General features: G+C 58.6%; 1 protein-coding gene across 10 annotated transcripts; it reads left to right on the top strand.

The window, feature by feature from the left end:
* The first annotated feature begins 20,214 nt into the window (after positions 1–20,214).
* On the top strand, positions 20,215–102,010 carry MEF2D (myocyte enhancer factor 2D). 10 transcript variants are annotated; one of them, XM_065653536.1, is made up of 12 exons: positions 20,215–20,297; positions 46,703–46,772; positions 68,544–68,840; positions 74,925–75,128; positions 81,568–81,702; positions 84,831–85,041; positions 88,596–88,652; positions 93,184–93,374; positions 93,743–93,763; positions 97,129–97,255; positions 99,879–100,113; positions 101,632–102,010. In XM_065653536.1, the coding sequence occupies exons 3-12, from the start codon at positions 68,787–68,789 to the stop codon at positions 101,960–101,962; spliced, it is 1,566 nt and encodes a 521-aa protein (XP_065509608.1). In that variant the 5' UTR covers positions 20,215–20,297; positions 46,703–46,772; positions 68,544–68,786; the 3' UTR covers positions 101,963–102,010. The 10 variants fall into 10 exon arrangements, with proteins under 10 accessions (XP_065509608.1, XP_065509606.1, XP_065509607.1 ...); XM_065653534.1 differs by having other exon boundaries at positions 97,126–97,255; XM_065653535.1 differs by lacking the exon at positions 81,568–81,702 and adding an exon at positions 81,290–81,427.
* The last annotated feature ends 7,468 nt before the right edge of the window (positions 102,011–109,478 follow it).

Raw genomic sequence — 109,478 nt, 5'->3', positions numbered from 1 at the left:
CTAATCCCATTTGGAAAGCCCGCGCCCCACGCTGTGCCCACTAATCCCCCTCGCCAACACGGCTGCGGAGCTCGGGCTGCGGCGCTGCCTCGGCCAGCCCGGGGGTGTCCCTGCAGCCGGGGTGTCCCTGCACCCAGGGCGCACGGCCGCATCCTCCGCCTGCTCCTGCTTCAGCCTTGAGGATGCTCATGTGCTCCCTGCTCTGTGCCAAAGGGTGCTGAGCCCCGGACCCTCCCCAAACACACCCTTGGACAGAGGCTGATGTAAAAGTCAGCAGGGTTGGGCTGTACCGGGTACATCCCAGCTCTGAGGCCAGGACACCCCAACAGCCCAAGGAAGCACCGCAGTGTCCAGAAGGAGGGATTCACTTGGCCAACCTGGTATCGGCACAGCCCCGGTCACTCGGTTCGCAAAGACCTTGCCTGCGGCACCCAGGAGGTAGGTGAGCGGCTCAAGCCTGCCCGTATGGGACTCGGGGTTCAGCACAGATTTGCTGGGTTCCTCCCCAGAAGGAGCCGCTTTCCTGGCAGCACGGGCTTTGCAATGTGGCTCCTGCTGGGATGGCGCAGGCTTCGTGCGCTTAAAGAATAATATTGTTGTTCCCTTCCGATGGTAGCAGCTTCCTCGTGGGAGAGGGGGAAAAGCACAAACCGAACGAAAATAAGAGGGGAATGTTTGCCGACTGTCTGCTGTGTGTTGTTGCTGTTTGTTGTGTTTCTGCGGTTGCTTTGGCAACCCTGGGAAGACATGCCAGCCTGTAGCATCGTTGGTACCAGTGCTCCACGGCGAGGAGCTGGGGCTCAGCTCTGCAGGGCGAAGATGCCAGCCCCTGGTGGGCTTGCGGGGGCTTTGGGGCTGGGGAATCTATGGGGTCGCATTTGTGTCCAGCTCAGCTGGGTGAGCTTGGGACGGGCACTTGCTTTGCACCCCTGGGCCACGGCGTCCTCTGAGAGGGACCCAGAGCTGAGATTAGCAAAGAAAACACGGCTTACCGGTCTGATGGGCTCCCCTCGCCCATGGGGAAAGCAGCCAGCCCGGCTGTTCCTCGGGGTGCCTGGGGACTATCTGTGCTCAGCTCCTTCATTTATGCCCAGAAGAAAGGCAGCGAACCAGCTGTATCATAGCAGGGTGGCTGGTGCCATGCAGCACCGGGCACAGCTCACCAGAGGGGCTGCAGGGGCTTCGGGTGACGCTGTGTGTGGATTCGCCTCTACCCAGCCAGAACCGTGGGTTAAATTGCTTTTTATCTCCTGTAGCTTCATCTCGTTCTGCTTTGCAGGCTGGGCAGCGCGGGGCGGAGGTGGCGGCTGCCTGCGCAGGCAGCAAGGGATGCTGGCAGGCTCTGCGGGGCAGGGTGGGCGCTGCGGTGACCGGGGCAGAGGAACATGGCCAGAGAGGGGAAAAGGGCCGAGAGCCGGCTCGGGGAGGATGAGGATGCTCCCAAAGCCCCTGGGTCCCTCCTGCAGCCCCGGAGCTGTGCAGGGCTGACATCCATCAGAGCAGGAGCCCAGGGCAGAGCAATCAGGAGGTGGGTGAAGACTTTGCCCCTGAGGACCTGGAACCCTCTGTGCAGCCAGGGCAGCACCAGAGATGTGTGTTAACCCTTCGGGGGCTGCAGCAGGAGAACTGAAGGGGCCGGAGCACAAGTGTGATGGAGCGGCTGAGGGAGCCGGGGGTTCAGCTGGAGAACAGGAGCTGAGGGGAGACCTTCTGATCTCTGACCTGCCTGAAAGGAGCTTGGAGCCAGGGGGGGTCGGGCTCTGCTCCCCAGGAACAAGCGCCAGGAGCAGAGGAAACGGCCTCAAGTTGCGCCAGGGGAGGTTGAGGGTGGATCTGGGGAACAATTTCTTCCCCAAAGGGCTGTGGGGCATTGGAACAGGCTGCCCAGGGCAGTGCTGGAGTCACCATCCCTGGAGGGGCTGGACAGACGGACATGAGGTTCTCAGGACATGGGGCGGTGCCGGGGTGGGTAATGGTTGGACTCGATGATCTTGAGGGGCTTTTCCAACCAAAACCACTGACTCTACAATTCTATGATTCTAAGAACTGAGCTCCTCAGGACGTGGGCACCGTCCTCCCGGAGCCACCAGACCACGGTGCTTTGGTGGTTATTCCTGCAAGGAGAACTGAAGGGGCTGGAGCACAAGTGTGGTGGGAGCGGCTGAGGGACCTGGGGGTTCAGCTGGAGAACAGGAGCTGAGGGGAGACCTCCAACATTTTGAGGGCTCTGTTGCTTTCCATTCTGCTTTGCACAAGAAGTTTTGGCACGGAAAGGTTGCAGCCTGTGCCTGGTCAGAGGTGCCCATTTAATTAAATGATTTAATTGCCGCATCTCCAAATGGCGCTTGTTTTAACTGAAAGGAGAGGCCTGATGAGGAATCCTGCCCTGAACTGGAAGCTGACTCATTCTCCTCCCGGCCTCAGGGTCAGCACTGGACTGCAAATAAACACACCAGATTCCCACTGCCGGGGTCTGGGAACGTGCTCCCAGCCCTGCGTGGAGGGCAGGGACCCGGGATCCGCCTGCCTCCCGCTTCATCCTCCCCCCAGGAGCGTGGGGGGCTTTGGTGGCACCTGGAGCCATCACGAGGGGAATAAAAACCCCCGGGGGCTGTGGAGGGCGTGTGGAAAAAGAGCACTTTACTCTGATGAGGGTCTGAAAATTCCTAAAGCCCAGAGATTCACCGTCCTGTTCCCTCTTCCACACAGAGGAGCCAGGATCGGGCCAGGGCTCTCTTCCATCCCAGCTGCGGGTACCAGCCGAGCCCCAATTCCCGGCTGCCTTTGCCTCCAGCCCCGTGTAGCCCCATCCCCTCCTCAGCACACGGTTTCCTTCTGCATCCCTGGGTGCAGCCCCAGCCCAAGCCCAGGTCTCCGGGACATTGAAACCAAAGCAATCAGAGCACAGAGCTGGGACTTGCAGCCGCATCCAGCTCCCAGGATGTTGGGGAGCAGCACTTCCCACCCCCAGAAACTCTCTGTGTGGGGCTGAGAAGCGGAGAAGGGAGCAGCTGCGGGTCACCCTGCGCAGCTCCCGCTGGGGCAGGAGTGACCTTGCGCTGCTGAGCCGGCGTGGGCCGGGGGCCGCAGCCCCCCCAGCCGCAGGAAGGGGAAGCTTTGCTCAGCTCCGGTGCTCCAAGGGAAAGAATGAGTTCCAGGGCCGAAACCGCCAGCATGAGGTCGGGCAAGGCCTGGGGTCTGCCCCGTGTCCGAGGGGCGAGCGCGAGGGCAGGATTTGGGCTGCGCGCTCCGGCGGCGCGGTGAGCCGTCCTGGGGCAGGACTCGCTGTCCTTCTGAGAAACTCCAGGGAAAAAAAAAAAAAAAAAAGAAAAATAATCTCCCCTCTGCTCCTGCCACCCTGTCCTCAGCCTTGGGATCCTGCCAGGCTGGCGCTCGTGAATATTTTCCCCGTTGACTTCTCTTGCCTGAATCAGCGGACGTGACTCACCAGGAGGAAAGAGAGGGCTTTGGTGAGCCCAGCTGCAGCCCGCGGAGGCAACGCCGGGTCCCATTCGGTACAAAGGCTGATGTGGCCAAACGCCACTCCGCGGCATTGCAAACGCCGTTGCCTGCGAGGAGGCAAAGCCTGGGCTGCCATCCACCTCCATCCCATCGTCCCACCGCTGTCCCATTGCTGTCCCCTCCCCGTGCCCAGCCCAGTGGGTGCAGCAGGGTGGGAACTGGTTGAACTGGAGCACCCCGTCCCGGCAGAGAGGGGAGATTCCTCTGGTGGGGGTGAAACTTGGGGGGCTGCAAGACACACCTGTGTCATCATCACCTGGGTGGCCATCGCACCCCGAGGGAAGCGGGCGCTGGGGACGTGTGTCACCTTCCCCGGGGACTGGTGGCGAGGAGGAGGAGGAGGCACAAACGCAACCGCGGCAAGTTTGCGCTTTGCTGCGGCGGGGGAAAGATGGAAAAAAAAAAAATCACTCTGTGGTGGGGTTGCTCCTTCCAGCACTGGGTTCGGGGAGCAGCCGAGCGAGGGTGCCAAATCTTGGCTGGATTAGTTAAAGAGATCAAGCGGTTGATGGATTAGGGAGTCAAGAGAGCGGAGCCACCTGCGGGGGGAAAAAACCTACGGAGGAAGATACGCTGGAGCTGCAGAGAGAGGTGTGCAAGGCCTGGGCTTTGGAGCGATTAGATAAGTGAATCAGGGCCTTGGAGCGATTAGAGAAAGAAATCAGGTTTTACACCAATTAGGTAAAGTCCCCGAGTGATTAGATATAGTGGTGGCTGCACAGAAAGGTCTCCCAGCGGTCCTGGTACAGATAGGGCTGGGAATTGATTAAAGGAGCATCAGAGGCTGAGAGCAATTTGATAAGAAAACAAAACAGTGGATCAATTAGGCTGGGAAGAGGACGAGGCTGGGTGATAATGAGAACAGAGGAGCGGAGCCGGTAAAACCAAGCCCTCCGGCTCCTGCCGTGGGGCTGGTGGGGCTGCAGGGAGGACAATGACCCCAGCTGGGTCCTCCAAGGCCCGGGGGAACCTGGGGCACTGGGCTGAGCTTAACGGACTATTTCAGCTTGTTGTTAGAACAAGTAAATTCACAGCCTGGCCTAAAGATGAGTTTCTTGTCGGCTGGGGCTGGCGTGAGTCCTGTGCAACCCCTCATGGGATGCAGCGAAGCATCTCCAGGCTGCTGCTCCTCTGCCCAAGAGAAGCAGCGAGTCTTTCATTTCAGGTCATGTATTTTTGTTTAAAGCAGGTTTTGCTCTGGGCTCACAAGGTCGCACACTTGGAGGAGGTTTATTCGCTGGAAATGCAGTTATACCAGGGTAACTCAGACCCGAGTCCTGTCCCAGATGCTCTGGGAGCTTTCAGATACGGGTGCCAGACGAGCAAGCAATTAAGTAACTCAACAGAGCCTTGAAATAATTAGACCAAGGAACACAGCTCCAGCAGATGAGTTTAGTGAAGAAATGGGAGTGTTGGAGAGATGGAGATGAGAAGAGTGATCAGGTCTTGGCACAATTATCTAGAGAAAGTCTGCTCCAGACTGATTAGGGAAAGGGAAAAGAGCTTTCCGGGCAATTAGGTGAGAGAAATCAACTCTGGGCAGGAAGAAAATAGACTATGGAAGAGATTGGGGTGGGAGATGGAGAGTTATCACTGCTCCCGAGTCAGACAAGGGAGCTCGATAAGGGCTTTGCGATGTGGAGGCAGAAATGAGGATTAGGGGGGATTAGGGAGCGGAGGTGGGTGTGCGGCCGGTGCCCGGCGCTGGGAAAGGGGAGCGGGAGGAGGTGGCAGGTTGTGCCCGGGACCGCACAGGAGAAACAGAGCCCTGCAATGGCAATGGGAGGACTGAAATCCCGGGATTAGGGCTAACGTGATAAAATGGGGGTTCTGGCCCCGGCGGGGTGTGGTGGGGATGGCCGTGGGTTAGAGCGGGGAAGGGAGTCGGGTGCTATTTCCAACCCATCACGTGGCAAGATGCTTCCTTAATCTGTAAAACAGGATTAGTCCCTCGCGCCCGGAGACGTGAAGAGGCGGCAGGTACCTTCTGCATGGGTGACTTTGACTTTAGGGCAGGGAACCGGCAGAAGGAGAGCGTGGCCAGGGGAGAGCAGCGGGTGAGCACCCCCGGGATGCAGCCCGTGGCACCCAGCGATCCCCAGAGCGCCGTGCAAAACGGGGTGCCCGCAGCACCCGGCTTTACCCCGGGTTTTGGGGTGCTGAGCCACCGTGAGAGAGGTAACAACAGTCGGCTGCAGCCCAAGGTCACGTCGCAGGTCAGCAGCAGCTGCAGCTCAAAAGTGCCGAATCCTTTGGGAACAGAGGCATTTGCTGTTTAATTAGCCTTGACGGCTGCTGGAGCAGATTTTGCTGGTCTTTTCCTCCCCGAAGCTGGCCCTGGCTTGAATTTGCAGGGCTTCGTGAGGCCAGGCCCCTTGCCCTTTTTCTTCTCCTTCCTTGCCTTGTTTTGTTTTGTTTTGTTTTTCCTTTTTCAAATTCTTGCACATGAAAAAGGAAAGCCGAGGGAGGGAGAACAGCATCACCCGAGGCACATGATGCTGACTCTGGTGCTGCTGGAAGGGGAAGTTGCGGTTTGGCTATCGGGTCGTATTTTGGCCTCTGGAAATGACCCCCTTGGCAAGATAAGCGTTTTCTTGCCAAGCTCAGGCAGGGGACTCGCGCAGCCCCCCTGGGAAACGTGGGATGGCTGGGGTGGGAGCGAGGGACCTCCCGAGCAGCAACCCGGGGCGATGCTGCAGAGCATCTCGCAGCGATGGGGCTCAGCCCCAGCCGCTCAATTCCCACCGGGCTGTGGGGAAACAGCTGCCGCCCCTTTCCCCGCCACAAACCCTCCAGCCTCCAAGGCGACGTGCTGGAAAACAAGTCTCAAGTGAAGCCAAACACCCTTGTAGGTCATGGAGATTTAAAAAAATTTTTAAACTTAATTTTAGTTATTTATTTTTAATTTATACTTCTTTTTTTTTTCCTCCCGATGTGCACTGGTGAGGTTTTGCTGCAGCTCCCGGCGGCCGATGGTGAGTGATGCTGAGCAGAGCTGGGCCAGCCGGGGAAGGTCTCCTGGACACTCGTCCCTCCTGGGCGTCACTGTCCTGCTTTTCACAGCGGACAGGAGGCTCTGACATCTCATCTCCTTCACCCCTCGGCCTCTGGTTTCTGTGGGGTGACAGCGTTATCTGGGACACACACGGAGCCAGGCTCCGCTCTGGTCCCTGTTTCTTGGCTGATGGTGGATATCCACAGGAGATAGCAGGGCAAATTGTCCCCCTGGGACTCCACGTGCTTCACCCCCCATTGACAGGATGGAAATAGGGTTTTATGGTACAAAAAACCCCAGCAAAACCCCGAGAGAGGTGCGTGGATCTGTGCCTCGGGGGCCTGAGGGTGCATCCTCCTCTCAATTATGAGATGCTGCTTTTGTTCAAACTCTAACGTGGATTTCAATGTTTTCATGATTTTAAAAAACCATTTTTTTCCCCTCTTTCCAATTCTGCTGAAAAATGTATTTGGGGAAAATAGAAATATTTAGCTATTTCCCTGACAGGCGGTAGGGCTGGAAGGGTTCTGAAAGATCTGCAGTACAGCATCGTGCACGTGCGCGCTTATGAAACTTCGGCGCGACGAGTCCGGCTCGGGGACGCGCGTGTCCTCGGCAGCCGCGCTCCAGCGGCGTCGCCAGCCCCAAAGGGTGGGATGTCGCTACCCACCCACGACGGGTCGTTCCTCCCTCCAGCAGCCCAGCACAAAGTTGCTTTCAAAAGATAGACAAGAAAATGGATTTGAGCTGGTTTTGGGGAGGCTTTTGGAATATATATAAACCCCTACAAATCTCACATATAAAAATATATACAATATATAAAAGTATATTTCTCATAGATATAAAAAAGATATTTTATGTTACATTGCGCATCTGTCAGGGCTGGAAAGGGAGCTGTGTTTGTGGTTCATACCCACCACCCGTTTTCCCATCGGTGGGTGTCCGGGCACAAGCAGAGGTTGGACCAGATGTACCTTGAAAGGGCCCATCTGCAGGGACCTCGGAGTGTCACCGAGGGCTGCTGGGGACAGAGCCACCCTCCTCTGTCCCCGCAGCCCTGGGACGAGCCCAGACCTCCCTTCCCAGGAGGGAGAGAAATCCCCAGCCCCGAAACTTGCCTTCCCCACCCCATTTTTCTCCCGCTCACACCCTCTGGTTTTGGTCTTGGGGACATGTCAGCCACGGAGAAGGGTTGGTCGTGTTGCCCCGAGCTGCCACCGCACCCTGCGCTGGGGAGGGGACAGCAGGGGACGAGTCCCATCCTGCACCCCACTCCCCTCATCCCAGCCCCTCAGGGTTCATCCTGTCCCTTTGCCGAATTCCCGGGGGGCAGAGAGCCTCCCCTGCACCCCACTGGGCTCCCCCTTCCCATGTCCGGCCGGGCCCTGACCCACTGCTGGGTCCCCGACGTGTGAGCCCCCCGGACGTGGCTGCCACGTGTGCGGTGGCATCTGTGCGGTGCCGTGGGGCTGCGGAGTCGCACCCCAGGGAGCGACAGGGGCTGGGGTCCTTCTGCTGGGATGTGGGAGGAGGAGCTCAGAGCCCTGGGGACCTCACAAAGGCATTTTCCTGCTCTGAACTGCAGTGAGGGGTTTTTTTGCAGAGGTGTTCGGTTGCCCCCTCCTTCCCCACCCTTTTCCAGCGGGGCAAATAAATGCATCTAAAGAGTTTTGTGGCTGCAAAATCTCCGCTGCTCTGCATGATGTGCAGCCTCTGAATTCACAGCATGGGGAGATGCCGGGTCGGGGGACGAGGTGTCTGATCCCTGGTCCCAGCCCCTGCCCGATGGGAAGAGCAAGGCAGGGTGAGCTGTTCCCAAACCACCCCCGTGTGCTTGTATCCCTTCCAGAGGGGACCCTCAGGTGTGATTTTGCCCCAGAGCCATGTCTGTTCTGCCTTGGCTACCCTTGGTCTGGTGGACCCTCACTGCGAGGTGGGGGCTGGAGACCCAGACAGACCTGGGCGGGATGGGAGAGAGGGCAGTGTGACCATGGGACAGTGTGACCATGGGACAGTGTGACTGTGGGACAGCGTGACCAGGGGATGGGATCTACGAGTCTGTCATCGTCCCCATTAGCAGGGTGAAGCTCAAAGGGAGCACATGCATCACAGAATCACAGGATGGTTTGGGTTGAAGGACCTTCCCAGCTCCCCCAGTGCCCCCCTGCCGTGAGCAGGGACATCTGCACCAGCTCAGGTTGCTCAGAGCCCCGTCCAGCCTGGCCTGGGATGTCTCCAGGGATGGTTCAGCCACCACCTCCCTGGCCGACCTGGGCCAGGCTCTCACCACCCTCAGGGCCAACAATTTCATTATATCCAGCCTGAATCTCCCTCCTTTAGTGTAAAACCATCACCCCTTGTCCTGTCACAACAGGCCCTGCTCAAAAGTCTGTCCCCATCTTTCTTTTAAGTCCGGAAAGGCCGCACTAAGGTCTCCCCGGAGCTTCTCTTCTCCAGCTGAACCCCCCAACCCTCTCAGCCGTTCCTCCCAGCAGAGCTGGTCCAGCCTCAGGTCGTTTCTGGGGCTCCTCTGGCCCCTCTCCAGCAGCTCCATGTGTGTCCTGTGCTGGGGACCCAGAGCTGGACCAGCACTGCAGGGGGTCTCACCAGAGTGGGGCAAGGGGACAATCCCCTCCCTTGACCTGCCGGCCGTGCATCCTTTGGGCTGGGCAGACACCAGGGATGTCATTGAGGCAGCTCTGCTCCCTGGGGCGAGCGCGGCCATGGCAGGGAATTGCTGCAATGGTGGGTTTCCCATCTCTCGGTGCTGGTTTTGGGGGCTGGAGAGCAGCAGAGGGGCAGCGGGTGGGTGGGAGCGCCAGGGCTCGCTTCCCCTTCCCGCAGCCCCCACACGCATCTCGGCTCCATCGTTAGCCTGACCCCTGATTACACTCCACAGGCTCTGCATCGCTGCTGTTGCCCCGGCAACGTGTCGTCGCCACAGCAACCGTGACAACCTTATGTTCATTAATTTAAAAAGGTTCACAGTGTAACAAATGAAATAGTTATAAGCTTGTCAGGGTGTTAAGGAGCAGGGGATGACAACTCGCCCCCCCCAACCTGCGCTCACCAGAGCAGCCCAGTCTGGCTCTGGCCTCAGATCGGCTCTGCCGTGCTAGGCCCAGCCCAGCCCAGCTTCATCACACCATCCCTGGTCGCAGCAAGCACTTCGGGCCAGTTTTTGGCATGTCCCGGCTGTGTGGGATCACTCGCTTGACCCCTTCGGGGAGCGGCAGAGCCGGTGCCTGACCAGGGGTTGGATGAGGCGGGGGTCTCTATGGCAGGGGGGTTTTGTGGGTCCTGGACCAAAGGTGCTCCCAGTGTTGAGGCATCCACCCTGCACTGTGGCTGGTGTCTGGTATGGAGTCTTTCCCTCCTGCTGTCCTTCCCTGGCACAGGTGACCAAAAAAGGCCACCAGCACCCTGGCTGGTACCAGCACTGGTGTGGCCAGCAGGCCCAGGGCAGTGACCGTCCCTGTGCTGGGAATGGGGAGGCCAAACCGCAAATCTCGGGGTCAGTTTTGGGCCCCTCAGCACAGGGCTCAAATTGGGGGCACCGGAATCACCTCAGGGCTCGAAATGGCGGCACCAGAATCATCCCAGGGCTCGAAATGGCGGGCAGAGAGGTGGCGGGATCACCTCATGCCAAGAAAGGCCTTGAGGTGCTGGAGCGAGTTGAGAGCAGGGAACGGAGCTGGGGAAGGGGCTGGAGCACAAGGGTGATGGGAGCGGCTGAGGGAGCTGGGGGTTCAGCTGGAGAACAGGAGCTGAGGGGAGACCTTCTGATCTCTGACCTGCCTGAAAGGAGCTTGGAGCCAGGGGGGGTCAGGCTCTGCTCCCCAGGAACAAGCGCCAGGACCAGAGGAAACGGCCTCAAGTTGCGCCAGGGGAGGTTGAGGTTGGATGTGGGGAACAATTTCTTCCCCAAAGGGCTGTGGGGCATTGGAACGGGCTGCCCAGGGCAGTGCTGGAGTCACCATCCCTGGAGGGGTTGGACAGACGGACATGAGGTTCTCAGGACAGGGGGCAGTGCCAGGGGTGGGGAACGGTTGGACTCGATGATCCCGAGGGGCTTTTCCAACCAAAATGAGTCTGTGATTCTAAGTATGGGGTCTCTCATAGAGGATACTTATTTTCATGCAGCCTTTAGCACCTTAATATCTACACTATTAAAATTAATATCTTTACCTTCGTACCCAATAGGGTTGAGAGGGAGGGGGATGAAGAGTCCAAATCCATGATTATACACATCTTGTTTCCTTAGGGAACACACACAGCATCACAGACACCCTGAACAGCCCGTGTCCTCAGCTGGTGGAAGTTAATCCCGGCTGGCTGAGCCCAGCAGCTGCGGTAAATCAGTGTTTTCCTTGAAGTCTCTGGGCCAGGTTGCAGGCAGGTACAAACAGGTGTTACAAAACTGCAGAGAATAAAGCCATGGCAGCTGATGCCAGTTGAGTATCTGGCTCTTACCTCATTATGTATTATTTTGCTGAAATCTCAGCAGACTTCAAGTTGACCACAGTCCTTTAATCTCAAATAAAGGCCATCCTCTGTTTGGCTTTTTGTAAGTGGAAACATGAAAGGGATTTGTTTAAAAGAAAAAAATCTCCTGCCATTGTGATTCCACTCGGCGAGCTGAGAATAAGGTCATTATTCAGTGAGAAAAGTGGCCATTTTAGTTAAAAATGAAAATGGTGAATTCTGGGCCGCATGGGTTCCCGGTGGAAGCCGGTGCTGGGATTACACTGTTTTTTGCTGGCTGGGACCCAGCGTTTCCCAGCTCTGACAGCTCGTGCACGTGGTCCCTTGTGCTGGCAAAGTGTAATTCTGGGGACCAGGTATTCTCTTGTGCACAGGAGGTCGTTATTGCTGCAGTGATGGCAGAGGGGTCCCTCACCCACCCGTTCCAAAACCCAGCCCTGCTCACCCCATCCCTGTGGCCATCCCCGAAGCACGGGCAGGAGCTGGTGTCGCCGGATTTGTGTGGCAAAGTGGGACGTTGGCCACCACGGCCCCATCTCTGCCCGGTGCTTCAGGGCCAAGCGGCCTCCGCGACGAAGGAGAAACCTGGTGAGCACCCGCGGGTGCTCATCTCCTCGCCTTCAAGAGATCCTTCAAAATCATTCTCAATAATTAAACAAGCCAGGCCTAAAAATAGCACTGAGGTCTACTATACATGGCAGGATAATTTAAGGGGAGAGCAGGGAACAAAGTGTCCTCTGTGTCCCAACCTTCCCCCCGATAACTCGGTGGGTGCCGGCCAGGCATGGGGAGGCTGCTGGGTTTCGGAAGCATGTCTGGTGGTGAGGGCCAGGATGGCCTCCAAAGCAGCGGTCTTGGGCACATTTTGTTCCCTGGAAGGGACTCTTTGGCAGCTTTTAATGTCATGGTGGGTTTTGGAAGGGCCCAGCAGCCTTGGCTGGAGGTCCCAGGCCGCAGCGAGGAAGGGGCGCGTTTGGACACCCTGTTGTAGTTTGGAAGCTTCTCTTCCTCTCTGGGCACCGGCAGCAGGCACCCCAGATCCGCTCCAAAATAAGCTGGTAGCACGGTCGACCACCCAGCCCATGGTTCAGACCCCACCGTGGATGGCAGCCCCGGAATAGCGTCCCCAGCCGTGGCAGCCTGAGCCTTAAATCCCCGCTCTCCCCAGTCCTCGCTTATCTTCAAAGCTCTCCCGCATGAAAGCAGGTCTGCGGTGGAGCGGATAAACCCATTGCCGAGAAAGTGATGGCGCTGCCTGGGGTTCTGTGCACGGGAGAGGGGAAAAGGGGCTGCACGGGGCTGGGGGGGGCTCAGCCCCTTGGGGTGCAGGGACCGGGGACCATGCCCATGCCACGCTGTCCTGTCCAGGGGGCTTGTGCTTCTCTGTCCCTTGGGGAGAAACAAAATGGGACTTGGTGTCTGCAGTCCCGGGGCACAGTGGTGTGAAACAGGGCTGCAACCGCCACTCAGAGTGTCATTAATGGCTCCGGCGGGGAGAGCGCAGGGTGAGCCGGGATGCTGTGCCGGGCGCACCAGGAGGATGCAGCGAGCTCTTCTCGCAGTCTGGAGGAGCGCGCGGGGAAAGGGAGCAGGGCTGGACCCCGCGGGAGCACCGGGGTGCCTGGGGAGAGGAGAAGAGAAAGCGATTAGGAACGGACAGCAGCCCCAGGGGCAGGGTGAGGGTGGCAGCCAGCGTTGCTGCCTCTCGGTCCCCATTTGGGGCACCCCAGGACCTGCCCGCTCCCCGGATGGGGTTCCCAGCCCAGCCTCCCAAAACTCCCTCGCAGTGAAAGGCAAAGAGCTCAGCCGTGTGTTGCATAACCGGGAAAAAAGGCGTCCTCCCAAGCCAAGTGGCTGCCGGCCAACGATTGGCATTAAAGTGGAGCAGAGGATAACCGGGAGGGGATCAGGCGGGGAAGGGACGGGATCAAGTGAGCAGCACCAGGGCAGCCTGGCAGGGGGTCACGATCCCCAGGGCCATGGCTGGGAGGGCTCCAGCCCTTTTTTCGGGGTGCAAAGCGTGGCAGCACGCGGCCGAATCCGCATTGCAGAGCCCCGGCACCTCCCATCGCATCGGCGCTCGGCGGCGCTGAGATGGGTCGGGCCCACGGCTGGGAGGCTGCCTTGACTCACAGGTGATAAGGACCTCACCCAGGAGAGGGTTTTTTTGTGTGTGCTGGGCTCAGTTTGTGCAGGTTTAACTGGCTGGGCAACGGGGAAGGTGCTGGGCCCTTTTATTAGAGCCAGGCGTGCATGCAGGAATTGCAGACAGCGTCTCGAGGAGGATTGCAGGAGGGGGATGGAGATTGCCATGTACAGCAAAGAGGTCCTGGCTTCAGAAACTCAGATCTTTGCTTTCTCCAGGCTACAGAGCCTGGAGCCGCTCTGGATCTTGCACTCTGATTCAGCAAGACGTTAAGGCTTGGAACTTTTGGGAGTTGCTTGAAATTGGGCTGCTCCAAATCAGCAGCTACTCCTACACAGGCAGGATTTGCACCCGCTCGGGGAGCCGACTGAAGCTTTGCCTGCACCAGAAACGGGAGAGCGGAGCTGCAGGTTTCTGCTTTGGAAGAAAAAGGAGAGATCTAGTTAATCTGATCGCAAGATGCTCCGCTGGTATTTTTTCTTCCAAGATAGATGTTTTCACAGCCTCAGCTGATAAACTGCATGCTGGGCTTAACCCTCCCTCGCTGATAAAAGCCCCAGCTGCAGGAGCAGGGGGATGCTGTCATTGTGCCCGCTCTGCCTCAGGTGCTGCCGCTGTCCTCATTGGAAACCTCCAATATGGACTAGCAAAGTTGTTGCCAGCTTGGGCTAAGCTAAGCTCAGGCTGGGCTGAGCTAGGCCTGGGCTGGGTTTGCTGCCTGCAGAAGCTTTGGGATGTTTCCCAGCAGGGTTTGGCCCCAGTGGTTACCCCAGGGAGCACGAGCCGCGGTGTGCAGAGCCCGCACCATGTGTCCTGCAGGGGGGAAGGCAGCAGCGTGCTGGGGGCACCAGCAAATGGTCCCACCATGGGCTGGGCTCAAGGCTCAGCTTTGGGACAGCAGTGGGGTCCTTATCCCCCTTGGTTTCAGAGCGGAGTCACCATCCCTGGAGGGCTTGAACAGATGCACAGATGAAGTTCTCAGGGATAAGGGTTAGTGCCAGGGGTGGGGTAATGGTTGGACTCGATAATCTTGAGAGTCTTTTCCAACCAAAAGGATTCTATGGTTCTATAAGTCTACCAATTATGTGGCTGGTGGCCCAGCAACCTCCAGGCTGGTCCAAGCCAGCCCTGGTAGCCCCGCTCAGGAGTGGGGGTCACCCTCCCTTTGCTCAGGGCCCCAAGGCGGGTGTTGGAGAGGATGAGGACAAGCCACCCCCATGGTGGGTCTGGTGCTGGCCCTGGGGACACTCAGGCAGAGCTGCCACAGCCTGGCCCCTGCTCAGGGGTGGCCCCGACTCAGCTCCTCGCTCGGCCGCAGACGGTCTGTGGGACTTTGGGCAGGATGCTGAGGGTGGCTGCCTTCTGCAACTTGCTTTTTTTTAACAGTGTTTTCCCCTCTCTCTCGTGGCGGCTCCTGTTTGAGGGCTCGCCGCTATGGTTCCCACTCACCCATCTGTCTGCCTCCAAAAGCAGAGCATTTCCCAGGCCTGGCTGTGACCGTGGCCGCGCAGGCGCTGCCGGCGGCACCGAGCAGGGGCTGGGGATGTTTGGAGGGAGGAAGTTTGGGGCCGCAAGTTTGCGCCCTGCGAAAGCACCAAGAGCGACGTCGTGTTTGTGCCCAGCTTTGCATCCAAATGAGGGGCAGAGCCAGGAATCTCTGTCCCCCGGGAGGCTGTGGTGGCGGTGCCGGCGGCACGCTGCCCGGCCGTGCCGGTGCTGCCAGGAGCCGCAGCTGGGCCGGCAGCGCCCGGCGGCTCCTCAGCCTTGGGTCAAAGACCAGGGCGAATCCCATTTCAAGGCAAAAGGTTATGGGTGGGAAGGAAACAATCATAAAGCAAACACCAGCAGCGTTCTCCAACCACACGCGTCTCTGGCACAATAAATAGAAGGGAAGGGACAAAAATAGCCCCTAGGGTTGCAGTGTGGACACGGCGAGGAAGCCGAGCTGTTTTGGGGGTGAGGGTTGTCCTGCCAACCCACCCTGAAGCCCTGAGCAGGTTGACGTCCTGCAGCTGTAAAACAAGATCCAGGAGCAGAAATGATGAGTGGGCTGCAGGGAAGGCACCTGAGCCCTCGCAAAACTCGCTGCACCCCGCAGCCTTGCAGAGAACTGGTGCTTTTCCTGGCAGCCAGGAGAAAACACCAGGAATCTGGCTTTTGGAGCCAGGTCGGTGAGCTTGCGTGTCTAACGCGAGCCGCCTTCCCCGGCCGCCAGCGCTTCTGCTCCATGTTTGGGTGGGTTTGGAGCGCGGCGGGGAGGAAGGGAGGGGGCAGGCACGGACCTGGAAGCAAAATGTTTTCACGCTCCCATGCAAGCCTTGCTACGGGAGAGAAAAAGCCTCATCTCACCCCAGCCTGCCCTGTTTCCCCCCGCTTCGCCCTGGGCTGCCGCCGGGCTGCACCAGGACCTCGGTGCAATTTGGGGGGCTACAGCGGGGCCTGGGGGGGCAGAACCACCCTGTAGGGCTCCCGTGCCCCCCTCCCCGCGTGGCTGGAGGCCTCGCAGGGCTCTGCCGCTTTAAACCTGCCTCTCCCACGTGCTGTCTGGTTGTGCTGGAGACAGTGACGCAGGCAGGACGTCAATGGACGCTGTGGGAGAATTTAGACTCGGAGAGGAAGGGGGGGCAGGGAGGAGGGACCCGTTTGCAGGGAGCGGGGGCCACGGGGGGTGCACGGCCAGGGCGGGAGGGACCGGGCACCCAGCTGTGCAGGGTCCCCCGGGAGCACCGCAGTGGCTTCGCTCCATGCGATGTCCCCCCCCTCCAGCAAACGCTGGGGCCTCCGCCAGCTGCGAGGGCAAATAATCCGCCTCCAGCACATCCGCGCCGGGGTGGGTGGCGTGGGGGGGCCAGGCTGGGCCACGTGAAGGCGACGCTTCCTCCCTGCCCGCGTGGCCCCCCCGGCTTGTCACCGCACGTGTGCCACCCTCGTCCCGCCGCGGGTCGGTGTGCAGCAGGTGTGCGGCCTCGGCGCGGCACTGGGCCCTGGGGGTGTCCCCCCGCGGGTGCCACCGGGAGCGGGGCTGGAAGGGGCCCCGGGGGGTCACCGGGGTTGTCCCTCAGCTCGGGGCTGCAGCACCTGGACCGACCCCACGAGCGCAGCTCGCTGTGCAGCTCCGGCTCTGCTCCCCGGTTGGTGTTCGCTCCCCAAAAACGGGCTGTGCCCCTGCCAGGGCATCGCCACCCTCTGGGGCAGGGTCCAGCCCTCCCTCCTTCGCTTTAGGGTCTGCAGCACCCCAAGGACACTGGTGTCACCAGGGGACAAGCCGGCGGTGCCACTTCCACGCCAGCAGGCGATGAGATGAGCCGCAAACTTTGATTCCCCACCCCGTCTGACTCTGCTCTGCTTAAGAGTCAAACTGGTCTCCCCAAACCCACCGTGGGGGTTCGGCTCCCGCTCAGCTCGGTGGGAGAAATGATGGCAGAGAGACCAAAAGTCACGGCAAGGAGGGTGGAGATGCTGCTCCATGGCACAGGACGCTGCCCTCGGCCTCTTGGCTTTGAAACCAGCCCTCAGCCAGCTGCTCTCCCATCCTCAGGGCAGGAAAGGAGCAAACGTTTTCCCCGCTTTAGGTTTTTAGGTGTCTTTTTTTTTTTTTTCTTAATAGCCTGAGGGTGTAGGTGGTTGCATATCTTGGAAGACCCATGGAGTCCTGCCTCCTACCCACTGGCACAGGGCAAGGGAAAGCAATTTCCACTGTCAAGAGGCTGCGTACCAGCTGTATGGAGCCATCAGCCTGGTGTGGGAAGGGAGTTACTCAGCATTTGGTTCCCAAGAGAAAAAAAAAATACGGCTCAAACTGACTTTCCGAAATACTTTGAGGTTCGTAGTAATGTTCTCGTCTTCGTCTCATAAATATCCTGGGTTGGATCCTTCCCTCATTTCCAGCCTGTAGCTCATGGAGAGGCACTGGAGCTCGGCTGCTGCACATTATTATGACTATTTTTATTTTTTATTTCTTTGGATACATCTCAGTTGATTGGAAAACAAACCCCAGAGAATCCTTGAGGAGAGACTGAAAACAGCTCTTGGTGAGATGACTAATGCCATCTCTATCTAAACCAACGGGGTGCTAAAAATAGCTCTATTTCTAACAATAAATATAATAAAATAACTAACTGACAACAAACAGCCCCAAAAAGCCAAACACACAGAAAAGTCCACTAGAAATCCGTATTGTGATGGGGGAAGGAGCCAGCAGGAAACTGTGTCACTGAGTCAGAGGGGTGAAGACACCGGAGGTGCCGGTGCCACCGGCAATGCCCCGGCTGGTCTGGCCTCTCGGTTGAGCACCGCTTACCTCGTGCCCAAACTGAGATACTGGCGTCTTTGCTTAGTTTATCCCAGATGAACGCAGGGGAAGGCGCACGGGCCACACTCCGGCGTGGGGTGCACGCACCAGACCCCAAGAAAGCCCATCCTGGAGAGACCGGCTCAGGGCTGTGGCTCCGCTCACCCCCCGGCTTTCTCTGCAGCGTTCGGCCCTTGGCCACGAGCCTTCCTGAGCCGCGGACTCACCGCACACCTCGGATAATTTGCCACGCGCCCAGTGTGTTGCAAAATGTCCCCTTTGGCTGAGTCACCAGCATTGGGGAACCGGCACCCGGCCCTCCTGGCTGGGGCTCGAGGAAGAGCCGGCTGTGCTGAACAGCCCCAACAGGAGCACAGCCCAGCCTCCCAAATCACCCTGGCCTTTGGGGCAGTAATTGTTTTTTTGGGGTTCATGCAGCACTTTGTGTGCATGGGACTCAGAGGGACCGTGTGCTGTTGCAAGATGGGTGACGGTTGATGGTTACAGGCGTCGTTTTGGTAAAAATGCAAAGGCCGGCTCCGCTCCCCCATCCCCGGCAACCCCCGCGTGGCTGTTTTTGTGCTCCAGGGATGCTGAGAGTGCCTGTCTCACAGTGCTCCAGCTGGATGCAACCCGACAGGGCCCAGACGTCCTTGTCACCGGTCTCCAGACCCCTTGTGCTGGGACAGTGGCCTCGTGCATGACACGGGCACCGCTCAGCATCTCTGTCCTCCGGAGCACCGGCCTCCTGCCGTACTCGTGCTGGCTCTGTGGGAAGGCCAGTTGCACATCTCTCGCTCAGGGGGACCCATGAAACGCCTCCCATGGAGGCTCTGACCCCTGACACGAGCTTGTTTCTACCAGATGCAGTCCCACGCCAGCTTGATTTTTATTTTTACTGCTTTCTGTGGCACATGGGAGCCCGCCCAAGCCTGCCATGCCATGTGCATCCCTGGGAAAGGCAAGCCTGTGCCCCACGTGAGCCTGTGCCGAGCCCCGGCTGTGCCATACGGCACCGCTCGGCAGCGGGAGAGCTCACGGGGTGGGAGAACCAGCCCCTGCCGTGACCCTTGGTGCAGACCCGGGGGTGCAGACAAGTCCGCATCCCTCCAGCCACCGGCCCCATCCGCGTCCCCAGCCCCGAGGCTGCCGGCACCGGCCGCCAGCGCCGCCTCGGTGCTGTGGATACACGGCACTGGACAAGGTGGTGAGACAGGGATGGCACCTGGTCTCAGACTCCCTAAAAATCAGAGTCCTGCCCCAACCCACAGCCCCGGCACAGAGCGAGCGCTGCAGCGGGAGTCGCCGTTCAACAGGTTGGATTTCTTGAGGGTAACCACAGAGCAGTTTAGCCGGGTTGAAGGCACAGGAGGAGCTGGAAGAGGGGGAATGTAATGCCCTGTCTTGGAGCTGGGCCCAGGCATTGCGGCCCCGCAGCCAGTGAAGCCCTTCGCCGTGGCCGGTCGGTGGTGGTGCCACGTGCTTGGCCGTGTGTTCCTGGCCCCGAGGACTTGGTGCTGCGGGGACGGGCTGTGGCAGGGCCGGCTTCACCCCCACGTCCCCGCGTGTCGGGGACGCAGGAGGCCGGCGCAGACCCGCGGCGCAGGACACGCCGTATCAGCGCACGCTGGGCTGCGTCGTGCCCCTGAGGGGTCCGTGCTGGCACCGGACACTGAACCGGGACCCTTTGCCAGCTCCGAGCACCAGATCCAACATCTGTGTTGCAGAACTGGCCCTTTCACTGGGGTAGGGGGGTGATTAATGTGCCCCAGCGTGGCTTTTAGGGACATGCACCAAGACCAGTCATGGGGTTCAGGGCTGGGACTGTGACACTCGAACCCCACCAACCCCACTCCCCTGTGCCTCGTTCCCCCGTCTCCATCACCCTGGGTGGCTGCTCTGACCACGGCGGGGGCTGCACACGGGGGTCAGGAGAGCCCCCACCTCCCTGTGCTGCTGCCTTGGGGAGGCACCGACGCGACTGGGCCCTTGTGGACAGGGGTGCAGGGGATTGCGGTTCTTCCCCCCTCCCCGAGCCAGGTCCCCCTCCCTGGCTCTGCCCCCCAGACCCAGCGCCTCCTTCCTCCGATTCTGCCCCCCGCCCGGCTCTTCCTTCCCCCGGCTCTGCCTGCGGCCTCGCAGCTCTGCGTCCTCCCGGCCCTGGCTCTGCCCCCCCGGCTCCCGCTCTGCCCCCAGCCCCGGCTCTGCCCCCCCCGTCCCCGCTGTGCCCCCCTTGCCTCTGCCCCCCAGCCCCGGCTCTGCCCGCCCTGGTCCCCACTGCGCCACCCCGGTCCCCGCTGTGCCCCCCCCGTCTCTGCCCCCCCAGCCCCACTCTGCCCCCCCCAGCCCCGTCTCTGCCCTCTCGTCTCTGCCCCCCCGGCCCCGTCTCTGCCCCCACCCAGCCCCACTCTGCCTCTCCAGCCCCCGCTCTGCCCCCCCGGCCCCGTCTCTGCCCCCCCCAGCCCCGGCTCTGCCCCCTCGGCTCTGCCCCCCCGGTCCCCGCTGCGCCCCCCTCGGCTCTGCCCCCCCAGCCCCACTCTGCCCTCCCGACTCTGCCCCCCCCAGCCCCACTCTGCCCCCCCGGCTCTGCCCCCCCCAGCCCCGGCTCTGCCCCCCCCAGCCCCGGCTCTGCCCCCGGCCCCGCTCCGCTGGCTCTGTCGCTGCCCCCCCGGCCCCGCTCCGCTGGCTCTGTCGCTGCCCCCCCGGCCCCGCTCCGCTTCCTCCGCGCCGCCGCGGCCATTGGCCCGTTCCCCGCCCTGCGCCGCCTGACGCTGCGCTGGGCCGGCCCCGGCGATGGTCGCTCCGCGCCGGCTCCGCCGCAGCCCCGGGAGGCGGCTGCGCTCCGCACCCCGCTAGAGGTGGGTCCCCGTCCTTCTCTCGCGTTTTTCTTTTCATAACATTGGACTGTCTTTTTTTTTTTTTTTTTTTTCTTTTAAAAATAATTTTAATTATTTTTTTAAACGTCTTTGCGATTCTGGCGTTACTTCCGAGAACGACGCTCCCCCCCGCATCCGCCCCGGGCCGTGCCGTCTGTCTTTGGGAGGGCGAGGAGCTCCGTCTGTGTGTGTTTCTGGGGGGGGGGGGGTGTCTCTGGTGCCCCCCCCGCTGCGCGGTGCCGCCCCGAGGCGGCGGGGATGGGCGGCCGGAGCCGGCGGGGGCGGAGAAGCAACATCCTTCCCCCCCCCCCACCCCCAGCTCCGCCGCTTCAAAACAAACCGTCACCAAAATGGTGCAGAGGTGAAGGAGGGAGAGGGAGGAAAGGGAAGAAGAGTCGCCTCGGCCCGGGCGCTGCGGGGGACAGGTGAGGGGGCGGGATGGGGACGCGGGTGCAGGCTGCGAGGGGACGGGTCTCTCCGCCCGCCGGGTGCTGCCGAGAGTGGGGGGCGGGCACTGGAGGGTGCTCACCCTGCTCTGGACGGGGCTGCATCCCCGTGGGACCCCCGCGGTGACAGTCCCCGAGCCCCCGCCACGACATCCGGAGCAGGACCCAGAGCAGCCTTGAGGGAGAAGCTGGGCCAGCAGATTTTGGGGGGCTGGAGGGGCGACCTCCCTAGTGGAGCTTGGCGTGCTGCGAGGGTGCTGGGGGGCAACCGCCGGCGGAGGGGCCGCTGGCAGGCTGGGGGTGTCGGTGGGGGGCTGTGGTTTGATTGGCAAGAGCAGCTTTTCGGAGAGCCGGCAGTAAATCGAGTCCTGGAGCTTCAATGACTTGGCCGGGTGCCGGCTCCGGAGCTGACAGCTGTGATTGTTTGTTCCTCCGGGCCGGTGACAGTGGCAGTGGGGACACAGCACCACGGCTGCCATTTGACAGCGGCCGGAACGAGGTGCCCAGGTGGGGGGCAAAACCCCGGTGGTGCCACCACCGCAGCCTCCCCGGGATGTTGACCGTTTCCTTGGCTTGGCGGCACGAGACGGCGAGGGGCCACGGGACGCCGGGGGAGGGATGTGGCGGCCAGGGCGTCCTGGCATCTGGGTGCTGTTTAACATCTGTAACGCCTGTTTGCCAGCAGCTTATCTCCTTCGCAACAGCTCGCCCCCTTGGCTTTGTTGTTGGCTTTTATTTTTTCTTTATTTTATTTTTTTTGGTCACCTTCGCGCACGAGAGCAGCACACACCCAGCGACACACACGCGCGCTTGCACGCACACGCAGCTCTTCCCTCTGCACCCCGGGAGCCCCGTGCACCCCCAGCCACGAGCTGGGGTGTCCCGTCCCTTCCCATTCTCCTCGACTGTTGGGAGCTGCCCCGCGTTTCTGGCCGCCAAAGCTGCAGCCACCGGTGAGTGGTGCGAATTCCTCCCAGGGCAGCTCTTTGGCAAACCCCCTCTGCCTGCCCAGCCCCACCAGGGAAGGCCTGATCCTGCCCCCCCCAAACCTCTTCCCCTGCAGCGTGTGGCCCCATGTGTGGATTTTTGGGCACTGGGGTGCGTGCTCTTAAATTGCCATCCTGAGACAGCCATCCCGAAACCCTGTGGCCGATGGGGCCGAGGCTGTGCTGGACTCAGCACAACGGGGACGCCGGGGCAGCCACGTCCCCTCATCCAGGTCAGGGGTTGTGGGTTTAGAGTGTACGTAAGCTTTATTCTGGGTATTTTCTTTCCTTCCCTGGGATGATTTAGTGCCAGTGGCCCTGGCCCGGGGAGCACCAGTGCTGTCCATGTCCCTTGGGAGCTTAGTGAAGTGTGATGCTAGGGGGGGTGCTGCCCACCCCGCCCCCCCGAATTGCTGCCCGCGGGCTCCTGAAGGTCACAGACCTCTGGATGGGCCTTGTGGCTTCTCCTTTTCTCCCCCCCCCATCTTGCCCTTCAGTCTCTGCAGTTGTCATGGCTTTGCCAGGCTGAGGCATCCGCACTGGCGGTCGCTCGGAGCAGGTGGCCGATGTCCCCAGAGCAGCGGGGGCCGCTGCTTGGGTTTCGCCGGCGCTTGCCAGCGTGGTGGGAAAGCTCTGTCGCCCCCGGCGCGGCAGCAGGGATTTAACGTGCCTGTGTCGAAGGGGCGTTCGCTCCCGTCTCTGGTGCCTCGGTGTTTCCACTCCCGCCCCGGCCCCGCTTTGGCACGGGGCTCCTCGTGCTGGGGGGTCGCGTCCCCGCCACGTGCTTGGTCGTGCCGGGGACGCGGGGGACCTTGGGAGGTGCCGGCTTTGTCACTGGATGACCTTGGGCAAGTCCCTTTGCTTCCCTATGCTTCGGTATTGCTCTCGGGACAGGGGGGAGTGTTTAATCCCCCCCTCCTTGCTGGTGTGGGGCCCTCAGCTCCACTTGGGAAGTGCAGCCACCGAGCTGGGAAGGGCTGTTGCTATTTTATCCTGTCCCCGAGCGGGCAGGGTGGAGGCGCGGACGGTGCCGGAGTCGCCCGGGGTGGATTTTTCCCAGGCTGCCAAGTGAAACAAGTGGGGTCTGATTCTCATTCAATGCCGTGGCCCTTTACTGCGACTCTGGCAACGTAAAGGAGCCTAAATATGGTCATAAACCACATCCACGTCGAGGTCCCTCCGTGCTGCCAGGGCAGCGCAACAGCAGCTTTGTGCGAAGGAGAACAAAGCCCAAAGTGTCGGACGAAAAGTACGGGAGCGGGACCCAGCTGCCGCGGTGCTGGCGTGTGCCGGGGCCGCCGGCGGCAGCTGCCGGGCAGGGTGGCATCGGTGCCCGTGCAGGCCCTGGCTCGGTTCACAGGTGATGGCGAGGGTGGTGCCACCTGGTCATCTCGAAGGACCAGGAGGAGAGGGCTCAGGCAGAGGCTTTGCCACTGTGACCCTGGCGGATTCATTTAAACCTAAAAAAGCATCAGTGGCGGGGGGCTGAAATGGCTTTTCCCTCTTTTTTTTCCAAGCTGGAGCATTTCGCGGGGTCGGGCTGGCATTGCCGGGGCTGTGCCGGGAGGGACCCGCTGCGGGATGCTGCTTGGCGTCCCCTCGCCGTGGTGGATCGTACGGATGCAGACGTTTTGCGGTGGCCTGTTTGGGAATGGAAGGGAAAATAGGAGAGGGATGTGTGTCGCTGGCGTCGCTCTCGGGTGCCACGGGCAGCCCAGTGCCAGCCGAGATGCCGAGCAGAGCTGCCGCTGTGCACGCCGGCAGCATCCCGTTAATAGCCGGGGGTGTGCACCGAGCTGGCTGTGCCGAGCTAGCACAGGGGGGCTGCCGTGTAAATGCCGCCCCCAACTTCCCCATCTGCACCCAGAGCTCAGAATATCCCCCCTCCTCACCCCGTAGTGTCCTGTGTGTTTGGAGGGCGAGCTCCGCGGGCCAGGGACTCGCTTATTTTTATAGCTCTTTTGGCAGTTCCTAAAGGCTGAGCCGTCCGGAGTTCAGAGGTGACTCTATTGCAGATGACAGTCCTGCCCCCGGGAAGGTACGGACGGCTCTGCCGCTCAGCCAGACACGGCAGCAAAAAGCAAGTGAGTCAGAGCAGGGGCAGGGAGGACGAGGAGGAGGAGGAGGATGCGGGGAGACCTGCAGCCCTGCCGGGTGCTGGGCGCCCCTGGCCACGCTCGCCCTCCCCGTGCCAGCAGAACTCCGGGACACACCAGCCCTTTGCCTCCCCGAGACGGTATTTATTACTTTACCATCCGATGTACCTCCCCTGGTTTTTATTTTTCTTATTTTTCTTTTTTTTCCCCTTTTCTTCCAATTAGAGAAGTTTTCACTAAAAAGCTGAAATTTGTTAATCATTTTGTTTGATCAGAGCTCAGCAGTGCCGGCAGACCTCGAGGTTTTTCCCTCTCCTTGTTTGAGCAGCAGTTTGCTTTTGCTTTCAAGATGGATCTGGCGTCTGCCTGCCAGCAGCTCTACCTCCACAGATCTGTCGCTTTTCATCTCGCACTCCAGTTTGGTTTGCTTGTGGTTTTTCTTTAATTTCTTTTCCCTCGCGCCTGGTGTCCCCCTGCTGTAGCTCCCCACCGTTTGAAAAACGGACAAGAGCTTGCGGAGCTTAAAAAATAATTTTTAAAAAAGTGGCCGTGTGAAGCGAGGACTTGTTAAATAAGTGGGAAATCAGTTCGGAGCGATTTATTGGGGGAGTGGGTGGGCTGTATGTTTGTATTGGTGGCAAAAAAAAATGGGGGGACTGGGGCCTCTGAGCTGCACGGGGAGAGTTTTTGGGGAGCTGGGCCTGGTTTTGCAGTTTGTGCCAAGGCTGCGGGGGATGCAGCAGCTGCTCCCCAGTTCCCCATCCGCTCCGTCCCGAGCGATAGCTGAGCCTCTCCCCTATAGAAAGGCCGGGTGGTAGGTATGGATGAGACGAGGTGCACGCGATGGTGTTGGGGTCCGTATCCCCGCGGTGAGGTGCCCGGGCTGCGACTGAGCGCTGGAGCAGCTGCCAGGGCCTGTCCCCGATGCCGGCTGCTGCCACGGTGCCCAGCGTGGCTTTTCGTGGCTTTTAACGCTGCTCGAAAGCCGAGCCTGAGCTGGCAGGAGCGGTGCCGGGGCGGGTGCCGCGGTGCGTGCGGCGAGGACGAGCTGGTAGGGCAGGACGGTGCCCGCGCCGGGATGTGTCAGGCCCCGGCCACCACCCAGGAGCCACCGCGGTGTCCCGTCCCAAAGCAGCCAGACCGGACCGTGCCGGGGCCACACGTTTCCCTCTGTGCCGAGCAGGACACGTATGCAGGACACGTATGATTTCACAACGTGCAATTAGCGGTTGGTTTTCCCGGAGCCGGCGCGTGGTGGGGCGCGGTGGAGGGGCTCAGCAGCACCCGCCTTCCCGACCCTTCTCGCTTTAATTGGACGGCACTGATTGAAATCCAGAAGCGGGGAGCTGAGACCTTGCCGTCCGTGCTGACGTTGCCCCGATGCTCAGGTCCAGCCGGCGCGAACGTCTCAAGGTCAAAGCCGCGCCGCGGTGACTTGGGGCTGCCGGGCATGAACCGGCGCGAGGCTGAAGCGCCCCCACCCCTGCCTTGAGTCAGGGTTGTTTCGGGGTTGGAAAGGTGGTAATTAAATGACCTATTTCTGGGCAAGGAGGAAGAGGAGGAGGAGGAATCGTTTCTCTTTCCAGAACTTCAAAAAGCTTCCAGCAAGCGTCCGGCACGAACCCAAAACCGCTTCCAGGAGGAGGTGCCTCCGATCACCCCCCAACCGGAGGCTCAGGGACCGGGTGCCACGGGGACGGGCGACGGCACCGCTGCCACATCGGCCTTTTTTTGGAAGCAGGCAGGGCAAAGCCGCGCCTCCCTTTTGAAATATTTTTTTGTTTATTTTTTTCCTTTTTATTTTTCCCAGCCCTGGGAAATAGCAGGGAGATTTGGGAGGCAGCACCCACCTGTGGGGATGGGTCCCCGAGCTCAGCCTGGGGATACAAAGGGGTGTGAGCTCTTGTGGGCTCATGGGGAAGGTGGCAAAGGGATCCCCGCTCGGACGGGGCGGGTCCCGCGCCCGCGGTGCTGGGGGCTCTCGCCGTTTGACCCGTCCGGAGGATGCGGTGGAGCTCACAGGGTGGAAGATGCTATTGACGGATACACGCAGCGGTTATAAATAGCCCTGCTTGAAAGTTTTTGCCTTCCTTTTTAAATGAAAGTGCCTTTCGGAACAATGTGACTCTTCTCCATCCTTTCGGAAAGCGTCTTTTCTTTTTAGTTATTTCTAAGATGAAACCTCTTTTTTTGTTTTAAAGATAATTTTTCCTTTCCAATTATTGGAAGGCTTCAGGGGAAAATTGCTAAGAAACAAATACCCAGGAACGCATCCCATATTGTGCAGGTGGGGAAAATATGTGGGGTCAGATTTGTTTGGTTTGGTTTTCCTCAAGAAAGAAACTGAGAATGGAAAATGTTCCTGGGGTCAGTGAGAATTATCTTTTAAAGCAGTCAAAATTTTGGGAGTTGAAAAGCGGCATTTGCTGAAAACCCATGGCATCAACCTTAAAACAAAAGAATGCATTAAATAATTTGGATGAAGGACTTCTGTTTAGTAAAAAACCTGGCAAGGTTTCTGGGTTTCTGTCTGGAATTTTTTGGTTGTAAAACCTGAAATCCTCCCCAACCCCAAGCAGTAACCTTGAGACATGGGGCCACAGCAGGAGTTTCCACTGATAGGGAAGAAAAAAAAAAACCACAACAAAAACCTGACGCAAACCCCCCAACAAAACCTAAACCAAACCAAACCACCAAAAACATGGACAATTTATTTTGACCAGCTAGGTTATTTTTTTTTTGCAAGTGCGGTCGCCCAGACCCTGGCGTCCTGCGGGGTCTGCCCAGGAGCATCTTCACCCGGGAGCAGCAGATGTTATACAATAAATTCTATAATAAACCAGCACAACTGGGGGCTGCGGTGGGGAACGGCCAGGACTGGGCTCCAGCCGTGGGTGCTCCTGGTCTGTGGTGGCATCTCTGGGAGAGGACAAAGCTCAGGGCTGCAAGGAAACGGGTGTTTTGTTTTTTCCCCAGTCCTGCAGCAGTACGGAGGCAGAGAGGGGCTGTTTGCGTAACCATAGGTGTGGTCTGAGCTGTCGTGCGTTGTCTAAATGTCGTGATATATGTCCCTGTGGAGCCGGTACCTGCAGGCTTCGTATGCAGGACATACGCTCAGTGGTGTGCGAGCGAGTTTCCGGCCTCGGGAGGAACAATCTGGCTTGTCCCAATGCAGGTTTGGGGACCGCGGCCGTCCCGTGTCACCCACGGCACCTCCAGGCTCTGCGTCACCCCTGGACGAGGGGGTGGCAGGTTGGAGCGGCTGAAAAACCGGCGGCTCGTCGGGCAGCGCAGGGAGGAATTTTGCCCTTTAAAAATGCACTGAAGGGAACTTCGCCTTTGGCAGCAGCTGTGCCGTCCAGTGCAGAGCCCGGCACGTGGTGCTCGGACCGGCTGAGAACTTGCTGGAAAAAACCTGGCGGAAAGCAAAGCATTTGCCTGGGGCACTGGGCATCCCTTCGGTTCCCAGGGCGCTGGGGAGGAGGTGGCTCCGGACTCAGTTATCCCAGGGGATAAACCCTTAGAGATGTCTCTGCCCCTCGGAAAACCTCGTGACAGCAACAAATTTCTCTCGATAGCCGGGAATCGGGGTGGAAGAGTTGGCTGAAGCAGGGCTTGCTTGCACGGGGACTCGGGGCATTTCTCAGTCTGGTTTTCTGGTGCGGAGCAACGTGTGGGATCGCGTGGGCAGCGTGTGCGTGCCGGGCTCTCTGGGGGAGCTGGGGGGCTCCTGAGATGGCTGGATGGGGTTGGGGTGCAGCGGGAGCCAGGCCGCTCTCCAACCTCTTCTTTTGGCTGATGCTTTCCTGGAGGGCTCGATGCACCACTGGACATCTCACCCTGTGAGGACTCAACGCTCCGTCTCCTGGGTTTCAGGCACAGGGATCAATCACGGATCCATCCCCAACCTTCCCTGACTCGGCACGGCCGTCCTTCCCACGCGCCGGCACCGAGCCGCCGGGAAAACTAGCACCTCTCAACTCGCTCGTTCAAAAATATCCCCGGCCCCGCGCGGATGCCGCTGCCAAGATGGGGAGCGGAGCCGGCGCTACCTCTTTGCAGAAATCTGTCGCCTCGGCTCGGCGGTGGGGAGGCTGGGAGCCGCGGAGCGCCGAGCCCCATCGCTTTCTAAAATAGAAGCAGAACAAATGGTTGGAGCAGGATGCTGGTGGCGAAGGCAGCCAAGGCTCTTCCCGCGGCAGCTGGTGGCTGCTCTGCTGCTTCGTGCTCCCTCCATCAATCCTTAGCCCAGAGCTGGCGTTTTATTGCGGGAGGAGAGGCGAGCATCTGTCTTTTGGGGCAGTGCTGGATGCACTGGTGCCTTTTGGGGTTTAGTGCGATACCCCTCATTTTTTGGTATGGTTGAGCTTTAATCGAGCCGGTGGGGCGGTGGGGTGAAAGGGGTTTCGGTAGCAGCGCAGTGCCGTGGCGGCGTGCACCGGTGCAAGATAAGGAGATGGGAGTTGGGTAGTGCTGGCTTGTGAAGGGACTTTGTCCCAAAACAGTGACGGAGCTGCCGGGCTGAGCCTCGGGCACAGCGTGGCAGCGGGTGCCGACCCGGCGTGTCGGACCTGCCGAATCTTCCACCTCCTCCTCCGGCGGCTCCGTTGCCCCATGGCGGGTGGGGGTCCTGGTGGGGCGAGGTCCAGGCTGCTCCCAGGGTCCCCAGAGGGGCCTGCGGGCCGAGCTCTCTCTCCTCTGAAGGAGCATGGCTGGAAAGGCTCAGGCTGGGAAGGGCTCAGGCTGGGAAGGCTCAAGCGGGGAAGGCTCAAGGCTAGGGAGGCCCAAGGCTGGGAAGGCCCAAGGCTGGGAAGGGCTTAGGCTGGAAAGGCTCAGGCTTGGAGGGCTCAAGGCTGGGAAGGGCTCAAGGCTGGGAGGGTTCAAGGCTGGGAAAGGCTCAAGGCTGGGAAGGCCCAAGGCTGGGAAGGGTTCAAGGCTGGGAAGGGTTCAAGGCTGGGAAGGCCCAAGGCTGGGAAGGGTTCAAGGCTGGGAAGGCTCAAGGCCGGGAAGGCTCAAGGCTGGGAAGGGTTCAAGGCTGGGAAGGGTTCAAGCCTGGGAAGGGTTCAAGGCTGGGAAGGCTCAAAGCTGGGAAGGCCCAAGGCTGGGAAGGCCCAAGGCTGGGAAGGGCTCAAGGCTGGGAAGGCTCAAGGCTGGGAAGGGTTCAAGGCTGGGAAGGCTCAGGCTGGGAGGGCTCAAGGCTGGGAAGGGCTCAAGGCTGGGAGGGCTCAAGGCTGGGAAGGCTCAAGGCTAGGAAGGCTCAAGGCTGGGAAGGGCTCAAGGCTGGGAAGGGCTCAGGTTGGGAAGACTCAAGGCTGGGAAAGCTCAAGGCTGAGAAAGGTTCAAGGCTGGGAAAGGTTCAAGGCTGGGAAGAGTTCAAGGCTGGGAAGGGTTCAAGGCTGGGAAAGCTCAAGGCTGGGAAGGGTTCAAGGCTGGGAAGGGTTCAAGGCTGGGAAGGGCTCAAGGCTGGGAAGGCTCAAGGCTGGGAAGGGTTCAAGGCTGGGAAGGCTCAAGGCTGGGAAGGCTCAAGGCTGGGAAGGGCTCAAGGCTGGGAAGGCTCAAGGCTGGGAAGGCTCAAGGCTGGGAAGGGTTCAAGGCTGGGAAGGCTCAAGGCTGGGAAGGCTCAAGGCTGGGAAGGGCTCAAGGCTGGGAAGGCTCAAGGCTGGGAAGGCTCAAGGCTGGGAAGGGTTCAAGGCTGGGAAGGGTTCAAGGCTGGGAAGGGTTCAAGGCTGGGAAGGGCTCAGGGCTGGGAAGGGTTCAAGGCTGGGAAGGGCTCCCTGTGCCCGGCTGAGCCACCTGCCCAGGGCCACCCCGCTCCCCGCAGCCGGTGCTCCCCAGGAGGGACGGAGCCGCGTGTCCTCGCTCCAACCAGCTGCTGGCACCCGGCAGAGGAAACGGTGAGACCGGTTCTGGTTGCAAATCAAGCGAGTTTGGAAAAAACCTGTTAATTGCCCTCTGCTCTTTGAGGTTTAAGGCCAGACGCAAGCGTGCGCTTTAGCAAGCAGAATTTCACGCCTTTTCTTTGCGCTGAGAGGGCTGCTCCAACTGGCTGCGATCTAAGCGGGGAGGTTGGAAGAGGTTTCCCGTAAGGGAAGATGTTCTTGCGTTGTCCTTTCCAGCGGAGAGGACCGGCCACCGCGGCTCGGCATCGCTCGGGTGACCTTCAGCGCCTTTGCTCGGCGAGGCAGGCGCTGCTTTGCATGATGCTACACATGTACCGAGCAAACGGGGCCTTTTTGTTATGCAAATGCAGCTTTGTTTTTAGCTTCTCAAAGATAAATACCTTTGAGGCTAAATATGGAGCTCAGGGCACTGCTAAAAGCAACCCTGATGGCACAGTGGCTGACAGGTCAGGCTAAGGCTGCTGGTTTGGGGGTTTGGCTCCCCTTTGGGGACTGAAATAAAATGCTCTGAATTTTTTTTTTTTTTTTTTTTTTTGTCCCTGAGGTTATTCGAGCTTTTCTGAAGGTCTGGTTCCCGCCTGGCAGAGATGGGATATTGCACCGAGGGGCATTACAAGCCACGGGGTCTCATGGTTGGTGTGCAGCACCTGCTGCCCCGCACCTGGATTCTCCATTTTTGCAGTGCCGCAATGGGACTTTTTCAAGCCTTTACGCGCTCAGGAGACCCTTTTGTCTCGGCATCGCACCTCCCGCAGAGAATCCCCGCTTTAAGCTGCCTTTCTGAGCTGTGCCTGGGCACTGTGGCTCCGTGGGCGCCTTCCACGCGTCCCCTGGCTCTGCCCGCCCCGGTTTGGCCAGGGGATCTTTCTTGTGCCTCTGCCCGGCAGAGCAGCATCCAGCGCTGGATGCGGCGCCAGGTGCGTGTGCTGGACCGGAGCGCCCTGGTCTCGCCTCCCCGGTGCGTGGGCGAGCGTGGCGTGGGGCGCGGTGTCCCCTGGGGCTTTCTGGCTTCCTTTGGGACCCCGGGAGCCCGCCTGGCTCCCTCGTGCTGGGGGTCACGGGTCGTTGGGCAGAGGTGTTTGTGTACCATCTTATTTTTATTTGGACGTCTTTCGGAAATTTTTCGTCACGGCGGGTGCTGGTTCAGTGCCCGGCGATGGGGCGGGAAGGGGCGTGGGGGGATGGAAACGCGGCTAAAACTGGTTTAGCATCTGCTCGTGCGATTTTTCCTATTCCTGTGCGCAAGAGAACTTGAGGTTCCTGTGATCTGGGGGGACTGAAGCCCTCGGGGCTCCGGTTCAGGTCCTGGTTTGTCCCTTCCGCAGGGTCACAAGTCGCCTTCCAGCTTGAAAACTTGCTGACACCAGCCCAGGGCTTTTTGGGGCCGGACCGTGATAGCACGGAGCTGAGAGCACCCAGAGGTATCTCCTGGCCTTGCAAAACCACGGAGCAGTGGGAGGTTTTTCTCCCATTGGGAGCTGAATGGGACCTCGGAGGACCAGGACGAGAGAGACCTGACCCGAGCAGAGCACGGCAGAAAATCAAACGTAAAAAAGGGGCTGGGCAGCTCTTCCGTTGCTGCTTGTTTGCCAAGTCGGTTGGTTTTGCCGCTGGCTGCGGTGGGCAGAGCCGAGGCTGCCCCCAAATAGGGTGTTGGTGCTCGGGGCCGCCTGGGCGCTGCGAGGGGAGCTCAGGACGTGTCCGTTTGTCCCGCGTCCCCAAAGCCCTGCGGGGTCTGGAGCGTCCGTGCCCAGGGCAGGTGACCCCGGTCCCCTCCGTCTCTTCAGCGCCTGCTGATGAAGCCGAGGTGCCGCGTTGGGTGTTTCTTTATTTTTTTAAATTTATTTTTCCCAAAATACATTACCCTTGCGGCTCGTCCATATTTCAACGTTCTTCTCCCTCCCGTTCTCGCGCTGAAGTCTATAATGCTGAAATTATAGCATCACCCTCATCACCATGGCAACGCGCAGGGATGTATTTTTAAAAAAAAAAAAAGGCACCAGAAGCCCTCCAAGGATTATGACTTCAGTGAGGGATCAGGCTGGAGGGGAATCTGGGTCACGGCTGGAACAGGCTTTTCTTCCAGCCTGTCTTCAGTAATTCCGTGTTCCGGGACCAGAGGCCGCGGTGGCGCAGGGCAGGGCCGCTGTTAGCACCCATGGGTGCTCCCCCCGGGAGGCGCCGCGCTCTCTGTGCAGATCGCTCGTGTGCGCCCCAGGAAAGAGCATCTTCGGTGTTTCCTCCCCAAATCCAGACTTTTTAACCAAAAGTCTTCAATCCTACAAAAAGTGCGCGGTGCTTGCAGGGATGCCAGAGCCACACTCTTCCCCCCCCGCCCAGTTTGTGCATTGCAAGTTTTCTCTCTCATCCCCCAAAATAAACAGGATTTTTTTTAAATTTTTTTTTTCTCCTCTTCTTCTCTTTTTTTTTTTTTTCCTCCCTTTTTCCACACCCCCAGAGCCGCTGTTGCTGGTGGCAGGGAGCCCAGACTCCGTAGGAACTCAGCAATGCTGCAGATCCAAGCCCCGGCTGCCCTCTCGCTTTCGCAATCCTTTTGGAGGGGGGAGAGAGAAGGAATAAAATGGGAGGGGATTTTTTTTTTTTTTTTTCCCCTTTTTTAGAGATTTATAGACTTTCCCACCAGTAGGGACAAGGAGCTGGAGCTGAGCGGCCAATTTTCTACAGTAAGTTTCCAACACTGCTCCTCTCCGGCCTCTTCGAAGCCCTCAGCAGCCTCGCCTACGGTGGGTTGGTTTAATTTTTGGAAACTGTCAGCGTTGCCGGGAGGGGGGCGGTGGGGCCGGCGGTGCCAGCGCCTCCCACGGCGGTGGCGGTGGGGTAAACGGTGCTAATGGCCGGGAAAAATCAGCTCGGGTGGGGTTTTTTTTGAACTGTTAAATCCTTTTTTCTACGTGTTTTTCCGGCGCGCGTCAACTCTTCGGCTTGGACTCCCCGGCGACGCCGCGGCCGTCGCTCGTGGCCGCGGTCGGTCCGCCCGGTGCTGCCAGGTCGCCTTCGGCGCCGTCTTCATCTCCCGCTGCCGTTCAGCATCTCGGCGCTTGTGGTCCATTTATTTTTAGGTAATTGCAGCGTCTGGGCTCTGAGGCCGCTGGTCGGTAATGCGCAGCTGGACAAGGCAGGTTTTTGTTTGCGGATGTATTTTAAGCGGCTGGGTGTTTTACTGGCGAGCTCCTGGTGCGGAGGGATCGGCCGATGCCGCAGACGCCGCGTTACCAGCACCCGGGTTCGGCTCCCTGATCCCCACCAGCACTCAGGGGAAAATAATCTTCCTCTTCGAGCTGTGCCTGGCCGAGATCTGAGTCCTGGCAGCTCTGGTCCGAACGTTCAGTGATTAATGGGATTAAATTGGTGTTTCTAGTGAGTTTTTTTATCTTGCATCTGGTTTTCTCAAGACTTTTTAAGCTTGGCAGGGGGAGGGCCTGGGCCACGTTGCGTTGAGATCTGATTAGATAAGGGAGAGCTGCCTGTGAACAAAATTCCTACCGGATAATTATTTATACCTCCATGTGCGTCACTAGTAAACATCTGGATCCGCTCCAAACATCTTCATTTGATTTGTTTTGTAGGCTCTCAACAGGGATGTTTGTCGGCTCTCCTCCCCACCTCCCTTTCGTCGCGTGGCTTTTGACGATGCGGCGGAAATTTGGGGGGGGGTTTGGAGCGGTCACCCCTCTGCCCCCGCGATTCCTGCCCAGTCACCCCCGGGTGTTTTTGGTGCTGGGGCTGGTTTAGCAAATTCCCCGCTCCTGGATTCCCGTGATGGGGTGAGAGTCACGTTGCCCTTTCTCAAGAGGAGAAAGTTTCTGGTGTTTGTGGTTGCAGGAAAAACACGAGCAGCCAAAACAACCCAAAGAGCAACCCCAGATGTGTTGCTTTCTATTTTAAACCATCGTCGTTTGATTTGGGGGCAAACCAGGCTCCTGACCTTTTGGAGCGCGTGGGGCTGGCAGTCACGCCGAGCTCTTCGAGGCCAGGCCTGACTTCTTGTTCTGTTTGTGTAGAGCCAAGAAATTAATATTAAGAACTTTTCCTGAATGAGAGTGGAGTACCTGCTTCCCTGGGGCTCCTTGGCAGGCTCGGGCTCGGGCGGATAACATCACCGGTCATGAACGGGACCCGGAGCATCACTCGGGCGCAGCTGGGATGCAGATGGGAAGGGCCTGGTGTGGGAGGGGAGGGATGGAGGAAGCCTCTGGTTCACTTTTAAAGCGCCTTGGGCAGGGCTTTCAGGCGCCATGAGCGGGGTATTTTTTATTGTGCTCATCCATCCTTTTTCAGCCCCTCTTCGCGTGGCTGTGGTGGAAAAACCGTCCGAGTCGCTGGAGCCGGGGGTGGATCCCGGCTCCCTCTGCGCTGGCAGGGGCCGAAATCCGGGTCTCACCTCTGCTGGGCTCTGAAAAAAAAATCAAAAATGAAAAAGTTTCAGCGCTGCACCCAGCCTTAATCTCTTTAAACTGTATTTCGCTAATCCTTCATTAGGATCTCATTGTGAGCTTGTTATCCCGTTAGGGCTTAGAGCCGCGCGCGGTGGCATCGCCCGCAGAGCTGGGGCGGGAAGGGGCCGTGTCGGCCCCGCCGGTGCCACGTGCTGCGCCGGGACGTGCCGGCGGCGCCGGGTGCCCGAGCAGGGTGGGCTCTGCTCTGTCGGGGGGTGTGGGCTGCTCCGTCCTGCTCCCGGCAGTTTTGGCTGCTGGAAGAGGAACGGGTGACAGCGGGAGTGGGTGACAGTGGGACCATGTGCTGGGCGCCCGCGGTCCCGGCGTCTTTGGTATGGACCGCGGGGACTTGGTTGCTGTTTATCTTCCCCTCCATCACTGGATGTGTCCATCTGGGGTGTTGGTGCCAGAGGGGGGATGTTGCAATGTGAAATAGCGCTGGGTTTTGCTTGCACTGGGGCTGGTTCTTCCTTAGGAGCGTTTCTGAGTGTCCCTGCTCCCGCGGACCCGGTGCTGAGGGTTCAGCCGGGGTTGGGCGGGAGCTTGTGAAGGTGACGGGAGGAGGGTGAGCTCGGGCGTGCGGAACCCCCTTCCCGCTGCCGCAGGAGCCTGAAAAATAGAATCACAGCTGGTTTGTGTTGAAGGGCCCTTCCCAGCCCCCCCAGTGCCCCCCAGCCATGGGCAGGGACATCTGCACCAGCTCAGGTTGCTCAGAGCCCCGTCCAGCCTGGCCTGGGATGTCTCCAGGGATGGTTCAGCCACCACCTCTCTGGCCGACCTGGGCCAGGCTCTCACCACCCTCAGGGCCAACAATTTCCTTATATCCAGCCTGAATCTCCCTCCTTTAGTGTAAAACCATCACCCTTGTCCTGTCGCAACAGGCCCTGCTCAAAAGTCTGTCCCCATCTTCCTTATCGGCCCCTTTTAAGTGCAGAAAGGCCGCAATGACGTGACAGGATGTCACCCTGTGCATCCCAGGGTCTCACCACCCTCAGCATAAAAAATTCCTTCCTCATGTCTGTCCTGAATCTCCCCTCTTTTAGTTTAAAACCATCACCCCTTGTCCTATCGCAACAGGCCCTGCTCAAAAGTCTGTCCCCATCTTTTAAGTCCGGAAAGGCCGCACTAAGGCCTCCCCGGAGCTTCTCTTCTCCAGCTGAACCCCCCAACCCTCTCAGCCGTTCCAAAGGGCATCGCTTGGCCCTGAGATGCCACGGGCGGATTCCTTCCCCTGGCGAGCGGCTGCTTCCCCGCCGGCAGGCCAAAACCAGGGCCCTGCTGCTCCGTGTGCCCGGCCCGGCCCTGCCGCGCTCCCCGCGCCGCACCCGGCCCCGCGGCCATCGCCACGTGCAGGAACCTTCTTGGGGTGCCGGGGTGGGTGCGAGAGCTCAGCAGCACCCGCGGGGTTGCGGTACCCGCAAGCTCAGGGTTTGGAAGCCGCTTCGAAGGGGACGAGCGGCCTCGCACGAGTCCGAAGCCGGAGAGGTGGAAAGCGTCTGTTGGGATGATGGAGCAGGGCTGAGCGCGCTCGCCGCGCAGGCTGCGATCTGCAAGCCATCAGGAGACGGGTCTGCAGAGCGGTTGCAAAAAGCAAAACAAAAACCGCACACCCACACATTCCCACATGCGCAGGCAAACAAGGAAGCGAGCGTGCGGGGGGATAAGCGAGCAGCCGGAGTTGAGACTCAATTTTATTTGGTTGAAAATGAAAACCATTGCGGCAAGCGAGAGGGTTCCTGGCTTTTTTTTTTTTTTTTTTCTCCCTCAACAAAAAATTAGGTGGGATTTTTTTCCTTCCCTGGTTCTTGTTTTGGTGTAGAAATGTGGCTCCGAAGAGGACTCGGGGGCTAAAATATTGCCTCTTCTGTGTTACCACTTTCCTGTCCAACCTCCCCTTTGCTGGGAGGTCTCGTATGTTAACGTGTCCTCGTCTGATTTTAAGTGCAGCTCCAGCGGGGTCAGGAGAAGGGAGGTGACTCCTCTGACATTGCCCAGCAAATGAAAATGAAACAGGCCCTTGCACACGCCTTGTTCAAGAGCATTTGCTGGTGTTTAAAGTTTAGCGCACGTTCATTTGCTTTCAAGTTGCGGAGCGTCTCTGCGGGTCGCGCTTTTCGGCACGAGGGCACGGCGAGGGGCTCGTGGCATCGCGTGGCGACAGGGGACGGGGCCCTGATCCCCAGCACGGGACCCAGCAGCTTTAGGTCTTGCTGCACTTATTTCTACAGCCGGTGCAGCGCTCGTGCCGATGCTCAGCGGGGTCCCGCGCCCTTCCCCGGAGCACACGGGAATCGGGGAGCAGCCTGAGCTGTGGTTTGTGCTGCTTTCATCCTTCCATGGAAAGGGAACGGTGATGCTCACCTGCCGTGGGTTTCGCTGCCCTTTGGGGCCGTGCCGCCCCTTCCCCGCGCTGGGAAGGTGAAGCTTTTCCAAAAGCCTCGCTCCCCTTTTTCCTGCGCCTATAATTAGCCCTGGCTCCCCGCCACCATATACTGTACGATCCTGGAAAGAGGTCACGGCTTCGCTGAAATTCTTGGGAACAGAGCTGCCTTTGCAGCTGGGAAAGCGGCGCGAATTCCGAGGAGATAAGAAATAGGGCAAATGCAACTCTTTTTTTTTTTCCTTGCTGTAATTTATGGGCTCTGGGCATGGCATCCGATGGTCTCCTCCCCGCTCCGGCTCTCCCCTTGCTCGGGGGAATGGATGAGTCTGGATCGGCAAAGAGGTTCAAACCGGCTCCTGCCTCTGGTGCGATGCCCGATGCCGCCCCGGCAGCGGGGGGCGAGGAGTCCGAGGGCTGCAGGAGGAAGCAAACCCCGTTCCTACGTGTTTTTGGTCTTTCACGCATGTAAAACTTCCCAGTTTGATGAATTTCCCAGGAGCGGGGCTCCCTTTGCAGCAGGGAAAGCGTCGCTTCCAGCCAGGTGCGAAATAGGACCCGCAAAGCAAAGGGGACAGAGGGGCTGGATCTGGGGAGGGTCCCCACGCAAACCAGTGAAAAACTCAAAGTGAAAAGAGTATTTTTAAAATAGAAAACTCCCCTTTTTTAAAAGAGAGACAGAAATACAGCAAAAATCCCCCATTCAAAAGTTTCCCAAAGCTCTGCTATTGTTTCTCAAGCCCCGTACAGTAATTCTGCGAAGAAGTCGGGATAAATACAACCAAAAAGGATGGGGATGGAGAGCAAGGGCTCAGGTCTCCGGATCTCTCTGTATCCCCCCACAGCATCTCATCGCTGAGCCAATCTTCCCTTTCCAATGGTGAGATTAGCTAAAAAAATAATGAGATTTAAAAGTCAAACACTTTCCATTTGTTTTAATGGGCTTCTAGGCCAGAGAGCTTCTTTTCTTCCCTCCCTTTTAAATCTGACCGCTGTGATTTTTGCTTTAAATTACAGGATTGCAGGGCTGGGGTTTTAAGGGTAAAAAATAAAAAACACTGGGGATGCTCAGGTGCTGCTGCCAGGTCCCCTCTAACAACACCAAGAGTTTTTCTGGCGCTTGCAAGACTCAATCAATCAATTTTTTCATGTGTTTGCTGGGGCCGGTGGGGTCATACCGGGGGTTGCGTTTGAGGTTTCCAAGAGTCAAAATCCCAAATCTCAAACGCACCCCCCGGTATGACCAGTTGGCTGGTTAACCAAACTACACAGCGATTTTCTTTTTATCTCTATAGGTGCCTATGAAATCCCCCTCCTGCTTTCCCCTCGCAGCGGCGTACGTGGGGGGTGGTGTAGGAGTCGCTGATGACGGCACCGAGTGTGCGAGTGTTCCTCTGCACCTCAGCGGAGAGAAATATTTTCATCTTTTTTTTTTTTTAAAAAAAAAAAAAGGCGGATCTGAAGTTTGGGGAGCAGGGGGTTTGCACGAGGGGTAGGGGTTTGCACGAGGGGTTTGCACGAGAGGTTGGGGTTTGCATGAGGGGCTGGGGTTTGCATGAGGGGTTTGCACGAGGGGTTGGGGTTTGCACGAGGGGCTGGGGTTTGCACAAAGGCTTGGAGTTTGCACGAGGGGCTGGGGCTTTCATGAGGGGTTGAGATTTGCACGAGGGGTTGGGGTTTACATGAGAGGCTGGGGTTTGCACGAGGGGTTTACACGAGGGGTTGGGGTTTACATGAGAGGTTGGGGTTTGCACAAGTGGTTTACACAAGGGGTTGGGGTTTGCATGAGAGGTTGGGGTTTGCATGAGGGGTTTACACGAGGGGTTGGAGTTTGCATGAGAGGTTGGGGTTTACACGCGGGGTTGGGGTTTGCACAAGGGGTTTGCACGAGGGGTTGGGGTTTACAGAAGCGCTTGGGGTTTGCATGAGGGGCTGGGGTTTGCACGAGGGCTTGGGATTTGCACGAGGGGGTTGCACGAGGGGTTTGCACGAGGGGTTGGGGTTTGCAGGAGGGGCTGGGGTTTGCACGAGGAGCTGGGGTTTGCACGCCCACTCGGAGGCGAACCCCCTTTTTGGCGCTCGGGGACGAGCAGCCCTGGCTCCCGCTCGGGTCGTGGCTGCGCCGGTTGGTTTCCCAGCCCCAGCAGGGGTTTCATCCTGCAGCTGACGGGTGCTGGTGTCACCACCACTGGTGCTGGAGGAGCCAGGCGAGCGGGGTTGTTGAAGGTGCTGGGTGCCTGGGAGGCGGCAGCAGCCCCGTCCGCAGCCGACTTAGCTCAGGACGCACAGGAGGGTCTGTAGCACAACCCAGAATTAAATGCAAATCTCCCAGGCGTCCCACGTTTGACCACAAAGCCAATCTGCACAAGAAGGGCCTTTTTCTTCCTTGTTTGCCCATCGCCCTTATAAGCAGGTTTTAAAAAATCTCTCTGTTTCCAGAGAGCTGGGCTGGGATTTTCCAGCACGGTGACGGTCGCCGTTCCCCGCGGTGAGGACAGCAGTGAGGGGCACACGCAGGTTTGCCTGGTCCCGATCATAGCGAGTGCATTTGCAATTGTGTTTGCATGGGATTTGGGGGCGCCCAGGTCCCCTGGGAAAGCCCTCTGCGTGTCACCTCATCCCTGCGTGTCACCTCATCCCCACGTGTCACCTCCTCCCAGCCAAGAGGTGACTTAGGACCTGCCACTGTTTGTCAGAGCGGGGAGATGGACGGGCTGGAGGGTTTGGACTTGGATGAACGTGTTAGTTTGGTTTCCATGGGCAGGAGATGGTCTGAGCTGCCCGGGGAGGCTGCGGTGCCGCAAAACGTCCCCGGAGTCGGCGGCTGCTGCCTCAAGTTACAGCCGAGCACGGTGGGGAGAGGCACGGGCTTTGCTTTTTATTATGATTATTGTTATTATTTTCTCCCATCCTCCCTCTTGCCCAGCGCCGGCACGTGCTGGCACGCGGCCCCGGCTCACCACACCTTGCCCGGTGACCCTGGAGTTTGACCGGGGCTGGGGCTGTGCCGGGCCGGCGGCCTCGGTGCCGGCGGCTGCCGGGGATCGGGGAGGGGGCAAGTGGTGCCTGAGCTCTGGCAAAATCCCTTGGGGACCTGCCCAAGGCGGGATTGTTCCCAAATAGGTGGGTGAACAGAGCTGGCGTCTGCTTGGCAGGACCCCCCTGTGCCGGGCACGCACGTGGCAGCTCCTGGTACCGTCCGGGAGCCCTTTGCGTGTGTCACAGAATCGCAGAGTGTCAGGGCTTGGAAGGGACCTCGAAAGCTCATCCAGTGCAACCCCCCCGCCGGAGCAGGAACACCCTGCGACATTCTGCGATTCTGTGACTCTGTGACCTCCCGCTCCGCTCTTGTCACCCCGGGGACAGTTGTGTCAGTCAGTGGCCGTGGAGCGTTGGTGATAAACCACCGGCGTGTGCCGGTGTGATTCGCAGCCCCCCGTGCCCAGAGGGGGTTTTACGTGGATGTGAAGCGTCCACAAAGCAGCGGCAGAGGGTCTGTCCTCCCCATGCTACAGAGAGGAGAAGCGCAGCTTGAAAGACGAGCGAGAATCAGATCTGCGCGGGAGTCAGGAGGACTTAGGGGGAGTGTGGGGGGTGAACCGGCTGATGGTGCCTCCTTGGCTTTGCCTCTGCCTTGGCAATGCCGGCAGGAACTGGAATTGCAGATCTGTAGAGCCTCCTGCATCCCTGGAGCAGCACCGGGGCCTCGCGATGCCCTCAGCGGTACCAGGGGATCCGAGCGGGGTGGGGGCACCCACAGCCCCTCGTGGCACGTCTGGGGTGGGTTTGCATGTGTGCCGTCCCGGGCTGCCATGGAGTCGGTTAGAAATTAATTAAGAAAAGCAAGTGGCGGCTGCTCACCCGCCTGGTGCCCGCGCAGCACCCGCAGAGCTGCTGCTGTCTCTGCAGGGGACATTGGGGACGCTGTGGCTGGGTCAGTTGTCACCGTCGGGCCCCGGGGCCGGTCCCAGCAGGTGGCAATGTGGCCCGAAGCTTCGCCTCCGTGGCCGCGGCAAAGGCGAGAGCTGCGTGCTCGGGGTACGGGGCACCCACATTGTGGTGTCCCTGGGCTCTCACGGGAGTCCCTGCGATGGCTTTGGGTGTTTCGGGGCTGTTTTAGGCCCCGAGTCCTCCTGGTGCTGGTGAGTAGGATGGGACAAGGAGGGAGGTGAGGGGCTTGCTCAGGCGGGGGATTCGGGACCGGGGTGGGGATGTTGTGTTCCCAGCTCTGCTGTTTGCTTCCCCTTCTGTGCCTCAGTTTCCCTGCTCTGACAGTGCTGCGAGGCAGCAGGACCAGCCTGTGCGGGCGGTCGTGGGGACGTCCTGGGGCAGCGTCAGCCCCGATGGGCTCTCAGAGAGGGGGACGTGCAAAGCAGAGCCTGCCCAGCTGTTGGCACCCACATGCCCAGGGCTGTTTCTGCTCCCGCCAGATGTGCTGAGCGCAAGGAGACGGGTGGCCCAGCTGTGCAGAGAGGGCAGGAGCAGGGTGGTGGGTGCCGCGAGAGACCCGTGTCCATCCCTCAGCCCACGCTGCCCCGGGACCTCCCACCGTCCCTTGGTCACCGGCATGGTGGGGTACGTGGCTTTGCCCCGAAACCCGTGCTGGCCCCAGCCCTCCCGTGCCCCCCGCCCGCGTCCAGCCAGCTGGAGGTTTCGGTTCTGCATCTGTGCCGCCCAAGGGGGAACTCAGCCGGCGAGAGCGAAACTCGGTGGCTCCAACGGTCGCACAGGCGCACCGCCCCCCCCCGGCACCCGCTCTGTGTCCCCCAAGCCCTGGCAGGGCCGGTGGCCGCTGTCGCAACAGCTACAGCGGTGCCTGTGCCACACGTTTGGTCCTTGTGACCTTCCCTGGAGCACAGCGGGGACGGAGAGCGGCCGCTGGGGCTGGATTTGGGCAGGGAGCCCGTGCGGGGTGACCGGGAGGAGCAGGGGAGTGACCCCCCGTGCCTGCCACCCTCCTCGAGCTGGGGACACTGTCAACCCCCACCGCAGGCTTTGGAGGAGCGCCCGTGGTGGTCGCACCTTCTGCGTGTTCCCAGCACGGCTGGTGTGTGCCATTGTTCTCGTGCCACCACTTTCTTGCCGTCGCTCTCGTGCCGTCGCTCCCGTGCCGTCGCTTTCGTGCCATTGCTCTCGTGCCATCGCTCTTGTGCCGTTGCTCCCGTGCCGTCACCCATCCCCGCGCTGTCGTGCCGGGCAGCCGAGCATCTGGTGCCCCCGGGGTGGGTTCCTCTGTCCTGGTTCCCTCTCGCCTTCCTGCCGTCTCGCTGTCTGTGCCGCAGTCGCTGTGCCGGCGGGTGCCGGGGGTGCAGGATCTGGCACGATGGGCGGTCGGGAGCCGCCGTTGAACCGCTGGCCTGTTCTGCCCAGTGCTCCCGTCTGCAGTGGGATCTTCCCCAGTTTGTCCCTTCCCACCTCTTGGTGGCAAGCCAGAGGAAACCCAAACAGAAAATACTCATCAGGCCTAATTAAGCCCTGGGGATGTTCCCGGTGGCTGGTGCAAGCTGGAGGCTGGGCCATGGCTGAGATGTTTTAGTTTCGTGGGCTAGAGAAATGGAGAAATTTTTTTTTATTATTTTCTTTTGGCTAATGCTGAGGCTGATCCTGCTGTTGCTGGGGCCTCCCAAGACCAGTGTGGCACAGCCGCGGGAACTGGGGTCTGGGGTCGCCCCAGTTTGGAGTGGGGGGTCCACGAGCTGGGTTGGGAGCCTGGGCGGGGGGGGAAGTTCAGGTTTGGCATCCGAATGTTTGCGGCCCTGAGCCCGTTGCTGGAGGAAACGTGACAAAAGGGGAAGGAGAGATTGCGGTCGGCTGCTCTTCCCCTCCGCAATCTGTGCCTCCGTCTTGGCCCCTTTGGCTGCGCTTCGGCCTGGGGGAGCCCCCAAATGGATGATTCCCCCCAACTTCACCCCCCCGTGTGCTCGGATCCCTGCGGGACCCCCCGGGGACACGGGCTCCCCGAGCCGCCCCGGCTTTGCTGCACGAGGGAGCCAGGCGAGCTCATGCCGGCAGCTTAATTGGCTGGTGATTGATCTAATAACGGGGCTGGGACCTCGTCTGAGTGATTTAACGTCCTCCAGCCTTCTGCTCACGGCAAGGATGGGTTTTGCCTGAGACCCTCCCGCTGCCAGCTCAAGGAAATTATTTATTTGGGGTATTACACGTGTATATGGTGTAGTTGAGGGTGCATATATATATATGGGTGTGTATATATTTGGGAGGAGATATATATATATTTGAGAGGATATATATGGGGATGCATATCTATATATGGGTATATATAAGTATATATATATGTGGGGCTATTAGCAAAGACCGGCTGTGGCACAGGGGCTGCCGAGCATCAGGTGAGCAGATGGCCAGGGTAGTCACGGAGATCCTTCCCTGCTCATCCTCGGGATCCTTCCGTGCTCATCCTCAGGATCCTTCCGTGCTCGTCCTCGGGATCCTTCCGTGCTCATCCTCGGGATCCTTCCCTGCTCGTCCTCGGGATCCTTCCCTGCTCATCCTCGGGATCCTTCCCTGCTCGTCCTCGGGATCCTTCCCTGCTCGTCCTCGGGATCCTTCCGTGCTCATCCTCGGGATCCTTCCCTGCTCATCCTCGGGATCCTTCCGTGCTCATCCTCGGGATCCCTCCGTGCACATCTCCGGATCCTGGGCAGCTCCACCAGCCTTTGCATGGCAGGTTGCACCAGCCGACTCCATCAGTTTAAAAATGGGGGGTCCCAGCAGGTCCCCCCCACTTCAGGGAGGTTTCCCCGCTGCTCTCAGGGCAGATCCCACCCCGAGGCGTTCCGGTTTGGCGCTGGGTGAAACCAAAGCTTTGGTTTTCAAACAGGAACAATTTTATCATCTGGTCAGCATTTCTGTCCGAAAGCTGGACAAAAAGATTGTCTTCTCTTTCTCCCTTTTCCTCCCCTCCTTTTTTTCAATTAGAAAGGGGAATTCACTGGCCTTTGGTGCCTCCATCCCTCCCCTATGTGATTTTTTTTTTTCCTGCAGCTTATAAAATAACAGAGCATTTTGAAAACATGCTACTTTTCCTCTTTCCTGGGCAGCATTGCTCTCTTGAAAACAGCAAGGCTTTGAATACAGGCGATGCCACGAGGGCGAGCCTGGCGGCTTCGTGGGGTCCCTTGGGGCTGCCGGTGGCACAACCCAGCCCCAGCCTTTCCCCCGGTCCTGGTCCCACCGCGTTGGACCTTTCGAAACATCCCAGAATCCAGAAAGATTGATTTACCGCAGCTGCTGGGCTCAGCCAGCCGGGATTAACTTCCACCGGCTGAGGACACGGGCTGTTCAGGGTGTCTGATGCTGTGTGTGTTCCCTAAGGAAACAAGATGTGTATAATCATGGATTTGGACTCTTCATCCTCCCCCCTCTCAACCCTATTGGGTACAAAGGTAAAGATATTAATTTTAATAGTGTAGATATTAAGGTGCTAAAGGCTGCATGAAAATAAGTATCCTCTATGAGAGACCCCATGCTTAGAATCACAGACTCATTTTGGTTGGAAAAGCCCCTCGGGATCATCGAGTCCAACCGTTCCCCAGCCCTGGCACTGCCCCGTGTCCTGAGAACCTCATGTCCGTCTGTCCGACCCCTCCAGGGATGGTGACTCCAGCCTGTTCCAATGGGCATTACCATGAGTTGTCGTGACCTGGGGACTGTGACCCGGCCGAGGGCCGCACGGAGTGGGGCGTTGTCCGAGGGCAGGACGTACGGACGGACATCACCGAGCAGCCCAGCTGGTTCTAGGGGCTGGGGCCATTGAGTCCCGTGAAAAACCAGCCCCGGCTGTTGTTGCGGTTGGTGCCGAGGTCTGTGCCAGCGGTGCCTGGCACAGCAGGACCGGCCATCGCGCTGCGGCAGGGGGACAACTCCGCGTACAGGCGCGTGAGGTCTCGCTTGGCCACCTGTCCCACTTGCATCCCATTGGGATGGTGGAGCTGGCCCTGAGCCCGCCGGGGCAGGTGGGGGTTTGGCTGCGTGGAGCGGACCCGAGCGATGCGTTTGCCATTCGCCGCCGGCCCAGCCTGGCCCGCGGTCCCCGTCCCCGCGCCGGGGCGGTGGCGGGAGCGTGGCTGCTGTGCCACCAGCCCTGCAAGGGGCCGCGACGCCCAGACCAGCGGGAGCTGCTCGTACCCCAGGACGGGGGTTTCAGGAGCCGGTTGAGAGACACTTCTCCGAAGCCCCAGGGATGGATCCGTGGTGTGGGTGCCCATCTTGCGCAGGCCCTTGGTGCGAGGGCGGCCCCGCTCCCACCAGCCTCTCCGTCCCGCTGCCTGCGTGTGACACGTGGGTTTGCGCTAATTACAGCCCGGTGTGTGTGGGGGGCTCGTTTGCAGAGCAGCACCCCCTGAGCCCCAGATCAGGCAGAAGTGGAAGCGCAGGCAGCACCGTCCCTCGTCCCGGCCTCGCAGCACTCGCAAAGTGATGATTCTGCTGTGGGTGTCCTTGTCCCCACGTGGTTGGTCATTTTGCAGGACACTCTTTTATTAAAATAAGAGGCTCAAGGCTGAGGGAGCTGGGGCTCTTGAGCTTGGAGGAGACTGAGGGCTGAGCTCATTCATGGGGATCAATATGGAAAGGGGGAGTGTCAGGAGGATGGAGCCAGGCTCTTCTGGGTGACAGCCAGTGACAGGACAAGGGGCAATGGGTGCAAACTGGAACACAGGAGGTTCTGCTTGAATAGGAGAAGAAACTTGTTCGCGGTGAGGGTGCCAGAGCCTGGCCCAGGCTGCCCAGGGAGGTTGTGGAGTCTCCTTCTCTGCAGACATTCCAACCCGCCTGGACACCTTCCTGTGTAACCTCAGCTGGGTGTTCCTGCTCCGGCGGGGGGGTTGCGCTGGATGAGCTTCCGAGGTCCCTTCCAACCCCTGACATTCTGTGGTTCTATGATTAAGGGGAATAAAGCGGTGGTCCTAGAGCAGGGGGAACAGGTTGCTCTGGAGCATTAACTGGGGCAGTAGCTGGAGCCCCCATCCTTGACCCCGCTGCTCTCCCATCGTGGATGTGCCAGAGACTCATCCGTCTGTCCCGATGCTGGGAAACCTGCGGCCGGTCTGTCCAGCCCACGTGGCACGAGGTTTGGTGCTCGTGGGAGGCTGGAAAGCCGCTTGGACCGGGGCTATTTTGGGGTGTCGTGATGCGGCTCCCCGGGTCCGAGGGGCGGGTGCAGCCCCGGCCGGAGCCACGCGCTCCTTGCTCCGGCTTTGTTCGGGCTGAATTTTGTAATGTCAGGAAATGAGCTGGCCGGGGGCGGGGGGGCTGGGGGGAGGAAGGCTGGTTTTGTGGTTGAAGCGGAGGATGAGGAGGCCGGAAAGCCGAGCACAATTCCTCGCTGTGTTGCAGGCGCCGGGGGTGAGGCTGCAGCTCGGCTTTGGGAGCGGGAGCTTACGGTGCATTCGGAGACCTGGGTGCTGGCCTCTGTGCCTCAGTTTCCCTTTTGTTCAGTGGGAGAAAGAGCCGTTCCTCTCTCTCGCGGGCTCTGCGCAGGGGACAGTGATTGCCGCCGGTAGATGAGTAGCCAGCACAGGGCTGGCTGGACCCGCGCGCTTCGCCCCGGGGATCACCTCCCGGCTTTGAGTGGCACATGAGATGAGTTTAGCGGCTGCGTTTCCTTCTGGGCCGCGGCGTTTTGTTCTTGGCAAGGGCCCCTTTGGGCCAAGTGCAGGGGATAAAGCACCCGAGTGCTCAGGTGGGTGTCTTTCCCCTTGGGGGTCTTCAGGGATCCCCAAATTCACTTGAAACCTTGCACGGCTCACTGCTGGGCCCGTTCTCATTCCTGGGACCTCAGCTCGAAATGGAAGCGCGGGCGCAACTCTCTCGCCCCCTTTTCCCCGCTTTCTTTTGCGGTCCCCCAGGTTCCCGTATCCCATCCCCGCCTCCAGGATGCTCCCCACGTTTCCCAGCGTCGGGGCTCCTGGTCCCACCTGCCCGACGCTGCCCTTGCGGCGCTGCCGAGGGCGGGAGGGGACCCTGCGGCTCCTGTCCCCTCAGCCAGGGCCGCTGTGGGCTCGGGGAGCCCCTCGCTGTCCCCTCTGGCCGGCCGGGGTGTGCGGGAGCCCCGTCCATGTCCCCGTCCCCTCAGACTGACGCCTGCTCGTTTTTCCTTTGCAGTTTGACAGAGGAGCGGTGGCCACAGCTCGTCCTCTGGCAGGAGCAGAAGATGCAGGAGTCTGCATAGCAGGTAGGGGGAATCCCAACCTTCGGCCTCTCGCTGTCTTCCTCCTTGAGCTCGCTGTGCGTCTCCATCGCTCCGGGCTGGGGGCAAGGAGGGGGCACCCATGGGTGCAGGTCACCCCGGCCGGGTGCAGCTCAGGGGTTTGGACCCCCAGACTTGTCGGGCACTGATTTGGGGCTCTGGGGCTTTTTTGCAAAACGGGGTGTTGGTGCAAAGGAGGGTTTTCCTGCCTTAGTGTCTCCCTGGATAAACGAGACTCGTGGCCAAACCCAAGGTTGTTTTGTCCCTTGCGTTCCCCAGCAGTAAGGTGCTGTTGGGAGAAGGTGCCTTGTCCAGATTTTGTCCTTTGCCTGTTTATTGCTGTTACAGTAAATATTTGCATCTCCCTTGTCGGCAGTGAGGTTGAGGCGATGCTGTGGGCCCATTTTACGAGGGCTCTATGGTTTTGTGTGATGCGTTCTCTGTACCTGATATTAAAATCAATAAAAGGAAAGATTTAAAAAATAATCTGCCCCCAGCTCCTGAAAGGAGAGGGCTCTCTCGTTGCTGCTGACTGAGCAGTTTTGCTGGGCTGAGATGGCTTTTTAGTGCAGGTAATTTATTTGGAGGCTTGATGCTGCAAGATGGAGACAGCGTTCGCCGTTTCCTCCGCAAGGTCAGGACCGAGGGCTTCATTTTGCCGTTGGTTATGCTGACGGAAACCAAGAGCAGCTTCATGGGTGAAAGGCGAAAGGTGGAAGGGCCTCGGTGATGCTGGTTTTGGACCATGTGGTGCCGGAGGAGCGTGGAGCCAGGATGGCTCAGCTGGGTCCATCGCGCTGTGATTCGGCCGAGCACGGTGCTGGGCTGGGATGGGACCGGCTCCGGTCTGCGCGCTTGGGGCATCAATAAATACCAGCCAAGGGGCTTTTCGTGTGGTGCATAATTCAATGGAGCGTAAGAATGACAGGGCTGTCTGCTGCGGGCTGTGCTGGAGCTCAGGGCTGGGAATGGGGAGCAGGACCCGGCGCGGATCCCGAGTGGCTCAGTCCCGATGCACCATGTGTCCGGCCCGGCAGTGGCAGGATCTCTCATTAACAGTGTGGCAGGATCTCTCATTAACCATGTGGCAGGATCTCTCATTAACAGTGTGGCAGGATCTCTCATTAAACGTGTTCTCCCCCAAATCGCTGCTTGCTGCTGGGGACAGGATGCTCAGCTCCACCAACCTCATGCTGACCAGATACAACGGCTCATCTTTTAGGCTCACACAAATTCTAGTTTTTTGGGTCGGCGATATCCTTCTGCAAAGCCCCTCGCTGCTGCCGGTGCCGGCACAGAGCTTTGAGCAGGGGAGGAGCAGTTCAATGATTTCTGCAGCCGCGGAATTGCTTGCTCCAAGGAGCAGTGCATCAAGTTGTGCGGCTTGGGGAGGAAGATTTTGAAAAGCATCTCCGGGGACAGCTTTGAAACTCTGCAAGCGACAGGAGCTGAACAATTAGAAGAGCAATATCGACCCTGCCTCGGAAGCGCACGACGACCAGCACCGGGTGATTTAATCCTGACGAAGCCACGTCCTCGCGTCCTGCGACGTGCAGCATCGCTGCCCGCGATCAATGGGCATTTTGTGTTCCTGAGCCAGTCCCATTTGAGGCACACCAGGAAAACCTCTCTCTGCCCAACCGCATCTGCTGCAGAAAACTCTTCTAGGGACTGTGACCTTAATTGAATCGACTCTTTCATGTCCTGAAGACGGTCGTATCGTCTCAGTACAGCCATGCTCGGTAAATCACGTGTCTGTTACCGCATGCCCGAGCTGCAGGGTCTGTGCCAACCCGCTTCTCTCTCCATGAGATTGCGCAGCCCAAGGTTGATTTCCAGCTGCCTGGGAAGAGCCCGTGGGTCACCGGGTCTGCTCCTCTGCTGCCTAAGGCCTTGCATCAGCTTCTTTTTATAATCTTGGAAGTTTAATGCTGGTGCAGACCTGGGTTTGCAGCTCCTGGGCTCTCGGCGTGAACGTGGCACCTCGCCCGGCACCGAGCTGTTTGCAGCCGGCGGGATCCTCCCTGTCTCCAGGGAGGGCTCGTAGAACCCGCCCGATGGGCTCACCAAAAATCCCCCTTTGTGCCCCTTTCTGGCTTCGGGAGAGGTGGGGTCCTGGCTTTGGGGAGGGGATGGTTTCCTCAAGGCGACGGTGCTGCTGGAGGTCACCTTGGGCAGAGCCGGCTGGCCGCTCGTGGTCACGGCTCTGCCCTGCCCTGGGTTTGCTGAGCTCATCCGCTATTTGGCCACCGAGGGGAAAAAAAAACCCGTCTTCAAAGCCCTTTTCCCTTGAGGAAAAGCCAACTTGGTCAGAAATGTCCGTGCGGAGATGTCGTCTGACCACGCTGACCCAGCTCCCGCGCGCCCGTCCCCGTCCCGCCGTGTCCCCGCGTTGGGACGGGGAGGACACGAGCCCGGGCGCCGCTTTCGGCAGCTGTTGGCAGGCGAGCGGCTCTGCCCGCTCCCTTCCCCCCGAGCACGATTCAACCTCCTCCTCCTGCCTTTGCATCTGCCTCTGCCCTTTACCGCCCCGCCGGGGTTTGGGGGGAGCGGGGCCGGTGGCCTCGCGGTGACAGCGGCGTGGGGACAGCGGCTCCGGCCGCGGAGAAGGACACAACCACCCTGTCCACCCTGTCTCCTGTAAGTACCTCTCACTCTTTCCACTGGAGAGTTAAAATTAGCTACTTCTTTTTTTAAAACAGGCGTCGCTTTAAACCTCGCCAGCCCAACTGGGTTTCCTTTTATTCCACCCCCCCACCCCGGCTCCTTTTCTCTGGATTTTTTTTTGTTGTTCTTGTTGTTGAATGTATGTGTGCACTTTTCTCTTTTTTTAAAAAAAAGAAAAGTAATGTTTTCCCCCTTCTCATTCCTTCCTATTTTAAACACGGGTGACGCTGCAGTGTTGGTGCGGAGTTTGGAGCCAAATAAACAGCCCGGCACACCCCCACCCGATCGCCTTACAGAGCCCAGCGCCGAATTTAGAGCCCTTATCTATTGTCAGCCTCCGCGGCCGCCGCTGCTCTGCCGGGGGGGTTGTTCGCCCAGACCCCCTTTTTGCTCCTCATCTTCAATGTGAGTGCGCTTCTAATTATTTTTTTCTCCTCTCCTTTGTGTTCACGGTAAAGCACGAAAGTGCCCAGAAATCAGGACCCGTTGCTTTTTCTCCGTGCGGGCAGGGAGGGAGAGGGGGGTCCGGGCGGCGGGGGGGTTCCCGTGTTGGAAGGATCAGCTGCATGGAGAGAGGGGGAAACTGAGGCACGGAGGAGGACATGGCGCAGCGATGGGTGAGCCGGGCTCTCCTCCTCTTAAAATAAAAATATAGAGGAGGAAGGAAAAGGCAGCAGGCGTGGGCTCGGATGCAGGATTGGTCCCTGTCCCCAGCGGATCAAATCCGGCCCTTTGGGGCACCCGCGGTCCCTGCGGTGGGGACGGTGCCGGGACAAGGTGGGTGGAGGGTCGGCAGCCGGCGCGGTGCCGCGGCCGGGGCTCTGCCACGCCAGGACGGAGCCGGCGGCGCGAGGCGGCCGTCCCAGCCCGGATCTGCGCAAGCAAACAGGAAGGCGAGCGGGGAGCAGCCCCTGTTTGCTGTTTATTGTGGTTCCTCTGAGGTCGGTACCGGGGTTTTTTAACACCGTCCTGCTCGGTGCCGGTTCCCTGAGCCGGGTACCGCGCATCTCCCCACCCGAGCAGCGTGCTGGGACTCTCCCTCCTGTTCGTTCTCCTCCTCGCAGGGTGAATTTCTCTTAAATATTTCATAAGCAGGCGTTTGGTTTGCTCTAGAGACCCGGATGGTCCCATACGTGGGATGGATGTGGTGGAGCTGCGACCAGCACTGGGCTTGACCCATCCTAGAAAAAGCCTTTTCCATCTTTATTAAGATTGTTTTTTTCCAGTGTTTTTGGCGCTTTTACTGCTTTGGGGTTGGGACTGCCTGCACGGGGTTAGAGTTAATAATGCCGATAATCTTAATACCCACGTCTGTGAAAATGAAGGTGCAAAACCCGTAGGAAGGAGGATGGCATCCTCCCCCTAAGACACCGCTCGCGTTTGCTGCCTCATCTCCACTGCTCCTGGACAAAGCACAACTGGGGCTGGAGAACAAACCTGGTTCTGTGGGTTAAACCCTTCGCTTCCACCGTTGCTGGGGGGGAAAGCGGCTTCTCCGCTCTGCTCGTCGGGGACCCCGTCGTAGTGGGCTCGGCCCGTTTGGGGATGAGATTTGGGGACGCAGGTTTGGTCCCCACTGTAGGTGCCGAGTTTCTGCTTTTGGAAGCAAATGGTGCGGGTGGGATGTGCTGAACCCGCACTGCCGGGGCTGTGATGCCTTCCTCCTCCTCCTCCTCCTCTTCCTCCTCCTCCTCCTCCAGCCCTTTTGGGCAAACATTTGCTATGGGCAGCTTTTTATTTATTTTCTTATTTATTTTTGTGTCCCCACCTGCAAGCCGAAAATTTTGACTGAAATATTTTCATCTCTACCCATGAACTTGTGCCTTCTAAAAACCACCCTTTCCCTCTCGCCCCTTTTGCAAGCCTGCAGAGCAAAATGCCTCATTCGTGGGGGTTTTTTTCCCCGATATTTTCCCATTTCCAAGGGGGATCGTGACTGGCGTTTATCTGTAATGCTCCTGCAGCTGTGCCCAAGCTCTCGCCTGCCCTTGGTGTCCATCTCTGTGCCGCAGGAACATCCCGGCTGGACCCACAGCCAGGCCTTTGGCTTCAGCCGCGTGCCAGCGATGCTGCGGTGCGGGGGCTCGGGCGGTGCCAGGCCCGGGAAGCAGCGGCTTCTCTGGAAAGGAAAGTGCCAAATTTCAGCATTTCCCACAGTGGCCGGGCATCCCCGTCGCTCTCCGGAGCATCCGCCCCACGGTTTGCCCGGGATGCCCAAGGTGGGCACGTGGGCAGCATCCACACCCCCAAAACCCGGGGCTGGCCATAATCACCATCGCCCTGGCACGTGGCTTTTGGTGCAGCCCCATGGCTGGGGACCCCTCACAAATCTCACAAATCCTCCCTACTAAAACACAAGCTTTGAGTGGGTTACAAAGCCAGCCAACCAAACCAAACCAAACCAAACCAAACCAAACCAAACCCCCAGCTTTTAAACCAGAATGTTTTTCCTTGCTGTTCTTGGAGTTTGGGTCCCAGGATGGGGACGGGGTCAACGCGGCTCCTGCCGGGAGCAGATTCGGATGAGTCCCCCTCGCCCTGCAAAGGGGAACCGTCCCCAGCAGGAGCGGCCGGAGCTGCCGGCGGTGCCATCGGTGCGTGGCCAGCTTGGCTTTGGTTTCAGTGGCCCAGCTGGTGCCGAGGAGCGGGGGGGACAGGATTTGTGCGCCTGTGTCTAGAATGTGTGTCTGTGAGTGAGCAGCAACAGCTGAGAACCAGCTGTCTGGCTGCGTTTGGGCCGCCTGACGAGCCGGGGCCGGATCCTCAGCCGCAGCCCGGCTGGCTGGTGAGCCGGCACCGCGCTGCTGGCCTGGGGAGGGGGGTGAGGATCCGGCCCCGGCCCCCTCGGCCTTTTCTCTGCAGACACACGTGGGTGCCAGCTGCTGCTGAGCCCCAGAGCGCGGCCGGATCTCGTCTGAGCAGGCGGCAAAGCCTTTGTGGCACCGCGGGCGTCCCCCGGTCCCCGTGAGTCACACTGGGGACAAGGGACTGCGAGCTGGTTTGTCCACCCCCTGCCCTGGCTTTAGCTGCAGCAGCTCTGCGTGTCCTGTGGTCCCTGGGGTGTCCTGTGGTCCCTGGGGTGTCCTGTGGTCCCTGGGATGCCCCATTGCTCCCTGGGGTGCTCCCGTGGTCCATGGGGTACCCTGTGGACCCAGGGATGCCTCATTGATCCCTGGGGTGCCCCATGGTCCCTAGGGTGCTCTGGTGGTCTCAGAGATGCCCCATTGGTCCCTGGGGTGCCCCACGGTCCCTGGGGTGCCCCATGGTCCTTGTGGTGCTCCGGTGGTCCCAGGGATGCCCCACTGGTCCCTGGGGTGCTCGCAGGGTCCCTGGGGTACCTCATGGTCCCTGGGGTGTCCTGTGGTCCTGGGATGCTGCTGTGGTCCCTGGGGTGCTCCTGTGGTCCCTGGGGTGCCCCATGGTCCCTGTGGTGCTCCGGGGGTCCCAGAGATGCCCCGTTGGTCCCTGGGGTGCCCCATGGTCCCTGGGGTGCTCCGGTGGTGCCTGGGGTGCTCTGGTGGTGCCTGGGGTGCTCTGGTGGTCCCTGGGGTGCCCCATGGTCCCTGTGGTGCTCCGGGGATCCCAGAGATGCCCCATTGGTCCCTGGGGTTCCCCATGGTCCCTGGGGTGCTCTGGTGGTCCCTGGGGTGCCCCATGGTCCCTGGGGTGCTCCGGTGGTGCGGTGCTGGGCCTCCGGATCGAGGGTCCCTGGAGCGCCGGTGCGGGCAGCAGAGGTGGCGGCTGATGCCATGGTACATGGCGCCGGATTGGACCCGTTGCCTTTTCAAGGCCATGCAGAGGAGAAGAGGAAGTTGGACCCATTTTTGTTGTGTGGCATCTCATCCCGGCCCAGTTCCTCCATGTCCGTGTTGGGGGGCGGTGGTGGCCGGAGCCAGGTCTGTGCTTCTTGGTGGCTTCGGTGGCTCCTTCTCCTCCCACAGCACTTGGGTCGTAGCTCTTGGGGCCAAGGGACGGCTCCTTCTGTTCTGTTCCTCCTGCCCGGGGCCTTGGTTTCTGCTTGCAAATCGCAGTGCTGTTATAGTCCCAACTAATGAAAGCTGCATGTGCACCTCTGTTGCTTTATTAAAAATAATTGTGGCGTGTGGTGGTAAGCTTCCAGCTGTAAGATGTCAGCGTGCTCTGAGCATGAGCCTGTGGCTGCGGAGTAAAATAGGGCTTTGGGGTGGAAATGGTGGGGATGTGTACAGAGGGTTGGGCAGGCACACCTCTGAGAAAAGCAGATGGCAAGGGCACCGGTTTTTGTGGTTTTGTTTCCAGGTTGAAAGTGCCAGGGGCTGGTCGGAGCCACGATGGTTGAGTCTGAGCACGGGGACTTGGGTGGTCCCAAATCTTTCCCATCTGTCCCTCAAGGGACTCTCCGGTGTGCTCTGCTCCAGCGTCACCCTCCCGATGTTCACCATTGCCGTGGCAGTGGCAAATTAAGCTCGTTTGCTTCGTATCCTTCTCGTGGTCAAGAGGCGCTGGTGACCACCATCCCCTTCCCAACCATCTCCTCTGCACCCCGGAGACGCGCTGGGCCCTGCAGCCCCTGGGGAGCTCAGGACGTGGAATCATAGAATAGTTTTGACATGTAAACCCTGACCTCGGTGTGGGATGGGACAATGCAGGAGCAACATCTGCTTCTGCGTTGCCTTTGCATCTGTAGACCCGATGGATGCGATGGCTGCGTTGGGCACGGATGCAGTCAGCAGTTGGCAGATGCAAATAAAATCAGCAGCCCCGTGACTTTTAGCATCGCTGCTATTACTCACCAGCACTTGGGGGAGGGAAAAAATAAGAAGTGGTTTTGGGAGGCCACTTTGAAAGATCTTGGTGGCCCTCGGGGAAGGGCTGAGCCTTTGGGAAGGTGCGCTGGGGGGAGGATGGTGCTGGAGGGCTGAGCTCCGGGACGTGCTGGGGATCTCCGGCCTCCCGGCAGCTTTGGGTGCTGGAGGGTCTGCAAAGCCTCACTCGGGTGTCCCTTCCCAGATGGGGACGGGGTGTGGGGTCCCCAGCCCCACTGCTGGGATGGGGATGGAGTTCCGTGTTGCGCTGCCCTTGGGCGAAGGGAAGGTGGGGGCAGGATTCCCTGGGCTGGGGACAGGGTGTCCCCAGTCCCCGTCCTCTTGATGTGGGAGGGAAGAGGACTGTTCTCCCGGGACAGTTTCGCCCTCCGCCCCGTCCCGTGGGGCTGCCTTGGCTTTCCATCGCTCTTGTGGGTGGCCCGGAGCAGCAATCGGCTCTCATGGAGTTTCCCCTGCGTAAAACCCACCATGGGGAGAGACTTATCCCCTCTGCTAGCGGGGGAAATCCCATCCCCTTGCATGGAGAGCCCCGAAAATCCCTGCGGGGAGGGTTTCACCCCCTCACGGTGCTGAGCCGCCCCAGGGGACCCCATTTCCGTGTCCTGGGGGTGGGTTCCTGCAGCAGGTTGTCCCCCTTTGGCATGTTGCATTTTGGGACTTGCAGGTCGTCGACCATCGTGAGGGTGCTGGGGACCGTGCTGGGTGCCCCCCGGGGTGCACCCTTGGGATGAGGGGTGTCTGAGCAGATGGGGGATGATGTTGGGGTCCGGGTGCTGACAATACCGGGAGCCTTGGGTGCCCCCACCCCAGGTTTGCGTCTTGCTGTAAAAACCCCCTCAAAGCGGAACACGGCTGATGTTGGATGCTGAGGATTCTCCTGGGGTCGACCGCCCTGTCCTGGGGAGGGGAGGCAGCTCGGTGGGGAGCTGGACTGGGTGCTCCCCAAAACTGCAGCTGCTTCCTTCCCCTCCATCCCCCTCCTTTCCCCCTCGCGGCCTCAGCACCAGCACAAGTCCCCACCGTGGGTCTGGTTTGGGGTCAAGAGCTGCTTCTGCTCCCCGCTGGTGTGGGGGTGACTTTGACAGCCTTCCTCATTTACATCTGGGCTGTGAGCGCAGGATCCAACCCCCAGTTCAGCTCTCTTTCCTTCTCTCTCTTTTTTTTTTTTTTTTTAATGAGTCAACCTCTCATCTGTCATATTAAACCTCCTCATTACCAGGTATCTAAATTTTGCTCTGACAATAGTGACAGGGGAAGCTGCGATATCATGGCTGCGGCGCGGGGCTCCGGGGAGCTGGCAGGTGGTTATTTCATGCCCTGCAGGGAGCCGTGGGGGTGGGCGACAGAGCTGGATAATGGGCTCTCGTTTCCCTTCATTTAGAAAACCCTACTTAGTGCAGAGGGGAAAATTACCCCCGGTCTCCAGCTCTGGAGCTGGTGATGGATGGAGGAGTGGAGGGAAGGGGAACAGCTTCGCCTGCTCCGGCTGCTGCTCCCTGGGGATGGAGGTTGGATTCAAGAAGGACAGGGAGCTGCTGGAGAGAGTCCAGCGCAGCCACCAAGATGCTGGAGGGAGTGGAGCATCTCCCTGCCGAGGAAAGGCTGAGGAGCTGGGGCTCTGGAGCTGGAGAAGAGGAGACTGAGGGCTGAGCTCATTCATGGGGATCAATATGGAAAGGGGGAGTGTCAGGAGGATGGAGCCAGGCTCTTCTGGGTGACAGCCAGTGACAGGACAAGGGGCAATGGGTGCAAACTGGAACACAGGAGGTTCCGCTTGAATAGGAGAAGAAACTTGTTCGCGGTGAGGGTGCCAGAGCCTGGCCCAGGCTGCCCAGGGAGGTTGTGGAGTCTCCTTCTCTGCAGACATTCCAACCTGCCTGGACACCTTCCTGTGTAACCTCAGCTGGGTGTTCCTGCTCCGGCGGGGGGGTTGCACTGGATGAGCTTTCGAGGTCCCTTCCAACCCCTGACGTTCTGCAATTCTGTGATTTCTGTGATTGGGTGAGGATGGAGTTTGGATGGGGTTGGAGGTGGCACAGGGCTGGGAAAGGGGGGGCTATGCCCGTAATGGGGTGCCAGGGCTTGCGGGGTGTCCAGCCTGGGTATGCACACCCGCCGACACCGCAGCCAGGCTCGGTGACGAGTGGCCCTCGCATGTGGCCACCGCCAAGGTCCCTGCTCAAGGTCGTGGGGCTTTTCCCGTGGCTGCCTCCGCCTCGGCCCGGCGCTGTTCCCGGGGCGCTGTGGAGGTCGCTCCAGCAAGGGCCCATCCACCCCCCCGGTTTAACACTCGTCCACACCAGTCCCTCCCTGCAGCATCTCCCTTTGTGGGAGAGAACCAGCTGCCCCCCCCGGGAACCCGCACAGCGCGAGGGGCTGCGGGTCCGCGCTTGCCCCCATCCCACGGGCTTTTCCTCCCTGAGGCCACATCCTGGCCTTGACCTGGGGTGACGACCGTTCCCTGGTTGGCTTTTGGCCGGCGCTGAGTGGGGCCACGGGCCGGTGACCTTGCCCAGGGCTCTGCCAGCTGCCCCGTGTCCCCTGCGGCCCCCGCTGGCTCTGGCCACGCTGGCGGCACAGGGAAGGTCACCGGCTGTCCCTGCTGTCACTCTGCAGCACTGTCCCCAGCCCGGCTGTGCTCCTGCCGCGCTGGATGTGACGGCATCCCTGGCCGGGGATGAAACGGTGGGATTTTGCGTGCCGGGGACCAGAGCGCCTGCTCTGGGTGCTGCCGTGGTGCCGATGTTGGGGCCGTCACGCTGGTTCGGTGGGTGTTGTCTGAGTCCACACTGATGCAAATGGATGCACAAGCTGCAGGGAAAGGGAAAATCAACCCCAGTTTAATAATCTCCCCCAAATCCTTTCTTTCACCGTCACCTTGCCAGGCGAATGCCAGTCTTCCAGCATCATTTAAGGGCTGTGCTTTCTTTTTCCCCCAGACTCTGCTGGTCTTGGCACGGCGCGTGGTTTTGTTACAGCTCAGCAGAGCTGGCTGCACGGTTGGCATCTGCTTTTCTCCAGAGAGCTCCCGAATCTGGGTCAGGAATATATGTGTCTTTTGGAAATTCCTCGGGGGCCTCATTGAATCCAGCCTCGCTTCAACCCTCCAGAGCCTCCCGAGGTTTGTACCTGCAGCCGGTGGGACGGATCCTGCACAGGCAGGAGGGGCTGAGCCGCTGGTTTTGCTGCAATTCCAGAGAAATCGGGGCCCTCCTGCAGGCATCAGATGCACGGGAGGGATTGCAGCTTGGGGTTGGGTTTACACCTGCCGGCTGAGCAGGATTCGGCCCCGGGGAGGGTTTGCCCGAGCAGGGCCCTGCAGCTGCATTTCCGAGCAGGAGCTTTGCTCCGGAGCCGCATTTCAGCCGCCTTCCTCTCCCCTCCCCCTGCCTGCATCTGGAGGCTCGACACAGGAACCCAGATAGCATCATCCTGAAACCAGAATAGAAGCTTTGGAGGAGACTTTAGCATGTTTGTGTGGTTTTGATCTTGGTTTGGAGATAAAGAGGTGCTAAACAATGCTAAGCCGGCGAGCTGGAGTCCTTCGCGGGTGCTGGGGGTGCGCGGGCACCTGCCCGTGCTCCTGCCACGCTCTGGGACGTCCCTGTGTCCCTGCACGGCCGCGTCGCCCCTTCGCTGCATCCCCCGGGGTGCCGGGGCCGCCCCCGTCCCGCAGCCGCGCCGGCTGGTCCAGCAGCGGCCGCTCACCGGTGGGATGACGGCAAACACCGCGCCGGTGGCTTCGCGGGGTAGGATGAGCAATATTAACCTGAATACAGGCGCTGGATTTTCGGGGTGTTTCTCCCCGCTCCGCAGAGGAGAAGGGAGCTGCTCCTGCAGATCCACAAACCACCGAGAAGGAAACGAAAAGTCCTTGGTGTCAGCATGGAGGATATGGTAAAAAAAAGCAACAATTAAGTCACAAAAGGCAGGCTGGGCCATCAGCGAGAAAGGAAACAGGAAAGCAAGAACTGCAGTTAAACATTCGGGTTCAAGAGGTGACTTGAGCTCACTCCCTGTCCTTGAGGGATGGAGTCCAGCCCTGGCCGCGGTGGGGAAGCGGCTCTGTCGGTTTGTGCCGGTGTGAGACCCGAGAGCCTCGGGCTGAGGCTTGGAGACCTTGGCTGCGCTTTGCTGCTTTATCTGCAATTGCCTTGAAGGGTCTTTTGCAGTGGTGGAGAGTCCGAGCTCTGCGCGGGTGCTGCCAGGCTGCTCCTCCCGGCAGCGCGGCCATGTCGCGCTGTCGCTTTTCTTGGTCAAAGTGGCAAGTTTGGGTGTGGAGCTGCTCTTGCCACCTCCGGAACATCACCGCTCCCTCCCTGCGCCCGGCCTGTCCTCCCCGTGCCCGAGCCCCGCGGCGCAGGGCTCGGCAGCAGCTCGGTGCACCCTGGGCGCAGCGCGGCGGTGTAAACCACTTCCCATGGCGGGCTGAGCTCGCGGGCTGATTTGCAGCGAAGCAGCGTTTCCCCGGCCCGGGCTCCCTCCTGCCACAGAGACGGGACAAACCCTGCGCCTCACAACCCCCGTCCCCACCCGTTGTGCGCTGAAGCTCTCGTGCCACAGCCGGTCTTGTCTGGAGATGTTCCGAGCAGGGGAATTTGTCCACGCGGCGAGTTATTACAGTTGTTTCCATGTGTGGATTAACCCTGAGCCCCCCAAAATGTTGGTCCCGCTGAGCTGGGTTCAGTGAATCACAGATGGTTTGGGTTGAGGGGACTTTCAAAGCTCCCCCAGCACCCCCCCTGCCATGGGCAGGGACATCTGCACCAGCTCAGGTTGCTCAGAGCCCCGTCCAGCCTGGCCTGGGATGTCTCCAGGGATGGTTCAGCCACCACCTCTCTGGCCAACCTGGGCCAGGCTCTCACCACCCTCAGGGCCAACAATTTCCTTATATCCAGCCTGAATCTCCCTCCTTTAGTGTAAAACCATCACCCTTGTCCTATCGCAACAGGCCCTGCTCAAAAGTCTGTCCCCATCTTTTAAGTCTGGAAAGGCTGCACTAAGTTCTCCCCGGAGCTTCTCTTCTCCAGCTGAACCCCCCAACCCTCTCAGCCGTTCCTCCCAGCAGAGCTGGTCCAGCCTCAGGTCATTTCTGGGGCTCCTCTGGCCCCTCTCCAGCAGCTCCATGTGTGTCCTGTACTCCCCATCGGTGCCCGGTTCCCCGGGGGACAATGCCTGGCAGGGCGACCCCTCATCCACATTCAGATCTGTTTTTCTCAGCCGACGCCTTGGCTTAATGGAGCCAAGTAAAGATAAATCGATTTTGGGGAGAATTCCTCCGAATGCCGGGTGAAGGCTGGTTTGTCGCGCAGAGCGAGCGCTCGGTGCGGGCAGGGAGGGCTGGGCCGTGCGGGCATCGCCCTGCCGAGGAAAGGCTGAGGAGCTGGGGCTCTGGAGCTGGAGAAGAGGAGACTGAGGGCTGAGCTCATTCATGGGGATCAATATGGAAAGGGGGAGTGTCAGGAGGATGGAGCCAGGCTCTTCTGGGTGACAGCCAGTGACAGGACAAGGGGCAATGGGTGCAAACTGGAACACAGGAGGTTCCGCTTGAATAGGAGAAGAAACTTGTTCGCGGTGAGGGTGCCAGAGCCTGGCCCAGGCTGCCCAGGGAGGTTGTGGAGTCTCCTTCTGTGCAGACATTCCAACCCGCCTGGACACCTTCCTGTGTAACCTCAGCTGGGTGTTCCTGCTCCGGCGGGGGGGTTGCACTGGATGAGCTTTCCAGGTCCCTTCCAACCCCTGACATTCTGGGATTCTGCGATTCTGTGGCTCCTCCGCCGGCCCTGGGCGTTGCGGGAGGTGGAAGGCAGAGCCTTCTCCTTCAATTTGGGACTTTCTGTGCCGTTGTCAGACACCCTCCCATTCATCTCCTCCGTCAGATGAGCCGCATCGGCCCTTTCATCATCTTCACAGGAGAGCGTTTTTCTTCTTTTCCCTTTTCTTTCCCTTTTTTTTTTCCCCAGCCTCCAACTGTCTATTGTAGCTGCTGTTGCGCAGCTCCGCTCCCTGGCCCTGCGCCCCTGGCCCTGGCCTGGGGAAACCAGTTTTGGGGATGGAGATGGGGAAAACACCCCTTGAACCGGTGGCACCGTGAACCCATCCCAATTTTGCTGTCACTTGTCACACCGCGTATTTCTGCACATGCATGAGTGGCTTGGAGGGCGCGATGGGAAGAGCAGAGCCACGCAGAGCTACAGCTCGAAAGGAAAAGAACATTTTTGGGAAGGATGCATTTATTTATCTTCCTAAGGCTTTTGGATTCATCTTTTTGATCTTTCCTTTGCGGCTGCGTAGCCAACGTTTGGTTTATTTAAGCTGACACCGTGCTGAGAGCACAAGGCTTTTACAAGGCGGGGTTTTGAGGAAGGACAGCTTAATATCATCGACTTCAAGAGCAGAGGCCGTGTCGTGGCTAACTTTAGTAAGGAGGCAACTAAAAAGGGATGCAATAAAAGTATATTAAAAATAGCAAATGGTCACAGAAAGTGGATGTGAGACTCTAAGTGCCCCTGCTCGCGCTGAGAGAAATATGGGGCTGTTTAGTAGTAATGGAAAAGTGACAAATTATGGAGCGGTGCAAAGAACCCTGCTGCTTGTGCAATGGCAAGGTGAGACTGTTTAGAAATAGGTAAAATGCTTTGGAAATAGGTATAATTGGTAAAAAAAAAAATCCAGAAATAAAGACTTGGAAGAAACATCAGCTCTTGGAGCTGTGGATTCAGCAACCCCAAATTCCTTGTTTTGTAAAAACATCTCCCAGCTGAGATTCCTCTTTGCTTTTTCTTTCTTCCCCCATTTGCAAAATGCTAACTCTGCTCCCTCACCCGTCTCTCCAATTTAAAGCAATTTACTCGGAGCTGGGTATGAATTACTCAGCACAGAGTTAACCAGCACCTGCTTGTAGTTAATTGGCATGTGTGTTAATTGCTGTGATAGTCATCTTTGTGCGAGCGCGCGAGGGGGTGTAGGGCAGGAGGGAGGGATGCGGGTGCTCGCGGGCTGCCTCGGCCCAGCGCTTCTCGCCGCTTCCCCGGGGTGATGTCAAATTTCCTCTTTCCTGATCTTTTGCCGAATTTTCCGGGCGCTGATGAGGGCTGGGATGACTCGGTGCCGTTCGCTCGGCACAACGCCCGTGATGTGCTTTCCAGCGGGTTTGTAGGTCGCTCGCGATGCCCTCGGACCCGGCGATGCAGGGTGTTGCAGCTGAGATGCTCGGTGGTTGCGTGGAGATGGTTGCCATGGAAACGGGTACCACTGGGGATGGCGGCGTCCTCAGGGGGAGGCCGTGGGTGCCCGGGGTGGCCCCGAGCCTGACCCTGCTCCAGCCCGGCTGCACCTCATGCTTGAGCCATTCCAAGTCTGGGTTAGGACAGCGCTGGGTCAGGCTTAGGGCAAGACGAGCTGCCTGGGGCTACGGGGATTCTCTAGTGTCTCGTGAGGGTCGGGCTTAGTGTGCTGGTGGCCACGTTGACTTGCTGGGTGTCATGGCTTGGGGATGTCGATGCCTCATCCCAAATGGGATGGAAAGGCCCCGTGGGCTCAGATGCTGTGTGGGGCGGGTGCACCACGAGATGGCATGGGACCCGTTTCCTTGGAAAACCAGGGTAAGGAGAAAGAAACTGCTGTCTCAGAAGGAAGAAAAGATGATTTAATGACCAAGGATATTATTTTGAGTAAAAACACCCAAGACCCCCAAATGTTAAAACTCATTTAAGAGTTTAACTCCCATGAAAAGTCCTGCACTCTGGATGCTTGGCAATATGGTGCTTAAATTCCACCTGAGCACGGAGGAGGGTGACGGGACAGACCCCGGCGCTGCAGGGTGGGCACCGAGGGAGCCGGAGTGATTTGCCGGCAAAAGACAGAGTCCAGTTGGAGGCCTGTATCTAGTGGAGTCCCTCAAGGGTCAGTACTGGGACCAGTCCTATTCAATATATTCATCAACAACTTGGATGAGGGAATAGAGCGACTGTCAGCAAGTTTGCTGGTGACACCAAACTGGGAGGAGTGGCTGACACTGGAAGGCTGTGCTGCCATCCAGAGACCTGGACAGGCTGGAGAGCTGGGCGGGAGAAATGTAATGAAATATAACAAGGGCAAGTGTAGAGTCTTGTGTCTGGGCAGGAACAACCCCAGGTTCCAGTGTAAGTTGGGGAATGAGCTGTTGGAGAGCAGTGAAAAGGGAGCTGGGGGTGCTGGGGGACAGCGGGGTGAGCATGAGCCAGCACTGGGCCCTTGTGGCCAGGAAGGCCAATGGGACCTGGGGGGATTAGAAGGGGGGTGGTCAGTAGGTCCAGAGAGATTCTCCTCCTCTCTACTCTACCCTTGAAAAAAGGGTTTAGTTCAGATACTATCAGGATACACTTGGGGAACATATATATATAAAATATAAACAACCATTGCACCCTGAGAATGGCCGATCTTGGAAGCTAAGCAGGGTCAGGCCCGGTTAGTCCTTGGATGGGTGACCAAGTGGGAATACTGGGTGCTGTGGGCTGAGCCAGCACTGGGCCCTTGTGGCCAGGAAGGCCAATGGGACGTGGAGGGATTAGAAGGGGGTGGTCAGTAGGTCAGAGAGGTTCTGCTGCCCCTCTGCTCTGCCCTGGGGAGGCCGCAGCTGGAATATTGTGTCCAGTTCTGGGCCCCTCAGCTCCAGCAGGACAGGGAACTGCTGGAGAGAGTCCAGCGCAGCCACTAAGATGCTGAAGGGAGTGGAGCATCTCCCTGCCGAGGAAAGGCTGAGGAGCTGGGGCTCTGGAGCTGGAGAAGAGGAGACTGAGGGCTGAGCTCATTCATGGGGATCAATATGGAAAGGGGGAGTGTCAGGAGGATGGAACCAGGCTCTTCTGGGTGACAGCCAGTGACAGGCCAAGGGGCAATGGGTGCAAACTGGAACACAGGAGGTTCCGCTTGAATAGGAGAAGAAACTTGTTCGCGGTGAGGGTGCCAGAGCCTGGCCCAGGCTGCCCAGGGAGGTTGTGGAGTCTCCTTCTCTGCAGACATTCCAACCCGCCTGGACACCTTCCTGTGTAACCTCAGCTGGGTGTTCCTGCTCCGGCGGGGGGGTTGCGCTGGATGAGCTTCCGAGGTCCCTTCCAACCCCTGACACTCTGGGATTCTGTTGCTCTGCGATGGGGAGCTCTGGGGTGCTCGGCTCGCTGCACAGCGGGTGCTGCCGGGCTGCTCACCGGTGGTGCCGGCGCAGTGGGCAGGAGAGAGGGAATCTCTCCAGGTTTCTTGCACTTGCAGATGCTGATCAGAAACTCGGACCTGTGGTCGGACTTTCTGAAACAGCCACCTGGGCAGGAAACGTGAAAGAACACCTGGGTTCAAAAATAGGTTGGGAAAAAACCCAACCTAAAACCAAACAAACCCAGCCCAAAACCCCAACTGCAGTCTGGGAAGACGAAGAGGAAAAGTGGGTTGTTTTAAAGCCCCTCCGTCGGATGAGTTTGGAGGGCAGCAAACAGTGCCGTGATGTTCTCCGTCTGTCTCCCATCCGAGGACCACGTTTGCCATTGGGAGTTTTCCTTCCCGTGCACAGAGCGCGATCAGGGGCGTCTCTGGCTCCTTTCTCCCCACGATGACAAACAAAGTGTTGTCAAATTGCCTTTTTCCTGCGGGGGACCTTATCCGGGTGCCCTGGGGCTGGGACCATGGGCACTGGAATTTGAGAGCAGCAGGAGGAACATGGTCTGATGGTTGAAAAAGGTGGTTTGTATCAGGACGCCTGCGTTTGATTTGTGGCACGGGGAGGGGAGTGCGGTTCGAACGCAGCTGCTCCCAGATGAGAAGCATCATCTCGCACGAAGCTCGGGCTGGGGATGAGCAGCACCAGCGTTTTCTCCTCATCCCTACAAACATCCCATCTCTTTTTCGAATGCCGCAAAGCTTTTGGCCACGATAGCATCCTGTGAAGAAGTCCCACAAATGAATTGTGTTAAAATATGTTTCCTTTCACTCGGTTTAAATTTATTGCCCGTTGTTCTCCAGTGTTTATTGTTGCTTCTGGAGAGTTCCTCTCTGGTTTGGACAGTAAATCCACTGTCTTTTCAGAAGATTTCTCTGTCCAAGAGCTGTAGCACAAGGAAAGAATTAGCATCTTGCCCTGGGTCCGGATGCAGAGCTGCTGCTACTTCACGCTGCTGGTGGTTTTGAAGATGGTGAAGGTGAATATTTTTCAGCCAGCTTAAAGAAATGGCAACTCCAAAGGGAAAAGCTGCGAAGTAAACTCAGTGGAAAGTTCCTCCTCCACCAAATTTTCTCTGCGCATGCAAAATCCTCACGTCGGCCCCCGGCCTCGTGGCTGTGGGCTCTCTCCTGCCTGGGCTCATGGTGGTGGAAATGCCAAGTGGCCACTCTGTGTGGTTGAAACAAAAGTCCTCTTTTTCCTTTTGGCTCTTTCTGTATCACCCGCCTTTGAGAGATGCTCTTGTGGCAGCCCGGCACCTCTATCCTCTGCTCAGTGTGCCAGCCCAAGCAGCCACACATGGGGCTGGTGATGCGCTGGGACCAGCGATGCCCTGAGATCAACAATGCGCTGGGACCAGCAATGCCCTGGGACCAGCGATGCCCTGGGACCAGCGATGCCCTGGGACAGACAATGCTCTGGGACCAGTGATGCCCTGGGACCAGTGATGCCCTGGGACTGGTGATGCTCTGGGACAGACAATGGCCTGGGACCAGCGATGCCCTGGGACCAGCAATGCCCTGGGACAGACAATGCTCTGGGACCAGCGATGCCCTGGGACAGACAATACTCTGGGACCAGTGATGCACTGGGACTGGTGATGCCCTAGGACCAGTGATGCCCTGGGACCGGCGATGCCCTGGGACTGGTGATGCTCTGGGACGAGCTACACCCTGGGACTGGTGATGCCTTGGGATCAGCAATGCTCTGGGACCAGCAATGCCCTGGACCGTCGATGGCCTGGGACAGACAATGCCCCGGGACCAGTGATGCCCTGAGACAGACAATGCCCCAGGACCAGTGATGCACTGGGACCAGCAATGCCCTGGGACCGGTGATGCCCTGGGACCGGCGATGCCCTGGGACTGGTGGTACCCTGGGACTGGTGATGCTCTGGGACCACTGATGCCCTGAGACCAGCAATGTCCTGGGACCAGTGATGCTCTGGGACCAGCGATGCCCTGGGACCGGTGATGCCCTGGGACTGGTGGTACCCTGGGACCAGTGATGCTCTGGGACCCGTGATGCCCTGGGACCAGTGATGCCCTGGGACCAGTGATGCTCTGAGACCAGCGATGCCCTGGGACCAGTGATGCTCTGGGGCAGACAATGCCCTGGGACCGGCAATGCTCTGGGAGCAGTGATGTCCTGGGACCGGCGATGCCGTGGGACTGGTGGTGCTCTGCAACTGGCCTTCTCGGGGCTGGCCACAGAGGGATGGTGAGCAGCAGCCAAAGCGCATCCCTCTGGCACCGTCTCGGCATCCCCTGCAGCACCGGTGCTGCTTGTAGCCAGACAGTCCCTCCTGTTTGCTGCTGGGAGGGGAAACACACACCGATTTCAAGAAATAATGATTCAAGCAGCAGACGCCATCCCTGTACAGTTTGTCCTTGCAAAGAGCATTCCTGGTGGGACTTACATTAAAAAAAAGCATTTTTGCTGCCTTTGTCTCTCTGCTCTCCTGCAAATGGCCCTTCCTGGGCTCCCCATTGCTTGTCTTCCCCAGAGGGCAAATTGTGGATGTCAGAGGAGGAAAAAAAATCTCATCTCCCCTCTCCCTTCTTGAGTGCTCGAACCATCACTGAAACCACAGAGCATGATGCACAATGAATAATTTTACCCTCCCAAAAAGCAGAGGAGAAAAGTTGCTCACACGACTCAGTGAACCCCGAAAAACAAGTGTGGGAGCGAGGCCATCAGGGCTCGTTTGTGTCAGAGGTTGGTCTGATGAGGAGGCGAAGGTCGGGGCCGAGGGCCCGGGGGGCTCAGCGGGGTCTGGGGGCTCCGTGCTCGGGGTGGGAGCGGAGCAGGAGCTCGGTCGGGGCGGCTGCGGATGCTGCGAGTGAATTTGGGATGATGAGAGGGGAGGAAAAGCTCTTTTTTTTTTTTTTTGTAACACAGCCGAGGGCTGGGAGCCGCCAAGTCGAGGAAGATAGAAGCTATTTTGGGACCAGCTTTTCCCTCTGCCCAGGTCTTGGCACGGGCACCCTCGTCTGAAGTGCAATGTTATCCCTGCTCTTACCCGGCCACTCGGAGACAGAACCGGGAGATAAACAGACCTGCAGAAAAATGAGCTTTCCCCCTCTATCCCACTGCGACGCAGTGCAGGCTGCAAAATGGGGTGAAATGGGGCTGGGCGGTTGGTTGGGGCCGTGGGACAGCCGGATGCAGTGTCGGGTCCAGCGAGACCTGGACAGGCTGGAGAGCTGAGTGGGGAGAAATGTAATGAAATATAACAAGAGCAAGCGTAGAGTCTTGTGTCTGGGCAGGAACAACCCCAGGTTCCGGTGTAAGTTGGGGAATGAGCTGTTGGAGAGCAGTGAAAAGGGAGCTGGGGGTGCTGGGGGACAGCGGGGTGAGCATGAGCCAGCACTGGGCCCTTGTGGCCAGGAAGGCCAATGGGACCTGAGGGGGATTAGAAGGGGGGTGGTCAGTAGGTCCAGAGAGATTCTCCTCCTCTCTACTCTGCCCTTGAAAAAAGGGTTTAGTTCAGATACTATCAGGATACACTTGGGGAACATATATATATAAAATATATACAACCATTGCACCCTGAGAATGGCCGATCTTGGAAGCTAAGCAGGGTCAGGCCCGGTTAGTCCTTGCATGGGTGACCAAGTGGGAATACTGGGTGCTGTGGGCTGAGCCAGCACTGGGCCCTTGTGGCCAGGAAGGCCAATGGGACCTGGGGGGGATTAGAAGGGGGTGGTCAGTAGGTCAGAGAGGTTCTCCTGGCGCTCTGCTCTGCCCTGGGGAGGCCGCAGCTGGAATATTGTGTCCAGTTCTGGGCCCCTCAGCTCCAGCAGGACAGGGAACTGCTGGAGAGAGTCCAGCGCAGCCACGAAGATGCTGCAGGGAGTGGAGCATCTCCCTGCCGAGGAAAGGCTGAGGAGCTGGGGCTCTGGAGCTGGAGAAGAGGAGACTGAGGGCTGAGCTCATTCATGGGGATCAATATGGAAAGGGGGAGTGTCAGGAGGATGGAGCCAGGCTCTTCTGGGTGACAGCCAGTGACAGGACAAGGGGCAATGGGTGCAAACTGGAACACAGGAGGTTCCGCTTGAATAGGAGAAGAAACTTGTTCGCGGTGAGGGTGCCAGAGCCTGGCCCAGGCTGCCCAGGGAGGTTGTGGAGTCTCCTTCTCTGCAGACATTCCAACCCGCCTGGACACCTTCCTGTGTAACCTCAGCTGGGTGTTCCCGCTCCGGCGGGGGGGTTGCGCTGGATGAGCTTCCGAGGTCCCTTCCAACCCCTGACACTCTACGATTCTGTGACCGGGGGATGCGGTTGCCCTGTTATCCGGTGTGGGCTTGTGGGGTGAGGCTGAGAAAGGAGCTGTGCCCGGTCCCCCGGGTCTCCTTTGGGGAGGGAGGTGTCGAGCAAAGATCCCCCAAGTCGATCCGCACACACCCCAGGTCGATGGGAACAACCGGCATCCAGCCGTTGCTGCGAGCTGTCGATCCCTGGGCTGTCTCGCCTTCCTTCAGGGTCCTTCCCCTCGCCCGTGGAATTAGGTTTCTGTGCCTGATTATAGGGTTTTTTTTTTAAAGTAATCAAATAAAGACATTTTAAAATTCCAAATTGAAGATTAATGCAGGAGTTGGAGATGGATTTAAATTGCCCAGGCTAATCACCAGCCACTCGACTGCTTATGACTTTATTAAGAGGGAAAAAAAAAAAAGTCCGGAGTGTCAGGGAGGAATAATGATTCACGGGCTCGTTGCTGTCGTGTCCTGGATGAGCCTCGCTGTGCTCGTCCTGTGACGTGGGCATTTTTGGGCTCCGTCCTTGCGGTTTTTCAAGACCAGGTTGGATAAATCCCTTTGCAAGCCTGAGCCGGGAGGATGGAGCGGAGCCCTCCCTGGGCTGGCAATGGGAGGATACTGGGAGGATACTGGGAGGATGCTGGGAGGCTGCTGGGAGGATGCTGGGAGGCTGCTGGGAGGATGCTGGGGGGGTACTGGGAGGATGCTGGGAGGATGCTGGGAGGATGCTGGGAGGATGCTGGGAGGATGCTGGGAGGATGCTGGGGGGGTACCAGCGCTAGGATGGGTTTGGGGACACACAGTCTCACCCCTTGTCTCTCTCCTTTTGCAGGTTTCTGAGCAGCCGCTGGATCCGGCCACACAGGAGGAGACCATGAACTGAGCAAGGAGTGACGCAGAACTCTCTTTTTTATTTTTTATTTTGCTGGGGTTTTTTTTTTTATTCTGGTTTGTTTTTTCATCCAACAAAAGAAAGCCCCCCACGCTCTTTAATGAAAGCGTTTTAAAACGGGGGCTCCTTTTCCCCTGCCCTGAAGCGAAGTCGTCCCGGCTGCGGCGAGGATTTCCCGAGAAGATGGGGAGAAAAAAGATCCAGATCCAGCGGATCACGGACGAGCGCAATCGGCAGGTCGGTGCCTCCCCCTCCTCACCCGCTCATTTTAAGGGTTCTGCTTCCAAACGACCCGTTTCCATCCCATTTTGGCCCAAGTGGTGCTTTTCTCTCCCAACCCATAGAAGAAGCAGATGGGCAAAACTCAGCACCGGGGCTGGATTCAGGCGGATCCCAAACCCAGGGAAAAGGCCGCGTTCTGTCGTGCGGGACCCGCGGCCCCCGCCCAGGCGTTGCTCCTCGTCTTGGAGTTTCCATCTAAGCGCTTTTCCAGAAGAAAGTATCTTCTCCAGTTAGTTGCCTTTTTTTTTTTTTTTTTTTTTGTCTTGCAGAAAATATATTTCAGTTGACATTTTCCGTGAGGTTTTTCCAATAAAAAACAGCCACAACAAGTATCCATTTTTCTGAACGCAAACAACCCAAATTATTCTTTTTTTAATTTGAAGACGTATATGCGTCCAGGGTTTTTTTCTTGTTCTCTTGTTGAAGCCAGGCCGTAGACATGCATGCATGTGCATGCGTGTAGAAATACATGTGTATATCCCAGACAAAAAAAAACCAACAGATTTTTCCCTAATTTATGTGTTTCTTGGGCTGGACCAGCTGAGCTTTGCTGGACCAGGTTTGCTCTGTGATGAATCCGTTGATGTATTTCCCCATAACCACAAGAATTTCAGGCGGGTCCCTTTGCTCCCATGGTCCCCGAGTTTGGCTCAGCGGGTCCAACCCTCTGCCTTTGGTCTACCCATCCCTGCAAAGACCCCAGTCCGACGTACCACATTTCATTTTACTGCTTTTATTCCAGAAAAAAAAAAATTATGCGTATAGCCTATATTCCTAATGCTTAAAAAAAGTGGCAAATAGCAGAATTGGATGAACTGATTTATTGCTCCACAGCAGAACAATAGAAGATTGCAGGTTTTCTTCATTACAGCTTTATTTGGTGGCTCGGGGATGGGGTGGGTATAAAATGTTTTTGGTAATCTCCCCGTTGCTCGTGGCACTGTTTATTTCCATAATTAGCAGGAAATAGGGTGTTGGGGGTCGTTAAAGACGCCGGGGTGTGTTTTATGGGGCAGCGCTGCCGAGCGTTGTGTGGGGAGAGAGCGATTTGCAGCATCGCAGCCCCGTTAGACGTTCGGATGGACGGAAAATCTTTGGTAATGCTGGAGGCTGATGGCACAGCCGAGCCGGTTGTATAAGCCTTCAGGAAAGGAAAGTGGCGTTTCCGTGCCAAAAGCAGAAGCCAAGCGCTGGGAGGCATTTTTGTGGGTGTTGAGCTGCTCCTTGGTGCGGGGGGTGGCTGAGGGGGCCGGAGATGCTGAGGTCTCCATGGCCAAGCCAAACCCAGGTGGGGTTTAGCGCTGGGTGCCATGGTTTTAGGTGTCAGGTTTTGTCCCCAAAACCCAGTTCCTAGATCTGGGGAATGTTGATTTTCCCTTGACAGCAGCTTTATCCGCGGCTGGGCTGGTTCTTCCAAAACCCAGCGCAGGAGCATCGCTCCCCATCCCGGGCTTTCCGCACAAGCGTGGCACATATCGTTTTGCTTTTCCAAAACCCCAGCCCTGTTTCGGTCGGGTGTCGGCGAAGCAGCAGCTGTTAAATTGGTCATCAGCGCAGGCTTTGCAGTCAATTCTTTTCACTGCTCCCTTTCTTTGGGAAACAAGGACAGAGCAAGAAGAGAACGTTCTGTGAGGAGCGGATGCTCCAGGCAGCGGGTGCTGATCTGCTCCATCCGCTGTGGGAGCCGCACGGAGCTGGGGCGGCTGGAACCCCTGTAAAGGGGGTGATCGAAACCCCTGCTGCCTTGCACTGTGTGTGCGCAATGCCAGGAGCCGCTCTCTGGGCTCAGAAATAGCCCGTCTCGCTTCAACTCGTGCCTCTTCCCTCCCTCTCCTGCTGTTGTTGCGGACCAGAGATGAGCTGTGTCCGTGGGCTGTCGCAGAATCACAGCTGGTTTGGGTTGAAGGACCCTCCCAGCTCCCCCAGTGCCCCCCTGCCATGAGCAGGGACATCTGCACCAGCTCAGGTTGCCCAGAGCCCCGTCCAGCCTGGCCTGGGATGTCTGCAGGGATGAGCTGGCACCGTCCCCGGTGAGCACGGGCACCCGGCCGGCTCCCGCAGCACCCGCACGTGTTGGGAGCGGGAGGGGAACGGGACTAGCGTGGGGATGCGCTGGAGCAGGAGAGGGTCACCAGGGAGGTCCAGGCAGAGCCGCTCTCCACACCGAGCTTTCTGCTCGCTCTGCAAGCAGAGTTCATCAATAACGGTGATTTGGGGCCACCGAGGTGTTGTGGACCCCGGGCAGAGTTCAGGTCAAGCCTTTGCTGTGCAGTGAAGCTCTTCATCACGCATCCTGCACGAACCCGCGGCATCGGTGAGTCCGACCCTGCTCCCAGCCCAGGTCTTGCCTCCCATGGGTGCACAGACCCTGAGCCGTGCAGAGGAGACCAGAATTACAGCAGAAGCCAAAACCAGGAGAGGAGAGCAAGTAAGAGTCACTAATGTCATTAGGGGAATTACTGGAGAGGATTTGCCATAACAGATCAGACCATCAGTCCTTCAGGGCCGGCCTGCTGACTCTGGCAACGGCCAATATGGTCTGCATCAGGGGAAAGGCAAAAATCCCCTGCTAGTGTGGGGCTGTAATTCCTTCCTGACCCCTTTGGTGATCGGCTTATGCCCTGAAGCATGAGATTTGATTACCCTCTTAGACTTACAAGGTTAATTCTTCTAGATGAGGCTCGTGCCCATGGCCGTCCCGGCCCCTCCGCGGCAGGGTTGGGGTTCCATGCCGGGTCATGGCAGATGCGCAGGGCGGCATTAGCCGATGCTTTTGTGCATCAAGGCTGGTTAAATGGCACATCTTTGCTTTTCTCTGCAAGAAGTGCGGGCGCTGAGGCAGAGGGCTGCTCCTCCACCCCGTCCCTGTCTGCAGAGGAAACATCCCCTCATTCGCAGAGGGATCATTATATTTGGTGCTTTGGGTTCCGCTTGACTCTGCCCAGGTTGTTGGTTGATTTCTTGGGCGAGTAACCTCATGCCTTTGCCATTGCTGGGGAGGATCCTCCGTTGCTCAATGGCAAGACCCAAACCGTGGCTGTACCAGGAGCTGCCCCTTGCTCGCAGGCCTTGCCCTCTGGGCTCGGTGGCCGAGCGGGCTCGTGGCGCATGGCAAGGTGCTTTTTGGGGGGGTGTCCCTGGCACCAGCAGCCGCAGGATCAGCCGCCCATGGCTGTTCCCCCCATCTTGGTGGCAACGCTGTACATGTTCCTCTCCAGGGCTCCTGGGCCTGTGTCACAGAGGCACCCCAAAGTCAGTTTTAGGCGGACAACGAGTTCCCAAACAGACTTTATTCTGGCTGGAAAAGTGCAGCCAATAAACCGACCAGAAACAGGGTTTATACAATTAGCACTCCGACAACATAAAATACAAGTTCGGATATCGGTTGAGGAGATTACTGGGGTACAGCAAAATAAGAATAATGAGGATCCACAGCGTGCATGCACACACAAAAAACAAACCAGAGCCCTCTGACTCCAGGGTGACCACAAGAAATAATCATTCGCCTGGCTTAGGCGAGGACTCGCACTTGCCTGGTTAGGCAAGGACTCATTCAAGGAGATATCCAGTAAATTACCACTCACCCAAACGAGGAGGTGAGACGCTCTCAATCCCGGGAAGTTACCGTAGACGGCGTCCCAGTCTAAGGGGAGGGCTCCCGTTCACAGACCTGCGGCTCCCACAAGGCCACTCCAAGGGGGCCTTCGGCAGGAACCCCGTTTTATAGTCTGGTCAGATGTGGCTGTGGGCGTTACAACATGGTCCAGATGCTTTGCAGCTACTCTGGGCACCTCCTCTGCTGTCGATTGACTCAGGGTCCCGTTAAGGACCCGGTCAATTGACCGAGGGTCCCACCCCTCCTGCCCCCCCAGCTGGTGGAGGTGAAGTCACCCTGACCCGGGGTAGGGGAGGATGTGGCTGACAGCACCTTGGTACCACCCTGGTGTGTACGTGGGGACACGCACACTGGGGCACAAAAGGTGCTAAAAGAGCCATCGACTGCCCCGTTGAAACCTCCAGATCTCAGGCGGATGTACAACTGCTACAGGTTGTGTCGAGCGTCAGTCGAGCAGCGGGACTGTCGCGGTGGGAACAGCCAAGGCACGCCGTGCCGGCCCGCGCTGGGAAAGCTGTTCTCTAGTGGGACCAGAAACGCTGCTGGGGAGCCCCGGGTTGGCTTTGGTGCCTGTCCTGGCGGGGGAGCAAACCCACAGCTGGGTCCCACCCGGAGCCGCGCGGTGCGGCAGCGGCTGCAGCGTGGTGCTGCCGGCTCAGCCTCGGCCCTGCGAGCAGCGATTCTGCGGGGCCGAGGGCTCCGGGATGCCACCAGGGAGGGGGAATTGCCGATGACACCAGCGCCGGCCCTCAAGTAATTTAATTTGCGCTGCCAACGTGAGCGCTGGTGCTCGCAGCCCGACTACGGTGCGAGCGGGCGCACGTGGCGGGGAGCGGCGGCGCGGGGTGCCGGCCCGGCGCCTCCCGGCGGATGAGGCGATTAGAGCCGAATCTCGTTACTGCTTAATGATCTCTGAGAGGTGGCCGGGAGGGGCAGGCAGCTCCCCCGTGCCCAGGGCTGTCCTGCTTTGCCCCCACTGCCCGAGGGACGCGGATCCATCTCCGGGGGCACTGGGTGCAGGACGCGCTGGGCGCTGCCAGTGGCATCGCGGTGGCATCACTGTGGCAACGCTCATCAGCGCCGGTGCGGCCGGGGAAGCTGCAGGTTAAGCTCTTCGGACCGCAACCATAATGCCACTAACTGGAGTTGAGCGAAGGCAGCAGCCTCGTTTGCTCCCCTCCCTCAACGCTGCGAATTGAAGCTGTTCGGCCGCAAAATCGATCCGGCGGCAGAGGCCCTGAGCGGGGTCAGGCCCTCGCGTGCGTGCGCGCAGCGAGGGAGCAGCTCTGGGCACCCAAGGACGTCTCAGCTCAACTCCAGCCCTTCCCCGGGATGCCGCTTCGCCACCGAGAGCAATGCTGAAAGCAAAGCACTGACCTCCCTGCCGTTTATTTTCCTTTTGGTTTCCTTTTGTGATTTTCTAAGAGGACACTGGCCAAGCGTTGCACCTTTCCCTGGCAGCACCGCTCGGCGCGGCGGGGCCAGCGCCGCGTGCGCTGCAGCCGGGCTGGGGAGCCCAAACCCAGTCCCTCCTGACCCGCTGGGTCCCGTTAGGACGTTGTGACGAGCTCAGCGTGGGCTGGGAAGCGTCACCCAACGTCTGCCTGGTGTCCGGACAGGGCTTTAGAACCCACACCCGACTCTGTCCCTCTCCCCCAGCCAGCTCACCCAGATCAGTCCTACAAATGATGCTTCGTTAGCTGACAGCTCTAATGAGGGCTCATTTCAAGGCAGGGCAGGTTGGGAGGACAGGGGGCACAGTCGCGGTGACCCCAGGTGGGGTGGTGATGTGGAAAAATGCCCCAACAAGGTTACGGGGACAGCGAGAGGGAGGCAGCGGCCGGCCCGGTGCGGGGGGCTCGGGTGCCTCCCACAAAAGTGGGTGCTGGGGGGCAGGAGAGCGGGTGGGAGTGGGTGGGGGGTGCAGGGCAGCACCCTGACCCACTTCGGGGTGGCCAAACCGCCAGCTCCGCAGCTGCTGGGGTCAAGTTCTCTCAGGGCTACGGCAGCAAGTGAGGGCGAGATCGCCACTGCTTGAATATTCAGCTTAAAAAAAACCCCCACAAAACCCAACAACCCGCAGCCCCCGGACAGATGGTAGCTCTGCTGGGGATTTTGCTGAAATTTATTTTCTCTTGATTTGGCAATATGTGATTTCTAACGCTGATAATCATCTTTGTGCTTGGGCAGTGTTTGCCTTTGGAGGATCCCAAAATAAGCAGCGGGATGAAGCGGCTGGAAGAGGGAGGTGTGAGAGGAGAGCTTGGGGTGGTCGTCCAGTTGGGGAAACTGAGGACAGGAGATTCCCTCTGCCCTCCCCTTCCTTTTGCTCTTCCTCCGGGGCTCGTCGCGGTTTTCTCGGGAGGGCTGGGCTCTGCGGCAGCGTGGGCACAGCCTCTGACCGTGGCTCTCCTTGCTTCCAGGTGACCTTCACCAAGCGCAAGTTCGGCTTGATGAAGAAAGCGTACGAGCTGAGCGTCCTGTGCGACTGCGAGATCGCCCTCATCATCTTCAACCACTCCAACAAGCTGTTCCAGTACGCCAGCACCGACATGGACAAGGTGCTGCTCAAGTACACCGAGTACAACGAGCCCCACGAGAGCCGGACCAACGCGGACATCATCGAGGTGAGGCTGCCGTCCTATCCCCGGCTTTGCCGTCGTGGTGGGGCCGGGGCTGGGTCCAGCGTTGCAGCTCAGGGCGGCGGGGGGATCTCCAACACCCACTGCTGGGTCCATTTTGCATGGTTTTGGTCCAGCCAACAAAAATACTCAGTTCTTGGTGGTGGAGTTTGAAGCTGTCTCAGGTTATGTGTTGATTTACTGCTGTGAAATTGAGGTGCAGGTTTGCTTTGTGGGATTTTTTTTTTAGCAGGCCCTGTTGCGACAGGACAAGGGGTGATGGTTTTACACTAAAGGAGGGAGATTCAGGCTGGATATAAGGAAATTGTTGGCCCTGAGGGTGGTGAGAGCCTGGCCCAGGTTGGCCAGGGAGGTGGTGGCTGAACCATCCCTGGAGACATCCCAGGCCAGGCTGGACGGGGCTCTGAGCAACCTGAGCTGGTGCAGATGTCCCTGCTCATGGCTGGGGGGCACTGGGGGAGCTGGGAAGGTCCTTCAACCCAAACCATCTGTGATTCTATGATTCTATGGCTCTGCTGTGGTCCAGGCAAACCAGGGGCATCTGGAGGCATCTGCTGCCCTGGGGTGCAGCTGGTGGCCTTGCCCTGTCTATGGTTTCAGGCACACACCACGGGATTATAAGGGGGGCACCAGCAGCTGAATTTGGGTTGGGAAGGACCTTTGGGTGCCTCTGGTCCAATCCCTGCTCAAAGCATAGCAAATCTCACGGGTCACTGATGTTGCTGAAGGCTTGTCTGGGTTTCCGAGGATGCGGAGTCCTGTCTGACCAACCCCACCAGCACCAGGAATGGTTTTGCTGTGAGAACACTGGCTCCAAACCTTGCCGACGTCAAAGTCGCTTTCCTCCTCCAACTTGGCAGCATCACAGAGATGCTCGGCCGCCGTTTGCTGTCGGTGACCCCCCTGGCCCTCCCCACTGCTTTCCCCTCATCCCCGGCTCTGGCCAAGCATCACCGGGCGCAGTGCGGGGGGTTTGGCTCACAGGAGGGTGCAGCACCTACAAAGATGGAGCCGCCGCGCGGTTGTTCCTTTTCAGCGTGTGGGCAGCCGCCTTGTACACTGGGCAAATCCCAGCAAACCAAAGGCACGACTGGGTCGTTAGTGACATTATGGGCGGCCATAAATTAGCAGCCGTGGAGCCGTTCGTGGCTGAGCGGAGCGGCCCAGCCGTGGGCAGATCGGACCTCGCGCCCCTCGAGGCTTCACTGCTCCAAAGCGCTACTGGAGGAATCAGCCTTTGAATCCCTTTGGAGCATCTCAGGCAGCGTCCTCGGGCGTTGATTTCATGAAGCAGAAGGAAAAAAAAAAAAGCCTGCCTCCTAAATCTTGTTTTATTTTTTTTTCTTCTCCCTGAAATGCGTCTTTTTGAGAGGTTTGGGCTTCCAGAGGTTTTTGCCTTGTTGTCTGCCCAGTTCCCGACGCTGCAGCGCGGTCTGAGCTGCGGCCAAGCACCCGGCAGCACCTTCCTGCCCTCAGCGGGTTTGGAGACCATCCTGCAAGCACACGGTTGTGTGCAGACCTTCGAAATAGTCCAAAAAGGTCCTTTTTAGGCCCGTTTGAGCCAGGCTGCGAAAATGCCGGGGGTTTGCCGGCACGGTTCGCTGCCGCGCTCATCGGCGCAGCCTCCCCAGCCTCTCCGGGCTGCTCAGACTGCGGCTCTCGCAGCGCCGAACAGATTTGTCTTGGCCTAAAAATACCGTAAACATTTTGGGCAGCGTTCTCTGTTCCCTTATGGTCCAAGATGCAAACACTCCAAAGCCGACAAGTTACACACAGTCCTTGGCACCCAAAGAAATCCTGTGTTTGCACCACATGAAAAGCTGGATCTGCATCCAAAGCCGAGGAGAGGAACATCGGGAGCGGAAGGATATTGGCGATGGCAAGAAAAAGGGCCCAAATGTGCCGGGCTCGGCACGTCTCGCCGGCAGAGCCGCCTCGGAGCAAAACCCAGTGAGGCCCAGGCGGGTTTCGAGGCCGCTCGGGCGTCCCTCCCTGTCCGCCTCTCGTCTTGGAGCGGGGATATGGCTGCTCTAACATTTTTACTGTTTTCTCTTCCAAATTTCTGCCAGAGGACCGCTCTCGCTCCTGGTGCAGACTTCCATCTTGCCGAGGTCAGGTCCCACGGGCCAGGCTTTGTCCCCGTTGCGCACAGACCCGGTTTACCTGGTGGTTCTTGGTGGCTCCCTGTTGGACTTGACTCCTCCAAGAGTATCTTTGCATCCTGGAAGCTTCCCCGGCACTGAGCATTTACAGAGCCATGACGGCACAAGCTGTGACTACGGTTTTCAGTGGATTTTAGGGGGCTGGCGCCTGCCTTCCCCATAAGGCCTGTGGCTCCGGGAGGGGTGCGGCCCGGAACGGCTCTGCCAGCATCTCGGCAGGATGAGGAGCAACCGGGACCGGGCTGAATCAAGGCAGAGTCTGTGGAAGCCTATTGATTTTATGTTCCCAGAGGAAGGGGAATGAGCTGTGGCTCTGATGCCTTGGCAGAGCCAGGGTCTCCTCCCTGGAGGGGCTCCTGGGGTAAAGCTGCTTGGGCCGTCAACTCCAGGTGATACGAATTGGTCCATTCAAATTATGATTTAAAAGAATGTTAACCATGAGATCCACCCCCTTTTGTTTTTTTGGTCCTGGGGAGGTGTGGGAGACACTGGGGACACCCTCTCATGTGCTGCCAGGGGGTGTCCTCGGGGGGTTCATCTCCCTGGATGTTTAGCGAGAGGCAGAGCTGCTCCGGGTGAGCGTCCCTGGCCCCATTCACAAGGGACTCGACACCCCGGCTGCCTTGTGGGGACTGTCCCCAGTGCAGCCACCTCCACCCTTCGGCCACACCGGCGATTGGCAGCGGCTGTCGGAGCCGGATTCGGCCGCGCGGCAGCTCCGGCTCTCTGTGCCCGGCAAAGTCCTGGCCGTTGCAAGCTTTTAAGTCTGAGAAAATCTCTCTTAATGCAGAGAGGGGGGTTTCCTTGGTCAGGCGGGGGACAGCTGACGCCCCCAGACAGGCACGCTGGGTGCCACGTGCGCGCCGGGCTGGGATCACGCCGGCTTTGCTCCTCGCTGTCGCTTCTCGTTTCCTCGCAGCCCGGCTGATGTGCCAGCTTCTGATAAAGGACTTGGATGGGAGCAGAGCTCACCAGGCACGGGGACGCTACAGCCAGTTAAAGTCACGCAGCCATTTCTGTCCTCCCCCTGGCTGAATGGCTGGCTGGGGGCTGATTTTTCCCTACTTTTCCTTCCTGGGGTTGTCATTCCCTGCGGTGCCATAAAATCAGGTATTTTGCAGGATGCTGAGGAGATGGTGAAGTGCAGAGGCAGCTGCCAGCACCGAATCCCCATCCTCATCCCCATCCTCATCCTCATCCCCATCCCCATCCTCATCCTCATCCCCATCCCCATCCTCATCCTCATCCCCATCCTCATCCTCATCCCCATCCTCTTCCTCCATCCCCATCCCCATCCTCATCCCCATCCCCATCCCCATCTTCATCCCCATCCCCATCTTCATCCCCATCCCTATCCTCATCCCCATCCTCATCCCCATCCTCATCCAGACTTCCCCAGAGCCTGGGCTGGTTGATTGTCCCTCCTCTAAGGGAAATCGGCCACATCCTGGTCAAGCATCGTTTCCTCTCACATGTTCTGCATTTCCTGCTGCTCTTTCACCCTTTTTGGGTTGGAAATCTGCCCCCGTATGAGCTGGGAATGGCCATCGAGCTTGTCTGGAGCAGGAGCACCTGCGGGGGGACCCGGGGACGGTGGGGAAACGACATGATGGTGAGCGGGTTCTTTTGCCATCTGAGGTTTTCATCCTGCTTTTCTCCTTTGAAAATTGATTTTTTTTCATCTACTTCTGGGAGTGGAGCATCTCCCTGCCGAGGAAAGGCTGAGGAGCTGGGGCTCTGGAGCTGGAGAAGAGGAGACTGAGGGCTGAGCTCATTCATGGGGATCAATATGGAAAGGGGGAGTGTCAGGAGGATGGAGCCAGGCTCTTCTGGGTGACAGCCAGTGACAGGACAAGGGGCAACGGGTGCAAACTGGAACACAGGAGGTTCCGCTTGAATAGGAGAAGAAACTTGTTCGCGGTGGGGGTGCCAGAGCCTGGCCCAGGCTGCCCAGGGAGGTTGTGGAGTCTCCTTCTCTGCAGACATTCCAACCCGCCTGGACACCTTCCTGTGTAACCTCAGCTGGGTGTTCCCGCTCCGGCGGGGGGGTTGCACTGGATGAGCTTCCGAGGTCCCTTCCAACCCCTGACACTCGGTCGTTCCGTGGATGGCGGGTGCTCGTCCCCACCCCGACTCTGGTACCCGCTGGGACCCTTCGCAGACACCCCGAGAAAACCCGCCTCATCCCTTCCGCTGCTCACCGAACAACTTTTCCCATTTTGCCTCTGCAAGAGAAAGGGAAGGAGGAAAAAACCTTTTTTTTTTTTTTTTAAAGGAAAGACTCGACTTTCCATCTTTTGGCTGCATCAGCAGAACAAAAGTTTTTAGAAAAAAAAATCTGTAAAAAGCCATTTCAAAAAAAAAAAAAAAGCCAAAGCTGTTCCTTCCCCACCAGCAGCACCTGTTCCTTTTTTTGGCCCATTCTAAAAACAAACAAGGACACGTACAAAAATAGTAAAATAATAGGGAAAAATCCTCAGGGAACATGCAGAAAAGGTTTGGGAACCTCCTGGCCACGCCAAGGACTTGGATTCCCGCTATAAAGAGACGATAAATAACACGAACTGGGAGTACGTGGAATTATTATTAGGTAATTAGGTAATAATTAGTAGGTAGCAGGAATTATCGGTGACACCAAACGGGGTTTCAGGTGCCGCTGTGGCCGCAGCGAAGCGGATCCGTCGCCGGTGGAGCTGGATGTGGGTGAGGACATTTCCCCCCGGGGGATTTAACCCAAGTCGGGAGCGTTAGAATTACAACCACGGAGGAGTCGTTTTAATTGAAAATATTGTGAAAAGTTTCAGCTGGATGGGAAACAGGCTGGGGAATGGGTTTGGTGGCTGTTGCTTGAGCGTTGCCACCCGGCGCGAAGCAAAACCCGTCCCAGCCCCTCTCGGAGCCGTCGCTGGTTTTATCCAGAGAAAATCCCTGTACGAGCTCCGTGGTTCCGCAGGTAGATGAAGAGCCACTTTGGGATACGTTTTGGCCTCAAAATAGAGATGTTTATTAGTGTTTGGGAAGACGGGCAAATTGTCAAGGCTCTTTTTTCCCCCCCCTCTGCTGAATTTGGCAGGAAAAGAGATCAAGACTTCCAGGAAATTCTGTAGCTTTGACTTACCAAAAAAAAAAAAAAAAATTGGCAAGTGAGGATTCCATAATAACACCTAATTGCTTTTGCTATTTTGAAAATAGAATGATTAAATATGCATGTGGAACGCAATCTGCAAATTGGCTACTGAGCACGAAAGAGGAACTTTGGGGGTTTTTTCGCCGTGCGCTGAGCGCAGCTCCGACCTGTGGTTAACGAAGGAGGAGAAATCGCCTCGTTAGCACCTGCACCAGCGCCCGGGACCTTTGCTGCCGGTGCAGCCCGGTCTTGGTGCGGGGTTTGATGCCCGGGTTTTGTCACTGTCACCCCCGGTGTCACTCGGTGCCCTCTCGTGCGGTGGCGCTCTTGCTGCGGTGCCACCTTTGCCATTAGGAAGTGCCGCTCGCCTGGGTTTTTTTTTTTTTTGCTGGGGGCAAAGCTGCTTTTTGCTTTTCTTTTTCGTTGTTTTTATTTTCATATTTGTAAGAAGGTTTTCCCTATTTTTAGCGGGAGAGCAGATGTCATTAAGGTTTATTTCCCCTCCTTGTCATTGTAGTAATTGTAGGTGACGAATAAGTCTGAGCTGGTACAGGGCCAAATTCAGCTCTGGCATAAACAGAGCCTTTGAAAGCAAAGAAGTTTCTCCCCATCCGTCCATCCATCCATCCATCCATCCATCCATCCATCCATCCCTGCGGTGTAATTTCTAAATTAAAGACACCCCCAGCGTTGAAACCTGCATCCCGGCTCTGTCACCCCGCTGAAGTCAATGACACCTCGTTAATTTGTGCGAGGGCACGTCCTCGTCTGTGTGACCTGGAGGATGTTTTGGGGGGACCTGCCCGTGTTCCCCATCCCCGCTCCCGGATCTCAGACTGTCCCGGTTGTGTTTGCAGACATTAAGAAAGAAAGGTTTTAATGGCTGTGACAGCCCGGAGCCCGACGGCGATGACTCCATAGACCAGAGCCCCTTGATGGAGGATAAATACCGTAAAGGCAGCGAGGATCTGGATATCCTGTTCAAGCGATACGGTGTAAGTACCCACCTCGTGGCCAGAAAACCTTCATTATATGTTCTTTTTTTGTTTTGTTTTTCTTCTGTTCGATTTCCCCCCAAACCTCATCCCCCAATCCCTCCCCGACACCCCCGTGTCCCCCCCCCACAACATAACAGGCGCTGAACAAGAAGCACAGGGAGTGCGAGAGCCCGGAAGGGGATGAAGTGTTTGCGTTGACCCCGCAGACGGAGGAGAAATATAAAAAGATTGATGAGGAGTTTGATAAAATGATGCAGAGTTACCGGCTCGCAGTGAGTAGCTGGTGGTCTGCAGCCCCACCCCGTGCCCCCCCGGATGCCTCCCGGTGCCGGGGGTTGGATTTTGCATGGCTTTGCTTGGGAGCCGATGCGCACAGCCCCCCCAGCCCCGAATGCACCCGCGTCCCGTGGGTGAGACGCACGAGGGGGTCCCCCCATTTCCCACCCGGAGAAGCAGGAACGACCCTTGGGAAAACCGTTCAGCTCCGGTGTTGCTGAGCTGCAGCGCAGGAGCAACGTCCTCTCCCCTCCTTTGCTGCAAAGCTTGGACTGGGGCCTCCTTTTTTGTCCCTTTTACCCTCAAAAATGGGGTTTTGCCTCGTTTTGCTCCATGTGAGGTTGTGTCGGTCCCTCACGTCCCTGCAGGGTTTTGGCGATTCTGCATTAATTCCCCCCAAATCCACCCAGCCCTTGGGGCAGCTGGTGGCCATGGCAGAAATCCAGGGAGGTTTTAGCCTGTGATCCCGGAGCCGTCACCGGGGTGGCATCAGGACAGCGCTGAAAGGGATTTGTGTCAGGAGACGGGAGGAGGAGGAGGGGGACACGTTGCAAATTAGTTGTTAGTTCAAGGGAGCAGAGACTATTGATGCAGGCAAGGCTTCTTCGGAGGGATTAGCCCCAAGTCGCTGCAGCCGTAATTAATGCTGCCGGGAGCAGAGAGGAGGCTCGTTTGCAAGGGCTGGATGCAGCTCTGCAAAAATTACACTCACACATCCCCCCCCCCCCCAAAAAAAAATCTGCTCTTCTGTGCTTTACAAGCCTCCACACGTTAAAATTCTGGCTTTTCCTGAGAACTGGGGCTTGTGAAATTACAGCTCCCGATTTTGCTGACTCAGCAGGTGGAGGCTGCGTCGCTCCAGGAGCCTCCCGAGGACCCCAAAATCTGCATCTCCATCCCCTGCATCGCAGGGCGAGCTGGGGGGGTGAAGAAAACCGGGGTGCAGGCGGTGCCGGCTGCTTGCAGCTCTGCTGTGCCACTGAGCCCGGCCCTGCAGGGTGGGTTTAGGGCAGGATTAGCTGGGCTTGGCTCTGCCTCATCCTCCCAAAGGTTCCTGCCTGGTTTCAGTAGTGGGGGGCAGTTTCCACCCTGGCTGGCTGTGCACCCCTCCGGCTGTGCAAGCCCTGCCGCTGGTGCAAAATAGGTCAAAAACCCAGCAAAGGTTTCTCCTCAGTGCAAAACAACCTCGGAAAGCAGGGACTGCTTAGCATCTGTATTTTTCTGCTGCAAAGGGAGGGCTCTGAGCAGGCTCCCATTGCCAGCGGCAGCATCCAGACATGCTGTAAAGGAACAGTCCGTGCCCTAAAGTCGTTTCGGCTGGTGGCATTCAGGTGCTGGGTGTTCTGGAGCCAGGGCGTAGCATCTGGTTCCCCCACTAAACCTCCCTGCGCAGCGAGGGACTGAGCGATGCAGGTGGAGTGCGTGTGATTGAAGAAGATGCTTTTCCTTTTTAACCAGCTGGGTTGGTTTGGTGTGTGGCGAGAACTAACCAGACCCGGTGGCCGGCGAAGCTTAACAAGAGCCTTGTTCGCTAAAGAGAGGCCTTGGTGTGGCTTCTGCGTTTGGTGTTTGCAATAGCTTTTAATGCGAACAGAAATGGTTGAGGTTTGGCTGGTGTGTGCATCTCTTCCCCAGATTTTGGACCGATGTGCAAACTGCTGTCCCTCCCTGTGTCCCCTGTTGGGCAGGGGGACCTGGGACCACTCAGCTGGTGGCCCAGGTCTGCGTCTCGCTGCACGCCCGGGGCAGCGGGGCCTGACGCTTGTTTGAAGGTGCAATGGGGTAGATGTAGATTAAAAGCAAAACTCTGCTCTCCGGTTGATGTATCAACCTCCTGGTTTTTCCCGGTGCTGCTTAGGATGTGGTGCGCTGGGGCTGGCTCTTCTGTGCACACACGCAGAGGCGTTGGCAGGGATTTATTACACAACTCTGCTTCACTGCTCATGCAACGCCCAAGAAAACCTTCCCCCCTCCTGGGTTTTGCAGCTGTGCAGAAGAAGCTGCTGGGGCTGAGCAGGGGGAGGGCTCTTGGTTCCAGCTCTTTGGTGTGTAAAGGGCTGAGGAGCGTTGAGCCCAGTCCCGACGGCGATGCCGTCAGAGCCACCGTCCCCTGGCTGAGCCCCGGGATGTCCCTGAAGGACGAGGTGCCCTTGAGAGGCTGCTCGGGGGTTCCAGCAGCGGGTGAGACCCCGTCCTGCTCCCTCCTCCCGTCCTACCCTCTGCCCCAAAAGAAAATCACCCATCTGGGAGTGGATTTGTGGGGGGCAGCACCCCTGCCCAGCTGCGATGGGAGGATGCTCGGCTCCCTGTGCCCTGCAGGGTCTGAGCTGCAGCCCTGCGATGGTCCCGCCCGGCCCTTTTCAGCCCTGAGCAAATTAAAGTGGGACTTTAGCAAAGCCCCTGCTAAAGCCTCTAAGCAGGTGCCTGCTCCTGTTAACGAAGAGCAAATCAGTGACATAAGACAGACGAGCAGGATAATCGCGGCGAGTCTGGCTCCAGCGGGGACGCTGGTAGGTGAAGCTGGTCCTTGACCTGTGGCCAAGGATAGAGCTTTAGGGATGCTGCTGCTTCCCTGGGCTCAGCTCCTTCTCCTTCCCAGCAGCTCCTGGAGGTGCCAGGAGGGATCCCAGTGTCCCCTGGAGGCTGTGCAGAGCAAAACGAGGCTTTTGCCAGTGCCCAACCACCAGCAACGCCAGCCTGAACCGGTGACCCGCTCCTGGCTCTTTGAGAGGGCTTTGCCCATCCTGCCAGATGAGGAAGGGGCTCGGAAATCCCTGGGGGCTGCCTGGTGGGAGGAAGGGCGGCGCTGAAATAAACACAGCCTGCAAACTGAGAGCCAAGCAACTGGTTGCAAAGCTTTGAGGTGTCCCAGTGGAGAGCTGGTTGCTCGTCCCGGTCTTCCCTGGCGGGATCCGGGCTCTGGTGCATCCCTACAGGCTGCCAGTGCGGGCAGGGGGCAAGTACAGCAGGGAAACTGGGGTTTGGGAAGGCCTGGACTGTCCCCCCACCATCAGCAGCCGAGTGTTGCTGCTGCGGTGATGCAGGATCAGACTCGCTCAAAGTGAGGAGTTCACCCCGCTCCTCGCCTGCAGCGCCGCCCCCTTCACACCCGCTCTCTCTTCAGTCCGCAGTGCCCGCGCCCAACTTCGCCATGCCGGTGACGGTGCCGGTGACCAACCAAAACACGCTGCAGTTCAGCAACCCAGGCAGCTCGCTGGTGACCCAGTCCCTGGTGACATCCTCGCTGACGGACCCCCGGCTCCTGTCACCGCAGCAGCCAGCGCTGCAGAGGAACACGGTGTCCCCGGGGCTGCCGCAGAGGCCGGCCAGCGCAGGTGAGCGATGCTGTCACCCTTCGCACCCCCCCGGTCTCGTCCTCCCTTGCTGGGCATGCAGCACCGAGCATCCCTCATTAATGTTTATCAGTATGGAAAGGGGGAGTGTCAGGAGGATGGAGCCAGGCTCTTCTGGGTGACAACCAGTGACAGGACAAGGGGCAGTGGGTACAAACTGGAATACAGGAGGTTCCACTTGAATAGGAGAAGAAACTTGTTCGCGGTGAGGGTGCCAGAGCCTGGCCCAGGCTGCCCAGGGAGGTTGTGGAGTCTCCTTCTCTGCAGACATTCCAACCCGCCTGGACACCTTCCTGTGTAACCTCAGCTGGGTGCTCCTGCTCCGGCAGGGGGGTTGCACTGGATGAGCTTCCGAGGTCCCTTCCGACCCCTGACATTCTGTGATTCTATGATCCCAGGAGACAGGGGATACCCCTGCTGGATCCATCCGCTGCCCAGGGTGCCACCAGGGTCGTGTCCCTGCATCCGTGGCTGGCACCAACAGCCTGGTGTTGCCCATGGGTGCCTGCTCCTGCCCTCTTGCCAGAGGCTGAGGCCCCCAGTTTGTGCCTTGGATCTAAACTGGGTGTGACACCCACCCCCAGCCCTTACCCAGGTCTTTTCGAGCGCCAGGTCCCCGCGGGGATCCATTTCGAGGTTGGGCAGCGCAAGGAGATGAGTCACCGGGCACCATTCCCAGGCTCGGGGGTGGCTGCCGGCATCCTGCTCACCGATGGCACTCGGGTGACACGGGACCGCTGCCTAAAAAGGGCTTTTCTGAGTCGGGCTGTGCTGGTTGCAGTTGGTCGCCGAGCGATTACTCATGCGGATCTGCTGACAGATCGGGGGGAGCAGTCGTTTCCAGCAGGGACCGGCGATGGGTGGCAGAGGGCAGACTGGGGGAGAGGAGATCGTCACCCGTGTCCCCTGCTGCGATGGGGCGGGGTAGGGACACAACGTGTGACCACAGCCCGGCTCTCCCGCCGTGCCATCATAAATAATAATAGCGTGCAGAAAGCCCCTGCCTGCTATTTTGGTTGTCACAGATGGTCTGTAAAAAATCGCCCAGGCTGCAAATGGCAGAGCTGGTGACGGTGTGACTATTGGCGCGGTGGGCGCTCGGCTGTGGCCCCCGGGGCTGGGACAGCTCGGGGGGGCTTTGCAAAGGTGCTGGAGGGTGGGAAAGGGCTGGGGGTGTTGGGTGGCTGGGTCAGAGCGAGCAGAAGGATGCTTGGGCTGCGATGCTACAGGAGCCGCGGTTTTCAGCTGGCTCGTTTGCTTCCTGCTCTCTCTGCACCGTCTTGGGGATGGCTTGAAGCGCTCGGATACCAGGATGACGCCCCCAGAGCTCAGGGACAGGGAAATTTCTGCTCTAGGATGGGTCCCAAAGAGCAACATCTCCCTCCAGACCGGGTGTCAGAGCCCTCCACACGGAGAAGCACGTGGAAAGCTGTAGCTCCGACTGCAGTGATCTCCCCTGCCCTCTCACAGGCCCCTCTGCTGAAAAACACCAAAAAAAGAGGCTTCGCTGTAGTGCCGAACGCTGGAGGCTCGCCTGCTCCATCTTGCTCGTGAGCCCTTCGTTTGAAGGGGGCTCATTTTGCGGTTGCGAGCACAGAGGTGTTCCAAGTCCGGCCATCTGCGTCTCATTCACTCGCTGCCTGGGACACAGAAGAAATCCTGTTTATAGGAGCCAGGCCTTTGCATGTCAGAAAAGCTTTTTTTTTTCTTTTTTTTTTTTTTTTTTTTAGCAACGCACTTGAGATGGGAGCAGAGCGCTGTGGCGTTGTTTCCAAAGCAAATGCTCAGTGCAGAATTCGGTTGGCACCTCGGTGCTCTCCGAAGCCGTCTGCTCGGGGACGTCATGGGCGAGGGTGGCCCAGGGGGCTGGGGGGGCTGGTGTCAGCGTCACTCACCCTGGGGGGGATTAGAAGGGGGTGGTCAGTAGGTCAGAGAGGTTCTCCTGCCCCTCTGCTCTGCCCTGGGGAGGCCGCATCTGGAATATTGTGCCCAGTTCTGGGCCCCTCGGTTCCAGCAGGACAGGGAACTGCTGGAGAGAGTCCAGCGCAGCCACCAAGATGCTGGAGGGAGTGGAGCATCTCCCTGCCGAGGAAAGGCTGAGGAGCTGGGGCTCTGGAGCTGGAGAAGAGGAGACTGAGGGCTGAGCTCATTCATGGGGATCAATATGGAAAGGGGGAGTGTCAGGAGGATGGAGCCAGGCTCTTCTGGGTGACAGCCAGTGACAGGACAAGGGGCAATGGGTGCAAACTGGAACACAGGAGGTTCCGCTTGAATAGGAGAAGAAACTTGTTCGCGGTGAGGGTGCCAGAGCCTGGCCCAGGCTGCCCAGGGAGGTTGTGGAGTCTCCTTCTCTGCAGACATTCCAACCCGCCTGGACACCTTCCTGTGTAACCTCAGCTGGGTGTTCCTGCTCCGGCGGGGGGGTTGCGCTGGATGAGCTTTCGAGGTCCCTTCCAACCCCTGACATTCTGGGATTCTGTGAGTGAGCCCTTGGCAACATGGGGCTGGGGTTTGGGGTACAAGTGGGGTCCCATGGCAAGACACAGCCCCAGATCCTGGCAGGGTCCCTCCTCTGGGACTTTGGAGCCATCGGGACCTCTGACTTTCCATCCCCATCTCTTGAAGGGAGGATGCTGCATTGCTGCAGCTGCCACGTTTTGGGGGTCACCTTGCCCTTTTTCAAGCTGTAAAATATTTTGCAGGGCAACCACCATCCCAAATCATGCTCCCACAACCCCTGCACACCAGGGCTCAGCCCGTAGCTCTCCTCCTCTCCAGGACTCACTGCAAGACCAGCCTGGAAAAAAAAAGAGTTTGTGTCTCAGGTTTCCCCATCTGGGGTGAGCAGGGCTGGGCGGTGGTTTGAGGTGGGGTCTGGGATTGGAGGCTCCTCGTTCCCCTGCCCAGGGCTCCGGCGTGACTGCGGCTGTTGGCCAAAATCGCCTCCCGCGGCACGGCCGCGCAGCCCTGCGCTGTGAATAGGTGGCTTTCAGAAATAACGCGACAGAAAAAAATAAAATCTTTTTGCAGGCGAGGCGAAACGTTCGTTTTTTTGGGGATAAAAAAGCCTCCGGTACGGTTTTTCCCGGCACGGCGGGGAGCGGCGATGCTTTCCAAGTGTTGGGACCCTGGGAGGCCAAATCGTAGCAGCGTCCTGGCAGCGTGCAGGGATGGTTTCCATTCGGTGCAAACATTACAGGGGAGATAGTGTTTCACGTCTTGCTACTGGGGCTCCCTCCCTGTGTCCCCCAAAAGCGGGGCTTGGAATAAAATAGCCGCAGTGTTTTCCAAGCCGCCTCCTTTGGAGCGAGCTCTGGTGCCGCCTGGCTCCTGCCCAAAGGAAACGGATCTGCCTGGATCATGTTTCCCAACCTGATCACCAGGAATGCTGCTCATTTTGCCCAGGACTTGCTCTCCGGGAAGGCAACACCGCTCATTTTCTCTCTGCCTTCTTCCTTCGTGCTCCCCCTCTTCCCCCGCAAGGGAGGGATGCTCCCCGTGTTTCCAGCTGACCCTGTGTTTCCAATTCTTTACAGGGGCGATGCTCGGAGGAGACCTGAACAACACGAACGGCGCCTGCCCCAGCCCCGTGGGTAAGTGAGGAGCCGTTTCGGTGAGAGGTGTGGGCACCGGGACCTGTGTCCTCAGCTCTGTTTGCCACTCCTTGCCTCAGTTTCCATGCACATCACGTAGCTGCTTTGCCGTTCAGCGCCGTCGGGCGATGGAGAAGTGCTGGGGAAGATTTGGCTGCCGTTGGCAGCCGTGGGGTTCGGCACCCGGAGCTCCAGGCCTTTGCTGGGGAGCTGCTGGTTCCAGTGGGGACCCCGGAGACTGAGGCAGGAGGGGGGTGCGTGTCCGGGGGACCAGCATCTCCCTGAGGCTTTGGGAGAACTGAGAAGGCCGCTGAGGACCACGGTTTGGGCAGCTCTGGGTTTAGCTCCCCATCCTGCAGCCAGTTCCTCCCCTGACCTCGGGTGAGTCACTTAACACCTGATTCCTTGTTGCGCTTGGGCCCTATAAAGGAACTTTACTGGGAGGAAAAAAGCTCATTAAGGTCCCTTTCCACTGCGAGAGCCTCAGTGCTAATGAGACTCAGGCCTTGTGGCTTAGCTCCCTGGCTATAAAATGTGCTAATAATACCTCCTTCCCCGCGGTTTGCCTCCGCTGGCTGCAGGGCGAGGGCTTTGGGGCCGGCACTTGCGTAGGTACAACCCAAACGCCAGCGACGGCCCCCAGGTCCCGCTGAGCCACAGCAGCTGCTACCGGCCCCGCGGCCACCGTCCAGGCGATGCCACCGTCCCCGGGCCAGGCGAAGCGGGGAGGGCAGCCCTGCGCCCCAAGCCTGCCTCATCACCCCCTCGGGGGCTTTTTGTGGTGGGGCTCCGGCGGACAGCCCTGAGGAGGCGTCTGGAATTTGGTGTTGCCCCAGTTAAAAACAAATTGGCACCTGGGTCCCATGGGTTGTGCAGACAGGGCTGGTCTGGACATGATTCTGCAGCACCGCGTCCCCGTTCCTGGGAATAACCTTGTCCCCATGCTGGCGGCAGCTGTGCCAGCGCTGGGGACGCTTCTCCCTGCGGTGCCTCCAGAGCGAACCCCGCCAAGGTGGTTTGTGGGGTTCACATCTCTCCTTGCAGCGCCGGGCACGGGGCTTCCCTGCTCCTCCGAAGGCCAAGGGAAGGGGCCATGGTGCCGCGGCCCCCGGCCATCTTCACAGCCCCTTTTCCCCCCGCGGCCGCCCCCACGTCAGCTGTCGGGAGCAGCCGCGGCGGCGCAGAGCTTGGCAGGGCCCGTGAATGTCAGCATTGACGTCACCGGAGCATTCCCCGCGTTCCTGCCGCTGCTCCAGGAAACAGGCGCAAGGAGCTGGACGGCCTGGCCGTGGCCAGGCCCAGAGCCCTGCGGTCCCCAGACCCCGCTGCCCCCAGACCCCACTATCCCCAGACCCTGCTGCCCCCAGACCCTGCTGCCCCCAGACCCCGCTATCCCCAGACCCCGCTGTCCCCAGACCCCGCTATCCCCAGACCCCGCTGCCCCCAGGCCCCGCTGCCCCCAGACCCCGCTGCCCCCAGACCCCGCTGCCCCCAGGCCCCGCTGCCCCCAGACCCCGCTGTCCCCAGACCCTGCTATCCCCAGACTCCGCTGCCCCCAGACCCCGCTGTCCCCAGACCCCGCTGTCCCCAGACTCCGCTGCCCCCAGACCCCACTGTCCTCAGGCCCCTGCCACCCGCGGGGGTCCCCATGCCGGCTGTGGGAGGGCAGCGTGGCTCTGGCTCTGCCACCGCGCTTGTGGTTTTCGGGTACCTGGGACATTTCCTCCTCCTCCCTTGCAGTCTCTGCAGCGCAGAGCGATCACCTGCTGCCTCTGAGTCATCAACCGCCGGGTGCCTCTGGTTGCATCCTGCAGCGATACGGCTGCGTCCCCGTGTCCTCCACAGCGTCACCATCCCCGGGGCCTTGGGGCAGGGCAGCACCTGAGCCCTGCTGCCCCAGCTGGGGGGTGCTGCCCCCCAGCCCTGGCTTTGCGAGGGCACAGGGCACTGCCAGGCTCACATGTACACCGCGGGGTGCAGAGGCAGCCCGGAGCGCCCTGCCTTCGGGCACCTTTTTTGGGGTCAGGGTTATCCCGAGATCCCAGCGGGAGCGCAGCCCTTCTCTCCAGCTTGGGGGGGTGGCTGGATCCAGGCTGGGGCAGCACCCAAGGTCACCCGCCAGGGTGGTGGGTGGCAGCGGTGGGACCCCAGCCTGCACCCCGATCTGCATCCCAGCTTATGACGTGCCCCACCTCGAAGTGGCAGTTGCCCTGGAACCTGCGTGTGCATCCATGTCGGTGCCACCTCAGGACGGAAAATATTGAGGGGTTTAACTTTTTTTTGGCTTTGCCTCCATTGGCTTTTGTGTGGCCCTCAGCGCAGCCCTGTCCCCAGCACCGCAGGCAGCAAAGGTCACCCTGGGAATTTTTTGCACCTTCATTGTTAACAAAGATAAAAGCCAGTGGCCTTGCAAGCGAAATGCATGGAGTTCATGGTGCGTGGAGGTACCTGGGACCTGTTGCACCAAACATCCCTGATGTTCACGGTGATTCGGGGCTGGGAGGACACCTCGCTGGGGACAAGCAAGCCGGTCCCCTCCCTCGGGCAGGGACATGGATGCAGGACCACAGGCATCCCTGACGGGCAGCTCCCGGAGCCCGGTGGGGCAGCATCTCTCATCCGCGGGGCCATCCCCGTGCCCAGTTACCCCATCACCGATGTGTCCGGCGCTGGGACGGCTCAGGGAGAGGCAGCGGCTGATGCTCGTCCCTGATGAGCACGCGCCACGGCTGCGGCGTCACTGCCACCAGCCGCCTGCTGAAATGCAGATGTAGCGCAATGGTAGATGTGATTAATAATGCAATCAACGACCTATTTTTCCCGGTCTAACGTGCAATGAATATGAGGGCTGAATCCTGGTGATTGCTAGACGCCTTTCTATCTTTGGGGCCTATTCATAAAAAAAAAAAACCCTTCATCAGAACAGTAATCTGATCCAATTTATTCCTTTCCTGATGTTCATCAAATCTTTTCCTTTTAAAATTTTTCTTCGTTTCCTTTTTTCTTTTTTTCCCCCCACCTCTTTGCACATAAAATCCTTAAGTGGGGCAGCAGGAGGAGGAGGGAACCTCAGATCTTCAAAGGGGCAGTGGGATCAGTGAACCGAGTCCTCGCTCTGCCACAGCCCCTTTTCGCTGCTCCGGTACCATAAAGAGACCTTAAAACTGAACATAACAGTGATTATCCCCCCTTGCCAGGGCCCCAGTACCCTGCTAGAGCAGCGTATTTGCCTTGCTGCGAATCAGGCCTGTCATATTTATTAGTTGTTATTGCAGTAACAATCATGGGTTCCTGCAGGTTGAGGAGCTGCCCCGGGCACTGGGAGCTGCCTGTGCTGCCTGCAGCCCTGCTTGTGCTGCCTGCACCCCTGCTTGTGCTGCCTGCAGCCCTGCTTGTGCTGCCTGCAGCCCTGCCCTGTGCTGCCTGCACCCCTGCCTGTGCTGCCTGCAGCCCTGCTTGTGCTGCCTGCACCCCTGCCTGTGCTGCCTGCACCCCTGCTTGTGCTGCCTGGAGCCCTGCCTGCGCTGCCTGCACCCCTGCCTGTGCTGCCTGCACCCCTGCTTGTGCTGCCTGCACCCCTGCTTGTGCTGCCTGCAGCCCTGCTTGTGCTGCCTGCACCCCTGCCTGCGCTGCCTGCACCCCTGCTTGCGCTGCCTGCACCCCTGCCTGCGCTGCCTGCACCCCTGCTTGTGCTGCCTGCACCCCTGCTTGCGCTGCCTGCACCCCTGCTTGTGCTGCCTGGAGCCCTGCCTGCGCTGCCTGCACCCCTGCTTGCGCTGCCTGCACCCCTGCTTGTGCTGCCTGGAGCCCTGCCTGTGCTGCCTGCAGCCCTGCCTGCGCTGCCTGCACCCCTGCTTGTGCTGCCTGCACCCCTGCTTGTGCTGCCTGCACCCCTGTCTGCGCTGCCTGCAGCCTTGCCTGTGCTGCCTGCACCCCTGCTTGTGCTGCCTGGAGCCCTGCCTGCGCTGCCTGCAGCCCTGCTTGTGCTGCCTGCACCCCTGCCTGTGCTGCCTGCAGCCCTGCTTGTGCTGCCTGCACCCCTGCTTGTGCTGCCTGGAGCCCTGCCTGCGCTGCCTGCAGCTCTGCCTTGCGCTGCCTGCACCCCTGCCTGCGCTGCCTGCAGCCCTGCCTGCGCTGCCTGCAGCCCTGCCTTGCGCTGCCTGCACCCCTGCCTGCGCTGCCTGCACCCCTGCCTTGCACTGCCTTCACCCCTGCCTGCACTGCCTGCAGCTCTGCCTGCGCTGCCTGCAGCCCTGCTTGTGCTGCCTGCACCCCTGCCTGTGCTGCCTGCAGCCCTGCCTGCGCTGCCTGCACCCCTGCCTGCGCTGCCTGCAGCTCTGCCTGGCCTGGGCCAGGTTCACCTGGGGCTGCGGTGAACCTGCCTGAGTGCAGGAGGGTTTTGGGGACCCAGGGGGATGCGGTGATGCTCTCCCGAGAAGAAGCACCCATGGAAGGCGGCTGCGGCACCACTAGCTGTGCATTCATCACCGCTTTGCGTTCACCTTCCTCTCTGTCACCCGTTTTCCTGCAGGTAACGGCTACGTGAGTGCCAGAGCCTCTCCGGGGCTCCTTCCCGTGTCCAACGGCAGCAGCTTGGGCAAGATCATCCCGGCCAAGTCCCCGCCGCCGCCCTCGCACAGCACGCAGCTCGCCACCAACACTCGCAAGCCGGATTTACGTGTGATCACCTCGCAGAGCGGGAAGGGGTTAATGCACCATTTGGTGAGTGCCCAGCAGAGGAGAGCGCGGTGGGAGCGTGTCCCCAGCCCCTATGTCCCCAGCCCCTAGACGTGTCCCCCGCCAGCAGACGGGTCGCAGGGGGACTTTGCGCTGGAGCAGATGACCGCACGGGCTCCGTTCCGTTCTGTGTCGGTGGGAGCTGGCTGGGGTCGCGCCGGCGGTTTGGATTCCCATTTGCACCGTGCTGGATGCAAACAGCCCGGTGCAAAGCCCTGCACTGGGTGCGGGTACAACCCCCCGCCACCGTCTGTGCCCGTGGTGGGCGAGGGTGCGGTGCAGCGAGCGCGGGGGCAGCGGGGCTGTTGGGTTAACGGTGCCTCTCGGTTTTCTCTCTGTTCTCCCGCGGGCAGACGGAGGATCACCTGGCTCTGGTGAGTTCCCTGCTGAGTGTGCTTCATGGCGGGGTGGCACGTGGGCTGCGGGGTGGCACGTGGGCTGCTTGTCCCCTTGGTCCCCGCACCCTGCCCTGGCTCAGTGGAGGCGGGGGGCACGTGTAGGGGGTGGACACCCTTTGCCCTCCGCTGGGAGCACAGTCGGACGTGGGTGCCAGCAGAAAGGTCACATCCAATCCTGCTGTGCCACAGAAAATCAATCCCGAGAAAAACACACTTTTAGGAAAACCAGGTTCCCTGTGGAAAAGGAGGAGCTCAGGGCCAGGCTGGGAGCGTCTGACACGAGCTGTAAAGTGCGTGTTTCTCCACCAAGGCCAGCAAAGCCACGCTGTTTTCCCAGAGAGCTCAGCTGGGTCCGTTTTGGAGCCGGTGCTGCGTGGAGCCAACCTGGGCACCGCCAGTACCCGGGACCTGTTCCGTGGGCATTGCTGGAGCCACCACAGGTCACAGCATGGGGAGCCCTGGCCCACTGCCACCACATGAGAGATAGGGAGTAAATCAGGCTCTTCCCATATTAAGGATATTATTTAAAGCCTGTGTAAATCCGCTGGCTGGCTAGTGCACTCCCTAAACCTCCTTTGTGCACAGGGGCAGTTTTCCGTGTTATTTTTATGGCGCTTTTTTTTTTTTTTCCCCACCCCTGCCAGCAAAGTGAACACCACCTTGTTTGTGGCAATGATTCACCCTGTTCTGTTGCTATTCTGGTGCAAGGCAGATGGGCAACAGGTCAGCGCAGCGAGGAAAGGGCGAGAGCCGCTGTAGGATGCAGCTAACGCAGCCAGGGCAAAGCTCTCCAAAAACCCAGGAGTAAGCCAATACCTCTCGCAGTCTGCAAGGAGACACTCTTGGCCAGGGGAAGGGTTGGCCAGGGCTTTGGCAGGCTTGAATTCTGCCGCTTTCCATGCCCCAAACCTCTTCTTGCTCAATGGCCCCCTCCCAGAAGCTCCGTGCCTCAGTTTCTCCATCTGTGGAGTGAACACAGCCAGCACCCGCCTCCCCATCTGCTCGTCACCGTTCTGCTGCCAGAGGGCATTGCCTGTCTCGGAGCTGGAGGAGCAGCTTGCTTTAGGCAAAAATCAGCCAGGTTGGCATGAACAGTTTTAATTGTTAGTCTGAGATAACCCGGCTGATTTTTGCCTGAAGTGAAGTACAGTCCTCGCCCAAGCTGAGCTGGCAGCGGGGAGGTGGAGGGTGATGAAATCCGGGAGGGGGTGGACAGGGACCTCAGTGCAGCTGGATGGGGAAGGGGACATCAGGAGGGGGACACGGGGAAGGGGAAAGCGGAGCCCTGTCTCGGCTGCTCTGCAGATTTGCCTCCTGCCTGGCGCAGATGCCCCCCCCTTGCTCTGCTAACCTTCCCCCCACATCTGCTCCCTCCGTGTTGCTCAACCTACACACCAGAGCTGCTCTGCAAATGGCAACTCCCGCCTCCTTACACTCAGGATGAGTCAGCGGCCCCCCCGCCAGACCTGCCCGCTCCCCTCGCCACAGCCCCTGCCACCCCCTGGGTTTGCTCCTGGCAGCTTTAGGCTCCAAGCACCTTCTGCTCCTTTAGTGGGTTCAGAGATGTGTCCCCCCATTTCTCCCAATCGCAAGGGCAGGACGCGTTTCCCAAGCCCACGGCGAGCGCGGTCTCACCCGGGAGCATGCCTGCATGGGTTTGTGATGAGCCTGAGCAGTTTGCGACTGGGAGCATTTTGCAAGGTGCACGGGGGTGTGAGTGCATGGGGCAGGGGGGGCAGCTCGCACACCTCAGCACCTCCTACCTGCATGAATTGGGATGAAAATTGGGGTGCTTCCTACAGCGCAGCTGGGTCTGATACCCCCGCGCTCGCCTCGTGGTGTGACAAGGGCGGCCGCTGCCCGTTCCCGGGGCCGATCCACTGCTGCTCAGCCACATCCCACCGCCCCAGCCCTCCGTCGTGGGCAGGGATGTCCCCATGCTTGTCACCCTCCCAGGAAAACCGCAGAGCCCCGGTGCGAGGGGCTGCAGGTCGCATCCTGCTGGGCTGGCACGCGGTGCGGTGCGGGTACGAGGGGAATGGCGTGAATCCTGCCCACCCTGGTGTTCACCGCGGTGTCCTTACCCCAGGGCCAGTGGGCACCGCAAGAAAGAAGCGTTGCCAGCGGGATGAACGCCAGGAAAACCTGCTCCTACAGCTCCAGGGCTTTAGCAATTAGAGCCCTGCTAATCGCCTTCCCTGGGTGGCAGAGAGGACCTGCGGGCTGGGCAGCGTGTGGGCACAGGGCGCTGCAAATCCGGCACGCCAGGGTGCTGTCACCCTCCGGAGGTGGCAAGGGCAGGGGTTTTAACCTGCTGTCTTATCCCAGGAGAGTCCTGCGTGGCCATGAACCGTTGCGCAGTTCTGTCCCCGGCCCTAAAAGGCCCTGGGAGCCCTCGGTGCCGCGCAGGCTCCCGCCACGTCCCCGGGGACACCGCAGCCTCGTGCCAGGCGTGATTTAAGCTGGGCACTGCCCCAGTCTTCACAGGGTGACGTGTGCCGGGGTGCTGCAGATTAGAGTCAAGCCTCTTGAGTCCGATTTAAATCAGATCAGCAGAGACAGTCCAGATTATCTGCCTTGTAAACAGGGCTGAATCTGACCCGTAGATCCACCCACGTAACTGCCTGGAAAACCACGGGGGGAGGCTGGTGTGCGCCGGTCCAAGGGCAGAATTTTTCCACAGTGGACCTGTTCATTAGCAGTCACCCAAACCTCATGAAGGCACTGAGCTGGCAGGTTGCTGAGCGCTGGATTTTTAGTGTAGGGATGCCACAGTGCCTTTAAAATCCTGAGACTGATGCTCAGCATCTTCAGCTCGCGGGCTGGTTCTCAGGCGTGGGTGCTGCAAGGAGGTGTCAGCTCTGCGCTGCGTTACCTGGTCCTGGTTTTCTTTGGTGCATTTCTCGCTCCTTAAGCAGCAAAGCCTCATGCATCCTCTAGAAAATAGTGCCTGTTTTTTTTACATCAGAAGGAATTCAGACTGAGGCATCTCACTGTTACTCTCCTCCGTGCATGCAGGGACGTTGCTCGTCCTTGTGGGTGAAGCCCAACTCTGGGCAGGAAAGTGACCCAAGGCCAGTGCCAAGTGACCTGCAAATGAATGTCACAAGTGTCCTACGTGTCTGGAACTGATGTGGTTTGCACTTTGCTGCAATGAGGAACGAACGGCCAGAGGGTAGATCCTGCTTAGTCCCCCAGTCTCCATGAACAGCCGTGGCTGTTGCACGACCCTGCTCAGTGGAGCAGCTGCAGAAATGAGGGTTTGGGGGACGCAACCCACGGGGACACCAGAGTAAAACGCATCTGGGTTCTAACTCGCTCTCCGTTCGCTTCCCCAGCAGAACACGCAGCGGTTAGGTGTCTCCCAAGCAACTCACTCTTTAACTACGCCAGTTGTGTCTGTGGCTACTCCGAGTCTGCTGACGCAGGGGCTGCCGTTCTCTGCCATGCCCACAGCCTACAACACAGGTAAGAACGCGCAGCCCGGGAAGAGCTTTTTGAATGGATAATTCAATACAAGAGGGAAATGTGCTGCTGCAAGCACGTGCTTGGCTCTCGCCGAGCAGCTGCATCATCACTCGCGGAACTCACTGCCACAAGATGCGGTCAAGTCCAAGAGTTTCACAGGATTGAAATCAAGGGGAAACTCATTATATAAATAATGAGAATGCACTGGCATATCCAGAAGGGCTGTGAGGGCATGATTCTCTCATGCTACAGCTCATTGCACTGTGCTGGCAGCATAAAGGTGCTTTTAAGTGGATGCTAATTACAGCTACACCCATCTCCAGGCTCTTGAGAGCTCCAGGTGATGTTGTAATAGGGGCTTAATGATAATTCAGTGTCAGGCCCCTGAAAGTTTGGGAAGAATGCAAACCAGCCTGCTCGTAGGCACATCGGAATTGGGCTGGCGGGGTTCGGGCCGGCCTGAGGCGGCGGTTACGGCACAGGGCTGTTCTTCTGCAACCTGTCAAACCTCCGCGAAGGCTTTAAGGACTTGCTGGTTTCCCGCGTAACTCACTTTGGCAATTTGCTCAGAGAGAGGTTTGCAAAAGTGTCAAAAGCTGCTTGTCTGGAAGAACCCAGAATAGGTGTGTTGGGAACTCCCTCTCCTAATTAGTAGGTGTAGCCCAGAAGATGCCTGTTGGTGCGTGACGAGCAGGCTCCTCTCCCGGCGTGGTCCACCACAGCCAGCATCCCCAAAATAGCTTTTAATTGAGCCCTGTGCTGCTGGCACTCAGGGCGGAGGGGGGGGCTGAAATTTCAGCTTTCTGTATTTATTTTTTCTCTCGCAGATGCCCACAGGCAGAGCTGCGTTCCCACTCCGGTGGCTGCGGCCGGGATGTTTGCAGGGGTTGTCATCCCGTGGGTCGCTGTAGAGTGTAGATGTCCTGAGCAAACTCCCAAGCCCGGGGTCGTGTTCTTTCCAGGATTAATTGGGTGGGAATTCTCTCCATCTCAGGCCAACGAGGTTGTGTGGAGGTTCCCAAGCGCGGGCCCTTTCCCGTGCTGGCCCTGCAGCCTGATTCAGTCAAACCTGAACATTTGCAGCTCCGAGATACGCGATGGCTCCAGTTCAAGCTCTTGGCGCTGGCTGCGGGGGCGGCTGTCGTAACCAGGGGGTGTCAGGAGCTCCTAAACCAGAATGGCTGGTGCTGGGGGGGCAAAGAACCGTGTAGGGTAAAGCGCCCAGTCCGGGGACTTTCTGTAGGGTGTGCCTCGAATCGGCGCAGCAGCTTTGGCAGCGGTTCAGCGCCTTCGCAGCCACCTCTGGCTTTGGGTTGTGCTGCTGCGGGTTTGGCCCCGCGGGGTGGGGAGGGCCGAACCCACAGAATGAGGAAAAAAAGGGGAGGGAGGGGGGCACGGGGAAGGAGGGAAGGGATTTGCGGTTCAGGATCTGCAGCTATCTGCATCAGATGCAGACGCGGCTGTGGGGGAACAGCTGCCCAAAGGTTTGAGCATCTCCTGGGAGAGCAGTTCCCCCCCCGCGCTGCACAGTGGGGGCATTTCCCACCCGTTATCGCATCACCCCCCCTCCCGCCCCCGGTTTGGGGTGCTCGGCTGCCTTTGGGGATGCTCAGGGAGGCCGTGCGTGGGAAGAGCATCCTCCTCCCCTCCCAATGTGTGTGTGGGGGGGACACGGGGACCGGGCCGGGGGGGGGGCGGGAAGCGGTGGCTGCGTGGGCGGGGAGCGCCCCCTGCTGGCGTGGGGGGGTGACCCAAGTACCGGGGGGGGGGCGGCAGCTGCCGAGGATTCCCTGCCCGGGGGGGTCTGTGCACTGTACACCTGTTTGTGTCCAGCAGGGGGGTCTGGGGGGATCGGGGCACCACGGTCCGTCCTGGGTGGGGGGGCTGCAGCACGGGGCTGCGGTTTTCAGGGGGCAGCGGCACCCGGTGGGTGCGGGATGGTGTGGAGGTGGCCGGAGGGTCCTGTTAAGCTTGTACCTTGAAGCTGGAAGAGCCGTGTCCTACAGCTGGCGTCCCTGTGACACCCCGGCAATCACAGAATCACAGAGCCGTAGAATCGTTTTGGTTGGAAAAGCCCCTCAGGATCATCGAGTCCAACCGTTCCCCAGCCCTGGCACTGCCCCCTGTCCTGAGAACCTCATGTCCGTCTGTCCAGCCCCTCCAGGGACGGTGACTCCAGCACTGCCCTGGGCAGCCTGTTCCAACGCCCCACAGCCCTTTGGGGAAGAAATTCTCCCAAATTTCCAACCTCAGCCTCCCCTTGAGGCCGTTTCGTCTGCTCCTGGCGCTTGTTCCTGGGGAGCAGAGCCCGACCCCCCCTGGCTCCAAGCTCCTTTCAGGCAGGTCAGAGATCAGAAGGTCTCCCCTCAGCTCCTGTTCTCCAGCTGAACCCCCAGCTCCCTCAGCTGCTCCATCACCCTTGTGCTCCAGCCCCTTCCCCAGCTCCGTTCCCTTCTCTCAACTCGCTCCAGCACCTCGGGGTCTCTCCTGTCATGCTGTGAGCTGTAGCTGGTTGGGGTCTCTAGAGGGGGGTTCTCTGGGGGGGTTCTCCATCTTCTTGCAGCGCTCAGGGTTCTGTTGGGCGTTTGACATTGAGCTGAGCCAAGGGCTTCTTTCTGTCCAGATTATCAGCTGACGAGCGCTGAGTTGTCCTCGCTGCCAGCGTTCAGCTCGCCGGGGGGGTTGTCCCTTGGCAACATCTCTGCCTGGCAGCAGCAGCAGCAGCAGCAGCAGCAACAGCAGCAACAACAACAACAGCAACAGCAGCAGCAACAGCAGCAGCAACAACCGCAGCAGCCGCAGCAGCAACAGCAGCCGCAGCAGCAGCACCTGGTTCCTGTATCACTAGGAAATTTAATGTAAGTGAAATGGGTACCGGGGGGCCACTCAGGTGATGTTGTCAGAGAGGGGAACGGTGGGTTCCTGCAAGGTGCCCAACCTGCGGAACGCGAGCTGGGACCCCTCTGCTGGGTGATGGTCGCCTCCCGCTGCTGGGCCGCCCCAGTTTGCGCCGTCCTGTGGCAGCAGATGCGCCCACAGCTGCAGGAGCAGCCAGTTCCTGAAGTTTGGGGAATGCTGGCATAGAATCATAGAATCATTTTGGTTGGAAAAGACCCTTGAGATCACCAAGTCCAACCATTAACCCAACACTGGCACTAACCTATGTCCCTAAGAACTTCAGCCCCACGTCGAACTTCAGCCCCACGTAGACCCCTAATATAGAAAGAGGGTAGCTTCTAATATTGAAAATTAATTGCTCAATGCCAGGGAAAAAAAATGCACTTGCATATTGGAGGAAGTTTTCTGAAGTGGATCCACTTTTAGTCTGGAACAAAGCATCCACACACTAAGCTTTTTCAGAGTATCTTAGTGGAAGTGAAGATGTAAGCAACTTGCACTAAGACCGTGGGACAAAAAGAGGCAGGAACTGAAGAGGAGGATTCAGTGACTTTGCCCCAAAGCCAGCTTAGGAGTAAGACTAACGCCCAGCATGAAGTGCCACGTGAATGTGTGGATGCACCGTGCTTTTGTGCAGTGAGGTCAGTGTGTTTCTCCCCTCCTGGAGCACATTTTCCAGCAGCTTCCCCAGCAGCTGCCTGGACCTCCTGCACCAGCAGAGCTGCAGGATGTGCGGAAAGCCCGGACAAAATTTGGGGTTGTAGTAATGAGACTAAAGATGTTCCTGGCTTGGAGCAAAACCACCTGTCCAAGCCCTCCACCAGATTTGTGCAACCCGTGGAGGACTCTGGGCAGAGCCACATGGATGTCACAGCCTGTCCCTCTCCTCTGCGTGGCTGGGTCGCTGCTGTGGGGACAGTGGGGGAATTGGGGCTGGATTGTGGGGGGCTGGTGTCAGATGGGTGCTGATGATGGATGGGTGCTGGTATCAAACGGTTGTTGGTATCAGACAGGTGCTGGTGTCAGACGGGCGCTGGTGTCAGATGGGTGCTGATGTCGGATGGGCGCTGGTATCAGACGGATGCTGGTGTCGGATGGGTGCTGGTGTCAGACGGGTGCTGGTGTTGGATGGGTGCTGCAGCAGCACCCTGCAGCGGCAGCGACGCGTCGCGGTGAATCCACAGGTTATGAATTCTGGAGTCATAATAATTCATCATTCTAATTATGAATCCAGATCCATTATCTAATCCAGATTCATAGTCTAATCCAGATTCATAATTCTGGATTCATTCAGCCACGGGGTGTGCGGGCTATGAATCCTGTGGATTGGAGGGTAAAAGGCCACCGAAAAGATGAATAATGAGAGACTTCCCGTTGTCTCCTCCTCCATCTGTTTCTCCCCCTTCCTCCTCTCCCGCTCTCCTCCTCCTCCTCCTCCTCCTCTCCCAACCTCATCCCCCCACCCTCCGGATGCCCAGACAAGGGAGTCACTTGTCCCACACCACCACTTTGACTGTCAACACCAACCCCAACATCAGCATCAAGTCAGAGCCCGTCTCGCCCAACCGGGAACGAAACACTGCCACCCCGCTCAGCACCTTCCCCCACCAGCCCCGGCACGAGCCCACCGGCCGCTCGCCCGTCGACAGCCTCAGCAGCAACACCAGCTCCTACGAAGGCAGCAGCGAGCGGGACGATCCCACCCGCCCCGATTTCGGCTCATCCCTGGGCCTCCTGCGACCCACCAGCGAGCCCGAGGGGGAGAGCCCCTCCGTAAAGCGCATGCGGTTGGATACCTGGGTCACATAACGGGTCCCCATCGTCCCTGGGAGCGTCGCCGGCTCGCAGCGCGGCCATGGGGGGGTGGGAGGGGTGGGAGGGGGGGGCACGGGGGCAAAACGGGTTACGGGGATGGGATGGGGTGGGGGGAAATTATCATAAACTGCCTGAGAAATAGCTTTAGGATTATGTAGGCATTCATTCTAGCGCAGCAGGTGACGCACGCAGTACGTCTGGCGCTCCTCGGCCAGGGGCCGCGGGCTCGGGAACAGCGGGGGGTGCGGGGAACGGGGGACAGAAATCAAATAGCTGCTCCTCACCGAAAAAAGCAGATCCTGGTGAGATCCCCGCGAGCCGGAGCAGGCGGCAGGTCCACCCCGGGAACATTGGGGTGTCCCCCAGGGAGGTCAGACCGTGTCCCCAGGGGAAAGCGGCTGCGCAGGACGGGCTCCGAGGGGCCGGGCGCGGAGCATCCCCCAAACGCAGCCTCCAGCAGCGCCCGGGCTGTCCCAGCTCCGTGTGCAGGGAGAGGCGGTTCGGCCGCGATCCAGCTCTCAGGAAGGGTGAAGGGCTTTGGCAGGTGCCAGTTTTCCTAAAAAATAGTTTTCCTAAACCGTTTTTTCTAAACCAGCTGGGAAGGCAGGTTGGCATTGGCGGGAGAGCCTGGTTTCAAAATTCAGCACGATGCACGCGCAACCTGTAAAAGTGTGTCGGGGGAATACGAAGCAGATTTTTAAGGCTTAATCCTGTTTGCATTAAAAATACGTGCAGGCAGCATCCTTTCTGGCAAATAAGGGAGCTCCACTATTTCAGGCCATAGTAATTTTAAAACTGCAGTTTTAAAAGCTTTCCCACATGCGGAGAGGGAAGTCTTGCCTGTGCCTGGTGTTCGAAGAGGAAGGGTGTGTTATTGCTACTTTTAAAGAAAAATGCAGTTTTACCAAACAAAATTTGTCAATGCATTTTAAAAATGCATTCCCGTTCCACACAGGCCGAAGCTTTACACTAGAAAAATAGGCAGAAATTATTTTCATTGAAGGATGCAACTGAAATAATATCCTTCAGGATTTTGCCTGAAGGTTTCTAGGCCTTGAAAGGTGAGGGCGAGCCGGGCAGAAAATCTGCTATGTCTCAAGGGAGTGATTCAGTGGAAGGAAAAAGGAGGAGAAAATGAGGAATTTCCTCATGTTGCCGGTTGCTCTGGCAGTTTCCCAGGGATGGGTGTCGGGACCCTGACCCCAAAATGCAGCAGCAGCTGCAGGTTGAGGGTTTGGAGGAGCAGGGACCGTTCCTGTTGGCAGATGCTTTCGGGATGGGCTTTGTCCCTGCAAACGCTCTTCTCCGCTGCCGGGAGCTGCTTTGTGGCCAATGTCCCCCCAAACCAGCACGAAAAGAGAGGAGCAAAAAAGTCACGGTAGGATTTCTACCCCTGCCAGAGCCCTCCACGGGATACCCGGGGTCTGGCTCAGCCTGTTGAAATGAGCTCTGTTGCATAAAAACGTAGTAGGACGGTGGCAAAAGAAAAGCAAATTTCTGGTTTTTACAACTTTTTCCCAACCGAGCATTTAGCCCAAAGTTTCTAATTGGAAAAAAACGAGACAAAAAAAGTTGATGATGATTATGACATGAATGGGGGCCACTTAAAGTGAGTGGTTGGAGGACGAGAGGAGAATGGGAAGTCCTTCAAAAATTGGGCGAAAATTAATGGGCGTGAAAAACAATGGCCAAAGAGGGAAAATGTGGCTGCATCCTGCCCGGTTGGGCACAGCGGTGCAAAACCACTGGCTAAAGAGACCATTGCAATAAGTCTCCTGGCGCGTCCCTTCTGAGCTGTCGACCCTGGCTTCCCCTCCTCCCTCACCTCTCCCCGGCGGTGAAATCGGTTTCAGATGTGGGGACTGGGCAGAGTGACCGAGGCAGCCGGTGCTCGGCCTGGGGTTGAGCTGCCGGAGCTGCCGTTGAGTACCAGCATCTCACCGGCATCTCACAGCATCTCACCGGATCCCGGGGCGAGCACCTTCCCCCGAAATCCCTGCCATGGGGATCGAGGCACGGAGAGATAGGCCAGCTAAAATTCCCCGTTAAAATCTTTGAGATATTGAATTGCTGCCACAGAAGTTGTTCCAAGTGATGATTTATGGGGTTTTTTAATGCTAAATTTTTAATTCCCTCTCCTGTTCCAATGCTCCGGAGGGCCTTGGGTGGGCAACGGGAGCCCCGCGCCACCAGGGAGGGCTCCCGGCAGGTTTTGTGCGGTTAAACCTTCCACCCCCGTCTCTCCCTCCTCGAGTCGCACCCGGCGGGTCCCGCGCTGCGCTGGGAGATGCTCGGATCTCACCTCAAAACACCGGCGCAGCACCGGCGGCAGACGCAGATCTCCCTCGGTCCAGCCGGGATGCGGGAGAGACGCCGGGACTGCTCCTGCTCGCCCGCGCCGACCCGGCGACGCCGGCCGTACCGGACACGCACCTGAGCTCTTTGCACGGCCTTGCTTTGGAAATTAGGCGGGATTAACGACATCTCATCGCTCTCATCTTATTTTTTTTTTTTTTTCCTTCACCGTCCTGCAAGAAAAAGCAAAAACCCAACCAAACGCTTTGTGCCCCGCTGGGGAGCGGCGCGGCAGGAGGTGAAGACCCCCCCGGAGCCAGCGCCGCTGGAGCTGGTGCAGAGCAACCCCGAGGGGGCAAAAAAACCCCAAAAACCATTTTTGCTCATTAACCTCATGCCCTGCCTCCCACGTTCACCCTTCTACCTTGAAGCTGAGAGCCTGGAAAAAAAGGAGAAACAACCAAGACACAAACCAGCGCTGGGTTATGGAGAGATGCAGGTTGCCATCTACACGGACGGGAAAGCGCAAGCGCGGTTCGGAGCAGTGCCGGGCCAGGCCGTGCTGGGCCGTGCCGGGCCGTGCTGTGCCAGGCCGTGCTGTGCTGGGCTGTGCCGGGCCATGCTGTGCCGGGCCGTGCTGTGCCAGGCCATGCTGGGCCGTGCCGGGCCGTGCTGTGCCAGGCCGGGCCGTGCTGTGCCGGGCCATGCTGGGCCGTGCCGGGCCATGCTGTGCCAGGCCGGGCCGTGCTGTGCCAGGCCATGCTGGGCTGTGCCGGGCCGTGCTGTGCCAGGCCGTGCTGGGCCGTGCTGGGCCGTGCCAGGCCATGCTGTGCCAGGCCGTGCCAGGCCATGCCGCGCCGTGCCGGAGCGGAGCCGCAGCAGCGCGGCCGCGGGACCCGTCGATCCCCTGGGCCGGTGCCACGGGCAAATTCGGCTCGTGGGAGCCGCGCGGCCGCCCCGGGTCAGATCCGGCATCGGCTTCACCGTGAAGCGGTTTTGGGGGTCGGCTTCTCGGGGGTCCTTATTTTGTTGGGGGCCTGGGGTTATTTTATTATTATATTTTTTTTGTCCAGGTCATTACTCTTTATTTGTCCCCAGACTGTAGTATCCAGTAAACTCCTCCTAATTTTCAAAAGACAACGAGAAGAATGACAATCTAAGAAACCAACACCCTCCTTTGTGCTTCTATAAATATGTTTCTGATCTAATTTTATTTCTCGTGCTCATCTGTACTGTTGACAGTTACAATTGTGTATAATTTTTTTTTTAATTTGGAATTTTTGCGTTGTATAGGGTTTAGTTTTAAAATATATATATATTTTCCATTTTTTAAAAAGGGGTGTTGCAAAAAAAAAATTGCACGATTTAAATGACAATAGTTAAAATGCTGCAGTTTTTAGAGATGTGGAAGCAAAATGGAGCTTATTTATTCTCAAAGGCTATAAAGGTGTAAAATGCATGAAGAAAAAAAAAAACATTTACAAAAAAAAAAAAAAGACAAAAAAGTGTAACCTGAACAAAGTGTAGCGTTAAAAATTAATTTTAAACGATGACAACAAGAAGAAAAAAAAAAAGACAAAAAACAGCTAATATATTGTGTTTGGGCTAGTTTGCTTTTGTTTTTAATTGTTCCTTTTTTGGAGAATGAAATACAATTGTGTATATTTTCATATAAGAAGTATGCACTGATATGTTTCAAAAATGATATATTACTTTCTAAAAGTGTGGTTACTTACCAAAGTCTGTTTCTGATCTTTACCTTCTTGAAATCCCTGTGGACCCTGGAACACGCGCGCTCGGGGCTCGACGCCGCGGGTCGGATCCAGAGGTAAGCGGGGGGTTTGCACCCCCGGGGCCGGCGCCGAGCGGTGCGACCCCCCCTCCACCGGCACCAGCCCCGTCCCCCGGCAACGCCGGGCCCCCCCGGGGACGCGGGACCCGATGGGGACGCGGGACCCTGGTACCGGGCTGGCTGGTTTTGGGGGCTCAGGGCTGGTGCTGGTGGACGCGGCTGCAGTGACGGTGTTGGGGGGGGCGGCTGTGACCCCCGTCCCGGGAAGCTGGTCTTTCCCTGGGTTTGGCAGAGCAGGATTTTGGGGGTTTCGTGCCAGCGGTGGGGACTGGCCGGGTCCGTGGTGTCCCTCGATGGGACGATGCGTTGCAGAGGGGCAAACGCAGAATAAAGGGGACGTCTGTGTGCTGGGGACGTGGGGAGCAAGTGGGGTCTGTGCCGCTGGCGTGTGCCGGGGTAACCGGGGTTGTGGCCCTGGCTGGTGCAGCGAGGAGGAGGAGGAGGAGGAGGAAGGGGGACGCGGGGTCGGGCTCAGGCGACGCTGCTGTGACAGCTGTAGGAGCAGGACGGGGCGACAAGTCACCTGCGCACCCTTGGGGGAGATTCGGGAGCGGAGCTGGACCCTAAACGGCACCTCAAACTTCGAATGTGATATTTGAGCTGCCGGGGTGTGTTGAGGATGGTGATGGATGGATGGGGACGACGTCACCCGCGCCGAGGGGCCGCGGGGGTGACCAGCCGGGTCAGACGCGAGGGGAGGGGGTGACCCCATGTCCACGGGGTGATTCGGGGGACCGGCTGTGTCGGGGGCTCGGATGGGGCTGCTTGTGCTTTGGGGCTGGGGGGTGTGGGAGATCCAGGGGGTTGTGGTTGTGCAAGGGGCACCCCCGAGCTGGCGGGGAGACCCTCGGGGACGGGGATCGTCACCGGCGGGGATTGTCACCGTCACGCGTGTGTGGCAGCGTCAGGGCTGGTAAAAGCAGAGCTGGTTGCAAAGGGCCGCGCGTGGTTCCGGGAGGGAAAGAGGGACGAGGAGAAAGAAAAATATTTCCTTTTTCTCTTTCTTCTTCTCAAAAAAATCTCAGCGAAGCAGGGAAAAAAAAAAAAAATCCTTAAGAATCTCACCTCCTGCACTTTTCCCCCCCATTACATTGAAATCTCCCCAGTGTTTTTGTTGGGAATTGGAAAGTTGGTCCCCTGCTCTGGAGAAAATGCTGCTGCCCGTGCTGGGGGCTCGTGGGGTCCCCCCGCGCTGCCGGCTCCCGTGGCGGAGGCGAAGGGCTCCGGGCACCTTCCCGGCCGTGCCGTGGCCGTGCCCTCCCCAGCGCCACATCCTGCCCTCCCCTCCCTCCCTCCGCCTGGGGGCACAATTGAGAGATTTGGGGAGATTTGGGACACCCAAAGTGGCAAAAATTCATCCCGTCTGCTTCTCCTGGGGCCGCGGGTGAGTCAGTAACCGCGGACTTCAGCTGAAGTTTTGCTCTTGTTTCCCATTCCCATTTTCACATCATTTTACTCTGGCTTTCCCTCTTCTCTTTTCTCTTCTCTTCTCTTTTCTCTTCTCTTCTCTTTTCTCTTCTCTTCTCTTCTCTCTTCTATTCTCTTCTCTTCTCTTCCCTTCCCTTCTCTCTTCTCTCTTCTCTCTTCTCTCTTCTCTTCTCTTCTCTTCTCTTCTCCTCTCTTCTCCTCTCTTCTCCTCTCTTCTCCTCTCTTCTCTTCTCTTCTCTTCTCTTCCCTTCCCTTCCCTTCCCTTCCCTTCCCTTCTCTTCTCTTCTCCTCTCTTCTCTTCTCTTCTCTTCTCTTCTCTTCTCTTCTCTTCTCTTCTCTTCTCTTCTCTTCTCTTCTCTTCCCTTCCCTTCCCTTCCCTTCCCTTCTCTCTTCTCTCTTCTCTCTTCTCTCTTCTCTCTTCTCTTCTCTTCTCTTCTCTTCTCTTCTCTTCTCTTCTCTTCTCTTCTCTTCTCTTCTCTTCTCTTCTCTTCTCTTCTCTTCTCTTCTCTTCTCTTCTCTTCTTTCTCCTCTCCTTTCCCCTCTCCCCTTCCCCTTCCCCTTTCCCCTTTCCCCTTTTTTCTTTCCCAACAAAAAACTCAACCAGACCCACAAACCGAGTTTTATGTTTTTGCTACCTCTGTGGCCCTTCCCCGTGGGAAGCCAGAAGCCATGCTGGGGGTGTACGAGGGCCTTTCCTTTCCTTTTTGCTTTTCTCCAGAGATTTGTCTCCCTCATCTGTCCTTCTCCCCGCTCCTTCTCTCTCGCTGACCTTTCACTTGTCGTATTTTACCTGGCTACTGTAACTGTAAATAGCGAGTTTCAATATGTTAGCAATGGTAACAGTACAGAAAACTGTTTGGATTTGGTTTTTTTGATTTTTTTTTTTGGTTGTATTGATATGAAACGAGATTATATTTTTGTCAGAGTATATTGTAATAATACTGACTTTGGACATGGCCGAACTGTACAGATATTTCTTGTTTAACCCTTTTGGCTCTTCCCGTGCACCCCATCTCTCCCCACTCCCTGATTTTCCATCTCCCAGACCCCGCCAGGCTCCCGGCTGGGGGTGCCGTGACTTGAGCACCAGTGATGCTTTTCCGCAGGGGGTCCCCAAAGCGCTGACGTGTCACCCGGGGGGTCAGCAACGTGTCACCCGGGGGGTCAGCAACACCCACAAATATCTTTGAGCAAGTCCTGGCAATAGGGAGGCAGCGGGTGTGCGGGGATGCTCGGGCTCCCGGCAGGAATCGGGGACCGTGGAGGAGCGGACGGGATGGTCCCAGCTCCCCTTTCCTTCCCCAGCCAGTGGAAAACACCTTTATTTTCCAGTTTATTCCTCTGGAGTTCCGTTTTCTAAGAGCGATGCCTTTATTTTCAAATGCTTTCTTTAAGCCAGAAGAGGGTGGTGTGGCTCAGGGAGCTGCACTGGGCATCCCACTGCACATCGGAGCGGACTGGGATGGTTTTCTGGGAACTGGGGATTTTAGAACATCCCCGATGCCATGAGCAGAGAAACAAGACGTTGCTGGGCCAGGCTGGGCCGCTGCCCCCCTGCATTTTGCCCCAGGACGTGGGGCAACCGCCAGCTTCGTGGTGAGGAAAAGGGATTTCTTGACCTCGTCTGGGTTTGCAGAGGGGAATTTTCCTGCCGGAGCCACCAAGATGTAGAGGCCAGTGCAGTTCCTCACTCTCCGGGTGGGAACGCGCTGCAGAGCGGTACGGAGAGTCCTTTCCCTGGGTGCAAACGGGGACAGGACCAATGCTGGGACGTCCCCGCGGGCTCCTGGCATCTCCCTTCAAGCCGAGGGATGAGCAGCCCTGCCCGGCTCTGGCACCACCGCTCCCCGCGGCCCCGCAGCTCTTTCCCAGCGGTTTGCAGGCAAATAAGGTGCTGGAATGAGCGGGGACCGTGGCGGCTGTGCCGCTGCGTCC

The sequence above is a fragment of the Caloenas nicobarica genome, chromosome 31 (genome assembly GCF_036013445.1).
Source record: "Caloenas nicobarica isolate bCalNic1 chromosome 31, bCalNic1.hap1, whole genome shotgun sequence".
NCBI lineage: Eukaryota > Metazoa > Chordata > Aves > Columbiformes > Columbidae > Caloenas > Caloenas nicobarica.
This window is presented reverse-complemented; position numbering and strand designations above follow the sequence as displayed.

Excerpts from the sequence above, each read along its gene's own strand:
- MEF2D (XM_065653530.1), top strand. The coding sequence starts at position 68,787 with ATGGGGAGAAAAAAGATCCAGATCCAGCGGATCACGGACGAGCGCAAT. Across the intron at positions 85,042-88,595 it reads GCAGAGGCCGGCCAGCGCAG|GGGCGATGCTCGGAGGAGAC; the intron begins GTGAGCGATGCT and ends AATTCTTTACAG. Across the intron at positions 97,256-99,878 it reads GCCCACAGCCTACAACACAG|ATTATCAGCTGACGAGCGCT; the intron begins GTAAGAACGCGC and ends CTTTCTGTCCAG.